Below are 144,179 nucleotides of genomic sequence, written 5' to 3'. Positions count from 1 at the left end.
TTTCTCCCATCTCCCGACTGCATCTCTGGAGCTCAGCCACAGTGATCTTTGGATTCCTCTTTCCCTCTCTCACCAAGGCTCTTCTCCCCCGATTGCTCAGTTTGGCCGGACGGCCAGCTCTAGGAAGGGTTCTGGTCGTCCCAAACGTCTCCATTTAAGGATTATGGAGGCCACTTTGCTCTTAGGAACCTTAAGTGCAGCAGAAATTGTTCTTGTAACCTTGGCCAGATCTGTGCCTTGCCACAATTCTGTCTCAGAGCTCTTCAGGCAGTTCCTTTGACCTCATGATTTTCATTTGCTCTGACATGCACTGTGACCTGTAAGTTCTTATATAGACAGGTGTGTGGCTTTCCTAATCAAGTGCAATCTGTATAATCAAACACAGCTGGACTCCAATGAAGGTGGAGAACCATCTCAAGGATGATCAGAAGAAATGGACAGCACCCGAGTTAAATATATGAGGGTCAAGGGTCACAGCAAAGGGTCTGAATACTTATGGCTGTGTGATATTTCAGTTTTTCTTTTTTTTTAATAAATCTGCAAAAAAATCAAAGATTCTGTTTTTTTTCTGTCAATATGGGGTGCCGTGTGTTCATTAATGAGGAAACAAATGAACTTAAATGATTTTAGCAACTGGCTGCAATAGAACAAAGAGTGAAAAGTTGAAGTGGGTCTGAATACTTTCCGTACCCACTGCAGGTCCATTTATTTTCATCATCATAAGGGATCGTTTGAGCCGTGCTTTGGTGCTCTGGGCCCTCACCTAGGATCTGTTTATTTTCCGTTCCCACTGTACATACATAGTTATTTCAAAAGAAGTGCTTGTCCTACCTCTCGTGCTGGAGGTGATCTGCTGAGATTCGGTAAAGGTCCCAGTCGCTGTCATTCAGGCCGATGGACACTCAGAGTCTCTCCCGAGAAGTCCGCGTTTCCCAGCCACCTGCCGTTTCCTTCTCAGCGCAGAGTCAAGAAAGAACCTGTAGCACAACTTCAAACTTGCCCTCCGTGTTTATGTTCGCTATTGTTTACAAGGCGCTGTCGAGACTGCTGAGCTGTGTGTGTGTGTGGAGTCTGGTTTTGGGTGTGTATAAATAGAGTACAGGGCAGGGACAGAGGCTTGCAGAGCAGCTGACTCAACACATTCTAGTTTGGTTGAGTGCTCATCACACAGCAATGCTGGCGAATATATCGGACATTATCCTCTTCCAAGCAGAACCCTACATCACATCACATCACATCACGCCGTCAGCAGCCAAATTAATCAATGGAAATGAACTTAGTGCAGCTTGATGAACGATCATCTCGACTTGCGTAGCCCATCATCACTGAGGCACTTTTATCGTGCAGAAACCTCTTCAATACATACAACAACTGTGAATAGCTTATGAATTCATGTATTTATTCGTGTTAAGATAGAACTTAATGAATACTCAATCCTACTGCTTTTTGTATATGTATTTATTTTTCTCTTCTTCTGGATGAACAATAAAAAATTGCCACAGGCGCACATGTAGGGAGTTCAGTGGAAGCTGCTACAGACCTGATTTTCATTTTGTGTGGGTGTAACGGCCAGGTACCTTGAGCCAAATATTCGAAGATGTTCTGGTACCAAGTATCTATGATGCTTGAACATGCAGGGTGACCTTTTGAGTGTATTTCATTTCCTAGCATACAAGATGTACTTTGTTGAACTGCCTCAGGAGACGGGCTGGCCGATTGGTTCCTGAGTGCCATTTTGGCGGACTTGTACTGTACCCAGAAAAACACTATATTGCGGGCATCAGCGCGCGCAGCCACCCAAGCCCGCGATTGAGGCGACAGAACCCGTACTTTCAGAAAATATTCAAATGTATTGATTATTATTTAACAAATCATACAGTATGAGCAATCTGAATGTTTTTGGGAGACAAAAACGATTCCAACAGTATTATGAATCCGTGAGGGTGCACGATTCAGTTATGCATCCTTTGTAAATGTATTCATAAAAATACAAGTTGTGGCAGTACATGGGAAAAAAAAAAAAAAAAAAAAAAAAAAGGTTCCACCAAAGTTTGGCCGGACGGCCAGCTCTAGGAAGCTCTTTTGAACTCAAGCGTTTGACTGAAATTTTGTAATATTCAATGTCTCAAAAGATTTCTACAGGAAATCACAGAACTGAAGTATGAAGGTGACACAGCATTAACTTGGCATCGCTTGGCCATTTTCCATACTGCTTCTCCTCACGCGGGTCGCGGGCGTGCCGGAGCCTTTCCCAGCTGTCATCGGGCAGGAGGCGGGGTACACCCCGAACTGGTTGCCAGCCAATCGCAGGGCACATACAAACAAACAACCATTCGCACTCACAGTCACACCTATGGGTAATTTAGAGGCTTCAATTAATCAACCATGCATGTTTTTTGGGGTGGGATGTGGGAGGAAACCGGAGTGCCCGGGGAAACCCCAGACAGGCACGGGGAGAACATGCAAACTCCACACAGGCGGGCAGCCGCGAGAGAATTCAAGATCAACGAATCCGCGGTTCGCAAGTGGAGGAAGCAGGAAAACGAGCTTCGCCAAGTCAAGAAGACAAAGCTGAGTTTCCGCGGAAACAGGGCGAGGTGGCCCGAATTGGAAGATCAACTCGGGCAATGGATTAATGAGCAAAGAACAGCAGGGAAAAGCGTCTCTACTGTCACCATTCCAGTGAGGGCAATAACTCGGAGCTTGGCATCATTCCGGGAGGCTTGACGAAGGAACTCCAACCGCTGGAGATCGTGAAAATGCAAGTACAAATACCGTCATGAAAATACGGTATTTGTATTTATTTATGGATTTTAGTGAATGGCTGAATCAAATAATTGACACACACAGGAATATTGTTGACTTTGGAAAAAGGCCTTTAATTGCATTTCAATACAAAACTGCAAAAAGAATCATAGAAAATATACCTGGCCAAAATGAAGCAGACCTAAAGTTAAAGTGCCATTTTAGGACAGTTTCAAATGGTCTATTTTTATTACTATTATCATTAATATTATTATTGAATGTGAGTATATACACTGTTTAAAAAAAAATAAAAAATAAAAAATAAATAAAAATAAAAATAAAAAGAATAGTATCCAGCAAATGTCAAAATGATGGATGGCCGAAAGTGACGTCACTTGAAGTGACATAATCGATTGTTGACAGAAACCGGAAGTGACGTCATTAGTATTATTCAGCAAAAGACAAAATGATGGCTGGGATGATTTATGACTGGAAGTGACATCACAGGCCCCGGTGTCACCGGACGCCGGAAGTGACCGGAAACCGTAAATCTACCTGGAAACCGGAAATGATGTCATCGACGACGATTTGGGACCGTCGACGTTTGGCCTTGTTTTGACAGGCTTTGACCCTTGACCTTTCCGGGGGTTGTTTTGAATACGTGACATCATTAAGGCCCCCTCTACCAATCACAAAACAATAAAACCAGTACTTCAAACGGTCATGAGCAGCAACCTGGCACTTCAAAGTGTTATTAAACAGTAAAACTGGTACTTTAAAGGGTTAAAAAACAATAAAAGAATCATGAGCTATAAAATTGGTACTTCAAAGGCTTATAAAAAAGTCTGGCACTTGAAAGGATCACGCGAGGTCAGACAGGGTTACGTGTGGTCACGCGGTGTAATTATGGCAAAGGTCATGCAAGGCCGCGCATGTTGTGACGTGTTTGGTCTGGAAACACTGGGGTTGACAAAGGGACAGCGAGAGTCTACCAGCTTTAAGCCAAAAGTATATGTGGTAAAATCTCCTGTGAGGTCTTTGAAATCTACCAAAGAAACATTTTTACATTGCATCTTATCGACATTAAAAGGGTTCAATAGTATTGATGAAGGTAGAAAACAGTTCTTACCATATCAGCACGAGGAAGGATTGGTTAGGAGGGCTAATATTCCGATCTGCATGAAGATTAAGAAGTCAAACAAGTTTGCAATAAGACTAATTTACATAGCGATACAGTTTAAAACACTAAAAATGGCATTTACCAGCAAAAATGCCGATCGGAAACGGAGGTGAGAACGCGAGAGCTTGCGTGATTTCCGAAGACGAAAAACATGGCGGAGCCCCTTGAACAGTCTTGGAAGAAAAAATAAATAAAAATCAGCTACTACAAGATAACATTTCTCTTTTCAACGGCGGCTGGTCGCTTCGTTCGTTTCTCTTTTCCTTCACCAGCTCTGCTAACAGCGGTAACTGGTAGAGAGCCTCTTGCCACCCGCCAGCTACGTCAACGCCGCCATGTCCTGGAGGATCCGAGCCATCGCGTTGAGCTGCCGCTGAAGATGAAAAAAAGCTGATTCGTCCACTTCAACCGAGGATTTACTCGATTCGACAGACATACAGACGAGTGTCCTCCTTTTAATCGACAAGAAATTGCCAATTGCACTTGATTTGCTTTGCCAGGAGATCGGCGAACTCAGAAAGAGCTTGGAATTCACAACAACAACAAGTGAACGAGCGAAGATGAGATAATACTGCGCTTCGTTCAAACATGTCGACATCAGTAGAACTACAAACTCTTACACTGGAATATAAACTCATGAAAGAAACTACACTGGACATTCAATCAAGAAGCATGCGCGACAATCTCATTTTCTCCGGCATTCCAGAAAATACTCCGAAAGACCCAGAGGAGCAGATTAAAACGTTTACAATGTCCGCGCTCAAGATACAGTCGACAATTCTACAATTATTATGGGAGGTGATTTTAACCTTACGCTAAAGTAAGGTTGGAACGGGTGGAGGAAGGTGTCAGGTGTGTTATGTGACAGAAGAGTCTCTGCTCGGATGAAGGGCAAAGTTTATAAAACAGTGGTGAGGCCAGCCATGATGTACGGATTAGAGACAGTGGCACTGAAGAGACAACAGGAAGCAGAGTTGGAGGTGGCGGAAATGAAGACGTTGAGGTTCGCTCTCGGCGTGACCGGGTTGGATACAATTAGAAATGAGCTCATCAGAGGGACAGCCTAGGTTCGATGTTTTGGAGGCAAAGTTAGAGAGAGCAGACTTCAATGGTTTGGACACGTCCAGAGGAGAGAGAGAGTGAGTATATTGGTAGAAGGATGATGAGGATGGAGCTGCCAGGCAAGAGAGCTCGAGGAAGACCAAAGAGAAGGTTGATGGATGTCGTGAGGGAAGACATGACGGCAGTTGGTGTTCGAGAGGAGGATGCAGGAGATAGGCTCTCATGGAAAAGGATGACGCGCTGTGGCGACCCCTAACGGGACAAGCCGAAAGGAAAAGAAGAAGGAGGCCTATCCTAACAAGCTCTGTGAGGTAGGGTGGGGCAAGACCACTTAATGATTTTAAAACAAATAAAAGAATTTGAAAACAAATCCTGAAGTGCACTGGCAGCCAGTGCAACGAGGCCAAGATGGCAGAAATGTCCTCAAATGTATCTGTACCAGTTTAAAAGCGTGCAGCTGCATTCTGCACCATCTCCAGTGAGTAACCCACGTCGAGTCCGTTACAGTCAGACATTACTTACTCAGTGAACGCCATCATGCGTTGTCGCTGCCTATTTGGATGGGGTTACATAATTTTAAATGCAATAGTTAGTGTACTATTAAAGTCACATGGACAACAATTATGTATAAAACAACAGCAAAGAGGCGGCACGGTGGGTGACCGGTGAGAGTGCTGCCTCACAGTTCTGAGGAGCGGGGTTCAATCCCCGGCCCCGCCTGTGTGGAGTTTGCATGTTCTCCCCGTGCCTGCGTGGGTTTTCTCCGGGCGCTCCGGTTTCCTCCCACATCCCAAAAACATGCATGAATTGGAGACTCTAAATTGCCCGTAGGTGTGAATGTGAGTGCAAATGGTTGTTTGTTTGTATGTGCCCTGTGATTGGCTGGCAACTAGTTCAGGGTGTACCCCGCCTCCTGCCCGATGACAGCTGGGATAGGCTCCAGCACGCCCGCGACCCTCGTGAGGAGAAGCGGCTCACAAAATGGATGGATGGACAACAGCAAAGAGAAGTGGTTCTCAAAGTGTGGTGTGGTGCGGGCTCCCTCTAGTGGTACCTGAAAGAATCCAAATTAAAGGTTCAAACTGCATGTTGTTACACCGGTTTCATACTTTTTTTGTATTATTTAGTTTTTTTTAAATACAGTTTAGTACTTTTGTTAAGTACAATTCAGTTGTATTTAACTTTTAAGTATAATAGTTATATATTTTTCAAACATTTAGGTACAATTTGTATTTAACGTTATGTGCAATATGTTTGATTTGAATCAGTAAGTACTGTTTTTTATTTTCTCTATTTAAGCACAGTGTTCCAACTGTGCATAATATTAAATACACTTTTGATGAATAAAACCCGCGCCTCATTTTTGATGAATACTTGGGCCGACGACGCTGCTGTAGTTTAATGTTGGTTGTTATGGTAGTACCAAGAGTCAGAGGCGTATCTCGCAGACGACTTCGCTAGCATTCTGACCAAGGAAGACAAGTCAGCGAATGTGACAATCATCATGTGGGAGGTAGAACAAGGCTTTCTTCAAGCTGAAATGTCAAAATTAAACTCGTTTGCTCCAGAAATCAAAAACAGGTAAATATGACTGAATAACAATTAAGGAGAGTATATCTTTTTACAATCATTTCATTAAATGTTTTAATGGAACAAAAGCAATGTGTGCTGGATAGTAAAACTGCAGGGGACAAAAACAGCCCTCTGAAAACATGGGGGAGGGCATGTCCCCCCTGTCCCTGCTATAAATTACACCTATGGTGACAGTAGCCCAGCTGTGCCAGTGACGAAGGATTGCAGAGATGGTTAGCTTGGTCAGACTGCCAAAGGAGCCAAGATCCACTGTGGCCTTCCTTGCGGTGCCACCAAAAACAATTGCCTCTGTCTGATTGTCATTACAACTTCAAAAATGAAAAGCCAGCCAGGCGTTTATATCATAGAGGCAAGTTAATTGATGTGTTGAGAGAATATCCATGTCTTTTTTAGAGGCACATACACCGGTTGAAATAAGTATTTAACACGTCGCCATTTTTCTCACTAAATATACTTCCAAAGGTTCTATTGACCCGAAGATTTCGCCAGATGTTGGCAACAACCCAAGTAATCCATATCTACAAAGAAAGTGGAACAAAAATGCAAGATACCATTGCTGGAAGGAAAAGCATGTCAAAGCTCGTTTAAAGTTTGCTGAACAACATTTGGACAAGCCAGTTAAATACTGGGAGAATATAGTCTGGTCAGATGAGAGCAAAATTGAACTGTTTGAATGCCATAATGCACACCACGTTTGGAGGAGAAATAGCACTGCACGTCACCCTAAAAACACCATACCAACAGTGAAGTTTGGAGGTGGGAACAAAATGGTGTGGGGCTGCTTTTCAACAAATGGTACTGGTAAACTTCAGATTATTGAAGGACAGATGAATGGCCAAATGTACAGAGACATTCTTGACAAAAATCTGCTGCCATGTATGAAGATGATGAAATTGAACGAAGGTGGACATTCCAGCAGGATAATGATCCAAAATATACTGCCAAGGGAAATCTCATTTGGTTTCAAAGAAATAAAATAAAGCTGCGAGAATAGCCAAGCCAATCACCTGACCGGAATCCAATCGGAAATCTACAGAAAGAACTGAAACTCAAGGTCCAGATAAAGAAGCCCACGGAACCTTCAAGATTTGAAGACTGCTTGTGTGGAGGAATGGGCCAAAATCACACCAGAGCAATGCATGCGACTAGTTTCTCCATAGAGGAGGCGTCTTGAAGCTATCATTGCAAACAAAGGCTTTTGTACAAACTATTTAAAAAATGCCAGTTGGCGCGTTCAATACTTCTTCCATGTGTCATTTCACATTATTACACACGACTTAATTTCTGAGCTTAGTTGTTCTACTTTCTTTGTATGGATGGATTACTTGGGTTGTTCCCAACATCTAGTAGAATTTTCATGTCAGTAGCACCTTTGGAAATATATTGAGTGAGAAAAAGGGTGACGTGTTCAATACTTATTTCAGCCACTGTATATTTGGGTGTCATCTGCATCAAAATGGAATGACATTCCATGTTTCCTGATGAAGTAAATGTTTTTTTTTCCTTCGTGAATAAAATCACCATTTAAAACATGCATTTTATGTTTACTTGAGTCATGTTTGTCTGATATTTACATTTGTTTGATGATCTTAAACATTAAAGTGGGGAAACTATGCAAAAAATAAATACATTTGAGAAGCGGTTAATTACTTTTTCATGGCGCTGTATCATGTAAAAAGCATTAGACGGCGGGGGTGAAGGTGTTAACCCGATTGCACACATTAATGACTGTTGGACCTTTGCCCTGCTAACTGCTCGAGCCTTCCTGGCCTTGAGCGCTCATAACACAACAGTGACTCATTTCCTCTTCTTGTTGAAATCTCTTTCCCGTGCAAGCATGTGATTATAGCAGTGAAGAGTCACTCCACGTACGCTGCATACAGTCCAGTGGCACAGTGCTCCAACTTTGGCATCAGTACAAGTAAAACAGGCTCAACCATCATCAGACTCTCTCAAAAGCTGGCTGCCGGAAAGTTCTACTGTAAATAAATATTCAAGACAACAAGTGTACTTTTTCAGAGCCCAGAGTTGCCATGGGGAGTTTTAGTGGAGCGCACAAGAAGATATTTAAAAAAATCTACACATAATCTAAATACACTAATCTATCCATTTTGTATATAGTACTTGCTATACATTGGCTGACTTGTTTGTGCATATGCACCCAACAGCTGTTCAGAGTACCCATCGTTTTTGGATGGGGTGCTGGAGAGCCCTCCCGCTGGGGGGACTCCATCGTTCTGCTGGGGGACTTCAATGCTCACGTGGGCATTGACAGTGAGACCGGGAAGGGCGGGATTGGGAGGAAGTGGTTGCCACCCTTAGCAGCAACAACTGCAATCAAGCCTTTGCGATAACTTGCAAGGAGTCTCTTACACCGCTGTGGAGGAATTCTGGCGCACTCATCTTCGCAGAATTGCTGTAATTCAGCCGCATTGGAGTGTTTTTGAGCTTGAACCTCCTTTTTAAGGTCATGTCAGAGCATCTCAATAGGATTCAAGTCAGGACTTTGACTATGCCACTTTAAAGTCTTCATTTAGTTTTTCTTCAGCCATTCAGAGGTGGACTTGCTAGTGTGTTTTGGATCATTGTCCTACTGTAGAACTCGAGTTCTTTTCAGCTTGAGGTCATGAACAGATGGCTGGACATTCTCCTTCAGGATTTTTTTAGTTGACAGCAGATTTCACGCTTCCATTTATCACAGCAAGTCTTCCAGGTCCTGAAGCAGAAAAGCATCACACTACCACCACCATATTTTACTGTGGATATGATGTTCTTTTTCTGAAACATGGTGCTATTTCTACACCAGATGTAATGGGACACACACCTTCCAAAAAAGTTCAACTTTTGTTTGAGTATTTTCCTAAAATTCTTGGGGATCATTCATCAAGACGTCTTCTGGCAAAGTTGAGACGAGCCTTAATGATATTTTTGGTCAGCAGTGGTCTTCGTCCTGGAACTCTTCCATGCAGGCCATTTTTGCCCAGTCTCTTTCTTATTGTGGATCCATGAACATTGAGCTTAACTGAGGCAAGTGAGGCCTGCAGTTCTTTGGATGTTGTTGTGGGGTCTTTTGGATGAGTCGTCGTTGTGCTTTTGGCCTTTGGCTTGTTGGCCAGCTACTCCTGGTAAGGTTCACCACTGTTCTGTTTTCACCATTTGTGGATAATGGCTCTCACTGTGGTTCGCTGGAGTCCCAAAGCTTTCGAAACGGGTTTATAACCTTTTCCACACAGACAGATCTCGATTACTTTCTTTCTCATCTGTTCCTGATTTTCTTTCGAACTCAGCATGATGGCTAGCTTTTGAGGATCTTTTGGCCTACTTCACTTTGTCGGGCAGGTCCTATTTAAGTGCTTTCTTGATTTAGAATAGTTGCAGCAGCGGCCTGGGTGTGGCTCAAAGAATTGAACTCAGGTATGATAAACCAGTTATGTTTTAATAGGGGGGAAGTCACTTTTTCACACAGGGCCATGTAGGTTTTTTCCCCTTAATAAAAACCATTTAAAAACAGCATTTTGTGTTTACTTGTGTTGTCTTTAAAATTTTAATGTGTTAGATGGGAAACATTTTAAGTGCGACATTCATTCATTGGACCCTAGTGAGGATTAGCGGTACAGAAAACGGATAGATGGGTGGTTATGTGCATAGCTGCATGCTTCTAATTTGATTGTATTGCATGTTTTTAAATGGGGAACGTACAATGATTCACATACCACTCGTGGTACCAGTGCCACACTTTGAGAATCACTGTTCTATAATATAAAGTCACTCAACAAACCAATTGCAGGGCGCTAAAGCAGTCTTCTCGAACATAGAAGTGGTGCAAATACAGTACTAGGGATTGCAACAATTCTTTCAAAGAATTGTTCAGTACTTGAGCTGTATTTTTTCATTCTGTGAAACAAATATTAAGCCAATATATCGTCAAAAAGCCTTTATTGAAACCAAAACAAACAAAAAACTACCTTAATGGCAGGAGCTTACATTCAGTTGATAACTTTCAATTCAACAATTTATACTGCAAGGAGCTTCAGATGTCTTTTTATTCCCAAAGCTTACAAGTACTTACATGTTGGGTCATGCAACCTTCAGTTGCTGATAACTTATTGCTCAGAACAATCTGACAGCTGCTCTGCACTGATTTGCTTACATTGACACAAAACGAGTGCTCACTTTCCCTTCTTCACACACACAGAACAAATGTGAAAGTGACAAACGGAGAATCTTAAAAGCGTTACTGTGGCTTGTGCATATTTGTAATACAGCAAACTTGCATCAAATGAGACTGGAATCACATTGATCCTTGGGTATTCCAATTACATACTTCCGCAATTCTTGCTTGTTTCACACAGGGTACACAAGGCACTGAAGAGTGCCACACTGTCCCAAAGGTTTTCTTGGAGCTTATAAGCTAAGAGGGTATTGACTTGCTTATACTTTCACATTGAGGAAAAAAAAAAAAAAAAAAATTTCAAGATTGAAGTTTACAGATATTGTATGTACATTACATACCTCATGGGGTTGCGTATAAAGACTTTACACAGGATGGCAGCTAAGCGCAAGAGGTGCTTTGTTTTTATTAGAGGTCATTAATCACTGGTCTCAAAGATTGAAAAAAAAAACAAAAAAAACATGCAGGCTTACTTTTAGCAGAGCGAAGTCAGTCAGTTTGCATGGTGAATGTGCTACACTTGGTTGAGCACATCACAGTTGGGTGAGACTGGCGGTTAGACAAAGGCGGGGGATGAAAAACTGCGTGAAGAAAAAAACAACAACGTAACTGGGGAAAACCACATCTGTTTTGTTGTTTGTAAAGCAGTAGTAGTTCATGACTATAATAATCACAACTGCTGATGTTCTGTTGGACTGAGTGCTATTTAAGACATTAAAGAAAATGGTAAATAGCGGTTCAAAATATTCATGGTGTAAATAGATGAGATATGCTAAGCTCACTGTATGTGCCAACACAACCTCACCCATTTGCAAACAGAAAAGATAAACCATGCATGACGGCAAAGCTCCTTGTACTAAGTGCAATAGCCATTTCAAGTCAGAGGAAAAGATGAGTGTTTAAGGGAGCCTGAGCCAGAAGGAAGAAAAGCTGAATACTTCAAAACTGAGGACTGATGAAGGAGACGAGACAGAAGAAAAAAAGTTGACCTTACAGTCATTGTTGGCCCATTGGCCCCAGCACACAATCATATAATGAGCAATTACAAAAATAAATACATGCAAAATAACATCCTACTCTGTGACAATGTTCTGAGGATCTGAGATGACATTCTAATCCTCAACTTTCACAAATCTTACATGGTCCTCTGAAAATAAATACAGAGAAAATTGGATTATTTGTCAGCCTTCCAGCTTGCTGCACGGGGACCGGCCGAAGCCTGAGGAGAATCAGATGACTTTGTAGGACAGGTAGTCACGGAGCGGCGTGGGAATGGCCAACAACTCCACCTGCTGCGTTGTCATCACCCGCCTGAGAGCCATCCTGCACAAGTGCTGCAGGCTGGCGGTGCTACGAGGACATTCCCAAAAGTGCACACTGCCGTCCCGTGTCCTAGAAACCCCACACGATCATTTGAAAATACTCAACAAACCAAAAAAAAAATATCAACATTACACATGTCAAAGGCAGCCACTACTGCTCTGAAAAAAAATACACGTCAACATCTTACCCAGCAGCAAGGACACTTCCTTCAGGAGAGAAGGCACAGCAAAGGCCATTGGAGAGTGAGGTGATGGCCTGAGGAGCTCTTTCTTCAATACTCCAGAAACGGACCAGTCTAAGTAAAGAGAGTGAGGAAACCACTGTCAGGCGAGCTAGACCATATCTAATATGATTTTACAATGCAAACATAAATATGACATAGTAACCCCGATACGCAAGAATAAACACTAGAAAGAATGCCCAGCCATACTACCGCCGAGGAAGAAAACGGGTTCTGTGTCCAAGAGACGAACGCGCTCTGGTCCGAAGTCTGCATACCAACCCAAGAACAAAAGCAAAAGACCTTGTGACACCCCCCCCCCCCTCCTAATTGGCCGTGTGCATGTCTGTGTGAGTGCTTTTCAAATGCGGGCACTGGCTTACTCAAAGCTAGGTTTTCTGATGGCGAGCCAGTAGCTGCACCATTACAGAAAGTTGAGAGGCACAAATGAAATTAGTTCCGAAGCCTAACACCGCCATGACAATGTGGGACCATTTTGGATTCAAGCCAGATGAACGTGGCCTCTCGCCAACGCCAATGAGCTGGGATGTCGAATTTGCAACAAAGACGACAGCTTAAAACCTCAAAATGACAAGTCTTCAATCAACCTACCATGCATGTTTTTGGCATGTGGGAGGAAACCGGAATGCCCGGAGAAAACCCACGCAGGCACATGGAGAACATGCAAAATCCACACAGGCGAGGCCGGTATTTGAACTCCGGACCTCAGAACTGTAAGGCAGATGCGCTAACCAGTCAACCACCGTGCCGCCTAAACACAACCATCCCACCCAATTTCTTCAGCTGCGAACAAAAAAACACAGTGGGACATTTTCCAACAGCTTGCAATTCCGGAACCCTTTGCCCAAAAATGCAAATACAAATGTGAACATGGTGCACGTATGCTCACATTATACAAAGTATAGCCTGACTCACTATTGTAAGAGTTGTAGCCATTGAACATGTTGACAAAGCAGCATTTAATGAAAGGCTCCACACCTCGTGTCCCCATCCTGCCTCAAAGTCTGCGCGGACCAGCTCGCTCCAGTCTTCACATAGATTTTCAATAGAGCTCTGGAACTGCGTGAAGTACCATTCCGTTTCAAACGCTCCACCATCCTCCCAGTCCCCAAGAAAACTGCAATCCCGGGTCTGAATGACTACAGGGAACAGGCCATCTGTGGTCATGAAGTCCTTTGAAAGTCATTGCGAGACCCCCTGGCAGTTTGCCTCCCGACCAAACAGGTCTCCAGATGACACAGTCAATATGGGACTGCATTTCAATCCTAGAACACCTCAACGGCGTGGGGACCTACGCGAGGATCCTGTTCGTGGACTTCAGCTCTGCGTTCATCACCATCATCCCCGAACTCCTCTCCTCCAAGCTAGTCCACCGCAGCGTCTCGCCTGCCATCTGCCGGTAAATTCACAGCTTCCTGACAGGCAGGACACAGCAGGTGAGGCTGGGGGAGGCCACCTCATCCACACGCAGCATCAGCACTGGGGTGCCCCAAGGTTGTGTCCTCTCTTCGCTGCTCTTCTCTCTCTACACGAATGACTGCACCACAACGCACCCGGCTGTCAAACTCCTGAAGTTTGCAGATGACACCACTGTCATAGGGCTCATCAAGGACGGTGACGAGTCTGCATATCGACAGGAAGCGGAGCGGCTGGAGCTGCGGTGCGGCCGACACAACCTGGAGCTGAACACGCTCAAGACTGTAGAGATGATCGCGGACTTCAGGAGGCATCCTTCGCCACAGCTGCCCCTCACGCTGTCCAGCTGCCTGGTGTCAACCGTCGAGACCTTCAAGTTCCTGGGAATTACATTCTCTCAGGACCTGAAGTGGGAGATCAACATCAACTCCATCCTCAAAAAGACCCAGCAGAGGACGTACTACTTCCTGCGGCATCAGTGGAAGCACGGCCTGCCACGGCAGTCACTGTATAAGTCCTGTGTTCATCAATCACAGTCTGGTTTGGCGCTGCTGCAAAAAAGGACAAACTCCGACTGCAACGGACCATCAAAACTGTTGAAAAGATTGTCGGTACCCCCCTACGCACCCTTGAGGATTTGCACACTGCCAGAAGTCAGACAAGAGCGTGCAAAATCCTCTTGGACCCTCCACATCCTGGTCACCACCTCTTCCAGCTCCTTCCCTCAGGTAGGCGCTATCGAACAATGCAAACTAAAACAAGCAGACATTCCAACAGCTTCGTCCCGCTTGCCATTAACATCTTAAACAGTTCACTTACAATTCCATTGTAACATGCTGCCTATTTTTGTCTTGAGATTGTTGTCACATCTCTGTCAGGCCAATTATACATTATTCGTGCATTCACTGGATTAGTCTTGGCACCCTGCACTATTTGCACATCTGTTGTTGACCAATATTGGCCACTCATGTGCTTGAGAAGTATCTGCACCATTCCACAACGGTCATTGCACCGGACTATTGCAATATTAGTCAATCGAACTGCTCGAAGTGCTCTAAGTGCTAGAGGACTCTGCATATTTTTCCACAATTGTCTGTTCTCTGTCAATTGATGTCTGTTGTCGTACTAGAGCAGCTCCAACTACCGGAGACAAATTCCTTGTGTGTTTTTGACATACTTGGCAGATAAAGATGATTCCGATTTTATCATTTTCATGACAGTTTTTGGGAAAACATATTGCCAAAAAATGTAAATAAAAAAAAAAATAAACATTGACAGAGAGAGAGCAATGGATAAAAATATTGCACAAACAGTATAGGAAAAAAAAACAGTAAAACTAATAAAAATCTGCCATATAGCGGGACAGTGAAGCAAGAACCGTGGTATTGCGGATTGCTGTATCTGCATTCCGTGATGATAAGTTGCAGGGACTCAGTGTTCCAGGGCTGGGAGTCACTGTTTCCAGACAAGTGCATCCTCGGACTCTCATACAGCGCCACCAGAAAGTATTCATAGCTCCAATGTTCCCTTGTGGAGATAGGAGAACCATCCAGAAGGTCAAAAATTGCTAACGCACTGCACCAATCAGGCCTTTATGGTAGAGTGGCCAGACGGAAGCCACTTCTCACTAAAAGGCACATGGTAGCCCGCTTGGAGTTTGCCAAAAGGCACCTTAAGGATTCTCAGACCTGCAGAAACAAAATTCTCTGGTCTGAGGAAACCAAAATGGAATTTTTTGGCCTGAATAGCCAGTGTCATATCTGGAGAAGAACAGGCACTGCTCATCAGCTGGCTAACACTATCCCTACTGTGAAGCGTGGTGGTGGCAGCATCATGCTGTGGGGCTGTTTTTCTGTTGCAGGAACTGGGTGACTAGTCTGTAGAGAGGGTAAGATGACAAGCTGCCAAATATAGAGAAATTCTTCAAGAGAACCTGCTCCTGAGTGCGCTGGAATTCAGACAAGGGCATGGATTCATCTTCCAACACGACAATGACCCAAAGCACAGAGCCAAGAAAACAAAGGAGTGGCTTCAGGAGCAGCCTGTGACTGTCCTTGAGTGGGCCACCCAGGGCCCGGATTTGAATCCGATCGAACATCTCTGGAAAGACCTGAAAATGGCTGTCCACTGACCTTGAGAGGATCTGCACAGAAGTATGGGAGAAAATGCCCCAAAACAGGTGTGACAAGCTCACAGAGACATCCCCAAGAAGACTTGAGGCTGTGATTGCTGCCAAAGGTGCTTCAGCAAAATACTCATGTACCTATTATGTTTAAATGTTTAGATTTTCAATACATTTGCACAACTGTCTGAAAATATGTTTTTACTTTGTCATTATGGGATATTTTACGTAGCTTTTTATTTTTTATTTTTTTTAAACTATACTGAAATCAGCTTTAGAATAAGTCTGTAACAGCAAAATGTGGAAAAAGTGAAGGGGTGTGAATACTTTCTGGTGGGACTGCAGTTTCAAGTGTAAAATACACTACACGACACAGATGTAGTGTATCTGAACATCTGCTTTTAACTGTGAACAAAGACCTCTTTTCTTTCTGATATCACATGATAATATTTGCAAATATGTCAAACTGCCGCAGTGTAGCGCCAACGACTTACTAGATTTTTTTTGCTTTAAGTATTGGTGGCTGGTTTCTGCAGCCTTCACGAGTGCCCGACACCTTAAAATTAGGCCACTAGCAGCACGATACTGAGACCTGGTATCAGTACTTGCCCGTTCCTTGAAATAATTCTGCAATTGTGCACTTGTCTTTAATGGTCTTCCACAATTTGGTGTTTCTGAGCTCACCGGCGCTTTCCCTTCTTAAGAGAACGTCCGGGGTGCAATGAACTCGTTTGCACAGCGGCATAAGAATATGCCGTCATGTGGCACAAGGCATGCTCAGTTACCACTGTAACTATTGTTTTACATTTATTCCCTAGGAGTGTTTTTCAAAACGCATCATTACTGTAAATATGGCTTTCCTACTTCAGTAGTGTGGGTTAATGATGGACTACTGTGAGTTCTGACTTCGGATGTCACACCCAGAGGAACGGAACTTGTCATAAACCGGAGGACCCTCTTAACAATTTTTCAATTGCAAATATTTTATAAAGCGCTCTAACCAAACAGCAGTCAATATCTAATATCAAATGCAGACTTTAAATAGCAAGGGATCCACTGCACCTTGGACCTTGTTAGTCGACTGTCCAGAATTCTGTTCACATATATTTGTGGCTTATTCTACTTTCTAGATCACTTGCCATAATCACGGTGAATTACTCTCATAACCTGAGCCATACCACCCGCAGTGTCCCGGATAGAGGACAAAAAGCACTGCATTTTCCCATGCATCATTTTTCCCTCCACAACAACAGTTCATTGGGTGGTCAGCCAGCAGTAAGCTTGATAAATAGCTACAGTACATGGTGACAGCCATGTGACTCATCTGAACAAAGCCACATACTGTAGCTGCTCTGTGCACTCAAGTCTCTAGATTTTAATAGACAAACGAAAAACAGTGGCGCTTTTCTGCTACGCATTGCTGATGACATGAACACGGGAAGCCCATTAGAACAGGAAAGAGTGCAAACAAAAGATTTGTTGATAAGACGGCCACTCTGAAGCCTGCAAACCTCTGTCCGCTACTCTTGACATGCTGCGCCATACTTAAAACTACAGCATTGTTTTTGTATACAGATGCTGAAAATACTGAATCTGAATATTTCTTCGGAGACGAGCCGAAATCCTTGAACAGACACTAGCCCAAAAAATAATGTCAACATTTTGGGTTCTGAACGACAATATGGGACTCAAAATTGTACCTATAATAATTGTATTAAACCTATGTAGGAAAACAACACTTCGAAAACAGTTGCCAAGAAAGAAAAGCTGCTGATAAAACATTAACAGAGTCATGGAACATTTACGCACCACTAACTGCAGAGGAGACCGAAAGCAGAAATCAGAGACTCCAAAGGTCACTTGTTGTCACCATGGCTGTTTTTGCTTTTGCGAACGGTGACTTAAAGAGACAGTGAGGACAAGGCAAGGAATGTCTTACCTGTCATCAGTAATGCTGGCAATGTGGCGGCCGTCGGGGCAGAAACTCACAGAGCGCACCCAGCGGTCATTTGACCCTCCAGCAAAAATCGGAGATGGAGGAGGAAAGAGATGGCTGCAAAAAGATGAATTTACATTGATTAATAGAATTTAGGATGGAAAGGGAAGGCTCGTGAAAGTTTAAAACCAAATGTGTCAACGTGTAGTGTATTACATGTTTGTTTTGCCAATATTTACATTTTTGGTGGTTTCTAGTTATTTTGAAATATTCATGAATAGATCAAGGTCTGTATCCATAAAGATAATGATCCGAAGCCTTTATGTGTCATAAAAATGGAAAAGGGAAAATACTTTTGTACATTAAAAGTATGCTGTGAGAGCAATTTGTTTGAGATGCACCACATTATCATAAGAAAATTAAAAGCCCACCAATAAAGTATCATGTAGTATCAGTCAGGAAGTAGATGAGCCTCACTCAAACAATTAAGTGCTATTTTTAAATTTGTCAGCACTAAACTTAATCATGCTAAAGATAACTCTTCTATTCTGATTATAAACTGCGAGTATACTAGCCAAATTATTCTGAAAATTGTAAAGAAAGATAAAAGGGTAAACATGAGTCGTACTGGCACAACAAGGCCGATGGACGCGCACCAAAAGCTGTGTGGAAAATGCCCGCTTTGAGTAGCAGGGATTATTTTGTACATAGGATATAAAACGTCCACACACTCATGCTCAAATACTTGTTGTTTTGTCATGTAAAACCTTGCAAAGAGTGGGCAAGTATTGCCCCATCAATATGTGCCACACTGTTCAACCCCAAACCAAAAAGTGAGTGCCATAATCATAGTTTTGATTTTTTTTTTTCTCTCCAAGCCAATACAATAACTTCCTGCTTCTCAAGACTGATGCAATAACCAATAACTTTGTACGTATTTATTTGGATTTAACTGTTGTTTGTGCACACCTGGAGGAAATCAATACTCAAAGATGTGTCCTAACTAAATCACTATTAATTAAAAATATTTTTTTTTTATCTGTTTTTAGAATTGCACGTTTATATTTCTTTTGGAATCTTCTTGAACATCCCTAAATAAAAGCTAAAGGTGCTGCAACAAAGGTAACGGTGTGAATATTTACACAACCAGGTTTTTGTACATTTTTTTTTTTTTGTCCTTCAAAGATTTTTGTGAGTTTTTCACTTGAGTTGTACTGGTCATAGGTCACGTTTTAAAAGGGGTAAAAATGATTTATCTTGGTCTCATCGTTTTACATCCCAAAAACCTGACATTTCATCAGGGGTGCGTAGAATTTTTAGATCCACTACACATTTAGATCACTCAATTATAGCATCGTAACATTTGAGTAATTTGTAGTCCATGCTTCCACACAGTTAATAGTGAAACGTAAATGACTGACCAAGTGGGAATCGTAGGTCTTACCCCAGCTCGAGAAGGATGGTGGCCTTGTGGTGATCCCAGACAATGACCCGCGTGTCATAGGAGGCAGTGGCCAACAGCGCCCCATCTGGTGAAAACTCACAAGACACCACATCATTGTGGTGACCCTCCAACTTGCAGATTAATGTGTATTTATCCATGTTCCATAAGAACACCTGCAAAGTGACGAAAGGTCTGTTAAACATCAAATGGAATGATAAGAATGGTTTAGCTGTACTATCATAGTTCTAGCATTACTGTCTGCACATCGTGTTTAACAATTAAATTAAGAGGAATTAAGTGATGCTCTGTGTCAATAGACAATAACTTAAAACCAAAGCAAACAAAAGTGCACATGCTACACAAAAAGCAAGGCTACATGTCAAAATGCAACAAGCCTATCAAACATTAAAAGTCAGACTTTTGCTGACTACAACATGACTAACATATCAAACTACAAGATCCTTTAACTATATACAATGCTTAAATCATCATATTGAAAAAAACATTTACATTACTACATCATTACTAATATTATTTGAACAAAAAAGAGAAAATAAAACAAGTAGTAACTTAAGGTAACATAATGTTACTCCACTGGTTTCCCCCTTTCAGAGTTTTAGTTCTCTCTGTTTACAATAGGCTCACACCTCCGGCAGAAGCCTACGAAGAGAGACAGATACTGCAAGAGAAAAGAATATTTTATGGCCAAGGGGTTGACACCTCTGGCAAAGTATACATAAGCACCCACACACCCATACACATGTACATACATACACACACACACACACACACACGCACACAAACACAAAATGCTAAATTTGCTGAAAGCTATGACCTGCATTTATCAGTATTAGCGGGCTACAGGGAAATACCAAATAACACAATTTTGACTTTACAACTTCAGCCCTCAGCTTGCTTGAAAGAGTGGCTTGTGAGCTGCTAGAACCTTCAATTCTTGGAACATGCAGTTAGGTTTTTTTTCCCCCCCCAGTAATAATATGGAATTAACTAACTCAATTGAAGTTACACATGAGGATTGCTCCCTTGAACGGATATTTATGAGAGATGAATCTCAGCAGGAGAAAAAAGTGTCAATCACAAAACTACAGATGTCAAAATTGTAAAAAAACAGGGTCTTTTTATGGAGGGAGTAGGATTTGCTTTTCTGATTTTCTAGGCAACAGTTCCCATTTTACAGACTAAGTATGTGTCTCTTTTGAATAATGAGTAACAATTGAATGAGTCTTTTTGTGTTCATCAGTAACAATCTCACAGTCTGCCATGTCCTTGGCAGCAGCTAACAACTACAAAACATCTAACCAAATGACAGAGAATCTTGTATGTGTAGATAGATGGCAAACCTACTATTCTGAGGTAAGGGTGGGGTGTGCAGGTGAATTTGGAAAATAAGGCGGTGGTGTTAAGGAGAGGGTAGGGGAACACAGGGAATCATTAATGACCAGTTCAATTCTAGTTTTTAGATGACATTATTGAAATAAATAGAGGAACTGCAACAGCAGAGGTAGACAGACACGGAGCAGCACCTACGTACAGATTGACCTTGCGGGTCAGGTGCCAAGCTGCCCCTGGCAGGCCTTTGGGCAATGTGCATCCGCGGTTTACACCGGCTGCTCAAAATGTCAGCGCGGCGCTCCCTTCAAAACCAATCACACACTGAGCTCTGCCACCACCTGTGACAGGGAGAGCAAGACACACACACTGTAGGGACACACACAGCCTGTCAAAAGGTACTACCAACTACACGTCTACTACGGTTCGATCAGTTTCATCGAGAATTGAAATGATCCGTTTCTTGTGGCCACTAGCAGTCTGCAAACTCTTTGACATGTTTGAAACATGGAAGGTTATACAATTGCAAAGTGATTTTATCCGTATGGTCCGTCAGTCAGGAATTGCTCCAAAACTGGGTTTTTTTTCTGGTTTTACTTTCAAAATCACATACAACTTTATTAACACTCATGTAAAAAGCTACATAGATGAGTTTTTCTTTGCAGTTTTCTTCACTTTAATTAACACTGAATTAGATGTAGGTAGATGTGTGTTCAAACAGTTAGTTGTGAGTTTTGCAAATTCTGTACACCAAAAGCATTTAACCCCACCCCACCCCCCGTCGACAAAGCCAAACAAGATTTAGATGCAAGTCACTTTTCACTTATGACACAGAGCAAAGTCGCTTTTAGTGTGAATATAGGTGAGCAGTGCTGGGACGGGTGGAATCTCCTAACATTTCTAGGTTCATTGAGCGTGGCTAGTCACAAGCAGTAGCACAACGATAAGCTAGCAAATCAATCCAAAGTGAATAAGGAGGAACATGTTTACGTACTGCTTTGCCTGTGCCGACAGAGCACAGGATGGACGAGTCAGGGGAAAAGGCGCTGCAGTAGACCCAATTCTGGTGACCGCGCAAAACTTTCACCATGTTACCTAAGCAGACAAGTCACATTATCAATAACATCCCATTTACTCCCAAGTTACTCATGCATGCAGTTTTAGTTTTTAATCCATAATCCAGTTGTAGAAAGTGCATATAAAACAGACGGGGGGGGGGGTTGAACCTATCAATGTGATTTTAATTAAAAGTATTAAAACTTAGGCAGTCCCTACAATTGATGTGTCAGGTCACATAGTACTTTAGCCAATCCCCGCTAAAATTGAGGAGTGGCTGGGGGCATAGTCTATCGCAGAACTAACCCAGAAAACAAGTCGGATTTTTAGCCTTTGTAAATAAACTGCAAAGAAAGTAGCGTATCAAAGTATCAGCTATGCACATACCATCATCTTTGAGGTCCCACACACGAAGGGTCTTATCTCTGGATGCAGAGACCAGCATGAGGCTGCCATCAGGAGCAAAGGTCAAATCTCGCACGACATCAGAATGATCCATGAGATTCAACAACAGTTTCCCTGCAAAATGGCATCGAACCAAAGGATTAAGTACAGCCACTCGGAAGATAGATGAGAATGGACAATCACAACCAAGGGAGAAAGACAAACATTAATTTGCCAAGGTTTTCACCATGACAAATTACAGGCAAAGGGGATTTTTGCAGTGCAAAATGTTTACGCTTAAGCATCCTCACCCGTGTAAACATCCCAGATTTTGATGCGACCATTGTTGTGGCCAGTCGCCAGTAGCAACTGGTCCTGGCCGAATTTAAACCGGTGCCATTCGATGTTAACGCAGCGGCTGTGCTTCTCAGGCACAGATGAGCCAAAAGCCAAACCCCAGACGATGTCGCCACAGTCAATGGTGTGCTCTCTGGGATCACCAGCTGTCTGTATGTACTGGCCTCCATCAATGTTCTGACGGGAAAAGCGTCGGGGACTTAAAGCATTAGTGCCCTCTCCATCCTGGCCCACTGAACTGAAAAAAGAAAAAAATATGACATATTCAATGAGACAAAAAGGCATAAACTACAGTTAATGTCTTCATTTGTTATACTTTCTGAAAAAATTCTGTGCTTTCAGCTCTCTCTTCATTTAAATATATATATATATATATATATATATATGTTATCATTTAAACCTTGTTGTGTACAGATCTTGAAGTAGCATTTTGCTTTGTCAGCATTTTCCCAAACATTCAAAATGACAAATGCGTAGAAAGTGCTGATGGCAGCATCATGCTTTGGCTTTGCTCATCTTCAGCAGGAACTGGTCAGAGTGGCTTACTAACAGATCGAAGTCACACAGTCAGTGAAATGAATTGATAAATTCCAGAAACATATTTAGCAGATTTATCACAAATCACTATCATGCGCACTGGATCTGGGAGGGTAAAGCATTGCCATAATCAATCAATCAAAACCTTTATTTCACCCAAAAAAAAAAGAAAAACCCATTGAGACCGAGGTCTCCTTTTCAAGGGTGATTTGGCCAAGAAGGGGGAGCACAATTCCACGTCAGAACAATAAACAATCAAATGAAAACTGTCGATCGACGACCATCCAGCCAGAATGGAGAGCGGGAAACACTGACCAAATGTACATACATAAATTAAAACAATACGATATAAAGTCATGAGATCTTAACATTCTTTCCATTGGGAAAAAAAATGACCAACAAGAATGCAAATGTGTCATCAAACAAGTGAAGATACTTACAAATTCGTCAGACATTTTGTCCAGGGAATAAGCCTGACAATGCGATGCCCCTGAGACCAAGCAAAGTAAGAACCATTGGGCGCAAAGGCTACGGTCCAAGCTTCACGCCCAGACTTCTGGTCAAAGGGAGCAACAGGCACCAGGAGTTCACCAATGAACTTTGCCTTACCTGTATAGATTTATATTAAAAAAAAAAAAAAAGAAAAAAAAAAAGAAAAAGTTTGGATTATTGTACAGTTGCGTTCTCAGCTCAAACCTCAGGACTTCCTACCATCGAGAAGACACCTCCTTCTGTACAGCAAACGCAAACATGACTTGAGCATTCCACATTCCGTGTATTGCATGATAAAAAAAAAGTCAAATGAAAGAGAGAAAAATAAAACCAGAACAAACACGAAACAAGAAGAAAATACTCTGTATAAATGTATGTTGCTGTATAGCCATTAATAAAGGGTAGTGTGGGTCCGTGGGTTACTAGAGTTCACTGAAAAACCTACTGTAACTGGTTCTGCAAAGAAAACGAGATTTATGTTATCTGGAACCATCTGTGACACGCTCTTCCGTGCCCCACCCTTTAGTATTTACAGTGAATTATAGAAGCAGATTCGTACGCTGCTCATCTCTCTAGTAAACATTGAAATGCTTTGTTGAAATCTTGCAAATTGCTACACGGCTTTGGTCTGCTAAGAAAAACAAAAGTTAACGTGTCAATTTGTCCATACTGCACTCGCGCCGGACACATATCCGATTTATATCCACATATGAAAGAGGCCTGGGTCGGATATGAAAGAAAGAAAGAAAAATCTGGATTGTACTGTTCACACTGACATGGAAAAAAAAAAATCGGATACATCATTGACCTGCAGTGTGAACATAGCCTCTGTCTGTGACTTCTCTCTCCAGTATTGCGCCACCTGCAGCACAGCACCACCTGATTAGTGGGAATCAGCCAATCAGCACGCAGTAAAAGCCGTGCAATGCATGGCCAATGCTCTCGGTCTCACGCACACACGGGACAGCGGAGAGAAAGTTTTAGCAAACGGAGACGGTCCGGGGAGCAAATATATGTTTCAAAAGGTACGTTAAGGCAGCAGACGCGACAGAAAATTGGAATAAATCCTCGTCCTCTACAGCGCACATCAACTTGTAACCTTACGATGAGCCCATTAAGGTTATATACAAAAACACACTGGATAGGGAACTAGTCCGTGATAAAAGTAGTAAGTGTTTACATGTGTGTGTGTGAGTGTGTGTGTGTGAGCGAGTGACAGCAAAGCATTCATGTGGAAAATAATGGCCGCTGAACTATTTCCACGGCTACATATGAACACACGACAATGACGGGAACAGCCACAATAGGCAACAGAGAGAACGCGCATCCTTCCGCGACCGTGTTGATGGGATGTTGAGCTCTCTGCTGGCCAGTTAGCGTCGGGAGACAGGTGGAAAGCGCACCCACCGCACTGGTGGACGGGACAACTCCAACTCTTATTTACGTTAGAAAACGTCCGGAACCATTTCTTGAAATTTGCAGATGCTACTGACCCTGGGAACTTTTTGTTTTTGGAATTTTAAACAAAAATCCATCCATCCATTCTCTTCACTAGGGTCGCGGGCGTGCTGGATCCGATCCCAGCTGTCATCGGGCAGGAGGCGAGGATCACCCTGAACTGGTTGCCAGCCAATCGCAGGGCACACATAAACAAACAACCATTCACACCTACGGGCAATTTAGAGTCTTCAATTAACCTACCATGCATGTTTTTTTGGGATGTGTGAGGAAACCGGAGTGCCTGGAGAAAAGCCACACAGGCACGGGGAGAACATGCAAATTCCACACAGGCGCGGCCGGGGATTGAATCCCAGACCTCAGAACTGTGAGGCAGGTGGTCTAACAGATTCCCACCGTGCCGCCTTAAACAAAAATATTATTGTTATTATTAGTATGCAAAACATGATTGAAATTTTGGAAAACCATTGACTATAGAAAACTTTGAGGGGCTATTTAATTGTTAAAGTTTTCATTTAACTTTGGAAGACATGCTGCTCTGCCTGGGAGTGCCCTGCACTTTTTGTTCGAATTTTAAAACAAACGAATTTTCCGATTTTTAAGGTTTGAAAAAAAACAAAACAATTTTTTTTAATTATTTTGCAACTCTGAAAAGCTGTTTAATAAATGCGGTTAAAGGCATTTAAATGAAATGTCGGCTATTTTATTCCTTCACATTTTGACGCCGACAGTTTCCCCGTTTACCTCAAAAACGGATATCGGCTTCAATGATCGGTTCTCGGCCTCCTTGACGACTAATAATCGGTAGCGAACGAGGGCAACTCAAAGAATCCAACGTCAGGACCCGCTCCTGCCACGAACCCGGACGCGACGCGCTCCGCACCGCGAGCTCAAGCGTTCTACAACGGCTTCCAAAAAACCAATTCCACCGCAGCGAGTATGCTACGTTGCGAATGGCTACCATTTTGGACAGCAACAGAGTCGTCGGGAACTAGGGGAGGCCTTCGAGACAACTACCGCAGGCTACAGAGACCATAGTACGAGAAAAAAAGGGGGGGGGGGGGGGACACGTCCCCAGTTGTACTCACCTATATCATTTTCGTTTATAGAGTCTGGGAAGCTTGCCATCTAAATGAGGGCAGAGACCGAGAAGAAAAACCACTGTTTTGCACTGACGCCAAAACACGACGGATGCGGATGGAGATGGCTCTTTGCGCTTCGGCTCGCCAGATAGATCCCTCCGCCTCAAATCCGCATTAGAGGAAACAAAACAAAAAACCGCGGTCGTCGTAAAACCTCTTGATTAATTCCACTGTGTACGTATAAACTTTTCCAATCTGACGCTGCTACACGGCCGCTGTTTCTGTTCAAATCATCTAAAGCGCTGCCGTTCAAATCACAGTGCGAATTTGAATGTCTTCTAAGCGTAGACTGCATTGTATCACGCAATGTTCACGGGAGGGGGCGGGGCGCTTGAAAGTGGGCGGGATTTAACTGACCAGCACAGGTTCCATAGCAATACTATTAACACCCTTCTCTGGTGTTTTTGGACTGTAGAAGCTTAAACATCTTTTGATTGAGAACGCATATCTTTTATGGACAGAATCTCTCGGCGCAGCAGAGGCGTAGAAGGGGTCCGGTTTGGTGGCCTCAGTATTGCATCTCTGCTTTTTGCAGACAATGTGGTTCTGTTGGCTTCATCAAGCCGTGATCTCCAACTCTCACTGGAGCGGTTCGCAGCCAAATGTGAAGCGGTTGGGATGAAAATCAACACCTCTAAATCTGAGACCATGGTCCTCAGTCGGAAAAGGGTGGTGTGCCCTTTCCAGGTCGGGGATGAGATCCTGCCCCAAGAGGAGGAGTTCAAGTATCTTGGGGTGTTGTTCACGAGTGAGGGAAGAATGGAACGGGAGAGCGACAGGCAGATCGGTGCAGCATCTGCAGTGATGCGGACTTCGTATCGGTCCGTTGTGGTGAAGAAGGAGCTAAGCCAAAAGGCGAACCTTTCAATTTACCGGTCCATTTATGTTCCTACCCTCACCTATGGTCACGAGCTGTGGGTCGTGAGCGAAAGAACAAGGTCCCGGATACAAGCAGACGAAATGGGTTTCCTCCGCAGGGTGTCCGGGATCTCCTTCAGAGAGAGGGTGGGAATCTCGGTCATGCAGGAGGGGCTCATAGTTGAGGCGCTACTCCTCTGTATTGAGAGGAGCCAGATGAGGTGGCTCGGGCATCTGATTAGGATGCCTCCTGGACACCTCCCTGGTGAGGTGTTCCAGGCACGTCGCACCAGGAGGAGACCCCGGAGACGACCCAGGACACGCTGGAAAGACTATGTCTCCTCCAACGCCTTGGGATCCCGCCGGAAGAGCTGGTTGAAGTGGCTGGGGAGAGGGCAGTCTGCGGTTCCCTATTAAAATGACTGCTCTTGGGGGCTACCTGGTTGCTGCGGGTACCATGTTGGTGACCCGTGGTATTTATTGTACTGTATTTTATTGTAGTGTTCTGCCCCTTCAAGAGAGTGACACAGTGGCCAGATTTGAGAACTCAGAACTGAGAGGCAGACGTGCTAACCAGTCGGCCGAAGTGCCGCCAATAATAATAATAATAATAATAAATATTGAGTAATAGAAAACACTGTTGGAAATGTAACATATACCCATGATTTTTATTATGGCCACTCCAGGAGTCAGCGACCTTTTGTTACGATGCTTTTGCATGTCTGAGCCAATAGATAGCAGCGTGAACTAAATAATGCAGTTCTGAACCTCTAAAGTGATGAAAGGAAACAAAACTGTTTGGAAGAAGGGATGATGAAAAGGAAGTAACTGTAATGACAGTTGTTTTATGTTGTATTGCTCATGGGTGCAGGGATAGGCATGTCCTGATGCCACCAGTATGGAATGAGATTTGTGCCAAAAAGAATCACACAAAACATTTTAAATCACAAACAAAAAACAAGACAATCAAACAAAACTCCTTGAATTGCAAGCAAAAAAAAAAAAGACTGAGAGATATAATCTAACAAGAAAATATTAAATAAATAGTTATGACTTGCACTGAAAATATTTTTTGCTTGCGATGACGATATTCGCGTGCGCAGCTTGACTTTTTGAGTTTTCTTTTTAGCACAAACCTGTCGGGTGGGCGGGCTTTATGAGGAAGGCGTCCTTGTCCGCTAATTCGTTTTGCGTGACAGCTCATGCCCCCGGATGTGATTTATTTTTTTTGTCCTTTTCAGTCCTTCCTTCTCGGTCTTGACAAAAAGAAAATAACTGCAAATGAAGACAGTTTTCCTTTCTATAATCTTGGGGTTTATTTCAATATTCAATTTGTATTTATCTTTGTCTCTCTAATCCATATATCATGGCTGGCCTTATAAACTTCATCCTAGCAGAGACTCTTCTGTCACAAAACACACCTGACACCTTCCTCCACCCGTTCCAACCGGCTTGGACCCGTTTCTTCACTTCCTGACCACCCTCCCCATTGCTCTGGACTCTTGACCCCAAGTATTTCAAGTCCTCCACCCTTGCTATCTCTTCTCCCTGTAGCCTCACTCTTCCTTCTCCCCCTCTCTCATTCATGCAAATATACAGTATTCTGTTTTACTTCGGCTAATCTTCATTCCTCTCCTTTCCCGTGCATGCCTCCACCTTTCTAACTGTTCCTCCACCTGCTCGCTGCTTTCACTGCAGATCACAATGTCATCTGCCAACATCATAGTTTATGGGGATTCCAGTCTAACTTCATCCAGCACCACTGCAAACAGGAAGGGGCTCAGGGCTGATTCCTGATGCAGTCACGCCTCCACCTTAAACTCCTGTCACACAACAACACAATGACAAAGTGATCCCAACACAATTCTGAAGCAAAATAATGCATGGACCTCCGACATGACAGCCACAGCTGGGTCCAGAGGTGTGCGATGTCACGGGAGAACTGTCCATATAGCCAATTTAAATTTGAGTTTAGGGCCTTGTGAATATTGTGAGCTGAAATCAAGCCAGTTTGAAATCATATTCCTCTTCCACGTTCTTAAAAAATGCACGAATCTGGTAATGTAGTAGCCTGATGTGAAGTAATTGATATATGTGTCACAGCATTATTTTCGAACACATCATATTTGGCCATAAGGAACACTATTTCTAGCGGTGTAGAGAGTATATTAGCCATAGGAATTTCTTACTTTTTGCAAGGCTACTCATTAAAACACTAATAAACTTTAAAAAAAAAAAACATTTAAATACTAAATGTTTAAGTGACATCCCATCCCTAATTCATTGGGTTCAATATGACGTCGGTCCACCCTTTACAGCTATAACAGGTTCAGCTCTTCGGAGAAGGCTGTCCACAAGGTTTAGGAGCGTGTTTAGGGGAATTCTTGACCATTGTTCCAGAAGCGCATTTGTGAGGTCACATAGTGATGTTGGACGAGAAGGCCTGGCTCTCAGTCTGCATTCTAATTCATCCCGAATGTGTTCTATTGAGTTAAGGTCAGAAATCTGTGCAGGCCACTCAAGTTTATCCACACCAAACTCTCTCATCCATGTCTTTATGGACCTTGCTGTGTGCACTGGTGCATAGCCACAATAATAAATGCAAAAACTGTTCTGGCTCCTTAGTTCCAGTGAAAACTGAAGGATTCAGCATACCAAGAGGTTTTGGACAATTCCTTGTTCCCAACTTTGTGGAAATAGTTTGGGGATGACTGTGCACCAATGCACAAAGCAAGGTCCATAAAGAGATGGATGAGAGTTTGGTGTGGATAAACCTAACTGGCTTGCACAGAGTCTTGACCTCAACCTGATAGAACACCTTTGGGATTAATTAAGAGTGCAGACTGAGAGCCTGGCCTTCTCGTCCAACATCACAGTAAGACCTCACAAATGCGCTTCTGGAAGAATGGTCAAAAATTCCCTACACACACTCCTGAACCTTGTGGAAAGTCTTTTCAGAAGAGTTAAAGCTATTATCGCTGTAAAAGGTGGACTGATGTCATTAAGCATCGGACCTTGATTCCCGAATTAAAGGCACACTTTACTTTCACCGGAAAAGAGGACCTTGGGCCACTGGCCAACAGTCCAGTTCTCCTTGGCCCAGTTAAGACGCTTCCTGCGTTGGCTCAGAAGTGGCTTGACCCGAGGAACCCAACAGTTGTAGCCCATCTCCTGGATTCATTGGAATGTGGTGGTTTTTGAAGCTGTGACTCCCGCCTCATACCACTCCTTTCTGGATCTCTGCTAGATTCTTGAATCTTCTCTGTGTGATAATCCACTGAAGCCCACGGTCATCTCGTTTGTTGGTGCATCTTCTCCCGCCACATTTTGTCCTTCCACTTGACTTTCCATTGATATGCTTGGACACAGCACTCTGTGAACAGCCAGCCTCCTTAGCTCTGAACTTTTGTGGCTTACCCATCCTATGGAGGGTATCAATGATGTAAATTATGTAAAAAAAAAAATAAACTAATACATACTTGAAATTGTTTAAATTGTGGGCCCTGAATCTAAAATCTATGAAAGTTAAATTTTTTGAATGGAATTATGGAAAAAAAGAAACTTTTCCATGATATGATTTTTTTTTTGAAAGGGTCTGTCAATGTAAATACTGCGATTGGCTGGCAACCAGTTCAGAGTGTACCCTGCCTCCTGCCCGCAGTTAGCTGGGATAGGCTCCAGGATACCCGTGACCCTAGTGAGGATAAGCGGTGTAGAAAATGGATGGATAGATGTAAATACCATAAAATAAAAGCTGGAATTCTTGTCTCACTCATCTTTTGATCTGAAACCCAAATGTCTTCAGTATAAAACAAAAACAAATTGACCTTGCCGTTCAAATACGTTTGGAGAGGACATCAGGAACAGAAAACGAACAAACAAAATAATGTGATCATAATAAAATGCAATAGAGGTAACAACTACAGCAACTTAAAAGTTGACTGATGAAAAAAAAAAAAAACAATGCTTCTGCTACCAAGTACACACACCTGCTACCAAGTACACACACCTGTTCAAATGCCAGGTTATTTTTTTACATAAAAAAATGAGACCAAGATAAATCATTTATAAACTTTTTCCACCATTAATGTGACATAAACTCTAACATTCCATCCATTCATTCACTATACCGCTTAGCCTGTTCAGGGTTTAAAATCCGCCCCCACCCCAAAAGTTTTGGAAAAGATATATAATCGTCACAAACACCTGGTAGTTGAAAGAGTGTGTCTTGACTTTATATCCACTGTATGTCATGAATTATCTTCAGTTAGATACAAATTTCTCATTTCCACTAACCAATACTTGGTCATTGTCAACATTTTAACTGTACTGCCACCCCCCCCCACAAATCCCATTCAATTTTGTTCATACATCAAACGTCAGTATTTAAACCCTTGTTTGGTTCACATTTACACACAAAAAGGAGCTTACAGGTTTTGTTTTCAAGAAACGTACATTAAAGCAAACAAAAGTTTTGTGTCATAATAATCCTGTCACCGTAAGGCTGCATCAGTGATTATTTTGCAGATGAATTATCCCGAGCTCCATTCAAATCCCTTTCTCAACACGTTTATTCATCATCCTGTCATTTCAATGTCATTTTTATATTTTGTCCTCCCACTTGAGAGGAAGGTAATACGCATTTGTTTGGAGCAATGAACTTAAGATGAATATTTTGGTAAATTCGGTAGGAAAAAAACAACAACAAATGGTCGCTACTTGTTTATTTTTGTTCCTTTGTGCATGTCTCTGTGTTGTGTTCAGTAAACTGACTAAAAAGGGCAACCAGAACACATATGCAGCTCTATATTAACTGAGATCACAATGTCATAGTCAAAACAGACTGTTGTCAGGAGTATGCAGGTGTAACCATGTCACAAGATATACATGTCAATATGGTGCACAGTCTGTCATTTTTGCATTATAAATTCAAATAACAGGGAAATCACAAGCACCATACTTATTCTTGGTCCTCTTGGTATACATGTCTTAAAACACGCAAAAAGTGCTTGTTAAAGATCAACTGATGAATTTGTTGCCATATGACTTTTGGACAGTTTCAGCTTTAATGGACAATATTTGGATGCATGAAAAATATTTTTCAGCAACCCCCAGAGATGCTGAGAAAAAAAAAAATAATAATCTAAATATAGGAAAAGCATATGGTCTCGTGTATACAACGGGCACTTTCCATATTCTGGATTTTAAATGCCCAACCTGAGGATGCTTAATCACAAACATGGAATACTGTATATAAAGTAACAAAGGCAAGAATAGTTAGTGAACCCCAAAGGAGAGGTTTTGAGGATGGGGTTAAAAAATAAGGGCAAAGACCAATAGAATTCCTTATACAATTAAAATGGTATAGCAACAACTATTATAATACAGAAATAATGTATTTATTGACAGTCAGGCCAAATATGTTTAAAGTCCAGGTCTTCCCCTTGGAAAGACAGGGGGGGGGGGGTCCTCAAAAAACTGTTTTGAGTTTTGCATTGGCTGGTATCAGGGTGAGGCTGGGTGGAGTGGGATAGGAAGGGCTTTCAAGGCCACGACCAATGGAGTCATGACATGTCACACTGGTAACGATGATATGGTGGAGCAAGTGGGATCTGAAATACAACATTTCATTCAATCGCTGGATGTCTGCTCCCACACAAATACAAAATCAGAATCATGGAGTGACTTCCAATAGGATAGTAATATTTTCCCAATGATAATATTGTGATTATGCGATAATCAATATACTGGAAGAAAATTAGTGGGGAAGAGCTTACCATGAATCAGGTTCACTGCGTTGCTCATTTTCTTCCTGAGTGACTGCTCTTCTTGATTGACTTACTTCCTCTATGCACAGATAAATACATATCAGAATGTGCACCTCCCATAAATAAAATATCATGAGCACTTAGTACAATAAGACCCACAAATTAACAACTGCTGCTAATCATTTGAAGAAGAGGAGTTCCCTTTGGATTGACCAACTTCCCAACACACATGATGTCCACTGCAACCTTCTAGTACATTTGCGCATTGGTATTTCCATTTTCTGTGCCAGAAGTTACATGGTTTGACCATTATATGCTGCTCTGGGAAATGTTGAACAGTGTCTCAATTGCATAAAACAAGACCGAAGAAGATAAGACATAATGCTCTCCTTTTTCCCCCCTCCCTAAGACACTCAATGATCTAGCCTCTCACAAATAACATGACACAGCCACTTTTGGCCTTCAGGTGCCTCCATGAATATTGTTAGAACTGAATGGAAACGATGTTATACAAACGAGAGTGATTCCACCGATATAACTGTAATTGACTGGCTGAGGCCTCTATCCACTGTTCTAACAACTACCATTTTGCTTTCCAGAAGGGTGAAACCATTCTTAGTTGAGGTGTGGCTCTATGTGCTTGGTGTCCTAGCAAGCCTTTGAGCATGAACAGCAAAAGGTAAAACATCATCTCATACAACCCCAACTGTCCAGTTGCAATCAATTCAATGCCCTGACAATACAATGACCTGGATAAATAAGAAAATCCATAAGCATAACATCCATTTCTTACCACAGGAGTTTCCTTCCACATCATCAAGGAGATTGGCTGTGGAATGAGCAGTACCCAATCTGGTAAGGGCCTTAATTAAGAAAACCATGCAGGATAAAGACTGTTTATACTTAAGCAGTAGTTTCTACAACGTACATGGCAATATGTGACGTACTGACCGACAGTGAATTACCATGCATGTCAAAGTCTAGAGATACCTAAACGCATATATTTCCTTAACCATTCAGTGCTAGCCCTCCACATTAACATGGATATTTGAAGTCAATGGGAGTGAATGAGTGAGAGTGCTACCCACTTCTTTGAACCACATTATTGGTTGGTTCAAAGACATACTCACAATCATCACTGAATCAAACTAAAAATATAGCAATAAAACTAATGAAAATTAACAAATGAAACCAGGCATTGCTTTTTTTTTTTGTAAGGAATTATTTATTTATTTATTTTTTTATCAACACTTCAAATGTATTTATTAAGAAACAAAACATGTAAATGACTTCGGTTCATCTTTAACCTTTTGAGGTAATCACTTTGAGGTCATCCAATGTTATTTTTTCAGGAGGCTTGTGAGCTATTTTTAGCTGGGTGTTTAGGGTATTTATCCTGTTGGAGGCCACATAACCTGCGCTAGTGACAAAGCGTTCTGACACCAGGGAGCACATTTTGCTGCAGAATGTCTTGCTAGTCTTAATATTACACTGTACCCAGCACACATTCAAGACAGCCTGTGCTCGATGATGCAATGCAGCCCCAGTGCGTGAGTGAGTCTCCTCACTGTTTCAAAGTCGTTTCAGCCCGGTATTTACAGTATTAGTCATTTCCTTGTATGCTTAATTTTTGAGCTTTTTAACAAATTCAAGTCTCAGTTTCAAGTTATTTCAGTGAAAATGTTTTTTTTTTCTTTTTTAAAGGGGAGTTAAAACCCAAAATTGCTAACAATACATTCAAAGTGCCAGCACTAGTCTAAACACGGTACTCTTGATTAATACTGCAGTCATGATTAAGAATTAAACAGAATCATTGATCAAGATAAGGGGTGCGTCACATTAGGCAAAATCATTATCAGCTGCAGACTTGAAGTGACGCCGACGCGCCAGTAGACAGTCGCCTGATTCCACAGCGCTCAATTGTGTCGGCTGACAGATTGCAGCGAATAATTGATTTTGCAGGTGCTATACTATTGATCTGACCCCATGTTGGCTGTTATTTTTACGCATTATCATCTCATTTAAAGTGTTGAAAATAGCTTGAGAACAAATCTAATAACGCTCTTGACTGTTCCACTGTCGTAGAAGTGGCGAAAACCCGTCTGAGGCGTGGGAATTACGTCGCCTCACGATTGCGTTCGGGTTATTATCATTTTTATATACACAATAACGAGTTAAAGTAGGCTGATGCATTTGAGTAAGCCTGTTTCGTTAAAAATGGATCGCGGTAATGCTTCGACAGGAACTGGAACTGTGTAGAGACAAAGGTACTGTAAGCGCGCCCAGATTCATTTGCACCTATTAAAGTGTGTTTTACACAGTGGTAAACATGACCCTGTTTTTGGAACGTGTTGCAGCCATAAAATTCCAAGTTAATGATTATTTGCTAAAAACAATAAAGTTTATCAGTTTGAACATTAAATATCTTTGTAGTGTATTCAATTAAATATAGGTGGAACATGATTTGCAAATCATTGTATTCTGTTTTTATTTATGTTTAACACAACGTCCCAACTTCAGTGGAATTGGCGTTGTGCATTTAAAATAAGAAGTTTTGACATCTTGGGTTTAGTTCTTCTTTGATGGAATCACACCAACAATTTTGTCCATGTGTGTATTTAAGCATATTTGCATAAATGATAAAACTCAGGATACAAATGATGGTTTAGAAGTGTTCTCCTTTTTGACTTTCTCCTCTTCGTCTTTTCTGAGAAAGTTTTGGCAATTTCAAACAGCTTCTTTCTTGTGGCTGTGAAGAGATGATAATCACTTGGTCGAAATGTTAAATCAATAAGGAAAATGTATTTCAAGTCGGAGACTTACATTTGCCCATATGTTTGAGTTTGTCTCTGAACAGTGCATCTTCTGACACAGCCTCAGATGAAGGTGCAGAAAATGATTCTAAGACACAATGACAACAGTAATACTGACTTACTGTATTCACACCATATGTACTGAAGATCGATTATAATTATGTGATGGCAATTAACAAAATCAATCAACAAATCACAGTAATGTGTTGACATTACACTAGCATTCTAGTAACTCCACAGTATGATAGCTTGACAATGTCAGCTCCATGAGTGATAGCTACCTGTGCAATTCTCCGAGCTCGATGAATGACTGCACTTTGATTTCTTTGATTCATACTTCAAGCGATCTAAAAACAAGGAGCAGATGTTCGGATCATTGATCTTATTAACTAAACAAGTTTTGGCACAAAAATATCAGATTGGAATATTCTGGGGAGAGCAGGGTTCTATCCTGAGTGACCGTGTCGAAGAGTCCTAGATACAGAACACCCAGTTGCTCCTGATGCTGCGTCATCAGTCGGTGAATGAGGAGACAGTGATAAACCGTTTTGAGTACCCTGAAGGTAGAAAATCCCAATACAACTGAAAACCCTTTTATGACAGTGCATGTACAATTGTCATGTTAATTACACCAGTGTAAACAAAGGAAACACGATGAAGATTTACATGTCTTCGAGGCAGTTAATATTTAGAAAATTCTTCAAAAATAGATACATTTTGTTATAAAAAGACTACCAAATGTTAATATGTTCACAAGTATCATTGGTTATTGACAGTTATGCATCTTCAAGGTGGCATGCAGCTCTGAAAGTCAGACTTCCTTGAAATCCACGTCGTGTGAAGCTGTAGTGTTTTGCTAATACTTTAATAATACTTTTTGTTACCTATACTTACCTTGGAATTTAATGACATTTAAACTCAATGCAAGGTTACATTTTTGCTCATTTATTAATTTAATATACAAGTTCCAGTTACTTATTGAGTTTTTACTATTGCTTTGTGATAAACAAATTCAAGAAAATTAAACACTTTTGCAAACACCATAATGTATGTAAAATACTAAGCAGTATTACAGACAGTTTTCGACAATCATTTTCAGGTTTGGATGAAAGTCAGTTGTGGCACCTTAAAGTAACTCTTTCACATCTTTGACGAAAGAGATACATTTTGATTTGCTTGACTGATTGTTTTTGAACATAAACACATAACAGTCATCCGTAATAAAGTACACTGAAAACAAAGTCAATAGATATCTTTACTCAGCAGTTTATAGGTTCAAAGGGAATAGGAAGAAGTAAAAAATTTATCTGGTCCTACCCCTTGTCTACAACTCTTGACTCCTTATGTTGATACTCAATAGATTATTCATAAACTGATGTACAGACCCTTTCCAAAAAATTCAAATATCATGGAAAGGTTATTTCCATAATTCCATTCAAAAAGTTAAAATTTCATAAATTATAGATTAGGGGCCCACAATTTAAACAATTTCAAATATTTGTTAATTGTTACATAATTTGGGCTTCAATCTCATATAACCCACAAAATCAGGAATAAAAAAAAAAACTAGAATACTGTGAAGAAATCAGCCCAAATTTTGCAGGCCATAAATGTTTTAAACTGAGTGTCACACACTAATCAGCTATTAAACTCAAAGCACCTGCACAGGTTTCCCCAGGTGTTATTAAATTGCTTCAGTTTGGTTCAATTGTCCGAGTTGGGTTCAATATGGGGAAGACTGCAGACTTGACAACTGTCCAGAAGACCATCATTGATACCCTCCATAGGATGGGTAAGCCACACAAGTTCAGAGCTAAGGAGGCTGGCTGCTCAGAGTCCTGTGTCCAAGCATATCAATGGAAAGTACAGTGGAAGGACAAAATGTGGCAGGAGAAGATGCACCAGCAAAAGTGATGACCGTGGGCTTCAGTGGATTATCACACAGAGAAGATTCAAGAATCTAGCAGAGATCCAGAAAGAGTGGTATGAGGCGGGAGTCACAGCTTCAAAAACCACCACATTCAGACGCAGCCGTGAGATGGGCTACAACTGTCGGGTTCCTCAGGTCAAGCCACTTCTGAGCCTGAGCCAACGTAGGAAGCGTCTTAACTGGGCCAAGGAGAACTGGACTGTTGGCCAGTGGCCCAAGGTCCTCTTTTCCAGTGAAAGTAAAGTGTGCCTTTCATTCGGGAATCAGTTTTGGCAGGGCACGTAGGGCGGTGGCACTGGGTCCCTGCGCCGGTTGTCGTGGCAACTCGGTGGGGCCGGCGGACCGCCCCGTGTCCCTTAGTGTGGGATGTGTTCTGTCCGCTGGGCTGCTCTCGGTGGACTCCTGGGCCCGATCCCGCCTCTCGATTGATTGAGTGGGGTTCTCAGCCACCGCGGTGCAGGCACACCAATTACAGGACACAACCCTGGGACTTTTTCGCTGGGTGTCGGACCACTCAATTATTGCGACAAATAACTCATGAATATGCCAATTGCTTGGGTATCCCCTCACTCACACTCTCGTCCGATAGACTTTTATAATTTATCCTTGTCACGACCCTTGTCCTGCATGCTTCTTCTCCTGTCCTATCTTGTCCTGTCCTTCCCTCACAGGGTGTAGCACTACTGCCCCATACAACACTCATATCTAATGTTTAATTGTTCTAGACATAATGATTTACTTTTCTCATCTTGTTTACAATTCGTGCTTTGTCTTTTATCTTTTCTCACTCCCCTCTAAAAACTTTGTTCTGTTCGACTGAATGACTGATTCTCAATAAATAACCATTATAATACTAAGAAACCACAGCGGCAGCTTAAAAACTCAACTGTGACCCAGTAAAACTGTTCCGGCAAAAAAGGGATACAGATCCTCCATTCTGCTTGACCTAACAGCCGAACAGGACAAACAAAAAAAAAGACAAAACCTCCCAATGATAACATTTTCTCTGAAATAAAAGATTGCACTGGTCTACAATATAATGCAAAAAGGGGTTTCAAAACATTTTACAGGTTGTTGTAAAAAACTGAAAATAGTTATTTGTTGACAGCATTATGCGGTCTTGCCAACTGAAGCTATTTCAATCAAACCCATCTAACAGTCAAAGTTACATTATACCCTGACCCCCTTTGATAGCAACTTCACAATTATTGCATCTACTGAACTTGTGAGATTTTGCAAAGTTTCCTCAAATTTCTTAGCAGGATGTCAAGAGGAGCCTGCTTGTCACTTGAGGATGCACCAAAAGTTCTCAATAGGGTTTAGGTCAGGGTAGGATTGTGGCCATACCATGGGGTTCTCTTCTTTAATGCCCATAGTCGCTAAAAATGAAGAGGTATTCCTTGCAGCATGTATTGTCATGCATAAAGATGTTTTTTGTTTTGGAAATCAGTTCTTCTTGTACCATGGAAGAATGTAGTCAGTCAGAAAATCCACATTCAGTATTTTTCAGAGGTCATCTTCACATCCTCAAGGACCCTTGAGAGTAGTGATTCCCAACCGGTATGCCGTTGCACAGTGTGTCGTGAGAGTTTTTCAAGTGTGCCGTGGGAAATTATCAAATTTTACTTATTTGCTCAAAAAAAGGAGTTTGCATTTTCTCCCCGTGCCTGGGTGGGTTTTCTCCGGGCACTCCAGTTTCTTCCCGCATTCCAAAAACATGCGTGGTAGGTTGATTGAAAACTCTAAATTGCCCGTAGGTGTGAATGTGAGTGCAAATGGTTGTTTGTTTATATATGCCCTGTGATTGGCTGGCGACCGGTCCAGGGTGTAGCTTGCCTCCCGCCCGAAGACAGCTGTGATAGTCTCCAGCAACCCGCGACCCTACTGAGGATGTGGCAAAGAAAATGGATGCTCAAAAAAATGTTTTATTTACAATTAATAATGCATCTTTATTCATCTATTTATGCCAGTGAGGCATAGTGACAGACAACAAATCAGTGCTCTTCTTTGAGATGGCAGGAAGTACATACAGTAATTAATGTATGCACTTTTTGTGACAATTTTTTTTTGTTGGAGTGCCGGAAGATTTTTCAATTGTAAAATATGTGCCTTGGCTCCATAAAGGTTGGGAATCACTGCTTTCGAGACTGAACAGCTCTCTCCCAGTGATTCCTGGCCAAAACATGACTCCGCCACTTCCTTACATCACAGCTTTGTTGGGACATGGTTGCCATCCACCAACTATCCAGTACTCCGTTCATCTGGACCATCAAAGGGTTTCACGGCACACATCAGTTGGGCTGCAACTAACCATTTGCTAAAATCATTTAAGTTCATTTTTTCCTCGATGTCCACACAGCACCCCATATTGGCAGAAGAAAAAAAAAAACGGAAGTTGAAATTTCTGCATATTTATTTAAAAAAAAAAATATATATATATCACATAGCCGTAAGTATTCAGACGAATGAATGCGGCCAAGTACAGGGATATCCTGGCAGACTTCGATGGTTTGGACACATCCAGAGGAGAAATAGTGAGTATATTGGTAGAAGGATGATGAGGATGGAGCTGCCAGGCACGAGAGCGAGAGGAAGACCAAAGAGAAGGTTGATGGATGTCGTGAGGGAAGACATGATGGCAGTTGGTGTTCGAGAGGAGGATGCAGGAGATAGGCTTACATGGAAAAGGATGACACGCTGTGGCGATCCCTAAAGGGACAAGCCCAAAGGAAAAGAAGATGATTCCCAAAAAGACTCATGGCTGAATTAGCTCAAAAGGGTGCTTCTACAATCCCAATTCCAATGAAGTTGGGACGTTGTGTTAAACAAATAAAAACAGAATACAATGATTTGCAAATCATGTTCAACCTATAGTTAATTGAACACACTACAAAGACAAGATATTTAATGTTCAAACTGATAAACTTTGTTTTTAGCAAATAATCATCAACTTAGAATTTGATGGCTGCAACATGTTCCAAAAAAGCTGGGACTCGTGGCAAAAAAGACTGCGAAAGTTGAGGAATGCTCATCAAACACCTGTTTGGAACATCCCACAGGTGTACAGACTCATTGGGAACAGGTGGGTGCCATGATTGGGTAGACAAGGAGCTTCCCTGAATTGCTCAGTCTTTCACAAGCAAAGATGGGGCGAGGTTCACCTCTTTGTGAACAAGTGCGTGAGAAAATAGTCGAACAGTTTAAGGACAATGTTCCTCAACGTAGAATTGCAGGAATTTAGGGATTTCATCTTCTACGGTCCATAATATCATCGGAAGGTTCAGTGAATCTGGAGAAATCATTGCATGTAAGCAGCAAGACTGAAAACCAACATTGAATGCCTGTGACCTTCGATCCCTCAGGCGGCACTGCATCAAAAACCGACAATGTGTAAAGGGCTCCGCATGGGCTCAGGAACACTTCAGAAAACCAATGTCAGTAAATACAGTTTGGCGCTACATCTGTGAGTGCAACTTGAAACTCTACTATGCAACGCAAAAGCCATTTATCAGCAATACCCAGAAACACTGCCGGCTTCTCTGGGCCCGAGCTCATCTAAGATGGACTGATGCAAAGTGGAAAAGTGTTCTGTGGTCCGACGAGTCCACATTTTAAATGTTTTTTGGAAATTTTGGACGTCGTGTTCTCCGGGCCAAAGATGAAAAGAACCACCTGGACTTATGGACGCAAAGTTCAAAAGGCAGCATCTGTGATGGTATGGGGCTGTTAGTGCCAATGGCATGGGTAACTTACAAAACTGTGAAGGCACCATTAATGCTGAAAGGGACATACAGGTTTTGGAGAAACATATGCTGCCATCCAAGCTGCCGTCTTTTTCATGGACGGCCCTGCTTATTTCAGCAAGACAATGCCAAACCACATTTTGCACGTTACAACAGCGTGGCTTCGTAGTAAAAGAGTGCAGGCACGAGACTGGCCTGCCTGCAGTCCAGACCTGTCTCCCATTGAAAATGTGTGGCGCATTACGAAGCGTAAAATACGACAACGGAGACCCCGGACTGTTGAACAGCTGAAGTTGTACATCAAGCAAGAATGGAAAAGAATTCCACCTACAAAGCTTCAACGATTAGTGTCCTCAGTTCCCAAACGTTTATTGAATGTTGTTAAAAGAAAAGGTGATGTAACACAGTGATAAACATGACCCTGTCCCAACTTTTTTGGAAAGTGTTGCAGCCGTAAAACTAAGATAATGATTATTTGCTAAAAACAAAGTTTATCAGTTTGAACATGAAATATCTTGTCTTTGTCGTGTATTCAATTAAATATAGGTTGAACATGATTTGCAAATCATTGTATCCTGTTTTTATTCATGTTTAACACAACGTCCCAACTTGGGGAAATTGGGGTTGTACTAAATACTGAGCAAAGGGTTTGAATACTCATGGCTGTGTGACATTTCAGTTTTTTAGTAAATCTGCAAAAAATTCAACAATTATTTTTTTTTTCTGTCAAGATGGGATGCTATGTGTACATTGAGTAAAAAAAATAACTTGAATGATTTTAGCAAATGGCTGCAATATAACAAAGAGTGAAAAATTTAAGGGCGTCTGAATACTTTCCGTACCCACTATAAATAGTGCAGCGTGGTGAGACTACTATAGTGAGTGCACAAATGTACAACTGGCCTGACAGAGATGTGACAGCAATCTCAAGACAAAAGTGGCAGCATGTTTCAAAAGAAGTTTAAATTTACTGTTTAAAAAGTTAATGGCAAGAAGGAAGAAGCTGTTGGAATGTCTGCTAGTTTTAGTTTGCATTGTTTGATAGCACCTACCTGAGGGAATGAGCTGGAAGATGTGGTGAACAGGATGTGGATGGTCCAAGAGAATTTTGCATGCTCGTCTTAGTTCTGGCAACATGCAAATCCTCAAGGGTAGGTAGAGGTGTACCGACAATTTTTTCAGCAGTCCTGATTGTTCGTTGTAGTTTTCCCTTTTTTGTGGCAGCACCAAACCAGACTGTGATGGATGAACACAGGACTGATTTGATGACTGCTGTATAGAACTGCCTCAACAGCTCCTGTGGCAGGCCGTGCTTCCTCAGACGCCGTAGAGAGTACATCCTTTGCTGGGACTTTTTGAGAATGGAGTTGATGTTGGTCTCCCACTCCTGAGAGACTAATTCCCAGGAACTTTTAAGTCTTGACGGTTGCCACAGGGCAGTTGGACAGCATGAGGGGCAGCTGTGGCAAAGGATGCTTCCTTACATCCACGATCATCTCTACAGTCTTTGGTGTGTTCAGCTCCAGGTTGTGTCAGCCGCAGCACAGCTCCAGTCGCTCCACTTCCTGCCGATACGCAGACTCGTCACAGTCTTTGATGAGGCCGATTACTGTGGTGTCGTCTGCATACTTCAGGAGTTTGACAGTTGATGTGTAGTCGTTTGTGTAGAGAGAGAGGAGCAGCGGCGAAAGGACACATCCTTGGGGTGCCCCGATGCTGATGGTGCATATGGATGAGGTGATGTCCCCCAGCCTCACCTGCTATGTCCTGCCTGTCAGTCAGCTATAAATCCACTGGCAGATGGCAGGCGAGACGCTGAGCTCGAGAAGCTTGGAGGAGAGGAGTTCGGGCATGATGGTGTTGAACGCAGAGCTGAAGTCCACAAACAGGATCCTCCCGTTAGGTCCACGCGCCGTTGGTGTTGTAGGATGAAGTGAAGTCCCATGTTGACCGCATCATCCACAGACCTGTTTGCTCAGTAAGCAAACTGCAGGGGGTCCAGCAGGTGTCCTGTGACGTTCTTGAGGTGGTACAGCACGAGGCGTTCAAAGGACTTCAATACCACAGGTGTCAGGGCGACAGTCATTCAGCCCCAAGATTACAGGTTTCTTGGGGACTGGGATGATGGTGGAGTGTTTGAAACAGGATGGTACTTGACACAGTTCCAGAGATCTATTGAAGATCTGTGTGAAGACTGGAGTGAGTTGGTCCGCTCAGACTTTGAGGCAGGATGAGGACACAAGGTCTGGGCCTGCCGCTGTGCTATCTTTTGTTGTTCGAAGATAAGTCTCACATCCTGTTGGTGGAGGATCAACACAGGAGGGGGAGTCATAGGTGTGATGGTGGTCGGTGGTGCGGCTGGGTGGCTCTGGTGTGAAAGTGTTCTTTTAAGTGTTCTGCAGTAGAAGGTGTTGAAGTTGTCAGCTATCCCTTTATTGTTCTCTGCTTTGGGGGGGCGCTTGTAGTAGATTAATGTTAATTAATGTTAACAATGTTAATTCAATGTTAATTTCTTCAGTCAGCTGGTTTCTAGCGCAATTATACAGGGCTCTATCCCCACTTCGATAAGGTGTCCTCTTTAGCCTAGCAAAATTGCTTAAGTTTAGCAGTGAACCACGGCTTGTTATTGAACATGCGAAATGACTTTGTTGGTACACAAACCTCTTCACAGAAACTGATATAGGATGTGACAGTGTCCGTATAGTCATTCAGGCTGCCAGTTGAAGTTTTAAAGACAGTCTGTGCAGTCTAAACAGATTTGAAGTTCCAGCTTTGCTTCATTGGTCCACTTCTTCACTGTTTTCACTAGAGGCTTCGCACATTTAAGTTTTTGCCTGTATGTTGGTATTAAGTGAATTAAGCAGTGGTCAGACGAGCCCAGAGCTGTGCGAGGGATAGGACGGTATGCTTCATTTCGCGTGGTATAGCAGTGGTCTAGAATGTTGTTTTCCCTGGTAGGACAGTCGATGTGCTGCTTGTATTTAGGGAGCTCGTGGTTGAGTTTAGCTTTGTTAAAAGTCCCCAAGAATAATGAGGAGTGAATCTGGGTACTTTTTTTCCAAGTTCCGTTTACTTGTTCAGCAAGCGTTAGCAGTGCGGCAATCCTGTTGCTTGCGGAGGAATGTAGACACCCGCGAGTATGAAAGAGGCGAACTCGTGTGGCGAGTAGAATGACTTGCAGTTCAAAAACAGCGACTCAAAGTCCAGGCTGCAATGTGTGCGGAGCTCTGTGACGTCGGCACACCAGTTTTCGTTGATATAGAAGCATATCCCACCGCCTCGTTTCCCCCGATAACTCAGTGACACAGTCTGCCCAGTATAGTTGGAAGCCCGGAAGCATTACGGCGCCATCGGGGATGCGTTCACAAAACCATGTCTCTGTGAAGCACAGGGCAGCAGAAAGTCCTTAGTGGTCTTTGTGAGAAGATGAAGCTCGTCCATTTTGTTGAGTAGGGAGCGTAGATTTGCGAGGTGAATCGACGGGAGTGGCATTCGGAAAACTCTCTTACGGCGCTTGACCTGGACTCCGGCACGTTTCCCTCTATGGCGTCGCCTTCGCCTTCATGCGCCGTACACTGCGGCCGTCGTTCCGGTAAGTACCTCAGAGGAAAAAACTGAGCGGATTTGTGAAAGTTGGTGAAAAAGTCTGGGATAGAGTGCCTCATGTTTAGAAAATCTTCCATCGTATAGGTGAGTCGTGTATCCAAAGACGAACGAAAAACACAAAAACATTGATAGTACTAGAGAGCACGTAACCGAGGCGACACACAGTTCGGCCCCATCTTCTCTGTCGTCTTTTTTTGATTCAACACGAAGATAATCAGTCTGCCGTCAAGGAGGACTACAAAAGTCTGAGAATATTACTGAAATTCTGAGGATTTGGACAATTTGAATGATCAAAATAGTTGATTATTTTAATACTTGATTAGTTGTCGATTCATTGTTGCACCTCTACTCATCAGTGAATAATCTCATGGTCCAAGGAATACCTTTGCATCATTGGCTGCTAACTGTATGGGCATAAAAAGGAGAGAAACTCATGGTGTGGCCGCCATTCTCATCTGACCACAACCCTATTAAGAACCTTTGGAGCATCCTCAAGCAAAAGATCTACAGTATGATGGTGAAAGACAGTTCAAATCCAAACAGCAGCTCAGGGACAATATTCTGGCATCCTGCAAAAGACATTCAACCACAAACTCTCGATAAGTTCAAGGGATGCAAGAATTGTGAAACTGCAATTAAATAAAGAGTCCAATGTTATAATGTACCTTGATCTGTTAAGATAATTTTGATTGCTTTTTGATATAAAATGTTTTTAAACTGTGCATAACATTTTGGAACAGTACATTGCTTTTTTTATTCTGAAAAAAATACTGAAACCCTCATTGAAAGGTCTGTTCAAAAAAATTAAACTGAAAAGGAAGTTGACTTGAAATTTATGCTGACAGTCATTTGCATCTATTATTTTAGAAACATTTAAAAAAATATAATTTGCATAATCATTTGGAGCACAGTGTATGGATGGCTGTCTCTCAAGTTTTTTTTCAGATAACATTAAATATACTAAATAAAGATACTGCCATACCAACTGTACACACGCCATTGTCCCTGAAGAAGAATACAATAAAATGGTTGCTGAAATTTGAGTGGTGTACTCACTTTTTTGAAATACTCCATCTAAAAAGCCTACCTCTCTCTAAGGCAACAAGAAACTCCCGATTTCGCTGGAGCTCTCTCATGAACTCCTCATTCTGTAGAAAAAGGGCAATGCGCTCATCTTCCAGATACTGCTTCAGTTTCTTGTCTTGCTCTGTAGCTCCTGCCATCAGATCTGGACCACCAGTTGTCCCTACAGCTCCAGACTGAGAACTTGACTGGGCTGTCCAGTGACTCAAGGAGACTGAAGATGAGGATGATGATGATCCAGGCTTGGAGAAATCGACCAGAGTACTCTGCTGTGAAAAAGACAGGACATAGGTTATAAAGAAAGTTCAAATATTTCCATGAGAAATCATCTCATGACTTACTTCCTTCGACTGGTTGGGGATGAAGAGCCATATTTGTTTTTGTTGAGACACACAAAAGCAACACTTACTATTTATAGCACTATTTATTTACTACTGACACACTAACTTTATTCTCAAACGTATGGGCTGAATTACTGTATGTGCCAGCAGGAACCGATTTTGAATCATTATTTGAATTTTAATTTCTACACTTTATAAATGCATTAAAAACTGAATTTGAAAAACAATTTGAATTTGTATTGTTTGATTTGAAACACTGCATTTAAAAACTGAATCTGACTCAGCACATACAAAAAACAGTTAATTCTGAACTACTGCCACACCGAATCAAATGGAACAGGATTACAGAATTACACTGTAATTGAATCATTAAGTACAGTCTTTTTCAATTTCTTGTATTTAAGCAGTGTTAATGTTCAAAATGTGCATTATGTTACAGTGGCTTATATTACTGATGAACACTTAGAGAGGCCTATTATCTTACTATATTTTAATGTTGATCATTATGGTGATACTTTGAGAGCTACTGTAATTTCGTGCATAATGCACACTTCCCTCCCAAAATTATTCAAAAGTCAATAGAGCACATTATATAGAGGTATGAGGGGGGGGGGGGGGAATTCACATTGTATAAATGTATACTGATACCTAGGGGTTGTGAAAAAGGTGTACTTTCATTCCAATATGATACTGACAGTAACTTCATGTGGGTACGGGCCCAAATCTCTGAGGTATACAGTATACATCTTCTATGTAAATCAGAATAATCTTTATTTTCCAAGTATGTCAGAAACACAAAAGGAATTTGTCTCCGGTCTAGTACAACAACAGACAGTCAATTGACAGAATACTTTTCAGACAAAGACATTTAAAAAATAAAACAAAACAAAACAAAAAAAAAAACAGCTACTGAGCAATAAAAGGTTGCCAGCAATGGGGTAATGCCAGTGCAATTTGTATTTTATTTTTTTTGACAATGGTGCAAAAAGATCCAGAGTCCTCTAGCAATGAGAGCAGTTTGAAATGACTAATCCGGTGCAATGACCATTGTGCAAAGGGCGGCGAGACTTCAAGAAATGTATGCAGTTTAAAGTGACTAGTAGTGCGATAATCTGGGACAATGTCGATTGTGCAAATGTTGCAGAGGCTACTCAGGCACGAGTGGCCCGTACTGGTCAACAACAGATATGCAAATACTGCAGCGTGGCGAGACTACTACAGAAAGTGTCCTTTTCAAATCTGCACTAGAAGGTGTTCAAGCCGTCGGCTAGTCTTTTATTGTTCTCAGCTTGGGGGGTTGGACACTTGTAATTGGTTAGAGATTGTAATGCATGCCAGACTGATTTAGAGTCGTTAGCGGTAAACTGTTTTTCTAACTTTACTGCATAGTTTCTCTTTGCGATATTAATTTCTTTAGTCAGCTGGTTTATAGCGCGATTATACAGGGCCCTATACCCACTTTGATATGCATCCTATTTAACCTGGCAAAGTTGCTTAAGTTTGGCAGTGAACCACGGTTTGTTGCTCGTGGTTCCCAAACTTTTATAAAACCAAGTACCATCTAAAAAAAAAAAAAAAAAAAGTACCACCAAGTACCACCATGAAGATCAACATTAAAATATAGTAACATAACAGGCCCAAGTGTTCATCAATATTATTATTATTATAAGCAACTACAACTTTACACAGTTTCAACATTAACGCTGTGCTTAAATACAGGAAATTGAAAAAGACTATTTGAATAATGATTCAATCAAAATAGCACAAATTTAAATAAAATGTCAACTGAAATGTTTAAAAACAATTCACAATATTCAGTGCAAATGTATTCTACTGTACTTGAAAGTTACATATAACTGAACTGTACTTAAAAATGTAATGAACTTGAAAAGTAAAAAAAAAAAAAAAAGTTTAAACAGGCCGTATGAATGGCAACAACCTTGTGTATATGTAAACTTGGATTTAATGTCATTTTTTTGAAAGTTGCATGTTCAATTTGTTTTTAATTCAGTGATTCTTTCGCATACCACTAGAGAAAGCCCGTGTACCGCGTGTGGTACTTTTACCACAGTTCGAGAATCACTGCTCAACATTGATTTACACTCCCTATGTTTACATGCATAATAGAAAAACAAGCGTATTGTATTAAATCAATCAACCAGAGTTTAAAAATGCATGGTAACACCTTAATCCGACCTTTTAAAAGTTGGATTAACACACTTTTCTACTGGACTACACACTATAACAGACTATTCTACTGGAAACAAAATTTCGCTTGTATTTATACACTATGAATTAAACTTTAGAGCCCACTTCAGGGCACAAAGATGGCAAACACTAAGTTTGTAGCAAGCAACAAAAACAGCGGCTTGTTGCTACTTTCCACTCCTCATTTAACCTTTACCTTTAAACCAGCTGAAAAAAAATCACCACCACTTAGTAGCAGAGAGAGACAGTTTGGACAAAGATTTAACAATGCTTGTACACTGGGACTGTAACCAAACTGTCAATAACTCGATTAATTTGTGTGCGTAAACGTAGTCACTGTCAAGAATTATTTTTTAACAATATGTTTGCTACTGTGGGTGTAGTCTGCAAAGAGGGAGAGCCTGTTTTTGTGGTGCAGCGCTTAGTATTGGATCTCAAGAGATAAACTGTGCAAGTGGTCATAATGTCACAGTTAGCTGATAGACTGTACGTGGTCTATAAGGAAATTTCTAGCAAATGTGACAGTATTGCTTTGACTTACCTTTACACTTTCTAATTGCTGAGGCAGGATCCTCAGGAAATCATCTGGGAGATTTCCAAGCAATGGGGGGTTCCAATTCCGGAAGCTTTTGACCTGCTTGTGACCTGAAGGGGGCTGGGTTTCAAATCTATAAAGGGAGATGAAGTAGCAGGAAAAGAGATTCTATTAAGAATATTTGGCATATTGTGATAAAAAGCATGTGGTTTTCTATTATAGGTGATTGAAAAATACTGTGATAATTTGACTTACAAATGTAATGTGCTCCATGACCTCACACCTCAAATGAACTTTCCCAATTGAAATGAATGGAAATACCATTAATCTGTTCCAGTCCCTCCAAATGATTTGCAAAGAAAAATGGCACTGTTTACATACAGTTTGTTGCCACCCATTCAGTCCACACTAGTAGCCACCTGCAGCTTTCACCCTATAATCTAAAAAACATGAGGAAAAACGTGTTTCTTGAATGGTCTTTTTTTTTTTAAATGAGGAATTAAAACAAAAACAGGATTTTTGACCTTAATGTGCAAACAAAAACATGCAACACAATGACAAGAACGATGGTGAAACATTTTGCATATATTGGTTTTGGATAAAATGGGAATACGCCGGAAAGCCAATGCCTGCTTTCATTTCCAGTTTAGCTCGACGTATGTTTAACGTTACAATCAAACTAAATTTGTCTTGTAGAGGGGCACCAAGTCTCTTTTTATGTAAACTTTAGGAAAATCGATGAAAAACCTCTATCAATCTGTTATCTAGAAGGCTGCTACATTTATGAGAGTTCTACTACTTCTACTTACAGCGGTTTTCCGGTTATACGCAAACACACACAAAACACAACAGGAAGCGGAATTTTATACAAAATGTTATTAAATCTAAAACGGAAACTTACAGGACACAATACAGAGGGATTTTACCCCCAAAAAAGAAAATAATAATGCTAATAGAAAGAAAACTAGGCATACGTAGAAGAAAATAGGACATCGTGGGTGGCTGGACTTGAAATGAGCGTGAATAGATGACAGCGTGTTGAGCTAGTACAAAGTTGGAACTTGTGTGAAGCTGGTATTTTACCCCAAAATTATTAGGCATTAATTTTGTACATCTAAGACAATGACTGTCATGCTCTACTCATGACCGTAGATCAGTTGGCCCTGAGGATGGTCTGTCTCCGAGCACCTCAGGAGGGAAAAGACGCAGCTTCAGATGAGGAAAAAGGACGGGACAAAAAAAGAAAACAAAACATGTGGAAAAAGGAAAAAAAGAAGTTGTTCTTCACGCGTTCTGTGGGACAATGCGACCGTTTCCCTTCCTGCCGTTTTCACGGACCCGCTGGTAAATCCGAGAGCTCACGCTTGGCTGGAAGCCTAACTTGTACTTTTATAGCAGCAGCTTCTCTGATTGCCCGGCAGTGAACAAGTAGAGGCCAGGAAGCAGAGTCGAAATCCCAAGTTTTGCATTGGCCCGAACTGCAAGTTTTGCATTGGCCCGAACAAAGGAAGGGGGGGGGGGGGGGGGGGGGGGGGGTGTAGTTGGGTGAAGCTGCCCCGTAGCTGAGGATGTTCGCCAGGAGGAACAGAGAGCCAAGAACGGAGAGAAAAAAGGTGGCGGCCAAGGGCTAAATAACCAGGGGGTGTGTCTAAGGGACAGGGAAAGTGGAGTAGACCACGCCCATCAACTTGAATTTAGTCTAAAATTTGGCCCATAAAAGAAAAAAAAGAAAAAAAAAGGTTTAAAAATCACAATCCAAAATACTCCCAACTTTGTACTTTTAACTCGTAGATCAAGAATATAGAATGATTGTCTAAACTTTAGTCTTGGCAAATCAAGTAATTGTTCAATACAACATCATTTCGTACTGTTTGGCTTCAAATCATGAGGACAGTTCTCAAAGTCTCATATCCGAACCTGTAAACTGACATTAATGACACAGACATTTAATTGAAGAAAATTTTGGCTCATCCAGATATTTTTCTGTTTTAGACCGTGACGCACCACCGTAATTGAACTGTAGTCATCTGGAGACACTACTCGATATAACTGTGTGTCATCTGTCAGCTATGATAGTCAAAATTAAAGTTCTGAAGAATTTGACCCAAGGGTAGCATATGCAGGCTGAACAGGAGGGGTCCAAGAACTGACCCTTGAGGGACCCCATAGGTCAATGCCATTCGATGAGATTGAACACTTCCAATGGTTATAAAATAACTCCTTTCCTCCAGGTAGGACCTGAACCATTTAATGACTGTTCCATTTCATCCTACCCAGCAGTATATTGTGATCTACCGTATCAAAAGCCACACTGAGATCCAACAAGACCAGAATTGACACCTTTCCCAAGTCAGTATTCAACCTTATATCATATACCTTTGATAAGAGCAATTTTTTTTACTGTGATGAGTTCAGAAACCTGATTGAAATTTGTCAAAATGCCCATTTAAGTTCAAGAAATTGCTGACTAACTTTCTCAACAAGTTTATTTTTTATTATTATTATTTAGCGTTGTATTTTTTTAGAAGAGGATAATGGCAGCTACTTTGAAGGTCAGATCACAAAGATGTTATGGGGTCAGTTAAAATTCATATTTGCATTGTTTATATGTTATGTAACAAATGCACGTCACTTCCAGCAAATTGTCAACTATTTCTTGTGGCTGATTAAGCCTTAATTATTTATCCATCCATCCATTTCTCATATTGCCTATCCCAACTGACAAGGGGCAAGAGGCGGGGTACACTCTGAACTGGTCGCCAGCCAATTGCAGGGCACATATAAGCAAACAGTCATTCACACTCAAACCTACGGGCAATTTAGAGTTTTCAATTAATGAATTTTTGGGATGTGGGAGGAAAGCAGAGTACCTGGAGAAAATCAGCGCAGAACATGCAAACTCCACACAGGCGAGGCCAGATTTGAACCTGGGTCCTCAGAACTGTGAGGCAGATGTGGTACCCAGTTGCCCACCTCAACTTTGCACATTCCCATTTTACATTTTTGTTTCTTTGACATTCATGCTCTGACATAAAAAATAAAAATCAGTGTTTGTGCCGTAATCATTGACCTGTGCATGTACAGAAATGCCATGACTGCAGCAGAAGAATGCATAACCACTGAGACCAAGTGGCCAGTCACCAGATGAGGCTGCAAAAGCGTCAATGATGAATATCAACTTTTGAGCACAGAACTCCCGCCCTACCTTGGTGGGGGTGTTGGTGGGGCTTCTGGATATTTTCTGTCAAAGATGTGCATATCATACGTTGGTGGTGAGTAGATTGGTGGTGGTTCCTCATCTGAACTGTCTGGTTCAAGTGTCCTCTCCAGAATCTGTGTGTGTGTGTGGTTGGGGGGAGGGGGGGGGGGGGGGGGGGGGGGGGGTGTAAATACACATGACTATGACTTGAATGGTTTAATTCAAAGTAAAACTTTGCCTATTTTATTTCCATGCAATCTCTTATCTGTTATCATTTTCTACATCCACTCGACAATTTTTTTTTATGTCAATACACCTCACTGGAATGATACAAGATTTGTTATGCATTGATGACCTTGGACAGTTTCCACTCACCTCTGGTGGGATGCTGTCATCAGAGTCTGAGCTTTCTTCTGAAGTCTGTCCATCAATGCTCATCTGTAGAAGCTGGTCGATGGTGGCATCTACAGCTCCGTTATTGGAACGTAGCACACACTCAATTACCTCATAGTCCATTGTGGGGAACATGATCTTGAAGTCTTCCATTGCCTGATTGAACTCCAGGCGGCGGACCTGGCGGTTGGGTCTGCTGTTGTTGAGCTCGCTCTGTCCATCACTCCCACCACTGCTTCTAGATCCTCCATTACTATTGCTTCGCCGGAAAAGGCTGGTCATCCTCAAGTTCTCGCCAACCTACTGCGAGAATGACCCTTGTGTGTGTGATCGTTCAGCTTTCCTCAGGTTCTCTCTTTTTTCATCAGTTTCTCATTCTATGATGAGCAGAGTAATCCGTTCTGGGTCATTAGACATCCTCTAGTGCTTACAGTTGTATTCAGTTGCATTTGGCATGGCACACTGAATTATGGGATTTGAGGAGTACATGCACAGCTTGGTCTAGGTTTTAGGACCTATGATAAAAAAAGGACAGTATGTTAGCAAAAACTGGTGTGAGAAGTTCGAACATACTTTCATACGATCTGATGTTCTACATGGGCGGCAAGGTGAAGTTGTGTTCAACACGACAGTCGAGAGCTCTCGGGTTTGAATCGTAGCTCAGGCCCCCAGCTTCCTGTCCATAGGTGTGAACGGAAGTGTGAATGGTTGTTGATCCGCATCCTGTTATTTCCTGGCAACCAGTCCAGGCTGTACCCCACCTCTTGCCCAACGTTAGCTGGGATAAGCTCCAATTCAACAACAACCGCAATGAGAACAAACTCTGTAGAAAACGGACGGGCAAATATGCTCCGCTCTATTACAGGTAGAGAAGTACACGTGATCAAAGAGTGATCAACCATTTACCCCCAGAACCAGACTATTATGCATTTGGCAATATTAGTGACCTTGTTAGTGTCATGGAGACATCAAGTTCAACAACTCAAGCACATCAAATATGAGTAACTTGCTTTGTTAACAGTATATTTTGAATTAGTGACAACATATTTGCCGTTCTGTGGGCATTATTTGGTGTCGTCTGCTTGTGGTGACCCAACTAAATAATCAGCATCTGGTGTTGAGTTCCCCTATTTATATCCTTGGCGGGTGCGTCTGCTGAGCGAGTGGTGAATGACCGTTTTGCATAACAACCCGTTGTTTACCTGCCTCTTGGCAAAGGGGTCAGAGGCCACTTAAACCTTGGTTGGAAGAAAGTCTTTGGGGGAAAGATGTCATGGTTGTAAATTCACAACAGGTGATGGTGCAAAACTACTATTTAGAGAGGGCCGGTATAATTTGACAATAGATGGCTTTCATGTCCAAAATTTTGACATTATCGTTCTCAAAAGAATGCAACTATTTTTTTGGGGAGATGCAGATAAAGGGCTGCAGTCATGTGTTGTGTAGGGGTTGCTCGGTCTCTCCATTGTAGAGGTCATCACACTCATTATGTTTTATTGGATTAGCTCTGTTGCCATACTAATGTAGCGTCCCAAAAAGTAACACGACGACAGTTGCCTCATGACTAATCGATTAACGCTCAAACCGTGACACGACTTGAGCGCACTGTTTAAGAAGTTAGCAAGGTCGACTAAAGTAACTTCTGAAGACAAGGACGATAAACGCTCATGTACACTGGAGACTGACACGCAAACCCCACAACATAAGTAATATCAGGGCAAAACCGGGACTGTTCAAAAGGTTATTAAGTACTTCGTTAACCAAATCTGAGCTAATATATCATTGTAAACGTCTCAAGCAACACCATAGCTACGCTCTCTCCCGTCATTTTCTCCGAGTAGCAACTCCCTGCTAACTGGCTAACGGTAACGGCTCCGATATTCTCAAAGCTACCCCGCGCATATCGTTATGAATGCCAGTCGTGTTCACGTCGAGGTTTTGGACTTCAAGCTCCAATAACATTATCCGACGTTTCAATGTCAAGCCGAGCTCGCTTACACGTACACCTCCAGACAATTCTCGTCCGCCAGGCCTCGGCCACTCACTCCCCCCATCGCCCAGTTGAAATGTTCAAATACGTCTTCCAGGTTGGACAAGCAGTCAAGACTACTCACAAGTTGCTTGAGTCTCGCGTAGAAAAGAGAGGATCCGGTGTAGGGAAGGCGACGGTGGAGCGGCTCATTGTACTGGAATGGGAAACCGCTTTTCTGCCGTCCGCGCTTAGCATTAAAATGGATTAGCTAGCAACCGGATGGGTCACTTTACTCGGGTGCACATAGCACAACGTGGGTTTTTAGTTTCACCATTCTTATTTGGAGCTACCTATACGTTTGCAAGCCTCATTTGGCGTTTTCCCGTTTTCCCTTGCGTTTTCTCAGCACACAAAATTGACTTTAGACTAAAGCAGTGGTTCTTAAAAAAAAAAAAATGTGGCTCTCTAACGACCACCAAAATGATCGACGTTGAAATAAAGTCCAAAACGAGGCAGTTTTATTGCTAAAAGGTATTTATTGCGAGCCACTGTAACTATATGCAGTTTGAGCAAAACACTGCCCTTAAAAGAAAACTGAATTAAATGCACTGCACACAAATGTAAAAGAAACTTACCCCACACACACACACATTTTTCTTTTTAAAACAGGTCTGAAGGATGAAATGCAACTTAAAAGTTAACTGCAACTCAACTGTATTGCAATGCACTGTACTGTATTTGTACTAATATGTACAGTTGGAACATTTAATTTAATGATTCTTTTGCGTACCACTGGCGGCACTCATACCACAGTTTGAGTACCACTTGACTAAAGAGCACGCTTGAAGAAAAGGATCATGTGACTGATTGCTAGATTAGGAAGACAAATGTTATTAACCAAAACATTTGAAAACTCGAGAGGTTACTTGGAATTAGTAAACAGAAGTAGCAGCATTTTAACTGGAACACATACTTGTGCGTTCTTTTATTCCAAACTAAGACATCCCTGAAGTGCTGCAAAACGTATACGCACGTACAACCCCAATTCCAATGAAATTGGGATGTTGTGTTACACATAAATAAAAACAGAATACGACTTGCAAATCATTTTCAACCTATATTTAATTGAATACACTACAAAGACAAGACATTTAATGTTCAAACTGATCAACTTTATTGTTTTTAAGCAAATAATCATTAACTTAGAATTTGATGGCTGCAACACGTTCCAAAAAGCTGGGACAGGTGGCAAAAAAGACTGAGAAAGTTGAGGAATGCTCATCAAACACCTGTTTGGAACATCCCAGAGGTGAACAGGCTAATTGGGAACAGGTGGGTGCCATGATTGGGTATAAAAGGAGCTTCCCTGAATTGCTCAGTCATTCACAACCAAATAGGGGCGAGGTTCACCTCTTTGTGAACAAGTGGGTGAGAAAATTGTTGAACAGTTTAAGGACAATGTTCCTCAACGTACAATTGCAAGGAGTTTAGGGATTTCATCCTCTACGGTCCATATCATCATCAAAAGGTTCAGAGAATCTGGAGAAATCACTGCATGTAAGCGGCAAGGCCGAAAACCAACATTGAATGCCCGTGACCTTCGAACCCTCAGGCGGCACTGCATCTAAAACCGACATCAATGTGGAAAGGATATTATCACATGGGCTCAGAAACACTTCAGAAAACCAATGTCAGTAAATACAGTTCGGCGCTACATCCATAAGTGCAACTTGAAACTCTACTATGCAAAGCAAAAGCCATTTATCAGCAACACCGAGAAACACCACCGGCTTCTCTGGGCCCGAGCTCATCTAAGATGGACTGACGCAAAGTGGAAAAGTGTTCTGACAAGTCCACATTTCAAATTGTTTTTGGAAATTGTAGACGTCGTGTCCTCCGGGCCAAAGAGGTTGTTATGTTGGAGAAACATATGCTGCCATCCAAGCAATGTCTTTTTCATGGACACCACTTCTTATTTCAGCAAGACAATGCCAAACTACATTCTGCACGTGTTACAACAGTGTGGCTTCGTAGTAAAAGAGTGCGGGTACTAGACTGGCCTGCCTGCAGTCCAGACCTGTCTCCCATTGAAAATGTGTGCCGCATTATGAAGCGTAAAATACGACAACGGAGACCGCGGACTGTTGAACAGCTGAAGCTGTACATCGAGCAAGAATGGGAAAGAATTCCACCTACAAAGCTTCAACAATTAGCATCATCAGTTCCCAAACATTTACTGAATGTTGTTCAAAGAAAAGGTGATGTAACACAGTGGTAAACATGACCCTGTCCCAGCTTTTTTGAAATGTGTTGCAGCCATAAAACCAAGATAATGATTATTTGCTAAAAACAAAGTTTATCAGTTTGAACATGAAATATCTTGTCTTTGTCGTGTATTCAATTAAATATAGGTGAACAAGATTTGCAAATCATTGTACTGTTTTTATTTATGTTTAACACAACGTCCCAACTTTATTGGAATTGGGGTTGTACTTATCTTGCTTTTAGGATTGACAAATAAGACATTTAGAATTCCTCCACAAATAATGAGCACTTTGAAAAGAGGGCATATGAACACTTTAAACAGTCTTTATTATTTTGTTGCCCCACCCACCCCAATAGATCTGTACAATCAAAATAAAGATGAGCCTTGTAAAAATGTTCTTCTGTACATGTTAAATCTTCTAGGCACAGTATTTTCAAATAACCCAATGACGACTTGTCTAGGTATGCAAAATCAAACAAAAACCAGTCCCACAATAAAAAAAAACAACCCAAAAACAATACGGGCGAGTGAAAGGTTGAGGCAAGATGAACTAGAACAGACCAAATAATAGTAATAAATACCCATCATTCCCTTTAAATTCAACTCTTTGTCAGTGTTACAGAAAATACAGTCATATCTTATTTACATAGAACCAAAGTAACTATTTAGGTGTCGTGGAAGTTCATTAATTTTCATTACAGGAGATCTACAGTATTTACTATATAATTGGGGGTACAGCTAGACGACAGGCCCCTGGGAACATTTTTTTTTAAAGCCAATTTACACTCAAAGCCGCCAGAAGCTGCCTTCAGGTACCCAGATTCCAAGCACCCACCTGGGTTTTGCAGATTCATGACAGAGGCATTGTCTCGCTCTCACCTTGATTGTTCCCATGATGTGCCTCAACCAAAAAGGTATTTCTTTTGTATTACAAAAGCTTTAAAAAAAAAAAAAAATCAAATGTCGAAGTCTGTGTTTTAAGTAGCCCACTCATTTATAATGTACACGGAGCCCCCGGTTTAAACATAACAGGTTCTGATCTGAATTTTCAACCCCCCCCCCCCTCCCAAAAAGGACTCTGGACTCGTTTGCTTTTTATTTGTGTCATCTCTTGGTTGCTCTTTCTGATTGAAAAACAAAAGTAATATACATGCAGAAAACCTCATTTGTATCCAATTAACCCTGTCAACCACAGAGGATACTTATGTAAATCCTGCATTCAGTTGATACAGGTCTCAAGACAGTTACGAACTGTAGTGCAGCTGGTATATGATGAGGTCCTGGATTTTAACTAAGCAAGTTTAGTTATTGTCGAGTAAAAAGCCACATAGTACAAGACTCATTTAGTGTTCTCCAATCTCCTATTATACTGAATAATGAACCATACAATGTCAGTATGTAGTGTACGTCTAGGAGCATCTTTTCCCTTAGGGTTTATATATTTGTTTTGTCATCTTGAGGACTTAAATGTCCTTACAATTTTGGAACACTCTGACACCTTAAAAAAAAAAAAAAGCACACACTTCTCAAAAGAACTCAATTTAGAAACATGAACTCATCAACTTTCTATTTTTATGAATAAAATACGCTTTCGTGGTACTGAGAGAAAAGTGGGGAAGCATAATTTGAGTCAAAAAGCATCTTTGATAGTCTGCTGAGAGGCTGGATCTCAAATTCATAGAGAACAGCATTTTGAGAACAGCTATAGCACAGCCAGGTGACCATTCCCATGCTTTGACTGCTTAATATCGACTCAGCCTTGCAGCATTGAAACATTACTATCCCAACAGAGTTTGACCAGAGAAAAAAACATTTATGCAAACAATGGAAATTTACTGATCTATGGTTGTCATTGAATTGGGAATTAACAAGTGCCTACATATTCTAACATTGGTATCATCACACAACATGATGCTTGAAAGATGATGCCCAAAACCCAGCGCAAAAGTAAGGTTGGGGAAGAAAAATATATTGGTTGAACCTTTATTTAAATTACAATATAAACCCTTTTGTTTCATTTACATGTAGCGCTTCCTTTCATTTGGGATCTTTATTTCACAACAAAACCAGGAAAGAGTCTTATTTTGAAGCAGTGCTGTTCTCAAAGACTATGCCTGAAAATAATTTTTAATGTCTTTTTTCAAGGAAAAGAGGAACAAAAGGACAACAACAAAAAAAAAAACATCCAGTGATGTGTCTTTAAACAGTGATCGTTCAAAATCCATCCACCCATACACCCAAGCCCCTCTCAGCCAGCGCGCGGTTTATTGAAATGACCTGAAAGAGGAGACAAAATAATTGGTTAGACTTATTTCTAAAACAATTCTAGACAAGCAAACATATACTATTGTGAATAATAAATCACAAACTTGAATTTAGTCGCACTAGCTGCTCGTTTAAAGGGGAACCAAGCACGTACAAGTATACATTGTACGTGCCAGCACTAGTTAGAACAAGTTACTCAAGTTATTAATATTCCATTTGTGAATTAAGAATTAAACAAAATAATTTGTCAACTGAAAGCCACAGTAAACCCTGGAGGTCAAAACTTCCTGTTATATTGTTAATTTGCATATCTTCTTTACCTGATGCCGTTTACTCAAATTTACAAATGGAGGAAGTGACGTCACAGTTAACGTAGCTACTAGCTCACGCGTTCCCTTACATCTGAGCAAGCCTAGTTTGGTAAAAATGGATAGGTAGGAACTGCAACTGTTGTCAGGCTGTGAGCATCAAAGCTAAGTGTGCAGATTCATTTTCACCTATTATACTGCCTGGGAAAAGTAGTCAGGGCCTACCGGTCATTCAAGCAGCTAGCTGCTAACGCAAGAGAGCTAGCACCATATTCTACCATTTCATCAATGACAGCAAAATAAATTTGGCGTATTAAATTAGCGATCTAACATGATTTCTGGATGGTGTTTTGATGATGTTGGCGGCAACAGTATATGATGGTAATTAGATTTTACACCGATCTGATCGGCTTGATCGGTATTGGCCGATAATTAGCATTTTATGCTGATCGGCTTTCAGGTCATAATTTGCCGATCCGATCGGCGGTCGAGCCCAAAAATCCTGATCGTGTAAAGCCTAATGGTAATATAACCTTGTGGTTAGGACAGCATCCAGTCAAGGAGTTGTGGTGGGCGGCGGTAGTGAATGTTTGTGCCGGAAGCCTCCGAAGAGCAGCAAAAGCCAACTTCAAAATAAAAGCCTAACAGGGCATTGATGTCCAATATATTATTGGTGGGACTTTTATTTTGAAGTTGGCCTTGCGGCGTGTTGGTGACGTCTGGCGTGTTTCCATGGTGCTTAGTGGGCGATACTTCCCAACATGGCTGCTCCCTGGAATCGGTGAAAATTGATGAATTTAATTCTTACTCCACTTTTTATCAGAATACCGTGTTCAGACGAGTGGGTGCACATACAGGGTCCGACGTTAAGCCTTTTTGAGTGGTGGCCCAAAAGTCAAGATGTGGTGGCCTTGTCAGAACTGTCAGAACTTGTACTGGCCCAGTATATTCATGATAATACATTAAGTTTTAGTGATTTCATATTGGCGGCACGGTGACCGACTGGTTAGCACATCTGCCTCACAGTTCTGAGGACCGGGGTTCAAATCCCAGCCCCACCTGTGTGGAGTCTATATGTTCTCCCCGTGCCTGAGTGGGTTTTCTCTGGGCACTCCGGTTTCCTCCCACATCCCAAAAACATGCGTGGTAGGTTGATCGGAGACTCTAAAATTGCCCTTGGGTGTGAATGTGTGCGCGAATGGTTGTTTGTTTATATGTGCCCTGCGATTGGCTGGCGACCGGTTCAGGGTGTACCCCGCCTCCCGCCCGAGGATAGCTGGGATAGGCTTCCAGCACGTCCGCGACCCCTGTGAGGATGAAGCGGTACAGAAAATGGATGGATGGATGATTTCATATTCAGCATTTTTATCCTGTTTTATTTGAGCCAGCATGAACATCAATAAAATAAAATGTCAATGTGCAAATTCTGATATTACTGTGTGTTTGCATGCGTGTGTATGCACAGCCAAAACTAAAAAAAAAACCATCTGCAATTTACCGCAAGGTGTTTTCTATAGTTATAATTGAGCTGAAATAGCCACGTTTGGGCAGACAGTGCCAGACAAATGCTACAAAAAATGAAAGCTGTTGTATTTGTTTGTTTAAATCTAAACACGAGTAGCGTGCCGTTGCCTTCAGCGTCATGACGACCTTTCCAACATGGGCGCCACGTAGGCATGACAGTCAGCCAGGCTGGCTTATCTAGTTTTAAAACCTATGCCCGGGAAGCCCAATAGAAGACGTTGTGTGAGGTCATGTGACTTTTTTTTTTTTTTTTTGTCGATTGATTGGTGAACTAGACCTTAAACGTCACTAGCGCTTAGATTGAGCAAAGAGCGCCCAATGCAGAAGTCATAGTCTGGTGCACGAAATAGTTAATAAATAAGCAATAATTGATAAATAATGATAAATAAAAGTAGAGAGCGATATTTAGATAATAGTAAGGGAGTAAAAGTACCGTTACTTCTTAACAGCAGAAGATGCAGAAGTGTTTTTTTCTGGTCTCGTCAACCTATGACGACAGTGACAGCGATCCCGCCCCCGCCCAGGCCCCCCTCAGGAAAAACTCGACACTGTGGCCCGACACAGCGGCGTAGTGGCCCCGGGCCACAATTAATGCCAGACTCTGACATAAAACCTATTCTTGCACAATTTTTTTTTTTGCCTTTTCTTCCCCTTTAAGGGGGCCCATGATGTCACCCTCTGCCACAGGCCAGAAGTGACAAAACAACCCTCGCACTTTTGCTTGTTAATACATTTGAGTATGCATGGTTTGTTAAAAATGAATCTTTTTTTTTGAAACATTTATTCAGAATAAATACTTCATAGATTTAAGTAAACAGCATCAGATAAGGAAGATATGCATCTTTAAAATATAAAGTTTTGAAATCGTTGGTTTAGTTCCCTTTAGAGTAATGTTATTCCGATGTATAGGTCAACATTATTTATGGGGAGCCTTTTGGTCTAAATGTTGTTCACTGGTGTTTCAGTATTATTGGGAGGTGAAGAAACTTATGCCGCTTTTGTTTCCATGCCATAGCCAAATTTAATATGTAATACACAACGGACGTCAACTTATTTTTAGGTCCCTTTCGTTAACGTCAACCTTTATTCAGATACCCCAGCTTCCAAATTTCAATTCGTATCATGAGAGATCCCTTTAAAGGTAGTTTTGAAATGTCGATAAAGCAAATTTGTCTGGGAATATACAGTTAAATCAAATTAGGAGAGGAGGAGGAGGAGGATTGTGGTGTCTTACCTCTTCTCCCACCATGTTCCAAAGATGAACCAGTGGGAGGCCTGTATTATTATCATAGTTTGAAACCTTTAAAATACAAAGATTTATTGCCAGTTAGTGACAGTCAACTAACAGTCAGGGGGAGTTTACTGAAAATGGCTTACTTGTGTAAGCAATGCAACTCCTCTCGTCATCTCTTCTAATGCTGACGTGGCCTCGGATGAAAAACGATCCTCTCCTGATACATTCATACGGTACATGGACATTAAGAAATCAAACTAGTGCCATCAGTTCTAAATGCAGAATAAAGAATTCAAAGAGAACCATACAAAAGTAACTTCTAATATTCCAAATTAGGTATTAAATGTATGCATAGTTAGGTGTTATGGATTAAGTTCTATGTCAACAGTACCTGGGAGGGGAGCGATGTTGTCAAGTAATACTTCAGCCCCTTGAAACGGTAGTGTTACAAAATCAGACCTAAAGAAAAGGGCAAAGATATTGACCGTTCTAACACACACCGTAATTCTGTATCACCATTATAACAACCAGCAAAGTTCATATTTTACTACAATCCTGCAGCCCCTAGTTTAGACTGCACATTCAAATGGAAAGCGCTTTATTAATCCAACAAATTTTTGTTAGTTATTTTTCTATCAATCTTTAAGAACATATTACAGCAACATTGGCACAGTTATTCTGTAAAGGGGCTCTAAGCAGTTATTCATGTTTTGTTTCTAAATACATTAAATATGTTTTAAGTGCTGAAAACGTGCAAAGACAATATAGTGCTGAATTGTTGAGCTACAGTTTAGGCATCTTTTTCACCATTTGAATTTTTGTGATTTTGATGGCGGGGCTAAAACAGACCCATGACATCACGAGGCTGGGGCGTATACTTTGTAGCGCGAGTTCCCTCCCCCACTGTATAAGTACAAAAAGACGTCATTTCGTTTGGCTGCTCAGTTGTGAGTTAGCCGTGTTTAGCATCCATAAGGCCCATTTACCACTCCAGCTCGCAGTTAGCAAATTAACAATGGCTACACCCCGAAAATGCATCTGCGCTGGATGCCCCAATTTACAGAACAGCTCGGCGATGCTTTTTTTAAGGTCCCAAAAAAACGAGGAAATAAAAATACAAAAAGCAATGGATTGACTTTTTGAAGACACGCAAATGGCGAGCTGAACATCAACACAACCAACTGACTCTGCGGTGCGCATTTTACAACGGATAGATTTGTAAACTTTCAGAGACAACATGGCTTCGTGGGTAACGTGATACCAGTGAATGGGACAGTGCCGACTGTCGACCTACCCGGGCTTCCTCCTACTGTCCCACTATCGTCAGATGCCGTGTTCGGCTGTGACGTGTCACCAAGAACGAGGGTAAGTTGACTTGTGTGCTTGTGAGCCTCCTATCGTGATTTTCCATTGTATAAGCTATCACTCCTTCTGTATGTTTGATTCCTTTTGGCGCATCCATTCGAAAAGCCCACAGCGTCTGAGAGCTGAGAGGTGGCCCTTATTATTCAAGTTTTGAAACCTGATTTTATATACTGAGACATTTTATTATTCATTCAAATTTGGCAGGCTTGTTAAGACCATTTTTTTGGACCTGCTTAGTGCCTTAAAGTTTCACTTCAAGGCCAGAAGCACTTTGAGCAGCTGCAAAAATGACAGATGTTCTTGCGACAGTTGCATGCTGGTGCTGAATTTATCGAAGAAGCTGCACCTAAATAAAATTCTCTATAGACACAGGCCCTTATGCAGAACTTCCATATAGCAATACCTTATTTTCCGCAGTGAGTCGATCTTGACTCTGTCATAGCCGCCATAATCAACATATCTTACTGCCACTTCATTCGATTCTTTGTAGAAGGTGATGACCTGAGCTCTCCACCAGGCTCCTTCCAATGCTGGAGCAGCACATATCACACCAACTAGATGATGAAGACAGAGAGACCATGTGTTAATTTGTCCAAAAGCGCAGTGAGGGAGAAGTGCAACAGCTTGCAAGATAATGCAACAACCTGCAAGACAATGGTATGTTTTTGAAGTTTTGGAACCACCACAACACAAACAGAGGAAAGTGTCTATTTATATCATGATATCAGTCTTGATCAGTGGGGGACAATTCATATTCCAAAGGGGCCATGCAAGAAACTGGAACAGCTGTCAAAGCCCATGCCAAGATGCTAACGTCAACTGTTATTAATTTTATGTATTTACTTAAAGCATTAAACTGTATTGTTTCAATAAGGTGCTCCTTGGTATGTTAGAATAATGAAATGTTAGCCAAAATTACATTAACATTACTATTTAATCAAAATTCACGCACACAGACAAAAAAAGTCAACATTGTGAGTCGTTTCTATATTTCTAAGTGTGCTGACATTATGAGCATCAACAGCTAAATCATATTAGCCATTCCTAGTTGGGACTACCAAATAATTATCAGCCCAAATCAAACTCGTCCCTCCACCGTGCAAGAAATAAGAATGGTCCTAACATGGGGACCACTGCTCACAATGTTGCTAGTAAAAAAATGAAAATAAAAAATAAAAATCACAAGAGGGGTTGAAAAAGTTGCCAACACTGAAGACATGTCGTTGCTGTTGCTTTTTTGGACCGCTCTCAAATGTGCACATAAATATACAAGCACTGTTTTCAAAACAAAAGGACCACATATTTTATGTTTTATTCTGACTTTATGAAGAATTTGAGGACCGGTCAGCGACTGTAGATGGGCTGACCGAGACTCCATTTTTATTTACAAGGATAGTTACCTTCAGCTGGGGAAGGAAGGGCGGGGGTGCCTGGCTGGGAGTAGCACAAGAACATCTGCTGGTCAAGGCTTCTTAGGGCATGGTAAGTAGGATGGGTGTGCTGCTGCACAAAAACGTGCCCGGCTGATACAATATTGACCACAATCACTTCAACCGTCACACCGCTGGGCAGAAGAAGCTAGGCGACAAATGACAACAAAGTGTTAAAAGCAAAATAATAAATGAGCACTCAGACAGGAGCAGATCTCCGACAAGGAAAAAAGACCTTGGTGGCTGTAATGTTTGTAGTCGTTCATGGATGTAACTTTGCATAATGTTTATAAAAAAAAAAAAAAAAAAAAAAAAAAAAGGATAGTCATCTGGATCTGCGAAACAGTACATTAATGACGACATTAAATGTCTCTTCCAAGCATGAAGTGTCTGGATCAATTCTAATTAATTTAAACAACACCAAAGAGCCAAATTGAAGAAAGTTCAAAACTACATGATATAAACAGGGGTGCACATACCAATTTTGGTGTGGCTCTCAAAGGAGCACCATAGGTTGTTGCTTGGTGCTCATTTTGATCCACGACATCACTAGATGAACTTACAGCAGCTGAAATAAGTATTTAACACGTCACCATTTTTCTCACGAAATATACTTCCAAAGGTGCTATTAACCTGAAACATTTCACCAGATGTTGGGAACAACCTAAGTAATCCATACATAAAGAAAATAGAACAAATGAGCTCAGAAATTAAGTTCTTTGTAAATAATGTGAAATGACACAGGGAAAAAGTATTGAACACATGAAGGGAGGTGCAAAAAGGCATGGAAAGCCAAGACGCCTAAAATCTATCAATCAAACAACAATCCAGCCCCTTGTCAGTGCAAATGAATATCAGCTGGTTCAGTCCTACAACCCCAATTCCAATGAAGTTGGGACATTGTGTTAAACAAATAAAAACAGGATACAATGATTTGCAAATCATGTTCAACCTATATTTAATTGAATACACTACAAAGACAAGATATTTCATGTTCAAACCGATAAACTTGATTGATTTTAGCAAGTAATCATTAACTTAGAATTTTATGGCTGCAACACGTTTCGGAAAAGCTGGGAGAGGTGGCAAAATAGACTGAGAAAGTTGAGGAATGCTCCTCAAACACCTGTTTGGAACATCCCACAGTTGAACAGGCTCATTGGGAACAGGTGGGTGCCATGATTGGGTAGAAAAGGAGCTTCCCTGGATTGCTCAGTCATTCACAAGCAAAGAGGGGCAAGGTTCAGAAAATAGTCGAACAGTCTAAGGACAATGTTCCTCTATGTACAATTGCAAGGAATTTAGGGATTTCATCATCTACGGTCCATATTATCAAAAGGTTCAGAAAATCTGGAAAAATCACTGCATGTAAGCGGCAAGGCCGAACACCAACATTGAATGCCCGTGACCTTCGAACCCTCAGGCGGCACTGCATCAAAAACCGACATCAATGTGTAAAGGATATCACCACATGGGCTCAGGAACACTTCAGAAAACCAATGTCAGTAAATACACTTCGGCGCTACATCCGTGAGTGCAACTTGAAACTCTACTATGCAAAGCAAAAGCCATTTATCAGCAACACCCAGAAACGCCGCCGGCTCCTCTGGGCCCGAGCTCATCTAAGATGGACTGATGCAAAGCGGAAAAGTGTTCTGTGGTCCGACGAGTCCACATTTCAAATTGTTTTTGGAAATTGTGGACGTCGTGTCCTCCGGGCCAAAGAGGAAACGCACCATCCGGACTGAATTCCACCTACAAAGCTTCAACAATGAGTGTCCTCAGTTCCCAAACGTTTATTGAATGTTGTTAAAAGAAAAGGTGATGTAACACAGTGGTAAACATGACCTTGTCTCACCTTTTTTGGAACGTGTTGCAGGCATAAAATTCTAAGTTAATGATTTGCTAAGAACAATAAAGTTTATCAGTTTGAACATGAAATGTCTTTGTAGTGTATTCAATTAAATATAGGTGATTTGCAAATCATTATATCCTGTTTATTTTTCTTTAACACAACGTCCCAACTTTATTGGAATTGGGGTTGTAATTGATGGCCTACAAAAAGGTCTTATTACCAAGGTGTGAGTCATGAGACATCTCATGATGGGCAAGAGCAAAGAGCTGTCTCAAGACCATCACAAAGTAATTGTTGCAAAACATAACGATGGCATTGGTTACACGAGCATATCTAACCTTCTGAATGTTCCACTGACCACGGTTGGGGCCATAATAAATAAGTGGAAAGCCAATCATACCACCATAAGTTTGCCTCAATCAGGTGCGCCTAGCAAAATTTGTGACAGAGAAGTGCAAAGAATAATCAGAAGAGTTGTCCAAGAGCAAAGGACTACCTGGGGTGAGCTTAAAAAAGACCTGGAATTAGCACGTACTGTTGTCACAAGGAAAACACTGAGTAATCTACTCCGCCGCCATGGCCTGTATGTACACTCACCACGCCAGACCCCATTGCTGGGGAAAAAAAGCATGTCAAAGCTTGTTCAAAGTTTGCTGAACAACATTTGGACAAGCCAGTTAAATACTGGGAGAATATAGTCTGGTCGGATGAGAGCAAAATTGAACTGTTTGGATGCCTGTATGCACACCATGTTTGGAGGAGAAACGGCACTGCACATCACCCTAAAAACACCATACCAACAGTGAAACAGTGAAGTTCGGAGGTGGGAACATGATGGTGTGGGGCTGCTTTTCTAGCAAATGGTACTGGTAAACTTCACATTATTGAAGGGAGGATGGATGGGAAAATGTACAGAGACATTCTTGACAAAAATCTGCTGCCATGAACGAGGATGATGAAAATGAAATGAGGGTGTACATTTCAGCAGGATAATGATCCAAAACATACTGCCAAGGGAAATCTCATTTGGTTTCAAAGAAAAAAAATAAAGCCGCTAGAACGGCCCAGCCAATCACCTGACTTGAATCCAATCGAAAAGCTACAGAAAGAACTGAAACTCAAGGTCCACATAAAGAAGCCCACGGAACCTTCAAGATTTGAAGACTGCTTGTGTGGAGGAATGGGCCAAAATCACACCAGAGCAATGCATGTGACTAGTTTCTCCATATAGGAGGAGTCTTGAAGCTGTCATTGCAAACAAAGGCTTTTGCACAAATTATTAAATAACTACCAGTTGGCGTGTTCAATACTTTTTCCCTGTGTCATTTAACATTATTACACAACTTAATTTCTGAGCTTATTTGTTCTAGTTTCTTTGTATTTATCATCAATAGCACCTTTGTAAATATATTTATGAGAAAAATCGTGACGTATGAAATACTCATTTTAGCCGCTGTATGTCCGTTTGTAGACATATGTTTGTTACTTAATTTCTGTACAAATAAAGCACTAAAACGCGTTTTTTTTTTTTTTTTTTTTTTTAATGACGTGACAACTGTTTTTTTTTCACTTTTAGGTCTTATTTTATGTGGTTACATTTTATTAGGCTATGTTCACACTGCAGGTCAATTCAGATGTACAGTCCCCTGAAAAAGTATTGCCGCCCTTTCTAAAATTTTCTTTTTGTATAGTTTCCCCACTTTAATGTTTAAGATCACACAAGTTTAATTAGACAAATATCACCCAAGTGAACTTAAAAAAAAATTTAAATGTTGATTTCATTTATTTAGGGAAAAAATAAAATCCCTTTACCTGGCCCTCTGTGAGAAAGTAAATGCCCCCCTTGTTAAATCATGAAATCATTTTGGCTAATCAATATTTTTGGTTAATTTACACTGACCTGTTCAATCAAGCAATCCCCTAAACAGAATCTGTCCCCACAAAATCAAGTTGTACAAATGATCTAAAAAAGCTGCAACAAAATGACGACCCAAGAAATTCCAGAACAGTTGAGAAATAAAGGAATTATCACTCTGGAAAGGGTTACAAAATCCAGTTCTAAAGCTTTAGGATTGCACCAAACCATTGGGAGAGCCATTAATCCTCACATGGAGAAAACATGGAACAGTGGTGAACCTTCCCAGGAGTGGCCGGCCAACAAAGATTACAGCAATGACTCATCCAGGAAGCCACAAAGGAACTCAGGACAACTTCTAAAGTACTGCAGGCCGACACCACCTCAGGTCTCCGCCAAAAAAGGTCCCATCCAAATCTGATGTTGAATTTCAAATAATACGTGGATATCAATGCATTCTGATTTTAAAAAAAAATGTTAAAAATAAACCTTTTGGTATCGCAACACCAGCCCAGTTCTGGGCGACACTACACCACCCCAAGTATTCACCAAAAGAGGTCCCATTAAATCTGATGTGGCATTTCAAAATCAAAATCTTCTCAACTCTGCATATTTCACTGTCACTACCACTGAGTTCAAAAATTCATTAAAAAAAAATCTATTTGGTATCGCAACACCAGTCCAGTTCTGGGGGACACTAGACCAACCCAGGTCTCCAACAAAAGAGGTCCCATCCAAATCTGATGTGGCATTTCAAAATAAAAGTTGCCTGAAATATGCATATTTCATATATATATATATATATATATATATATACATGTGAGTGTGTGTGTGTGTGTGTGTAGTGACGCTGACCCAGTTGCCAGAACCTCCCCCCACGTGATGGGCTGCATTTTTCGAGGTCGCCCTGCTGTGAGACTACCACTAGAAGACGCCTACTGGACCCTAAAGTAATTAGCAGGTCTCCTCGAAATCTTGGTTTACAGTCTCTGGAAGGACTCTGATTCCTTTTCTTCGTTTGAATTCACAACAGCCAAAAGGTGGGATTCTCTCTCCGGGAGAACAAGTTGAGACAGATCAACAGATCGAGCAGCAATGAACTATTTGCTTAATATTCAAACGTGCATGCAAGGCGCCACCCACTGGCGTTTGAGAGTACTCAACATATAAACTTCCATTCAGTTGTTTTTAACTAAAGATAAAATGTCCGTTTTGATATTTCACGAACTGCAGAAATATGAAGGTATGCCTTGATGTCTGTCAGTGTGTCAACTTTACCGGTGCAGCTGTAAGACTGAGAACTGTTTGTCCTGATTTGAAACCCAAAGCAGCATGAAATGTGATTGAACCATAAGCAGTTGCTTTGCCAAGAATAAAGTTTAAACAGTCATTCTATATGGTTGATCTCTGAGTAAAGAGTACAAAGTTTGGAGTATTTTACCTTAATGTATGATTTTAAACCCATTTTATGAGTCAAAATTGTAGACTAGATTCAAGCTGATGGGTGTGGTCTTGTCTGGTCCTCGGTCCTCTTTGACACGCCCCATGGGTATTTAACCCCTGACTCCCACCGTCTAACGCTCTTTGGTGTCTTGCCCTCTGTCGTGTCTGGCTCTCGTTTTTCCTCGGCACAGCTCGGCCGTGCCGCTGCCCCCACCCCCCTTTTCTTTGGTTCGGGCACGTAGCTCTGTAAACGCGGGCCTTGGGGATGGAGACTCTGCTTCCCAGCCTCTACGTGGGCCACCGCTAGGCGATCAGAGCAGCTGCTACTAAAAGTACCAGATACGCTTCCAGCCAAGCATGATCACTCTGAAAATGCTTGGCATGCGTGAAGAACAACTTATTTCCCTTTTTCCGCCTCTTTTTGTTTTATTTTTGTGCATCATCTTCTTGAACCCAACCTACCTCTTCGCCTCCTGAGACGGGCTCAAAAAGACCGCTCCCAGACACCAGCTGATCTACGTTCGTGAGTACACACTGCAATTGTCGGCAGGATGTACAAGATTAGTACCTAATAATTTTGGGCATATTACTAGCGTCACACAAAATCCCAATTTTGCTCTCTCTCTCGCTCTGACCCAACGCATTAAACGCTCACATTCACATTTTTAGCCGAGCAGCAAACAATGTCCTATTTCCTTTTTTACACGCCTATTTTTTTCTTCTTTCACCAGTATTAGTGTTACTTTCTTCCTGTAGTTAGCCTCTTTGTTTCCCCTATAGATCCCTCGTAGATTTAATTAAATAGTCTTTAAAATTCCACTCTTGGTTGTGTTTTGTGTGTGTTTTGCGTTTAAGTAACCCTCTGTCATGTAGAACTCTTATTCCATAAAATGTAGCAACCGTTAAATTATGAGACTGATAATAGATTTGTCATCGCTTTCTCCTAAATTTTATACTTATAAAAAGTGACGTGGTGCCCTTTACGAGACAAATTTGTTTGATTTTAACATGAAAGCGTAAATCTGACTAACCCGGAAGTGAACAGAAGCGTTTACCTTCCTTTGTATCTTTTTCCAAATTACATTATTTCCACCAATGTACACTACAATATAATGAACTTTCAACCGATCATTTTTGAAAAACAATCTACATTTTAAAGAGCATGCTTACAAGACAGATGTTTGAACAAAAAGTAGTTGTACAGTAAGTTATATTCCTTTATTTTGTAGTATTTGATTTCTCCATGCACTGCAGCATGTGCTCAACGGGGAAGCCACCAGGAATAGGGCCTCCCATGACAAACTGGGTGAATTTTACTTTGCAAGACTACCTGATGTGTTTTTTGTTTATTGGCATATCAATATTATGGTTTGTTAACTCAAAATAAATGAGATTTGGTTAGCTTTTGAAGAAAAAAATAGCATTTTAATAATAATCAAGCAAGTTATTGTTCAAAGGTCCCACATGCAAAATATTGCTTTACATTGTTTTGTGTTTGAATGTTAACTTTGAATAGATCCAGTGTGACGACTACAAAAGGTGGCACCATGAGCAGTGCCTTGGGATGGACTTGGAGCAAATGACAAAGGCCCGAAAAGAGAAATGGTGTTGCATGATATGTGAATAATGTAACAATGAATAATGTAAATCTAAAAAAATTTTTTAAAGTGTATCTTTTCACCCGCAACCCTAAACAGGATTAGCGTCACTGAAACTGGATGGATGGATGTACAGTATTTTTTGCATTTATAAATGTATTTACTTCAGTTAAGAAACTAATCGTCTTACAAATGTCTAAATGCTATTTAGATTAGGAACAGCATGAAAACTAGAAAAACCAAAATAAAGCAATTACATGAATCAATTTGTAACTTGTTTGTTTTACAGAAAGCTCAATAAAATAAGGAAATGATTCATCTAACGTGAGCTTTAAAAAGCGGCAGTAGATAAATGATTGATAAATTACAGATTTAACAGACAAATGTGACCACAAAGGTAAATATGTATATAAATACATAAACAGTCAAATCATACAGAGAATAGTCTTCTGTTGTCATGGAAACCCACAGACTGTCAGCTGCAATACATGTTGAGACCAATCTTGTGTTGTGTTGTGTTATAATTGACTTTTTGAACAGTGTAGTATGTATGAGTGGTTAAAGTGTTAATTTTGAAAGAAAAAAATGATAAAACAATCTGGGGTTTTTAAAGACTAGATATACACCATCAAATGGTGATGGCAGTATGTAGTAGCTAGCGTCCTGGGATTGTCTCCTACGTGTATGAAGGGGAAAGGTTTTGCAATACGACCGGGATTATTTCTAATCATTTCTTAAAAGTAGAAGTATTGACTTGAAATATGCTGAGTTCAGGAAAGGTTTATTTTTAAATGCAACATCAGATTTGTAGGAGACCTGGGGTGCTGTCGTGTCCCCCAGAACTGGACTGGTGTTGCGATATGCAATAGATTATTATTATTTTTTTAATAAATGGATTTTTAAAATCAGTGGTAATGACAGTGAAATATGCATTTTTCAGGACTTTTATAAGATTTGGATGGGACCTCGTGTGTTGGAGACCTGGGGTGGTCTCGTTTAAGTGGTTTAAGTGGCTGGGGAGAAGGAAGTCTGGGCTTGCCTGCTAAAGCTACTGCCCCTGCGACCAGACCTCGGATAAGCGGAAGAAAATGGATGGATGATTTGAAATCAGTGGTAGTGAAAGTGAAATATGCATATTTCAGGGGACTTTTGTTGCAGCCTGTATATGCTACCCTTGGGTCAAATTCTTCAGAACTTTAATCTTGACTATCATAGCTATGCAGATGACACAGTTATATCTAGCAGTGTCTCCAGATGACTACAGTTCAATTGAGGTGTTGTGTCACTGTCTAAAACAGATAACTATCGGGATGAGCCAAACTTTTCTTCAATTAAACCAAAACAAAACAATTGTTTTTGGCAATAAAGAAAATAGTAATACCTGTTAGTAAATACCTGGAGTCACTCTCTTTAAAAACACAAGACCAAGTCCGAAACCTTGGTGCTCTAATAGATTCCGACCTGACTTTCAACAGTCATATCAAATCAATTACTAAAACTGCCTTCTACAATCTGAAGAACATAAGAGTGAAGGCTTGCATGTGTCCAAGCAGAGCAGGAGAAGCTCATGCATGCTTTTATCTCAAGTAGACTTGACTGGCTTCCAGTAAGCTTTAGAATAGATTTTAAAGTTCTGATACTGGTCTATAAATCACAAAATGATTTAAGTCCTGAATACATTAATGCAATGCTAATGGGATATAAACCCAGTAGGGCTCTGAGATCGACAGACTTAGGTCAAACTGTGGAGCAGAGAGTCCAAAGCAAACATGGTGAAGCAGCATTTAGCTGCACACAAATGGAAAAAGTTGCCAACAGAAGTGACGTCAGCCCCAAGTCTGCATGTTTTTAAGTCCAGGTTAATAACTTATTTTTTCCCATGCTTTTTAGAGCATTTCCACTTTTGAATGATATTTCTTGCTGTTATAATTGTATTTTAATTGTATTTTATTCTCGCTTTGTTTTAAATGTTTATAAGCAGTTTTTTTTCTTTGTTTTTAAATTATTTTAATTATGTAAAGCACACGGAGTTACCTTGTGTATGAAACGTGCTACATAAATAAATTTGCTTTGCTTTGTAATGTCACATCAGATTTGGGTGGGACCTCTTTACGTGAAGACCTGCGCTGGTGTCGTGTCCCCCAGAACTGGACTGGTGTTGCGATACCCAATAGATTTCTTTAATGATTTTTTTTTTCTTTTGAATCTGGTAGTGACAGTGAAATGCATAATTCAGGTGACTTTTATTTTGAAATGCCACATAAGATTTGGATGGGACCTCTTTTGTTGGAGATCTATGGTGGTGTAGTGTCCCCTAGAACTGGACTGGTGTTGCGATACCCAATAGATTTTTAAAATACATTTTTGAAATCAGTGGTAGTGACAGTGAAATATGCATATTTCAGGGGACTTTAATTTTGAAATGCCAAATTAGATTTGGATGTGACCTCTTTTGTTGGAGATCTGGGCTGGTGTAGTGTCCCCCAGAATTCGACTGGTTTGCGATACCTAATAGAGTTTTAATGATTTTTCTAAATCAGTTCTAATGACATTTAAATATGCAGATTTCAGGGGATTTATTTTGAAATGCAACATCAGATTTGGATGGGACCACTTTTGGTAGAGGCCTGGGGTGGTGCAGTGTCACCCAGAACTGGACTGGTGTTACGATATCGAATAGATTTATTTTTTTCTTTTACAGATTTATTTTATTTATTTATTTTTTTTTTTTAAATCAGGGGTAATGAAAGCAAAATATGCAGATTTCAGCGACTTATTTTCAAATACAATATCAGATCTTTATCAAACCTCTTTACGTGGAGTCCTTGGTGGTTATGTCCCAGATCTGGACTGGTTTTACGATACCAATGGGATTATTTTCTATAATTTTTTGAAAATAGATATACTTGCAGTCATGTATGCAGATATCAAATAAATAAATTTTTTATGCATCTCAAGATTCTAATTAATCTTGCTGGTCGCATTCCTGGTTGTTATAACAGAGAGCTTATTTAATATAATTATTTTAAATCCGAAGCATTGACGTCTCTGTAGGTCTATTATTGGTTGGCTTTTATTTTGAAGGTGCCTTTCGTCGCTCGTTAGCGACTTATTACCGTAATGCCTAGTATGAACAAAATTAGCTGTCTGATCTAACTGTTTCGGACAGTTGGCTTTCCACTGTGTGGCATTCTCAAGAATCACTCTTGTATTTTGTTTTTCTTTTTTGTCGCTTTATATACAGATCGCCGCATTGTATTTGTTCCACATTATGTCACATTTCTCCTTCTGGTGGTGTTTCGTACGCGAACGTTTTGTTCAGAAGAACAAATCTTTTTAGTGAACGAACTGAACTGAATCAGTTTATGAAATGATTCGTTCTTTGAGCTTGGCCGCCGCCGGCCGTTATGAGGCGAGCGAGTCGGCTGGGAGTGGAAAGGGAACTGCTGAAGCGTTGTCCCACACGAATGACCAATGAGCAGCCAGCATGCAGGCGGGACTTCATTAAACATACTGCCCTTTGATTTGCGATTCGCCGGAGTTACTCACTCACTTCGGGGAATGGCCAGCAGCCAGTGTCAGGCAGTGCCATGCAGGCGGGGGAGGGACTTAATTGAAATGAATGTACTGAAGAACTGAAGAGTGATTCGTTTGGGGGAGGGACTTGAGTGAATTTAATGTACTGGTGTACTGAAGAACTGAAGAGTGATTCGTTCGGGGGAGGGACGGAATTGAACTCAATGTACTGGTGCACTAAATAACTGAAGGGTGATTCGTTCGTTGATCTTCGCTCGCGATCCGTTATTAGACACGAGCGATTCGTTCGTTGAACTTTGTGATCTGCTCAGGAGCGATGTACTAGTACGATGAGTGAGTCGTTTGCGCAAGGAACGACGCAGATGAGTGATTTTAACCGCAAGTCCTGACGTCCTCCCAGGGATAGCTTTCACTAGCAACCGTTTCTACAAGCCAACGGCTAATGTTGAGTCAGTCAAGCACATGAAAACAAGCGCACATATTTAAAATAAATGTAAATTAATAATAAAATGCATATACATTCACATACATATTCCCTCTGTGTGTCTGATGCAATCACTTTTCATTTCCTAATATTACAATAAACTTATAAAGCACTTCTCAAGACACTCAACGACAGTTTCCAATAATCAGATGACAATAACAGTAAGGTGAGTGACCAGGAAGCCCGGGTGGCGGGTGCTGGTGGTGTCAGAGAGACTGTCAACCGCGGTGGAATGCAGAAATGTCTCCCCGCCTTTCCTAGTTTACAATATGTGACAACAACAACAACGCATAGTCCTTTGGTGAACATGTTGCGTGAATGTGAACCTCAAGGATGGATCATTAACTGAATGAGGAAGCACTTCAATGATTTTGTGAAAAAGAACTGAACGATTCGGTGAACAAATCTTTTTAAAGAACTGATTCTAATGATTCAGTACACTCGAAAGAAATGCCGTGCCCATCAGTACCTCCATGTCTTGTTGATTTCTTGTAGACTGGGCATGTTTAAGTGTCATTTTGTCATTTTTAATGGTGAGGGTAATTGACATTTTTAAAAAACTGCGGTACACCTTCAAAACAGTAATCGTCCCATGCCTGAACACAAGTACACAGACAATATAAAATCATTCAGTCGTATATTCTTTATCCTCTGCGAAGAACGACTATTACTACTGCTGAGGAGTTGTGCCGTCTCCTCTGTCTCCATGTATATCCATATGTCAGCCTTATGCCCCATGTAGCCATGGCACACACACCAAAATGAGCAGCACAATGTGCATTGAATTGAAAGAGAAAGTGTGACTGTTAATTGTTGATTCTATTGTTGACATTACAGTGTGTGTTTTTGTATATTATGGAGTGCATTTTTGGGGGGAGGGAAGCTTGAATGGATTCATGGCATTTCCATTCATTTAAATGGGGAAAGATGATTTGAGAGTGTTTTGAGTTACGAGCGTGGTCTAGAAACAAATTAAACACGTATAAAGGCACCACGGTATTTCAATTTATTTTATCCTTTTAAACAATTTATTTTACAGAATCGTCTCACCAAGACGGTCATGTCCACAGAGACTATGCAATGTAGGAACCCAAAGATTCTCCCTTACCCATGACGTCATGGGGAGTGATGGCAATGTGAGGGGGGGTGGCGGAGGTGCATAAAGGTTGGTCAAATCCATATCTTTAAACTTCTTTCCAATCAGAGACAGGGCTTTGTCAACTTGTTGTTGCATACCTGTGCAGATATCAAACGTGGTTAAACTTTCAACAGTCGACACCTACAGTAATAAAACGATAAAAAGCAAGTGCTTTTTATTGTTAGCCAGATTCCTCTGGCTAGTCAATTCCATTGTCAAAACAAGATTCTATGGAAAAGGAGGAAACTGTCCGACAACTCACCTTCTATGTGACAAATTTGGAACTCCTGTGTGTAGGGCAGGGTTGAGATATATATCTTTGCACCAGAGGTCTGCTTCAGAAAACTCACGTATCTTCCTTGCTTTCCAATTAATCGCCCAACAAGAAGCTGAAACCGAAAGACAACCAAAGAATGCACATCATCCACATTTTGTATGAACTTTGTAATCTGACAAGTGCTTTATCAAGAGAAAGTCCTTTCAGAAGTGTGCATCAATGGTCAGAAGGAAATTATCACATGCACGGGTGAAATGAAAATTTGCAAAACAGAAATATCCCTCATATAAACACTACCAGTGACTGTTTTTTGTCAATGTCTTTATGTCTCAAAAGTGTTCTCTGTCAATTGACTGTCTGTTGTTGTACTAGAGCGGCTCCAACTACCGGAGACAAATTCCTTGTTTTTTTTTAATTGTTTATTTTTTTGGACATACTTGGCAAATAAAGATGATTCTGATTCAATTATCGCAAGTGACAACATTAGAAAACTGCATTTATGTTAAGTTGTCTGCCAACTGCCAGTAAATAAAAACAACATGAAGGAGTACATACACAATAGAATGGTTAAAAGATTGAGTTTTAATTTGGGATTTATCGCAATGTGGAACAGAGCCCTTTAGTTAACTCGAAAGTGAGAGTCTGAGAGCTGCTAAACTGCATTTTACTGATGAATGTTGTTTGACAATGTTTACACGGGTGAAATGAACATTTGCAAAACAGAAATATCCCTCTTATAAACACTACCAGTTCAATTGTTATCGCAAGTGACAACATTAGAAAACTGCATGTATGTTAGCGGGTGCATTAGTTTATGAAAAAAAATTCCGGATTGTTTGCCCAATGACCGTAAAAAAAAATTATAGATTAAAGGGAACCCTGATTGTAACAACAAATAGAGTGGAACCTCGAGAGAACGGACTAATAGGGCTGTCCGATATAGCAGATTACGTTACATTGAAGCACTTTTTTTGGTCGCTGGAGTCTGGAACACGCTATTTTTATGTCAAGCCGTTCGCCTTTGGCAACAGATTTGGAACGAGGAAGCACACAAATTCCTCGCAGCTCATGAAAGCGACTTGCCTACGATGAGTACTGTACCTCAACAATGTATCCATGACAAAGCACACTGGCATGGTAAGTTTTGATAAAATGTGAAACTTTAAAACATTTAAGCTTTTTTCAAATACTTATTTACAATAACTTTGTAATCTACTGGGTGTTTTAGGGCATGAAAAAAAATATCTACAAAACAATTTCGTACTGTACAGTAATATGGGTGCATTTGGCCACAAAAAAAAAGTGTTTCAATGTAACGGACAATCGGCTATATCGGATGACCCGCCTAACCCCATGGTGTCAGCGAGACTCTTTTATCAGAATCATCTTTATTTTCAAAGTATGTCCAAAAAACACACAAGGAATTTGTCTCCGGTAATTGGAGCCGCTCTAGTACGACAACAGACAGTCAATTGACAGAGAACACTTTGGAGACATAAAGACATTGACAAAAAACAGTCACTGAGCAATAAAGGGTTGCTAGTTATCTGGTAATGCCGGTACATTTTTTTTTTTTTTACAATTGTGCAAAAGATGCAGTTATCCTTGCCCAAGTCCTGTCTTTAGAACCCCACTTCTTCCTTAACTATTAAACTATCTTTTTATGGTTTACTAAATATGATAAAGTACTAAGTGTACAGTGTTCCATTGCATCCACCCAGAGCTGTGCATGTCCGATTTGCGATGTACAGCAGCTGTACAATGAATGAATGGCAAGCTGATTGATGTACTCACCATGGACCTCCTACTTGGTTAAAAGTGACTTTGGAATAGGAGGAGGACTAATTTCACTCAGGCAATCTCAGCCTTTTTCTTTATAACAGACAAAAAAGGAGTCTCAATACTAGTTCATAAAAGACTACTTTTTATAATAAATAGTACAGTAGCGGATCCAGAAGGCCGATACATAATTATAAAGGTTACAATATTTAACATCTAGACACAATTGTCAATGTATACGTTCCTAATAAAGATGTGGCAGCCTTTTTTCACACGCTCTTTTCACACTTGCTTGTCAGCCAATTATCATGGGAGGCGACTTTAACCTTACGCTAAATCCCCCTATGGATCGCTCAAAATCTAAAAAATAACAATCAGCCGCAATGCTACAATATATTACAACAGTGTAGGGACGACTTTGGACTTGTTGACATAGGGAGGCTAAAAAAAAACAAACAAAAGCGAATACACATTTTTCTTGTCGGTTCACCGCTCTTTCTCAAGAGTAGATTTGTTTTTTTCTCTCAAACAATTTGGCAGCTCAAAAGAATTACCTCTAAAATACATGCAATCATCATCAGTGACCATGCACTAATTTCTTTCAACTTAAAAATTTAGTCAAATCTGGGACCCCCACCAACATGGCGCTTTAACACGTCCCTATTGAAGAACCCGGACTTTGATTCTTTTGTCAGGAAAGAATGGAACGATTCTTTTCTCCCCAATCCCCATCTCTGCTGCGGGAAACTGTCTGTAATGAGAGGTCAAATCATATCATACTCTTCGTACAAAAAAAAAAACGAACTAAAATTAGAAAATGAAATTGAGGAAAAAATTAAACATCACTTTGAAGAAATCCGCCCAAATTTTACAGGCCATAAATGTTTTAAACTGAGTGCTACAGACTAATCATCTACTAAAATCAAAGCACCTGCACAAGTTTCCCCAGGTGTCAGCAAATTGCTTCAGTTTGGTTCAATTGTCTCAGTTGGTTTCAATATGGGGAAGACTGCAGACTTGACAATTGGCCAGAAGACCATCATTGATACCCTTCATAGGATGGGTAAGCCACAAATGTTCATACCCAAGTAGGCTGGCTGTTCACAGAGTCCTGTGTCCAAGCATATCAATGGAATAAGATTCTCTTGTCTGATGAGACCAAGATAGAACTTTTTGGCCTTAATTCTAAGCGGTATGTGTGGAGAAAACCAGGCACTGCTCATCACCTGGCCAATACAGTCCCAACAGTGAAGCATGGTCGTGGCAGCATCATGCTGTGGGGGTGTTTTTCAGCTGCAGGGACAAGACAACTGGTTGCAATCGAAGCAAAGATGAATGCGGCCAAGTACAGGGATATCCTGGACGAAAACCTTGTCCAGAGTGCTCAGGATTTCAGACTGGGCCGAAGGCTCACCTTCCAACAACACAATGACCCTAAGTTTTCAGCTAAAATAATGGCTTCAGAACAACTCTGTGACTGTTCTTGAATGACCCAGCTAGAGCCCTGACTTAAACCCAGTTGAGCATCTCTGGAGAGACCTGAACATGCCTGTCCACCAACGTTCACCATTCAACTTGACAGAACTGGATTGGCTCTGCAAGGAGGAATGGCAGAGGATCCCCAAATGCAGGTGTGAAAAACATCATCATGCATCATTCCCAAAAAGACTCATGGCTGTATTAGCTCAATAGGCTGCTTCTACTAAATACCAAGCAAAGGGTCTGAATACTTATGGCTGTGTCATCAGTTTTTCTTTTTGAAGAAATCTGCAAAAATTTCAACAATTCCGTCAACAAGTCAATACGGGGTGCTGTATGTAAATTAATGAGGGGAAAAAATGAACAAATGATTTTAGCAAATGGCTGCAATATAACAAACATTTAAGGGGTTCTGAATACTTTCCATACCCACTGTATTTCTATTGGGCCTGGAGGTGTTTATCATTAATAATTGCTGGGAAGAATAATTACATTAATTTTATGATGCCTGGGCGAGACTTGGACTTTCTGCGTTAGTTCAACTCTTTCCATTTCTATTATCTAAAGGGGCAGTCATCATGAATAATTAGCGGGAGAGGCGATCACGTTGATTACATAACGGGCGGCCGTGTATAATCAATTATGCACGGGTGTGTATCGAGTCCGAATTTGACTACACATACTTGAACTTGAGGTGTCAGTGGTCCGAAGCGCAGCACAGAATGCCTGCTCTGAGTGTGCCCTCATTTTTAAAGCAATATTTGTGACTAGTTGGCAAGCTCTTGAACTGAATTTGCACACAAAAAAATTGTTAAATGTGCCTTAAGTAATGTACATGGGGACTTGTAATGCCTCACCTTTGGCACTTCAATCTCCCAGATGACAAGCTCCGAGCTTGAGGAAGACGCATGGTTGCTATGACTTTCTCTAGTGCCCATAGTGCAGCCACTGTCCACTGAGTCCATACTGTTCACATCAGAGCCTAGACACAGACAGGTACAGTCATCACTGTTTTCAGCAGCATACACTTACCTTAAACCAGTTAACAAGATCATAAAATTCCAAGAACATAATCTGATTATAATAATCAGCTCTGTGTTCACATGCACTTCACACTTGAAATAATAAAAAAGAAAACATGGATTTACAGTTTCTTCCGTAGTATGAACATTTGTAGTGACATAGAACTAACTACAGTTATTTTCAAAACAATTTTTTTTTTACTTTTATCCTTAAAGAACGTTAAAAAAAACTCAACATGCCGATAAGGGTGATGGTGTTGCTACAAACCAATATGAGCATGATTAATAATTTTCATTTGGCAAGGTGAATTTGAAACGCTGACTGCAGGTAAAAACATTTCCTGTTGCGCACCAAGGTCACTACACTAGTCCTACCGTGTTACATTTTGACTTTCGCGTGAGCTACCCTCGCTTTCTGCATTTACATCGTCATTTAGATGGAAAAAAAATAATTCATTTTCATGCATATACTTTGTTAGTCATGATTTTTTTTTAAAATCCTCAAAATAGCAGGTTGGTCAAGACCTGAGTGGAAAAGGTACCACAAATTGGGGCAGATCAGTACTGTACTTATGCCCAATTTCCACTCCCTAACCTTTTCCCCGTAGATTGTCTATCCTGGCTCAAACCTTTGTTGTACTAGTAAAAACTTAGTAAGTAGCTTGTTAACCTTCCTAAAGTGGAAGCCAATAGAGATAGTGGTGCTCAAAGTAGATATGGCAGTGGCCCTAAATCGGAAGCCCTTAAACTATGTTAGTGCATCATTGACTATATCATTTTGTATGTGCTGATGAGGCATGTCGTCATGAAAACCACGTGTTGTATGAGCTTTGGTTGGGTCAGCACACGTATTACCATCTCCATGGCAATGACACACAGACAGCCTGTTAGTCCACTGTTGTGTGTGGAGGTCTTAACTTCTTCCCGAGTCTATATTAAGGATGTCCCGATGACATTTTTTTTTGCATCCGAGTTTAAGTATCTTCCGATACAGAGTCCCGATCTGATACATAATCCATGCATTCATTTTATGCATACACATATAAACATCCAGTGCCACCAGAAAGTATTCACACCCTTTCACACTTTACACTTTTTGCTAAGACATTCCAATTCTGATTTCGGTATAGTTTAAAAAAAAATCTACATAAACAGAAAACAAGCAATGAAGTCTAAGGAATTGTCTGTAGACCGGGGAAGAATGGCCTTGGTCAGAGAGGTGAACAAGAACCCTATGGTCACTAAGGCGGAGCTCCACTGTTCCCTTGCGGAGATAGGAGAATCATCCAGAAGGTCCACCATTGCTAAGACCCCACCAATCAGGCCTTTATGGTAGAGTGGCCAGACAGAATCCACTTCTCAGTAAAAGGCACATGGCAGACCGCTTGGAGTTTGCCAAAAGGCACCCTAAGGATTTTCAGACATGCAGAAAAAAAATTAATGTACTGAAATCATATCAGGCTGCAAGCAGGATTCTAGTCACAATGACACGAGGCAGAGCCGTTACCAGTTTGATTAGCTTTTTTTTTTTTTGTAAAGTCATCCAAATCGAGCACAGGCAGTGTGCAGAGACGTGTTTTTAATCAATTCCATTGTTCTAAGCAGTACACGCCCCGCTGCAATATGATTGGCTGCTGCAGCCAAGATGGCTGGATTGAGCACTATGACCACCGCTAATGCCAATTCCATTCAACTACATGAGGAGAGAGGAAGAAACATGGCTCGTATGACTAATCTGAAATTGCGGACAAATTAGGATACGGTAGAAAAGTCACTATTTCAGTACTCATTGATTATATAGATTCATTAAATGTCCCCTTCCATCACTTTTTTTACATTTAATGTTGATAATCCTTGATGTCTTTTTATCTGGTTTGCATGATCATTTTGGTTGGAAATGTCAAAAATTTATTTTTTCAAACTATACTAGTTGGTCTTTTCCACCTGACGTTTGGGACATGTAAATGAGATTTGCACTGATTGGCTCACTCGTCTTCGCTAATGTAAATATGGAAACAGCTTAGGTCTGACTGGTCCATACCACAGCATTAATAAAATAATAATAATTGAACATCATGGAAAGGTTTATTTCCATAATTCCATTCAAAAAGTTCAACTTTCATAGATTATAGATTCAGGGCCCACAATTTAAACAATTTCAAGTATTTGTTTCTTTTTACATAATTCCAGCTCATAAAAACCCACAAAATCAGGAATTCAAAAAAATTAGACTACTGTGAAGAAATAATTTATTTCTCCATTTTTGTAGGGGGAAAAAAAAAAAAAAAAAAAGAAATTAGGGTCACATTAAAATCAATCAAAATATGGTACTTTCAAAACGATATGTTAATCTTCAATACTTGGTTGGGAATCCCTTTGCTTTAATCACTGCCTCGATGCACTGTGGCATTGAGGCAATCAGCCTGTGGCATTTCCTGGGAGTTATGGAAGCCAGGATTTCCTTGGTGCTTTCTGTCAGTTCTTCTTTGTTTTTGGGTCTGGTACCTCTCATTTTCCTCTTGATAATACCCCATAGATTCTAAATGGGGTTTAGATCCGGCGTGTTGGCTGGCCTGTCAAGCACTGTACTGGTATGGGCGTCAAAGCAGGTTTTGGTGCTTCTGGCAATATGAGCAGGGGCCAGGTCCTGCTGGAAGATTAAATCTGCATCTCATTACAGATCCTCAGCAGAAGGAATCATGAAGTCCTCTAAAACATTCTGGTAGAGTGGTGCGGTGACCTTGGATTTAAGAAAGCAGAGTTTACCAACACCTGCACTGGACATTGCACCCCAAATCATGACTGACTGTGGATATTTCACACTGGACCTCAAGCAGCTTGGATTCTGTTCTTTGATTCAAATGAAAAGGCACGCTTTAATTTCATCGGAAAAGAGGACCTCGAACCACTGCGCAACAGTCCAGTCCTTCTCCTTGGCCTAGTTGAGACACTTCCTACCTTGGCTCAGGCTCAGAAGCAGCGTGATTTGAGGAACCAGACAGTTGAAGCCCATCTCCCAGGTGAGTCTGAATTTGGTGGTTTTTGAAGCTGTGACTCCCGCCTCCTTCCACTCTTTCTGGATCTCTGCTAGATTCTTGGATCTTCTCTGTTTGATAATCTGCTGAAGCCCACGATCTTTTCCTGGTACATTTTCTCCTGCCACATTTTGGCCTTCCACTGGACTTTCCATTGATATGCTTGGACACACCACTGTGAACAGCCAGCCTCCTTAGCTACGAACCTTTGTGGCTTACCCATCCAATGGAGGGTATCAATGATGGTCTTCTGGCCAGTTGTCAAGTCTGCATTCTTCCCCATATTGAACCCAACTCGGACAATTGAACCAACCTGAAGCAATTTGCTGACACCTGGGGAAACCTGTGCAGGTGCTTTGAGTTTAGTAGATGATTAGTGTGTGACATTCCATTTAAAACATTTATGGCCTGCGTAATTTGGGCCGATTTCTTCACAGTATTAAAATTTTTTGAATTCCTGATTTCATGCGTTTTATGAGCTAGAAGCCCAAATTATGTAAAAATAAACAAATTAAATTGTTTAAATTGTTGACCCTGAATCAATCTATGAAAGTCTAACTTTTTGAATGGAATTACGTAAAACCTTTCCATGATATTCAAACTTTTTGGAAAGGGTCTATATATAGTACCAATTGTCTTTAAAATTGTTACAAGTACACCTTTGCATAACACTGCACCCTTATTAACAAAGAAAACAAAAAAAGAAATACAAATTTTCAAAGCATAGCTATTAACATTTCTTTTTAGTCTGTAACAGAAAAGATTTAAAGTGCAAACATTTGCAATTAAAAAAAGAAATCCTTATTTAGAATACAGCATAAAAACAATTTGGACCGAGTAATTGAGTAATTGAATTTCATTCTGAAAAATAAAATGAGTTAATCCATATAATACATAAATTGATCAGCAACATTAACTCGGGAGCACAATACATAACACTTTAACCTACAAAACAAAAGAATAAAACTGTCGATTTTTTTATTTTTAATCAAAATAAGGAAGTTAGGATTAATGGCTACAATGAGCACGTTTTGCAATGCACAGCTTTTCGTAGCGGGGTTTGAAGCATGATACTGCAACTGTCAACTCCTGTTCAATGTTTAGCTAGGACCTGTACTTGCTCTTTAGTGCAGCAATAGCAGAGAAGCCAGTCTCACGAAGATACGATTTTACAAAAAGAAGAAGAATACCCATATGCCACCACCAGTTGGAGTTTACTTGAAAACTAAACTATAAGACAAAGAGAATAACACGTGTATTTGAAACAACCACAGCCTCCTTCAAGCATATGAATGAAAACACTACAGGCACACGGGCCAACAATTAACATCACACAAAAATAAAATGCAACACCACCAGTTTAAAACAATTTAAAGCTGTAAATAAGAGCTCGCCGGAGCTCTTATGTTCACAATAGACCCGAGCATTTGATATTGAGGAATCACTCAGAGCAGATCGATCGGCAGGCAAAAACATTACTAAATAAGAACTGAATGCTGCGATTGGCTGACGACCAGTTCAGGGTGTACCCTGCTTCTCGCCCAGAGTCAGTTGAGATAGACGCCAGCACGCCCATGACCCTAGTGAGGATAAGTGGCACGGAAAACGGATGGATGGATAAAGAACTGAATGGTATGTGGGGGGCACATGTTGTTACTGTGTGTTTGTACACAATGCCGTACTGTTGAGTGCATTTTTTTTGTTTGTTTTTCAATAAAGGGTGTAAAACAAACGTTTTTCAATCGCCGAGATACAGACACTTCCTGCTAGAGGAGTAGGAGAGGGTAGGGGTCAAGCGAGAGTAGGGAGGGAGGGAGAGCAAATGAAACTTCAGTTTGTGTTTGCATGCGTGAGACGTTTGGCTTGATTACACTTCATAAAATCAGCTTTCATCTTTACATTCTCTTCGGTTATGTCTTTATGGCCATATTTTAAAATATACTTCCACTTGTCTTTTTTAAAAATCTTTTAAAAAATGGTGGTGTCCTTTGGGGCACTGGAACAGATTCATTGTATTTCCAATCCTTTTAATGGAGAAATATGTTTTGAGATCAGAGCACGGTCACAGAATAAATGAAATGTGCAGCTGTCAATGCTGTGGGGGTCGGAACAGCGCCCACACGCTGAACTAATAAAGAAAAAAAATCAAAATGTCATTTGGTCTTCATGAAATTGACGACACCTGCACCATCAGTCATAACCCCGCTCAATTCAGAGGAAAGCTGCCTTGATGCCAGTGCTTCTCTGTGTATAACAGTGTGTCCAGTCAGTATTAGGCCAGGCCTTCTTGATGAGAGCCCAAAAGTCCTTTTCTCATCCCCACCATGGTCTGTGCACCATCACTGCAAGTTCTCCCACGTTAGCCCATTCTCAATTGCTGTCAGTTGCTTCATCAAATTATAAGGCAAAACGTTTGTTTTTTAGTTTGTCTACCAGCTGTTCTTTAAGATCGTGGGCAAATTGCAATGTCATTTATATGTCTAGCGACAGTATCGTTGGACAGAGGGATAGTTTTGATTTTTGCAGCACTTGTGTCATCCAGCATGACAGACACCATCAGGTCCTCTGCTATGGTGTGTTTTTTTTTTTTTGCCATTTGACACACCACCTTACATGATACTAATTGTGCTTGCTGCCTGCATTAGACGTGGTGCTGCATTGCTTTCGCTTGGCTGTGGGTCCTGGCCTTGGGCTGGTCCTCCTCATGGCGGGGTTGCTGGACCATACAGTAGGCAGAAGGTCCTCTGGAGCGATGGCTTCTTTTAGCTATTGCAGGCGAAATCAGAGACCTTGCCTACATCTCCGAGGAATAGTCGTCGCTTGTACAGCTTTTGCTGGTTCCAAGCAGGGTCCACGACAGTGAACAACACAAACGCGTTGTAGCATGAAATGTCAATCGTGGAAGAAAAGGCACATCCGGTTTCCTTCCCCCTTACGGTAGCCTCATGCTTTGATTTATACATACCCGCCAGGATCAGCAGCCACAGGTAGGCCCGCAGCTCTTCCTCATCCAGACTGACCCAGGTTGGTCATTTCCTCGATGTGCTTCAAACTTTCCTTGTTGAAGAAAGGGTTCAATGCAGTCTCAGGGCTGCTGATCCTGGCGATTGCATACTGCGTTGGGCCGGGGGTCGGAATGGGAGGGGGCCAAAAGCTTGACCAACTCATTTGAGGGAGACCACAGGATTTGCCCATTCTTCGAGCGCCATGTGGTGACCCTCCTGCTCCTCTCCGTCGTCCTCTTCTGAGCTGCAATGCTGCAAGGTAAAGTCCTCATCGGAGGTGTCCTCTGAGGTTTCTGAAGAGTATTCAAGGGGAAACGTTTCCTCTTCTTGCAGTAGAGCTTGACGTGCATCTTCTACTGAGAATGTTCGCTCCATGGCTGCTGGTGTGAAAGTGAGCTCACCAAATTGACCTTTTGTTGGCTCTGAAGGCCCCAACAAATATGAGTGGAGAAATTCAAAACAGACCAATGGAAGCAGAAATTAAAACATTTTTGAATGTGGGGCAAAGCCTCCTTTGATCTACGCGTGCGCACACACGTACGAATACACACTGCATAACGTGAGTTCATGAAAGCTCATCGCTCGACCAGTGGAAGTCCAGGAATTTGAATAATAACAGTTGAATTTGCAGAAGAGCTTAGACCAGCAATGTTGAATTTCGCAGGAACACAGACACAGAATATATTCATATCTGCGCGTGAAGATTTTGTAAGCAAGCATTTTGGGGAAATAAAACTTGCTACATAAAAACCCCACGTTTTGTCAGCATGGTCCCGTTGAACGCGCACACACAAACATACACAAACGCACGCACGCAGACACCCGCAACCACAAACAAACGCACACAGACATGTAAAACGCACGCACACACACACAAATGCACCTCGTATAACAATCCCAACTCTCAAACATATTTTTGTGGCATAAAATGTGTGAAATCATAGCCGTGTGAAGTAATCTGCTGAAAGCCTGTGCAAGAAAAATAATGACCTGGTCTTTGGCGCCATCTTGTGGTTTAGGAGTGTAAATTCCACAAGTTTGATCTTGAGAGTGAGATAGATGCACACGGAACACACATTCAACAACATATGTAGGCCTATACTTTAAAGAGTGTATTTTTATGGCTCTGGAGCAGCTGAGGCTTAAAACCCGGGAAATGCCGCATTGCCATTCAACAGAGTTGATATGGCGGGTCACGGCCGCAAAGTGGTCAGGTATAATTCATAAGTGTAATTGCCTAACCTACGTCAGACTGTTAGCGATTTCAAATCCTGTTGTTTACAATAGGTCTTGGTGTTCAAAGGCCTTTGCATTCAAAAGGTCAACGTGCATAGATGTCAACCTTAAACCATGTCACAGACTCATTTTGGCCAACAATATGCATAAAACAGCGTGGGAAATTTTTTTATTCTGGTGGGACGGGACCTTTCAAAACCTGAGAAAATTCCTACCTAATTTCTACATTAAAAATAATTTTCATTGTTTCTTGATTCTGTAATATTCTAGTTTCTAGAGAGAGTGAATTGGGAGTTTTTGTTTACTCTAAAATATAATCAAAATTATACATCCATAAAAGAAATCATGAAATATTTTACTGAGTCTGCTGTCCGTCTCGGAGTTTCACTTTTTGAACTGAACTATTTTAATTCATTGAGATGAACCTGTATTATTAATAAATCATTCTAAATATATTGTTATAAATACATAATATAATACAACAGCACAATATAAATGTACACAATACATTCATAAAAATAATAAACCTATTAGAAATGTATGAGTATTATATTAATCTCTTTATAAATAGTTATTGACTTTATATTATTTAATAAAATCGAATTGTGCTTCTAACCGTGGGTCAGAAATTGAGATACGAATCGAATATTAACTTTGGTGAATAGTTACCAGTTGTGCTAGGTGCATGGTTACTCTGAATCGAGCGTACTCTGCCCGATTCCTAGGGGGGCCGGAGGGTGTGTTCCAACTACAGGGGGATCACACTCCTCAGCCTCCCTAGTAAGGTCTATTCAAGGGTGCGGGAGAGGAGGGTCCGTCGGGAAGTCAAATCTCAGATTCAGGAGGAGCAGTGTGGTTTTCGTCCTGGCCGTGGAACAGTGGACCAGCTCTACACCCTCGGCAGGGTCCTCAAGGGTGCATGGGACTTCGCCCAACCAGTCTACATGTGTTTTGTGGACTTGGAGAAGGCGTACGACCGTGTCCCTCGGGGACCGTGTCCCTGTGGAGGGTGCTTCGGGAGTATGGGGTACCGAACCACCTGATACGGGCTGTTCGGTCCCTGTACGACCGGAGTCAGAGTTTGGTCCGCATATCCGGCAGTAAGTTAGACTCGTTCCCGGTGAGGGTTGGGCTCCACCAAGGCTGCCCTTTGTCACAGATTTTGAATTACAGAATTTCAAGGCGGAGCCGAGGCGTAGAGGGGGTCCGGTTTGGTGGCTTCAGTATTGCATCTCTGCTTTTTGCAGATGATGTGGTTCTGTTGGCTTCATTAAGCCGTGATCTTGAACTCTCACTGGAGCAGTTCGCAGCAGAGTGTGAAGCGGCTGGGATGAGAATCAGCACCTCCAAATCTGAGACCATGGTCCTCAGTCGGAAAAGGGTGGCGTGCCCTCTCCAGGTCGGGGATGCGATCCTGGCCCAAGTGGAGGAGTTCAAGTATCTCGGGGTCTTGTTCACGAGTGAGGGAAGAATGGAACGGGAGATCGACAGGCGGATCGGTGCAGCGTCTGCAGTGATGCGGACTTTGTATCGGTCCGTTGTGGTAAAGAAGGAGAAAGGCGAAGCTCTCGATTTACCAGTCGATCTATGGTCCTACCCTCACCTATGGTCACGAGCTGTGGGTCGTGACCGAAAGAACAAGATCCCGGATACAAGCGGCCGAAATTAGTTTCCTCCGCAGGGTGTCCGGGCTCTCCCTTAGAGATAGGGTGAGAAGCTCGGCCATCCGGGAGGATCTCAGAGTAGAGTCGCTGCTCCTCCACATCGAGGAGCCATTTGAGGTGGCTGGGGATTCTGATTAGGACGCCTCCCTGGTGAGGTGTTCCAGGCACGTCCCACCGGGAGGAGACTCCGGGGACGACCCAGGACACGCTGGACAGACTACGTCCTTCGGCTGACCTGGCAACGCCTCAGGATCCCCCCGGAAGAGCTGGATGAAGCGGCTGGGGAGAGGGAAGTCTGGGCGTCCCTGCTAAAGCTACTGCCCCCCGCGACCCGACCTCGGATAAGCGGTAGAAAATGGATGGATGGGTGCATGTAATGCCCCACTTTTGGATCTTTTTCTATTCAGAAAAAGACAAGTTTCTCTGGATCGGTTTATTGTGCCCAAATCAACCAATGAATTACAAAAACCGCCACAAGAAAAAACACCTTAATCAGAATTTCCCTGTTATAGAAGAAGACTACTTCTTTGAACTGTAGTCCTCCTCCCCTTTCCCTTCCTTTAGCGAAAGATGTATCTTTATATCAATATACAGTACATGTATGTATGCCATATAGTGTTATAAAAAGTTTACACAGCCTTGTTCAAATGCCAGGTTCTTGTATATATATATATTAAAAAAACATAGATTGTCATTTCAGAACATTTTTTCACTATTAAATATGACCTATAACCTGTAAAAAACCTGTAAAAAAAAAAGAAAAATCTTTAAGACGGGAAGTAAAAATAAACTATAGAGAATGTGGTTGCACATGTGCACACATTCTCTTAAAACGGGGGATGTGGCTGTGTTTAAAATGAACTAATCATATTCAAACTTAAGTTAAATGGGACTCAGTCCACACCTGCCAAAATCTAAAGTGCCTCTGGTTAACCCCAAATAAATCTCAGATGTTCTAGAAGGCTTTCCGTAGCACTTTACTTGCTTACATAAAGACGCCTCAAGGTTTTGTGCCAACACTGACCGAACGTTAAAGAAAACAGTCACCATGAAGGTATGGTGTTCCTTTGGTAACGGAGCATAGCTCAGACATATGAAGACGACATATGAAACCGACACGCGCTTGCTGTCACATATACTAAAACAGCCTGTGTGCGCGCGTGTGTCTGTGGCTCCGTATGCAATGAACAACAGTAACAGCAGCAACTGAGCGGGTACAAATGTTTACAATGGAGGAAATCAAATGCAGTCAAATGCAATAATACTGTGTCCTAAAAGCTTCACACGTGCAAGTATCTAGAAATAGATTAATATAGTTATGGTGGGGAATAGATCACCCTCGTTTCTTTTGTTTCTTGTTCGTTTTTAATGCCTGGTACAACTAAAGGTACATTTGTTTGGATAAATTTAATGACAAGGAAAATAGCTCATGAGAGTTTAAAAGCTGATATAGAGCCATTTTTAATAGTTTTCTTTATCATACACAAAATCATTTCATCATACAATTAAGCGTAAGTATTCTTCAGGTAATATACCTTCAGCGGTACAAGGCATTAAAATAAGAAATTGAAGAAACAAGGGTAGGCTAATAATTTTCTGACTGTATATCATATACTGTATATAGATATACAATTCTATACACGCAGATATGTTATGTAACATGATAATGCAGGCATCGATCTAATAGTTTTTTAGCAAATTTGTTAAAAATGGGCTAATTTCTTTATTACATTTCTCAAGATTATTCTATTTTGAATATATATAAGTAATTGAAATTGTTTTGTCAGTTTTCATTCCACTGCTTTTACTGATGTTTTAGTATTGTTACAGTACCGGGATCAAGGTATTTTATGCAGCTATCGAAGTCAGTACAGGTTATAAACCAATTTAAAATGGTGGGAAAAGCTTTGAAATGATTTATCCTGGTCTCCTTTTTTTGTATCACAAAAAACAGGTATTTGAACACGGGTGTTCACGTTATCTTACATGGACATAAAACACTGCATCCAGAAGCTTCACGGAATAGATGGTGTTTGACTTCAAAGGTTCCACCAATTGCATTTTCATCAAGAGTCACAAAACTCACCTCCAGACTGGTCTGTTTCCACTTCACATCCCTGAGGTCCATTCCTTAGGTCCATTCCATCAAGCATCTTTACACCACACACAGCATCCACTGAGTTTTCTTCCGCCAAAGAAAAAATAATTTCGTCTGTGGGTGTCTCAATCAGCGATTGGGGTTGTGTTGCTTCTTTTTCTGACAAGTCTGTTATCTGGAAGACATCCATTTTGCTGTCTAACAGACTATTTTGATGTTTCTCATTGCTAATGCCATCCTCAGAGTGGCAGGTGCTGCAAGCAGAGTCCTCAGCCTGCGTTGCTGGTTCATCACCTTTCAGTTTGTTTAGTAGAGGCGCACTGTCTGCTACTTGCTGAGACAGTTTTGGCATTGGCTCTTTTTGTGTGTTGTTTATCTGATGTACTAATTCATTCACCTCTGGAGACTTCCATACCGATGCGGTAAAAGACCTATTGGGCATCACTTGCTCTTTGTTCTGGGTTACATCACAGCCTGTTTGATAGTGGTTTGACAATCGAGGGTTGTGACACTGCTGCCTTCTGTCAGAAACCGGGCAGCTGGTGCCACCAAGGACCCGCTGGGTGGCTGACGAGATGACCTCAGTTATGAGTCCAGCTGCCAGAACTTCCAGATCTTGCTCTTCTCCATAATTGCTGTGAACCTGGATTTCCTGTGGCATCAATGATGTAATCTGGTCTTTGGAAGTGAGGACCAGAGTGTTAGGTGTACTGGTTAGAATGTGTTGATTAAAATCCTGCAGTGAAGCTACATCTCGAGACTCAAACTGTGATGAGACCACTCTCTGCAATTTCCCGGGGATGACTGTACAACTATCATCCTGTATCATTGTAGTGCTGTGGTTCTTTGCAACTTCCCCCTCTGGCTCAGGGCGCTCTGCATCAGAAAGGCACACTGATGTGGGGGATGAGTGGGTAACTTTGGTGGATTGGCAGGGCAAGACAATCTCTTTGACAGTGACTTCCAAGGCAGACATTGGTTCTGCCTTTAGATCGATGTCTGCTGGGCTTTTTTTCAGATCCCTACGTTCTTTTAGTGACGCATTAAGACTCTCATCCTGCTTTAATGATGGCAAAGTTGAGACTGTGGGTTTATCTACTTCCACTTTTATTCCACATGTCTCAACGGCTGCCCTTTTAAGAGTCTGTCCCATTAAGGATGCTGTCTCTGTATCATCATGATTTTTGGAGATATTTTCCTGCTCCTCATCTTTTCTAGTGGCCTTTGGATGTCTGCAGATGAGGTGGTGTTCTGTGTTATTTGTAGTGGATACAGCATCTTTCTCAACCACACCATTGCTACCCACTGAAGACGATCTCAGGGTTGCATTATTTGGACCTCCATCTGGGTCGCCATAGCTGATGAGACGCTCTTTCTTACGGGAGGTGTACCACCACCAACCGATCAGTGCAAGAACTCCAGGCAGTGTGTAGGGCACAATCGAGCGAAACAGCGGCATCTCCTCAGGACACTAGCAGCTACACCTGAGGCAAAAAAAACAAACAAAAAAAAACAGACATTCAGCTCATTTGTAATGAGAGATATAATTTACAACTAGAACAAATGTTAGATGAAAGCCTCACCTAAACAACATTTATAATCTATATCCCTGTTTGGTTAACAAGACAAAATAATATAATGGATTGGGAGTATGAAAGAGCAACGTCCATCAAGATAATAGAAGTAGTAATGTATACAATGCTGATGTGCAAAAGCAATGAGACTACTATCCACGAGACTATTGCTGATATTACTCCCATTACAACAAAGTGACAAATGCCTTTGTGTTTGCTGTAGCTCAGGAAAGAAGAGTTGCACGACAGGGAAGGGAGGAGAAAACGTAACGTGAACAAATGTCCTATGAAAGTCAACAGGAGAGCAAATCTTGGCATATGAAGAGAAATCTCCAGTAGCCCCTTGGTTTAGGAAAGTACCGCTATACTTTGCTGCCAAAAATTAAGCAACACCACTTGTAGAACCAATACACTGCCGTTGTAGGCACCAGCTACAGCGCTCGCCAATGTCTCCCTCTAGCAGACGGCGCATTTCTCACGACAGTATTCGCCCACTATTTCGGGGGGGGGGGGGGGGGGGCGTCAAAATCATCTATTTTGCAAAGTATGTCCAAAAAAAACAAAAAAGGAAATTGTTGGAGCTGCTCTAGTACGACAGTCAATTGACAGAGAATACTTTTGAGACAAAGACATTGAGAAAAACAGTCGCTGAGCAATAAAAGGTTGCTCGTAATCTGGGAATGGCGGCACAATTATTATTATTTTTATTTTTTTACACTTGTGCAGTCCTCTAGCAATTAGAGCAGTTTGAATGACTAATATAGCAATAGTCCGGTGCAATGACCATTGTGCGAAGGGCGCCGAGACTTCAAGGAATGTACGCAGTTTAAAGTGACGAGTAGTGCAATAATCTGGGAAAATGTCAATTGTGCAAATGTTGCAGATACTCCTCAGTCAGTGTGCAAGTGGTGCAGATGCTACTCTGGCATGAGTAGCATCTGTTGGTATACAACAGATATGCAAATAGTGCAGCGTGGAGAGACTACTACAGTAAGTGCACGAGTAATGTATAATTGGCCTGACAGAAATGTGACAACAAACTCAAGACATAAAATTGGCAGCATGTTGCAATGTTAGCTGTTTAAGAAGTTGATGGCAAGAGGGAAGAAGCTGTTGGAATGTCTGCAGTTTTTAGTTTGCATGGACCAAACCCTGCCGCAAATAGCAAAAATTCACACGTAATTGACATCCAGTGGCTTGGTTTAACTGACAGGTGTCTTAGTCCGAACACTGGGGGCACCATGTAAATAAAATGAGTACGTAGATAATAGACAGATAAAGAAAATAGACTTGTGTTGATACACAAGTACAAGGCTCGAATTAAGCAGGCTCGCGTTGCAGTTTGCGGGTTAATATTCGCATTTTGGACCTAAAAAAACTATTGAAAAGCAGAACTGCGAATCACAGTTATACCACGCAGACTGTTATGGTGAGCCGGAGAGTGGGACAGCTGTGCCATTAGCCACGAGTGGGCTCGTCGAACGTCGCCGCAACGGCGTTGTCTCTTTGCAATACCCCACATCACTGCCCCATGTGCAGCGCAAATGACACACTCAAGGGAAACATAATTGTTTATTATGTTTGCTAGCCCACACGGTAACAAGTTCGGCCACGGGCTAACGTGCTAGCACCTAAATAGCTCGCTCCACCGCGGCGATGTTTGAAACGTCAACACCTTGCTGCGAGTGGTCTTTGTGTGTAGTCCCCAATTAACACACTCCACAGCCCTGCCCCATGTGCCGCACGCATAGCACACAACAGACACACTTAACTCATTTAATGCCACAGACGTATTAATACGTTTGCATGAACCCATCAGTTTAGTGCCACGGATGTATTAATACATTTTCAGTGTTTTTTTAATATTGTAATCGAGGGTTTGGCAAAGCTCCACAACCAGTATCTAAGGGTTGGGAAGGATTTTAGTATGTTAAATCAATACCAGAGGGCAGCAGTAGCTTTGATCAGAATTTTGTCAGCACGTCAGAGGAAGACTATATCCCTCTGACTATATTACTATGACTACATCTGACGGTGGAGCGTTGCAGGGTCGTGGTTGAGAGAGAGTGAGACATGGTGAGCCAGTTAGAGCGAAAACCAATGAATACATACAGACGGTTTACTCTAAAACAGAGTTTTGCCAACGTCAAAAAGGATTATGTACTATCATCATTCCTTTCCCCAAAAAGAAAGATGACGCTTTGACAATGAACCCCGTGTAACGCTGTACGCGTCGAGCATTCGAAGGCCCGCGGTGAGATCGCGACCATATCCCGATCCAATTCCCGAAACGTGGACTGCCATTGGACGTCCGGACTCAGACTACAATGAGCCCGATCCGGGCTATCATCTGAGAGTAGCAGGGCTCCCTCCATAACCCACAGAAAGTCACAGATGAGATAAGAACCTGCAAACTTCAAAGCTAACGTCGATAAACAGAGCAATTACTCCGTTTTACCATTTTTATCATGCAACGTGCACTAAAAAGCACGATAGTTTGTCCTACAATACTACACGTTTACTAGTCATACATCCTGTAGACAAAACCGTGGAGCATCGACAGCTAGATGAACTTGATATGTATTTTTTTTAACGTCGTTATTTTATTTATAGACAGTAGTGCACCAAATTATAATTTTCTGACAATGTGCCGTGTAATGTAGAAATTATTTTACGTTTCCTCATCGTACTGTAGCAACAAAATAAATATTTTGTGGTAAATGTACATATTTCTATTAATTGCAGTTGGTGCAACCAGCAGCAGATGCACTCCCACACCTGTTGGCAAGAAAGGTGAAAAAAGTCTTTGTCCACTTCACATAGCAGCAATGTTTCATTTTTATACTAATTGTTTATTTTTTATCATTTACAGGAGGTGCACCAAGCAGCGGTGAGGCTGTTCATGGCTGGTCATCTGCTGACTAGGAACCCCCAAAAGTCCCACATGCACGCACCCAAACATGCACAGACGCATGCTTACACACATACGCACGGACACACACACACACACACAGCTGTACGTACTTGAAAGTGCATGCATCATCAATTTGAAAATGCATGTGTTAGACTTGTAAATAAACTTACTTTGCAATTAAAAAAAAAACTTTGTGTTTTGTAATGTTATATAGTAGGAAAACATTCTTTAGATATTTGATTATTATATTATTATTATGTGCTATCATAAAAGTAAAAAAATTAGCATCAAAGTGAAAGTTCTGCTTGAAATGCATCATATCACAAAAAGCTCTTTTTCTCAGTTCTTTTTCTTGGAAACAGGTATTTTCAAGAAACTTACCTATGTTCAACTGCTGCTTACAAAGGAACGGTAGAAGGTAGAAATTTACTTTTTTCTGATGACAGAAGAGGGTTAAATCTTTGTTTTGGTGGGTTCCATGTTTGTATAGCTATAGAACACAATTTTCTGTAAGCCTTCAAAATCAGTCAAAATTGTCAAAATTGGTTGGCACCCAGCTCTCACAATTTCTGAAAAAATGGCTGGCATTAAATGAGTTAAAGGAAAGTTAACTGTTTATTATATTCGCTAGCCCACGAGCTAACGGGCTAGTGAGCTTAGAAGCTAAATAGCTTGCTCCATCACAGCGACGCTGTTTAAAACATCAGATGTGGCAGAGTAGTTTTAATTAGGCATATTCTTTACTTTTACTCAAGTATTTATGTTCAGAAAAATCGGTACTTTTATTCTGTAACAATCTACATGCTGCGCGATACTTTCATTTATCAACAATTGCGTGCGCAATCTATTTTTAGACTTTCGTTTTCAACTTCAGCATCAGTCGCCATTGCTCCAATCCACCGTGTTTACGAAAGTGATGTTTGACTCAAGTTCACCAATCAAACGGCACAAGAAAGTCACATGTCCGCACAGTCTTATATCGGGTTTCGCGGGCCAATCAAAGTGAGTCGTGACAGCTCCGTGCGACTCGTGTTTACATTACAGACTACAAAAAACAGCTTTAAATGCAGCGTAGTTTCGACACTGCCCAAACATGGATATTTCAGCCCACCTCTAACTTGAGAAAAAAAAACTAGCAGTAAGTTACAAATGTTTTTTTCTGTTGTTTTGGCTGTGCATATGGCAACATTTTATGGTCACAAGTAAATGTAAAAAATGCATCTTCTGGGGTGCCTTCTGTTCTCTCGTGAACATGCATCTTCTCGGGAAGGTTCTGCTCTCGCACGCTCTCTCGCACACACACACACACACCTGTTTTGAACACAGCCACATGCCAGTTATAAGAGTGCATCCTTGTGCAGCCAGATTTTTTTTAAATTTTATTTACACTTTATTTAACCAGGTAAAAGACCAGTTAAAACAGAACATCTCTTTTGAAATGGCGACTTGGCCAAGAAGGCAGCAAGTAAAACGTCTGGTCCAAGTCAATCACATTCAAGTTTATTTCAGTTGTTTATTTTCACCTCCCCTTTCAAAAAGATGCAAACATTAGTTGAGTTGTACAAATTCTACACGACAATGGTGGAAAAAGTTTTCAAATTATTTATCTTGGTCAAAATTCTTTTACAACACAAAAACCGGGCAGAAATTAACAAGCAGAAGAAATATAGTACAAGACAATTTCTTGGACCTGAATTTGCCCAATTTTACTAAGATTTTATATCATAAAGATTTTATTATGTTTCAGATAGCGCCGGTATGTGTATTGTGCAAAACAACATCGGTTTGGCTAAGGACCCCCGAAAATGGCACCTACGAAGAGACACTCTTACGAAGCGCAGTTTAAACTGTAACCTATCAGTTACGCGGAGGAACATGGGAATCGAGCAGTCGCGAGAGAATTCAAGATCAACGAATCCGTGGTTCGCAAGTAGAGGAAGCAGGAAAACGAGCTTCGCCAAGTCAAGAAGACGAAGCTGAGTTTCCGCGGAAACAGGGCGAAGTAGCCCGAGTTGGTCGCAATGAATTAATGAGCAAAGAACAGCCGGGAGAAGCGTCTCTACAGTCACCATTCCAGTGAGGGCAATAACTTGGAGCTTGCCATCATTCCGGGAGGCTTGACGAAGGAACTCCAACCGCTGGAGATCGGTGTAAACAGGGCGTTCAAAGTGAGCGACGTAGGAACGATGGATGACAGATGGTGAACACAGCTTTACTAAGACTAGGAGGCAGCGCCGGGCGAGTTACGCCACAATTTGTGAATGCATTGTGGATGCTTGGGCTAACGTGTCCGCTTGCACTGTTGTTCGAGGTTTCGTAAAAGGCGGAATCATTTCTGAGGAACCGCGCGGCAACGAGACCGACTCAGACAATGACGAGAGGGAACCTGCCGTGTTTGATGGAGATCTTGCCCAGCTGTTCATTTCGGATGCAGAACATGAGGACTTTGATGGATTTGTGGATGAGGATTGATCAAAAAAAAAAAGAGTACATTGTTAAATAGTTCAATAAAGTACAACCGTTTACAAAGTACAAAGTTTAGCTCCCGCTGCCTTTTTAAAAACATTGTTTTAGCGTGCATGGATGCTACCATATGTTTTAAGATAGCATATGTTTTACCATGCCTGCGCCCAATAATACGGTGCGCCTTATGTATGTGTTAACTGCAGAAATAGACCCTGTAACTGCGACTGCGCCTTTTAACGCGGTGCGCATTATGGTCGTGAAAATACGGTAAGCTGATCTCCTGCACCCTTCTCTCTAACACCAACTGCCCTCATGTCTTCCCTTACGACATCCATCAACCTTCTCTTTGGTCTTCCTCTACCTCTCTTGCCTGGCAGCTCCATCCTCATCATCCTTCAACCAATATATTCACTCTCTCCCTCGGGACGTGTCCAAACCATCGAAGTCTGCTCTCTCTAACTTTGTCTCCAAAACATCGAACCTTGACTGTCCCTCTGAGCTCATTTCTAATTTTATCCAACCTGGTCACTCCGAGAGCGAACCTCAACATCTTCATTTCCACCACCTCCAGCTCTGCTTCCTGCATGTATACTTTTAATTCCGTGATATCGTGAATATTGTGACATCCCTCCATACGACAATTTATTTCATACGCTTGGTCGATTGGGAATTTATGTTATGCTAGCTTGCCCGTGAGATGCCGTTTTTGAGATGCCACAGGCAATCTGTAAACTTCAATCCCTGTATAATATTTTTCTCTTTGTTCCCAACATTTTTTCATCGAAAACATTAAGGCCCTACATACCGAGCAAAACGGCTGAAACCAACTGATCTTCCGCACAATGTGTGAGGGGTTAGGCAACTAGCTTTCATGAGTGGCTAACTATCGGCCACTGGCTTTGCTGTGATTCAAAATTTTAAATCGATGGGGAACGGTGTCACAGTAATTCCTTGGCCGGAGCAGAGGAGACGACCACCGTGAGGCTGGCCGGCGCGGACGCTCTGATGGTCCAATTCAGTCATTCGCAGAAGAAAAAAAAAAGAAAAAAAAAAAAAAGAATTTTTTTTTTTGCAATCTACAGTCTTATTTTTTTTCTTTATGCAAACACATTTACATTTACCAAATACGTTACACACTGCTCTATTTAAAAACTAAGAGCTGTCCATTTAGTCATTTATTTATTGATCCTTATACAGGTAAGGTATTTGCAATGCCAACCTGGCTGCAGACAGCAGAGTAAAACAAAGCAAAATAGAACCAAATACAAACTGTACAATGTGATGTCGTGACAAGTTAAATATTACATTACACCATAGCACATGGTGAATAAAAGGTCCATAAAAGGCATCCGAGCGGGTGTTCTCTAAAGCTGGAGAGGTTGCATGAACATGAAGAAAAATGTAATTGCCTGATTGCCAAGACATTTGAAAAACATGTCTTTTTGAACAAAAAATAAATAAATAAATAAATGTAGAAGCCTGCACATGACTATAGATGTGATATATCATTCGCAAATTTCTAGTGGAACTGTGTAAGGCTTCCGGCTCATGTCCCTATTGCATTTTCCAGCTGATAAATCACATCTATAGTCATCTGCAACGTTGTGTTGCAAAATCTATTTAGGTATGTCATCTCAATAAAATTGAATAAATATATTCTAATTTATTGAAATGTATATAATAAAACTCTCTACATCAAAGACTGTCTGCACCGAGTTTGGCATTGCAAATGAGAATCAGTTCCAATTGCCTCACCTGGATAAAGGGTTAGGGTTTAAAGGTATCGAAAAGATTTGAAATTTAGATAAGACATTGAAAGCTTGAAATACCAGCATTTTTTAGATCCAGTAGGTGTGAGTAATGAGCAACATCAGCCTCATTTGCTTAAATTACCCTGTACTAGTGATGTTACGGTTTGTGCCGTGTCTTCGAGGCGTGTGTCGAGTAATGAAGGGGGCGTGTCCGCAAAGCGCGTATCGAGGCTTGCTTGAGCCAGCTGCCTGGCTCCACCACGTGACCGATTCGGGAAGCGCTTCAGAGTTTGCCACGAGATTTGACAGCAACATTAACCCCTTATGCTGGCTCCATTTAAAATGTGTTGTTTTTTTTATAGAGTTCCAGTCAACTCGGAGTTTGGATAAAGATTGTGTAGTTTGTATAGGCTACTAGAGTTTAGAGAGTGTTTACAGCATAGAGTTTGGACATCGCTTGGGCAGTAAAGATAGCGAGCGATTACAGCTTACGTCACTCCTCGGAATCCTTGGAAAGGGGCTGCTGCCCGATAACCCGGCACCCTGGTCTAATAGCACAGCCGTTGGTGCACTCGACTCTCAACCTGGGGTATGGTGGTCGCCTGAGTTCAAACCACAAGCAGCACCACGCCGCATTAGTAACCGTTATTGAGGCTTATCAATTACATTTGTTTATTAAAACCTGCATTCGCCACCATTTCTTTTTTTATTTATTCAAAGGGAAGGTATTTTTGTCTTCCAAGAATGTAAGGTACAATAAAACCTCACAGAGAGGAAAAATTCCTATACCCCAGTTTCCATAATTTTGCTCTTGAAAGAATCACTAAAAACAAAAATGATAAAACTGTTATTTCTAGATAAGCACTTTCAAAATCCTCTGCCCTCTTAAGCCCATGCCATTTTCCCAAAGTGACAGAAAAACATTATACAACCTGCCATACCAGTGATGAACATTTTAAGCACAGAATATGTTCAAAAATATTTTGCACTTTATGTTGGAAAATTACTTGGTCAAACATTGTTTTGTAATACATAGTCATTCATTAGACCAAAAAAGACACAAAAATCCAACGCAGCACATACTGTAAGTGGTAAAGACACAGCTGCCTGTGATTATACACCTGGCCAGCAGGTGGTTTCGTGTGCAATGAAGCATCAAGAAATGAACCATTACTCGAACCAATGGCTGAAGTGTTACGATGCTTCATGAAGCTTCATCTCGCCATCACTACCCTGAACTAATAAGTGCGATGGAAACGCAAACCACATGGGCCACAGGAATCATTTTCTACCAGGAACTCAAAGTGGGCTGGTTGCTGGAAAAGACACTTATGAAAATGAATACAGGTAGTCTGTAAACAATGTTGAGATGTCCATTTGAAATGTGGATCAAATGTTAATCTCAAGTGTTTGTGATTTTTAGATCTATTTTTAAGTCGCCTACAGATGAAACTATGAAATCAATTATACATTCTTTGTACAAACATATTTTAGGTGAATAAAAAAAAAAAGAAAAGGTCCACTTCTTCAAACATTTATATTCAACAGAGAAGTCCATCCACAATGTTAGTCAGTCCTGTAATTAGGCCTCACTGTCAGGTGTCGTCATATGCATAACTCGTCAACATATTCAAAAATAAAATCAGGCACCAGCAGCGGGATACATGGAAAACTTATGACATGGAAGTATATAGTCTATGTGCTTTGGAAATGGTGGCCCACACTACATTAACCTTGGACAAGGTTATAGGCAAAGTTGGCTGGCTGTTGTACAAGCTCCAAGCGATTCCCCTTTACATGTCAAATCGCTGTCAAGCTTCTTGATTAAGTCTTGTGCTGACCTATTGCCACTTAGGACTTAACCTGACAATCCAACAAGTACCACCACAGGTATATTAAAAAAAAAAAAAAATTAATTAAAAAAAAAAACTTAACTGTTGCTTCAGACTAGTCCAGAGGCATTATTGTCAAATGTGTTATAGTATTTAAGTTCTGCCAATTATAGCCAAATGCCAACCAGTGCGAATCCCGTATGATACTAGAACAACACCGTTTGTGCTTAATACACAAAAGAAAGTTTCACCATCCTCTAACGTCACTGTAGCTACTGCCATAGCGTTCAACTCTATGCAAAACCAATGAGACGTTTTATTTGACAAATAGTCTAGTTCTGGTTGCTCAATGTTGTGTTGCTTGAACGAATGACCCGTTTTAACTGCATTTAATACGTCTTTTAAAAAAGGGAGTTAGCTATCGGACGCGTTAGCATCGACGACCACAGCGTGAAACGGAAGCAACAACTCGGACGCCTTTCCCCTTGAAAGGATTCAGGAAAGGGCATGCATGAATTAAACCCCCGACAATTTCTACTCCTGATATGTCAATATATGCTCCGACAAAGCTAACTTGTAAAACAACCGATTTAAAAAAAAAATATTATTATTATTTTAACGAAGCCGTACGGCGACTCCACAGATTACGAAGTAAAAACCCGACATCAAAATATTGGGCGCACGCGTAATGTCCACAACTTTATATTAACATTTTTTGTTGGCGCTGTAGTGGATTAAGTTACGTGGAATTGAGTCAATTACGTTACAGAGTGTTGACCGAATGCTAACCGACACCGCTGGTGTGCAGCTCGTTGCGAGGCCGCCGTACTTGACACACATGACGTTCACAAGCAATCGCTTGAATTTAGGAAAGAGAACAAACAACCGAAGAAGTCGAATTCACGCTAACGTAGCCTCAATGTCAGTGCGCCGAGTACATAGATTTAAAAAAAAAAAAAAAAAAAAAAAAAAAAAGTGCTTTATTTTTGAGAGAGTTTGTCTTCCTCGCCCGTTAAAAGGACATTATTCACGAAACACTAGAAAATGCTGACCTATGTAAATGTAAGGACATTGAATCAGAGCGCGTCTATACCGAATGGGCCTCAGACCTTGACGTTAGCTTGCTAACTGGCCTGCCGAAAATGAAAGCGCTTTGTATTGATCCTTGCTACTACTTATATTATTATATAAACGCCTGTTATTGTTGTGCGAATTGAACAGACAGAGGGTGAATTTGGCCAAGTTATGTTTCGCACAAGCGGGACAGTGGCTAACTTGACTACGCGAGTTGTGAAATGGGTTGGAGGATGGAGCTAGTCGCTCAATGACACGGACTAACTAGAGTCAGCGGCTTCGAAGGAAATGTCGGAATGCATAACGGCAACACGAAGTTTATAATTACATAAAGGGGGAAAACTCGTGGGTTCCGTAGCAGTTAGGAGATGTGACCCAGCCGTGCGGAGTGAGCATGCAGTTTAACTACAAGCTAACCTGCTTAGTGGCACAAATGTCCAAATGCGAGTTATCGAGTTGACTTACAGAATTTTAAGGTCCTTGAATTGTCGCCACGATGATGACAAGACGGCAGTAAAGGTCGTTTTTGAAAAAGGGTCCAAGTACAAAGTCAATCTCAGCCCCCACGTGTTGTCCAAGCAGTACCAATCGAAAAAAAAAAAACACACACAAACTGAACAGCTGCCCAAATCTCGCGATGCGCACGTCTGACGAGTCACTTGTGGTGCGTTGTAGTCTCGCGGTAGCTGAGGTTGCGGCAATGGAAACATTGTTAACAGCCGTACAGCGGACTCGAACTTGCACTTTTACAAAGCGGGACACCGGACATTTCCAAGATATTGATTGATTAGCTTGTATCAGCTTCAGACTTTTAAGTCGTTCTTTTCTTATCGATAGTAATCCAATCTAGATTGTGCATAATCATTTTTATTATTATTATTATTATTATTTTTGTATTATTAAAAGTTCATGTTTTGGTAGTTGGACGACTGGTTAGTACATCTGCCTCACAGTTCTGAGGACCCAGGTTCAAATCTGGCCTGGTTTGTGTGGCGTTTGCATGTCCTCCCCGTTGCCTGCGTGGGTGTACTCCGGTTAATCCGGTTTCCTCCCACATCCCCAAAACATGCAAACTTCAACTTTGTGCTGCATTTGGTGTTTAGGCCACGAAAAAAAACCTTAAAAAAAACACTAATTTTGTACTGTACTAAAAAAAAACAAGTGCTTCAATGTAACGGACAATCGGCTTTATCGGCCGACCCCCGTACCTATTAGTCCGTTCAATCATGGTTCCACTGTATAAATATTCCTACGATCCAATTGGATTGATTTAAATCGTCTTGAAAGGTAATGAATCAATTGTATCGATACTAGGAAATAACACGTTGGATTTACAAACGGCAGACTTTATAAGGATGAGCATGTGGGTGTACGTCAAAAACAAGAGAGGCTTGATTGCTCAAAAGTATTTAATATCTACAGTATATATTATTCTAAACCACTGTAAAATTATGCACAGTTTGGATATTAACTCCACTTAAGTATAGGAAAGGTTTTAAATAATGGTTCAATTAAAATGTATTGCACAAAAGTTAAATAAACATTGTACCGAAAGAAGTTATAAAAAAATAAATGCAAGTGTATCGTGCTTAAAAGTTAAATACTGCTGTAACATGATGCACAGTTTTAACGTTTAATTCAGTGATTCTGACATGCCACGAGAGTGAGCCCGCATACGACTGGTGGAACACTTTTAGCGCCACTGCTTGAGAGTGTTTCACTCATGACAGATGGTAACTTGGACATCACGAGCTTCTCAGAGCTACGTGACCGCTACGTCACACATTGTGACTAGTGAGCAGGTCGTAATAAATATAATGAGAACATTTGAGCATTCTGTGTGTTGTGTTCAATTACAATACGATTTTTTGTGTGTTTGTGTGTTGAAAACATCAAAAGTAGCAGGTAAACCTACTGTTAATCCAACCTGAAGAGATGTTAGCTGCACTTTATTCAAATAATGTGTGAATGCATTTGCCATTATTATTATTCGTCATAATGGTTGGTTATTTTTTGTTTGCTCTTTGCAAAATACATTTTACCTGATACCTTTACAGGAAGCGGCACAGTGACCGACTGGTTAGCACATCTGCCTCACAGTTCTGAGAACCCGGGTTAAAATAATGGCCCCGCCTGTGTGGAGTTTGCATGTTTTCCCTGTGCATGCGTGGGTTTTCTCCAGCTTCTCCGGTTTCCTCACACATCCCCCCAAAAACATGCATGGTAGGTTATTTGAAGACTTTAAATTGCCCGTAGCTGTGAATGTGTTTTTTTTTTGTTTATATGTGCCCTGCGATTGGCTGGCAACCAGTTCAGGGTGTACCCCGCCTCCTGCCCGATGATAGCTGGGATAGGCTCCAGCGCTCCCGCGACCCAGCAAATCCAGAAATATATACCAAGGCATTTTCAACAAGCCCACAAAAACAGTTGGGCAGGTAACATTGGCTGCTCACGATCACAGGTATGACAGCAAACGGGGATGGAAGGTCGTCAGGTTCTTTAGCTGCTGCAGGGGACGTCTCAAGTGCAGACAGGAACGCAGTCTTGCCCTGCGCAAATACATTGCCTGACTCGCTTGGTTGAACACCATATCGAACCATTGTGTGGCAGAAAATGGCCTGAAATTGTCCTGCTGTGGGTTTGTTGTTCCATCCACCTTTGAGATAAAAAACAAAACAAAAACAACACCCCAAAAAGGAAAAAATCACAAATGAAATTAATATATATATATTTCATACCAGATGACCTGATTGAGTTAAAGAGCAGCTTAATCAATCCATATTTGCAGATATAATGCTGCACTTGGAGCAGGTCAGGAATTATCTTTAAAAAGATGTCAATATTAATCACAAAGCCCATGATTGACAGGGCCCAAAAAATATATTCTATTTTACTAATATGATAATGGGAATACGTAACAGCTCAATACACGGCCAAGTAATTTGTGTTAGTTAGTTTACTCAAAACTGTTAACTGACATCCCTCCATCCATTGTCTTCCGCTTATCTGAGGTCGGGTCACAAGGGCACTAGCTTTAGCAGGAAAGCCCAGACTTCCCTCTCCCCAGCCACTTCCTCCAGCTCTTCCGAGGGGATCCCGAGGCGTTCCCAGGCAAGCCGAGAGACTTAGTCACTCCAGCGTATCCTGAGTCATCCCTGGGGTCTCCTCCCGGTGGCATGTGCCCGGAACACCTCACTAGGGAGGCGTCCAGGAGGCATCCTAAACAGATGCCCGAGCCGCCTCATCTGGCTCCTCTCAATACGGAGGAGCAGCGGCTCTACTATGAGATCCTCCCGGATGACCGAGCTTCTCACCCTATCTCTAAGGGAGAGCCCAGACACCCTGCGGAGGAAACTTATTTCGGCCGCTTGTATCCGGGATCTTGTTCTTTCGGTCACGACCCACAACTCGTGACCATAGGGGAGGGTAGCAACGTAGATCGACCGGTAAATCGAGAGCTTCGGCTTTCAGCTTAGCTCCTTCTTTACCCCAACGGATCGATACAAAGTCCGCATCACTGCAGACGCTGCACCGATCTGCCTGTCTATCTCGCGTTCCATTCTTCCCTCACTCGTGAACAACACCCCAAGATATCTCACCCCCAACCTGGAGAGGGCACTCCACCATGGTCTCAGATTTCGAGGTGCCGATTCTCATCCCAGGCACTTCACACTCGGCTGCGAACCGCTCCAGTGAGAGTTGGAGATCACGGCCTGATGAAGCCAACAGAACCACATCTTCTGCAAAAAGCAAAGATGCAATACTGAGGCCACCAAACCGGACCCCCTCAACGACTCGGCTGCGCCTAGAAATTCTGTCCATAAAAGTTATGAACAGAATCGATGACAAAGGGCAGCCTAGGCGGAGTCCAACCCTCACTGGTAACAAGTCCGACTTACTGCCGGCAATGCGTACCAAACTCTGACACCGGTCGTACAGGGACCGAACAGCCCATATCAGTACCCCATACTCCCGAAGCACCCCCCACAGGACTCCATGAGGGACACGGTCGAACGTCCACAAAACACATGTAGAATGGTTGGGCGAACTCCCATGCACCCTTGAGGACCCTGCCAAGAGTGTAGAGCTGGTCCACTCTCCCACGGCCAGGACGAAAACCACACTGCTCCTCCTGAATCTGAGATTCGACTTCCCGACGGACCCTTCTCTTCAGCACCCCTGAATAGACCTTACCAGGGAGGCTTAGGAGTTCCCCCTGTAGTTGGAACACACACTCCGGTGCCCCTTTCTTAAAAAGGGGGACCACCACCCCAGTCTGCTAATCCAGAGGCACTGTCCCCGATGTCCACGCGATGTTGCAGAGGCGTGTCAACCAGGACAGCCCCACAACATCCAGAGCCTTTATGAACTCCGGGTGAATCTCATCCACCCCCAGGGGTCTTGCCACCGAGTCGAGGTTAGCAGCGCCCCATCCCCACTATATACAGTGTTGATGGTGCACTGTTTCCCCCTCCTGAGACGCCGGATGTTGGACCAGAATTTCCTCGAATCTGTCCGGAAGTCGTTCTCCATGGCCTCACCAAACTCCAGAGTGGAAGAGAGTCCAACCCCTCTCAAGAGGACTGGTACCAGAGCCCAAGCCGTGCATGGAGGCAAGCCCACCTATCTAGCTCCATGGGTGCAGGCCCGTCCACCAGGCGCTCGCCTTCGAGCCCCACCTCCAGGCCTGGCTGCAGAGGGGGGCCCCGGTGATCCGCGTCTGGGCAAGGGAAACTTAGATCCATTTAATGTATTCTTCATAGGGGTTTTGGGAGCCGTGCTTTGTCTGGTCCCTCACCTAGGACCTGTTTGCCATGGGTGACCCTACCAGGGGCGTGAAGTCGCAGACAGTTTTAACTCCTCGGATCATTGGGACACACAAACTCCTCCACCACGGAGGTATGGTGACGGCTCAAGGAGAGGGTTAACTGACATTTCAACAAATATTCATGAGATGTAACAACACAGGGGCAAAGGAATGGTGGTCGTAACTAATAGATCCTCTTCTGCAATAACATCCCTTGTTAGTAAATTTTCATGCAAATATACATGGTGCTGCTTGCAGAATACAAGTAAATCAAAATCAGGTTTAAGCTCCTTGAACAAAAAAGACTTACTTGTAGGACGCAAAAGTGAATAGGAACAAAAATAGAACATTACTACGGAAGCTTGAAAAAAAACATGCCTTACATACCTTTTGATACCTCCATCCATCCATCCATCCATCCATCCATTTGCAATACCGCTTATCCCGTTCACGGAGCGGTGAAGCCTATCCCAGCCGACTTCGGGCGAAAGGCGGACTACACCCTGTACTGGTTGCCAGTCAGTCGCAGGGCAAATATAGACAATACAAATTTTAAAATTACTCACGTTGTACCATAACTTGCATGTCTGATGTTTGTAACAAACCGATCCATGTCAAAATCAGTAGAGCATTCAATGAGTTAGAATTCATTTATTGGAGCCCAAAAATGTGCATTTCTATACAAGTGCATGGAAGAAATGACGAGATGTCCTGGAGTTCAAGTTTAAAATGGTGGCTCGGTCTACATGTGGCTCATTCAGACAGGCTCCCTCTAGTGGTTATATACAGTATATGATATGGTTATACCTCTGTGGTCGAAACTGTCGCCCCCTTGTCCCTTCTTGGGTTAGGGTTAGGGTTAGTGCTAACCCTGCCTAACCCTAACCAGGCAGTGCTGTAGGCCCTGGTTGACGCCCCAAGCCCCCTCCTCATCGACAGGTGGCAGGAGGCAGTGGAACCAAGGGCCAGCACCATGCCCATTGCGCTGCCAAAAAATTGCCTTTCTAAATATAGAAATATAAATACAGTGTTGCCTCGCCACTTCGCGCATCACGTTTTGCTGCTTTTTCCAAAATATTCATAAAAAAATTAATTTAAAAAAGTACAGCCATATCGGCAGCCATATTGTGGAAAGACGCGTCGTTTCATGTTGATGCGCGCGAGAGAAGCTTTCCCTTCATGCCAAACAAAGAGATGAGTTGACTCAGAGGCTTTGCGGATTGCTGATTGCAGGGAAAAGACAGTGAGTTTGGACACTAATATTATCAGGACAAAGTCAATGTTAATTACTGTATAAGGTTTTATAATTATAGATTGAAGTAAATACGTGTACTGTTGTAATCTTTGTCTCAAATATGTATATACACATCCACGAAAATTCTTGGGAGGGGTCAAATCCTACTTCGCGGTTTTTCACCTTTCGCAGGGGGTTCAGGTCCCCATTAACCGCGAAAAACGAGATAACACAGGACTTGTTTTAACTGGATTCAGACTAGAAACAAGTGAAATTATCTGCCAGTTCAGTAAGAGAATTACACTTTGTAAGGTTTCTTGAAATAAGAAAAATATGCTGGCTCTCGAGAGGAGAACATTTTTCTAAAATGGGTGGTGAAATCCTCATTCCAAACTCTACCCTACACAATTTCAGTGTAACATACAGTTAAAATATAATCAACAAGTGAAACACCAACCCCTGGTGGACAAAACTATATGTTTTACACTTCAATTCACATGCCTACTTTACCTTCCTTCTTACCCGCACATTAGCTCCAAATGTACAGGAATGGAATCACAATATGTGACTGAAATATGGACAGTCACTCGGTGCAAATTACAATAGAAGTAAACTCTTTCTGTGGTACCTGAAAAGTGTTTACGGCCTATAACATTAGAAATAGGGTTTGGGTCTGTCAGAACTGCATCCTTCTCAGTCGTTGAGACATTTGACCCATACTGTATATGTCATACTGTATATACAGTGGGTACGGAAAGTATTCAGAGTCCCTTAAATGTTTCACTCGTTGCTATATTGCACCCATTTGCTAAAATAATTTAAGTCATTTTTTTCCTCATTCATGTACACACAGCACCCCATATTGACAGAGATTTTTGCAGATTTATTCAAAAAGAAAAACTGAAATATCACACAGCCATAAGTATTCAGACCCTTTGCTCAGTATTTAGCAGAATTTTTGGGAATGATACAACAGGTTTTTCACACCTGGATTTGGGGAGCCTCTGTCATTCCACCTTGCAGATCCTCTCCAGTTCTGTCAGGTTGGATGGTGAACGTTGGTGGACAGCCATTTTCAGGTCTCTCCAGAGATGCTCAATTGGTTTTAAGTCAGGGCTCTGGCTGGGCCATTCAACAACAGTCACAGAGTTATTCTGAAGCCACTTCTTCGTTATTTTAGCTCTGTGCTTAGGGTCATTGTCTTGTTGGAAGGTGAACTTTCGGCCCAGTGTGAGGTCCTGAGCACTCTGGAGAAGGTTTTCGTCCAGGATATACCTGGACTTGGCCACATTCATCTTTCCTTCGATTGCAAACAGTCGTCCTGTCCCTGCAGCTGAAAAACACCCTCACAGCATGATGCTGCCACCACCATGCTTCACTTTTGGGACTGTATTGGACCGGTGGTTAGCAGTGCCTGGTTTTCTCCACACATACCGCTTAGAATTAAGGCCAAAAACTTCTATCTTGGTCTCACCATCTTGGAGTCCTTTAGCAAACTCCATGTGGGCTTTCATGTGCATTCAGGAGAGGCTTCTGTCGGGCCACTGTGCCATAAAGGCCTGACTGGTGGAGGGCTGCAGTGATGGTTGACTTTCTAGAACTTTTCCCCATCTCCCGACTGCATCTCTGGAGCTCAGCCACAGTGATCTTTGGGTTCTTCTTTACCACTCTCACCAAGGCTCTTCTCCCCCGGTTGCTCAGTTTGCCCGGACGGCCACCTCTAGGAAGGGTTCTGGTCGTCCCAAACGTCTTCCATTTAAGGATTACGGGGGCCACTGTGCTCTTACGAACCTTAAGTGGAGCAGAATTGTTTTTGTAACCTTGGCCCGATCTGGAGCAGTTCGCAGCCGAGTGTTAAAAGGCTGGGATGAGAATCAGCACCTCCAAATCTGAGACCATGGTCCTCAGTCGGAAAAGGGTGGCGTGCCCTCTCCAGGTCGGGGATGAGATCTTCCCCCAAGTGGAGGAGTTCAAGTATCTTGGGGTCTTGTTCACGAGTGAGGGAAAAAAGGAAAGGGAGCTCGACAGGCGGATCGGTGTAGCGTCTGCAGTGATGCGGCTTTTGTATCGATGCGTTGTGGTAAAGAAGGAGCTAAGCCGAAAGGTGAAGCTCTCGATTTACCTGTCGATCTACATTCCTACCCTCACCTATGGTCACGAGCTGTTGGTCGTGACCGAAAGAACAAGATCCAGGATACAAGCGGCCGAAATGAGTTTCCTCCGCAGGTTGTCCGGGCTCTCCCTTAGAGATAGGGTGAGAAGCTCGGTCATCTGGGAGGATCTCAGAGTAGAGCCGCTGCTCCTTCACATCAAGAGGAGCCAGGTGAGGTGGCTGGGGCATCTGATTCGGATGCCTCCCGGACGCCTCCCCGGTGAGGTGTTCCGGGAACGTCCCACCGGGAGGAGACCCCGGGGACGACCCAGGACACGCTGGAGAGCCTACGTCCTTCGGCTGGCCTGGGAACGCCTCGGGATCCCCCCGGAAGAGCTGGATGAAGTGGCTGGGGAGAGGGAAGTCTGGGCGTCCCTGCTAAAGCTACTGCCCCCGCGACCCAACCTCGGATAAGCGGTAGAAAATGGATGGATGGATGGGCCCGATCTGTGCCTTGCCACAATTCTGTCTCTGAGCTCTTCAGGCAGTTCCTTTGACCTCATGATTCTCATTTGCTCTGTGAGCTGTAAGGTCTTCTATAGACAGGTGTGTGGCTTTCCTAATCAAGTCCAATCAGTATAATCAAACACAGCTAGACTCCAATGAAGGTGAAGAACCATCTCAAGGATGATCAGAAGAAATGGACAGTTAAATATATGAGTGTCACAACAAAGGGTGTGAATACTTATGGCTGTGTGATATTTCAGTTTTTCTTTTTTAATAAATCTGCAAAAATTCCAACAATTCCGTTTTTTTCTGTCAATATGGGGTGCTGTGTGTACATTAATGAGGAAAAAAATGAACTTAAAATTTTTTATCAAATGGCTGCAATATAACAAAGAGGGTTTGAATACTTTCCGTACCCAGTGTAAGCAAAGCAAATTTATTTATATAGCGCATTTCATACACATACACAATGTGCTTTCCACGATTAAAATCATTTAAAAACAAAGAAAAAAACAGCTTATAAACATTTAAAACAAAGAGAAAAAATATAAAAGAAAATAAAAATACAATTAAAACAGCATACAGTGCAAGAAATATAATTTAAAAGTGGAAATGCTCTAAAAAGCATGGGAAAAAAGAAGAGGTATTAATCTGGATTTAAAAACATGCAGACTTGGGGCTGATGTCACTTCTGTTGGCGTCATTATTTGACCTGAGTCTGTCGAACTCAGAGCCCTACTGGGTTTATATTCCATTAGCATTTCATTCATGTATTCAGGACTTAAACCGTCTTGTGATTTATAGACCAGAAGCAAATCTAAAATCTATTCTAAAGCTGACTGGAAGCCAGTGTAAAGAATTGGAGTAATATGCTCTGACCTCTTTGTTCTGGTCAGAACCCAAGCTGCAGCATTCTGCATGAGCTGCAGCTTTTTAATGCTCTTTTTAGGGAGTCCAGTCAGAAGACCATTACAATAGTCAAGTCTACTTGAGATAAAAGCATGCATGAGCTTCTCCTGGTCTGCTTGACACATGCAAGCCTTCACTCTGGATATGTTCGTCAGATGGTAGAAGGCAATTTTAGTAATTCATTTGATATGAACGTTGAAAGTCAGGTCGGATCTATCAGAACACAAATGTTTCGGACTTGGTCTTTGATTTTTAAAGTGAGTGACTCCAGGTATTTACTACCAGCAATTCTCTTTTCTTTATTGCGAAAAACAATTATCTCAGTTTTCCATCCATCCATTTTCTGAGCCGTTTATCTTCACAAGGCTCGCGGGAGTGCTGCGAGCCTATCCCATCTATCATCGGGCAGGAGGCGGGGTACACCCTGAACTGGTGACGAGCCAATCGCAGGGCACACATAAACAAACAACCAAACACACTCACATTCACACCTACGGGCAATTTAGAGTCTTCAATTAACCTACCATGCATGTTTTTGGGATGTGGGAAGAAACCAGAGTGCCCGGAGAAAACCCATGCAGGCACAGGGAGAACATGCAAACTCCACACAGGTGGGGCCGGGGATTGAACCCCAGTCCTCAGAACTGTGAGGTAGACCATCTAACCAGCCGGCCACCGTGCCTGTCTCAGTTTTGTTGTGGTTTAATTGAAGAACATTTTGGCTCATCCAGGTATTTATCTGTTTTAGACAGTGACACAACACCATAACTGAACTGTAGTCATCTGGAGACACTGCTAGATATAACTGTGTGTCATCTGCATAGCTATGATAGTCAAAATTAAAGTTCTGAAGAATTTGACCCAAGGGTATCATATCCAGGCTGAACACGAGGGGCCCAAGAACTGACCCTTGAGGGACCCCATAGGTCAATGCCATTCGATGAGATTGAACACTTCCAATGGTTATAAAATAACTCCTTTCCTCCAGGTAGGACCTGGACCATTTAAGGACTGTTCCATTTAGTCCTACCCAGGTTTCCAACATGTTCAGCAGTATATTATGAGCTACCATATTAAAAGTCGCACTGAGGTCGAACAAAACCAGAACTGACACCTTTCCCGAGTCAGTATTCAACCTTATATCATTTAGCACTTTGATAAGAGCAGATTCTGTACTGTGATAAGTTCAGAACCCTGATTGAAATTTGTCAAAAAGTCAATTTAAGTTCAAGAAATTGCTGAGTTGATTAAAAATAACTTTCTCAACAATCTTGGTTATGGAAGGGAGATTTGAGATGGGTCTATACATTCTTAACATGGAAGTGTCTAGCATTAAATTTTTTAGAAGAGGCTTAACGGCAGCTACTTTAAGAGCTTTAGGAAACTCGCCTGACTGAAGTGAGCAATTAATTATTTGCTGCAAATCAGCGAGCACAGACTTCGTAATAGCTTTGAAAAAGTGAGATGGTCAAAACAGCTCGTTTATGATTTCAGCTGCTGAACCGTTTTCTCTACAGTTTTTTTTTGTTAACTTCTGACATGGTAATAGAGTTTTTCCTGGGTGGCTTCAGATGTGGTATCATTTTATCATTTTGCTGATTTGTGCTAATATTTAACCTGATGGATTATAATTTTTCACTAAAATAACCAGCAAATTCATTGCATTCATCTGCTGTTCGGAGTTCTGGAGCTATTTGATTCGGGGGGAGGGGTGGTGGGGGGGGGGGGGGGGGGGGGGGGGTTGTGAGCTTGTCAACCACAGCAGAGTGCGAGTATTGTTGAAGTTCTTACTGATGATTTCAGAAAAGTGTTGCTGTCTAGCCCTGACTAATTCTTGGTTAAAATTACAAAGACTTTGTCTGTAGAGGTCATAGTCCATTTGGAGTTTCTTTTTTCTCCACTTACCTTCTGTTTTCCTACACTTTGATTTAGAGGTTTTTACCATCATTGTGCTCCTTCACGGTGTTCGAGGTCGCCTCTAGATTGTAGATTAACAGGAGCGACAGCATTCATGACATTTGAGATTTTACAGATGTAATTATCCAAAAGTTCATCATCAGCATTCACAGTTTGTGGCACAGCAATGGTCTCCATAAACTTAGTGGCGGTGCTCTCATTTATTTACCGGTTTTTAATAGACATTGAACTTTTGGAAGAATCTGTAATTCAAAGAGTCACTGATGGTGTCGTGGTACACTCGCCTCACTTTGGTGCGGGCAGCGTGGGTTCAGTTCCCACTCAGTGACTGTGTGAATGTGACTGTGAATGGTTGTCTGTGTCTATGAGTGCCCTGCGAAGTCAGCTGTGATAGGTGCCCTGCGATCATAACCAGGATAAGTGGTGTTGAATCAGAATCCTCTTTATTTGCCAAGTATGTCCAAAAAACATTTAAAAAAAAAATTGTCTCCGGTAGTTGGAGCCGCTCTCGTACGACAACAGACATCAATTGACAGAGAACACTTTGGAAACATAAAGACATTGACAAAAAACAGTCACTGAGCAATAAAGGGTTGCTAGTTATCTGGTAATGCCGGTACATTTATTTATTTATTTTTTTGACAATTGTGCAAAATAAGTCCTCTAGCACTTAGAGCAGATCGAAAAACTAATATTGTAATAGTCCGGTGCAATGACCATTGTGCAAAGGGTGTCGAGACTTCAAGGAGTGTATGCAGTTTAAAGTGACAAGTAGCGCGATAATCTGGGACAATGTTGATTGTGCAAATGTTGCAGATACTCCTCAGTCAGTGTGCAAATGGAGCAGATGCTACTCTGGCATGAGTGGCCAGTATTGGTCAACAACAGATATGCAAATAGTGCAGCATGGCGAGACTACTACAGTGAGTGCACGAGTAATATATAATTGGCCCCACAGAAATGTGACAACAAACTCAAGACAAAAAATTGCCAGCATGTTGTAATGGAATTGTAGGTTAGGTGTTTAAGAAGTTGATTGCAAGAAGGAAGAAGCTGTTGGAATGTCTGCTAGTTCTAGTTTGCATTGATCGGTAGCGCCTACCTGAGGGAAGGAGCTGGAAGAGCTGGTGAGCGGGATGCGGAGGGTCCGAGAGGATTTTGCATGCTCTTGTCTTAGTTCTGGCAGCGTGGAAGTCCTCAAGGGTTGGGTAGAGGGGTCCCGACAATCCTTTCAGCAGTTTTGATTGTCCGTTGCAGTCAGAGTTTGTCCTTTTTTGTAGCAGCACCAAACCAGACTGTGATGGAAGAACACAGGACTGATTCGATGACCGCTGTGTAGAACTGCCTCAGCAGCTCCTGTGGCAGGCCGTGCTTTCTCAGAAGCCACAGGAAGTACATCCTCTGCTGGGCCTTTTTCAGAATCAGAATTAGAATCAGAAGGACAGAGTCCTGGACAGAGTTGATGTTGTTTGAGGACAGAGTTGATGTTGGTCGCCCACTTCTGGTCCTGAGAGACTGTAATTCCCAGGAACTTGAAGGTCTCGACGGTTGACACCAGGCAGCTGGACAACTGCCTTTTAAAAATAACCCCGACTCAATTTCTCTTCCCATCTACACCATGGTAAAATAATTTAAACCCTGCCCCTAAACTTCTAACCTTAATGCCTTTCCACCTGGTCTCCTGGACACACAATATATCAACCTTTCTCCTAATCATCATGTCAACCAACTCCCGAGATTTTCCTGTCATAGTCCCAACAGTCAAAGTCACCAAGCCAATTGCAGGAGTACAATTTAAAATGACAAACAATTAAAAATCTTCTTTGACTTCGACCCACAGTAGCTGAATTTCCAACGGCGCCCTGCAGGTTGACAGCGCTGGTGGTGGGCGTTGTTAACCCGGGCCACGACCGATCCGGTATGGAATTCTTTGGATGAACGTTCATATTTGTTTGGGGATATAGGGATGTATAGGGATGTGCTCAAAGCGTTTTGTAGGGGGCATCCCTACAAAACGTCTGGGGATTCCGGACTGGGCTTCCCAAGGTTGTGTCTTGACGGTACTAAGGCTACACGCATCACCGGTCGGGGCGCTGCAGATACCTGTTATTACGGTCGTTATGTTTTTGGTTTGCAGTGGATGAGCGCGTTCGGTTTCACCAGTGTCTTGGTCGGGCATCTGATATGCTGGACATGTTGCAGCCCTTGGCATGGCAAGGATGCTTTCACGGAGGTTGGACCTGCTTGACCGGTCCGGTCTCAGTGTGTGGACCATCCTCCGTTTTGTGCATGGTGCATCGTGGGCGGAGCCTTGTGTGACCCCCCCCTTTCGCATCATGAGGCCACGAATGGCGGTGAAGTGCGCATCATGGAGGCGCAATAACTTAAGTCCACGATAATGAGAATGCGCAGGTGCAAAGTTAAGGAGAAACCGAAGTCAAGCTTGCGCAGAGGGCAGGAAGGAAGAAGAGAAGGATTGCCGCTCACGCCGAGCCACAGAAAGATCAAAAGAACAGAAGAGGAAGGTTGGGAACCAGCACAGAAGGAGGCTCACATCACCAGTGGATGCTGCAGGTGAACCAGAAGAGCCGGGGCCCAGGCAAGGCCTGAGGGAGAAGTGGGTGGGTAAAGTGGGAAAAACGGCATGGAGGTGCACTTTGCAAGTTCCAGAGAAGAAGTGCACGTGGAGTCTGAGGTCTCTAAGGAGAGACAAAACCCACATGTCCTGTGCTGTCGAAGCCATGCATGTGTGAAAGTCACAGAAGAAGCAAGATGACTTAGCGGCCATCGACGGAGCAGGCCAGCTCTGTAGAGAAGTCACTATGAAGCTCACCGTGATGGATGAAAATGCAGTGCATTGTTTAGGGACAGAGTCCACAAATTGCTTTTCTAAGGGCGCAATTTTTGTATTTATTAGGGGGTCGAGTGGGCTCACAAGGTCGAGAGCAAGTCCGGTGTCACAGGAGCGACCTCTGGCGGGCCTGCTTGGTATCGCAGGTGCTTTTGTAAGGTCGTCAACCGGTTGCGGTTGTATTCGATGGGTCGGAGTGCGGCCCAGGTGCAAGTCCGTTAGGCTGCAGTCTCGTGAATCTTTATCGAATGACACGGCGTGTTTGGTTAGCACTTCCCGCAAACACTGTCGTTTGTCATCGAAACTTAGGGCATCAGCATCCACGAGGATCTGCTGCACGTGAGTTTCGAAGTTGGGATAAGGGAGTAGGCGACTATCACATGGTGTTTCCGGTGCAGGCGAGTTAGTTCGCGATGGGTTTGAGGGAGTGGGTGAAGTCGCAGGAGACGCACTTTCGGGTGCCACTGGGATTGTACTGAGCGCATGGATCACCAGGTGTTGGTCTTTAGCCAGGTCCACTGTGATGATCTCAACCTCCTCAATAGGTCCCACTGGAACGAGAGCAATGGGTCGCGAAGGAACAGTGATTTGTTTTCCACCAGAGCTAGGCAATGGGAAGAGGTTTAGTGGAAGGTGACCAATCACGAGGACCGTGAGATTGAAGTCGTGGAAGTCGGAGCAGATCAAGAGGCCAAGCCTAGTGGATCTGGGGATGTGAATGTCGTTCCATGTGTGGTTGTGAATCAGGAGCACGGTTGTTTGGGAAGCGACTCGGCGGTGTCGTCAATGGGGGTGTCGTTACTTGAAGGAGTGCTGCCTGACAGGTCGCCGTCCTCAGAGTGGTCCCACCCGAGTTGGTGGTGGTATTGGCGTTGTTGGTGGAATTGCCGTTGTTGGTTTACGAGGACCATTGTTGTACGCGGGCCGAGATTGGTTAAGAGACTTCTTTTGATTGTCGGGTTTAACATCGCCAGAACGTGGTGTGTCAGTCTCACGCGTGTTGTACGTAACTCCCTCTAATTCCATCTGTGGTGGTGCGTTTGTAAAGACAACGCCTGATTCTTGTACTTTAGAGGGAGGGTGTTTTTGTCTTTTTTAGTTTGGAATAGAGGCACAATATAGGCGATGTACTTATGTGTCAAACCCTTAAATTGCGTTCGCAAATTACGGTGTGAGGGTTGATCACGTACTTTCAAGGTGTTTGAGAATGAGCATAGAAGCAGTGATCGCGTAGCACAAAAGTGTTGACGGCGTCCAGCGATGCGCACGAAATTTATTTGATTGAATTAAATTGCTACGTGAGAGTTGGCAATTCAATTGGTGATTTAAAATAGTTGCGAAGGGCACTTGGTGGAGTGGACGAAACACTCAATTTGAAACAAATTTAACCAATTAATTTATTTAGTTTGGGTCAATAAATTGTAGTTAGTTATAATTTAGTTAAGCAACTTGATTTGACGGTGTGTGATGGCTATCACTGCAAGTCAATTCAATTGGTGAAGCGATTTAGGCGCTCAGCTGATTCACAAGTTTTATTTAACTTTGGGTAAATCTCAAATGTACTTATGATTAGACTTGTGAATTAATTGATTGCTTGTATGGCTGGTACTGGTGTGGCTTTTAGGCCAAGTGAAGGGGCATCAAAAACAAGAAGCGATTTAAAGAAATAAAAATTAAAAGAAAAAAATATTTTTGTCCCCAAAAAATTTCCTCCCCAAAATTAAAAAACAAATCCAAGAAAATAAAATAAAAAGAAAAATCCCAAAAGAAATGTTTTAAAAAAAAAAAATCAAAAAATCAAATGAAGTTTTCCTTCAATCAAAAATCAAAACCCAGAGTGATTAAAACAGACAAGCGATTAATTAATAAACTCCACTTTGTAAAAGAAATCCGTTAATTAACTGTGGTTCCTGTAAACGGTTGTCAGTTTAATTCGTCAGAAGGTGTTGTGCACGTTTACTGGCGGAAGGTGGCGGTGTTGCTCTATAGCAGTGCCGCCGCTTTCCGGTCAGTCTCACATTGGAAATCCCAAAACTGGTTAAAAATACCAGGCATAAAGTTTTAAAGAACGATCGCGGCGTCGGCGTTTCGAAAACGAGGGAAAATGGAGGCTTTTAATTTAAAAACTCCTCTTACTTAGTACAACCCCAATTCCAATGAAGTTGGGATGTTGTGTTGGACATCAATAAAAAGAGAATACAATGATTTGCAAATCATGTTCAAGCTATATTTAATTGAATACACTACAAAGACAAAATAGTTAATGTTCAAACTGATAAACTTGATTGTTTTTAGCAAATGATCATTAACTTGGAATTTTATGGCTGCAACACGTTCAAGAAAAGCTGGGACAGGTGGCAAAAAAGACTTAGAAAGTTGAGGAATGCTCATCAAACACCTGTTTGGAACATCACACAGGTGAACAGGCTCATTGGGAACAGGTGGGTGCCATGATTGGGTAAAGGAGCTTCCCTGAATTGCTCAGTCATTCACAAGCAAAGATGAGGTGAGGGCCAGAGGGAAAGAACCATCCGGACTGTTATGGACGCAAAGTTAAAAGCCAGCATCTGTGATGGTATGGGACTGTGTTAGTGCCAATGGCATGGGTACCTTACACATCTGTGAAGACACCATTAATGCTGAAAGGTACATACAGGTTTTGGAGAAACATATGCTGCCATCCAAGCAATGTCTTTTTCATGGACGTCCCTGCTTATTTCAGCAAGACAATGCCAAAGCACATTCTGCACGTGTTACAACAGCGTGGCTTCGTAGTAAAAGAGTATGGGTACTAGACTGGCCTGCCTGCAGTCCAGACCTGTCTCCCATTGAAAATGTGTGGCGCATTATGAAGCGTAAAATATGACAACGGAGACCCAAGACTGTTGAACAGCTGAAGCTGTACATCGAGCAAGAATGGGAAAGAATTCCACCTACAAAGCTTCAACAATTAGTGTCCTCAGTTCCCAAACGTTTATTGAATGTTGTTGAAAGAAAAGGTGATGTAACACAGTGGTAAACATGACCCTGTCCCAGCATTTTTGGAATGTGTTGCAGCCATAAAATTCTAAGTTAATGATTATTTGCTAAAAACAATAAAGTTTATCAGTCTGAACATTAAATATCTTGTCGTTGTGGTGTATTCAATTAAATATAGGTCGAACATGATTTGCAAATCATTGTATTCTCTTTTTATTTGTTTAAGACACCGTCCCAACTTCATTGGAATTGGGGTGGTACACAGCTAATCAAGCCTATCCTGTTGAGGAATGTTGTATCACTTATGATGTCCTTATCATCGTTCAAGAAATGTTCCTCCACATTCCTCCTGTCGAGCTCACACTTCAGGGCTTGGTCCGCTTCCAGCACGTGGCTTTCAAGCAGAAGTTAATGATCAATTATTCAAATAAAGAGGGTTCAAGCTGTTTATAGCCACTCCCAGTTGAAGTTCACTGTCATGTTAAGTTTGTTTTTTATAGCTCTTAATGACAAAAGAGTCTCAAATGGCTTTACAGGCCCACAGTTGGCAATGATTGACGACATCCCCTAATCTAAACCACCCAATCGGGCAAGGAAAAACTCACGGGGGGTGAAGGGTGATCCCCTTCTGGAGTCCACCAGGCTGCACTGGATGTTGAGTGGGCAAAATTTATCACATAGTATGGTGCTATACAATGTTAATGAAGATAGCATAAAAGTCCATTGAAAGAGATGAGGTGCCTTCAGGAAAGTGGTTCTTCCTCTGGACCTGGCCCGGTCGGTGGGAGCAGGATCCTCCATCCATAGCAACGACTCCAGGGAAGTGGTCTACCTCAGATCTTATCCCAGTGTTCGGTGCTTATCAAAGGTGTATAACTAATTACATTTGATGAGATTTTGATGACCTTTTCTTAATTTTGAAAAAAAAACCCACTCTATCTCAACTGTTAACCATTTTCATGTTTTATCACCTGATAGAGTTAAAATCTTTGAGCAATATTTTACACTACACAAAGACAATATAACACAAGACTACGCAAGATTGAACTTCAGTGACGTTTTTGCTCTTACAACAGCTGCACAGTGCACTTACTGTAACGTTTTTCATTGCGTCAAACAATGTCAAGACATTTTCTCACTCAAGACTTTCAACACTCAATGCAAAATAAATTAAAGTATTTTCTCTGTAAAATCAAACTGACCAAGAGAACAACACAAAGCAAATACACTATGCTGATGGTTGATAATAATAATAATTCGAAAATTCCAAAAGCAACTGTAATTTAATTACATACTTTCTTCCAGTAATATAACGGATTTCAATTGCTTAAATTTTGTAATTAAAATGTAATTTGTTACTCGCCAACACGGCCTGTACTTTAACTAAATGCTAACGTCTCAAAATAAGTCTTAAGTCAGGATTTCAACATTTCAACTGAGGTGGCAGCTCTAATATCCGCGGGTAGGGCAGTCCAGAGGACTGGAGCCCGATTAGAAAATCTCTCACATGAAATGAGTAGTGGATTTAATAAATCCAAAATAGCAGGCGTGTCAAACTTGCAGCCCGGGGTCTACATCTGGCTCCCCTCACTTCATTTTATGTACCCGGCAAAGGCAAATCATTTGCGTCAACTTCCATGATTCTTGTTCAAATGTGTCCTAAAATTTCACATCGTAATATAAAATAAATATTGAGATATTGCAAGCACTTTTTTTTTTTTGTTACCAAACCCCTTTTTACACCACCTTGAACAATTGTTGAACAAACTATTATCCTTGACTTCTGATTTGAAAACTAGTTATCCATTATTTTGTTATATATATCTTTAAAGTATGATCAGGCGATGAAACATTTATATGGTTTCATGGTCATAACGACTCTCTGAAGGGAAACCGTACCAACAATGTGGCCCACGACAAAAATGAGTTTTAGAGACCGCAGACTTCTTTCCGATTCTTGGACTCACCATAAGGCCAGTGTGTTGCGAGCGCAGGTTTCGGGACGGAACATGCCACTAATTCAATGAAATAGGAGGGTGCCAAGCCATGTAATATTTTAATTTTAAAGTAGCAAAACTTTAAAATTGCATCTCTAGTGGACCGGGAGACAATCCAAGATGGCCAGTATCGGAGTATTATAATCGAACTTTCTCGTTCTTCTCAAAAGTCTTGCTGGAGCATTTTGTACTAATTGCAGGCTTTTAATACTCAGACATGGGAAGACCAGAAAGCAACATGTTACACTAGTCAAGGTGAGACGTGACAAATGCATGGATTTTGATCCCCGCATCACTAGCGGATTAGATGGTCCGATGAGCTTAGCGATATTGCGAAGATGAAAAAACGGCAGTTTTGGTAATATTATTAATGTGCATTTGAAAGGAGCGAGTTGGGTTAAATAGAACGCCAAGATTTTTTGCTGAGTCACTTTGGGTAATGGTACTTTTGTCAAAACTCAGAGTGGTGTCCTTAAACAGAGTGGTGCCAATAATCAACAGCTCAGTTTTCTCAGTGTTAAGAAGCAAACGGTTACATGACATCCATTATTTAATCGAAATGAGACATGCCTTAAGATAATAGCAATCACGTGGGTTAGTTAGTTTTAATGCCACGTATAGTTGGGTATTGTCGGCATAACAGTGAAAGCTAATCTTATATTTGTGAATGATATCGCCAAGCGGCAGCATATAAATACTGAACAAAAGAGGGTCAAGCACCGATCCCCGTGGGACTCCGGAAGTAACATAATACTCAGAGGTCACATTACCATGGATTACACATCCATACATTGTCTGTACCGCTTATCCTCACAAGGGTCATTGGTGTGCTGGAGCCTATCCCAGTTGACTCTGGGCGAGAGGCGGGGTACATCCCGAACTGGTCGCCAGGGCACATATAAACAGACAACCATATTGATGTGTTGTCGCTTGTCGCCTTGCATAGCTAGTAAAAGATAATTTGTCACTTTTGCAAGGGTCGTTTCAGTAGAGTGGTGTTCCCTGAATCCTGAAAAAAGTTCAAACAGATTGCGAGAGGCCACATGATCATTAACCTGTTCTGCTACAACCTTTTCAAGAATTTTACCCCAAAAATGGGAGATTTGACACTGGCCTAAATGTAACATTAACAAAGGCACATTCATCTTTTCAACTTTTTTTTTAAATGGAGTAGTCACCTACCGTTTTCTCTGAATTAATGTTACGATATTGGATCCAAGCCTGCAGCCATTTCCCTCTCAAGGCAGTGAATACTTTTGTAATCAGTGTTGCCACAGTTACCTGAGTAACTTAGTTAGTTTACTGATTACTTGATGTCAAAAGTAACTAAGTTTAAAGGGGGGGGGGGGGGGGGGGGGGGGCGAAGCACTTACTATGTGACGTTCCTGATTGAGATTGCGACCCACGTGTACCCGAATATTTTAAATGGAAGTATGGCTGGATGGTCGTCAACCCTGTGATTTTGCCAAAAATCTGAGAAAGGGAGGCTCCTACCTGGAACATTGTGATCAAAGTTCAAAGGAGTGATTTGAATCCTTAAACACATGGGAGGGACCAAAAAGAGAATTTGGGTGGAACCATTATTTGGTCAAGGGCGGCTCTGTTTTGACAATTAAACTAATTACAAAATAACAAGAGCCGAGCACAGTTAAACACCTGTAACCGCAGGTGGGTATTAACGCGCTACATTTACTCAAGTAACATTTTGAATAAATCGTAACTTGTCAGAGTACTTTAAATGCACCGTACTTTTTACTTTTACTTGAGTATTTATGTGAAGAAGAATTGATACGTTGACTCTGTTACAATAATCGATTATGTATTACTATCTATTATTATTATTATTATTTTCTATATACCCTCTTTTCATTCATTCATTCATTTTCCGTATCTCTTATTCTCACTCGGGTCGCAGGCGTACTGGAGCCTATCCCAGCTATCTTTGGGTGAGAGGCGGGGCACGCCCTGAACTGGTTGCCAGCCAATCGCAGGGAGCTTGAACGCCTCATATATTTTCCGTCCTTTTCTGCATTTAAAAGTCAATGCCAGAATAATTTATGATAAATTCCAATCTTGTGGAGTAATGCTAAAACTTCAAGGACAATGATTGCAATTAATTACTAAATAGCTTCTGATTATCTCTAATTGCATGTGCGCTCAATGAATTCCAAGGAGTCGTTTTCTTTTTGGAGAAAATGGATCCACCCAAACGAGTATTTAAGGCAGCAAAATTTTCCAATTTCGACACAGGACATCTACAGCAACATCCTGTACTGTAAGCAATACAAAATGTTTTCTTTACATGTATTATAATTTGTACAATTAACCCTTTCTTGAAAATTAATTGTATGCTCGCAGTTGTGAATTCGTGAATGCTAAAAATGTTTTTTTTTTTTTTTCCAAGGAAAATCCCTCCCCTTGCTGTGAAAAATGACATCGCCAATGATGATCAAATGGGTATGCGTAAACCTTTTCCCAATGTAAACATGGAGTGTGACATTACATATAACATAATACTACATGCTCCCCCTACAGTTGGGTATCGTACTTGCGCTCCTGCATGCTGGTAAGATCTTTTTTAAGAACTCTAACCTTCACCTGCACATTTATCTGTCACACACATTATTTACACACGCACAAGTGGGTATCCACAGACACACACGCACGCACACACACTCGCCAGAGCTTCAAAAAAAAAATAAAAAATTAACACATTGACAAAAAAACTAAAAGATATTTTTTGCATTTATTTTTTTCTAGGAAATCACGTGCAAGCCAGCGGCAATCGTAAGCAGGCTACTCATTTTGTTTATTTTGCATTTCAGGTACGAGGCCAAACTTAAAAGGCATGGTTGGGCTCACATAAGAGTATACAGTATATCAATATATAAATATCTAATTGAGATATCTCATCAGACATGTATTGGAATATGCTAAACCTTTCCCCATTGGTCAAATGAGCTTCACATTTTCAGACCTCTAATCTACTACTGAATATAAATGTTTTTTAATCACAAATTGCTTTTTTTTTTGTATCCATGTGTTGTCTCAAACCAATTGTGTCAATCTTGTCCCATTACATCCAAACCAACTCCACCTTCTGCCTCCTGGATAACAGAACCAGAATGCTGGACTCCGTGGTTTGATCGAGACAACCCCGGTGGGAGAGGCGACTTTGAGACTCTAAATAAACTGCGCCTTGAAAACCCGATGCAAATCTGCCAGGTGCCGATTCAAATTGAGGTTCAGACTGTATCTGGAGCAAGTGTGTCTTCAACAAACGATGCGATCCATATGTAAGTACTTGATGGAGCACAAATATAGGCACCTCTGACATTTTGGGCAAAAGTGTACATTCAATATATTAGTTTGAGGAAAAGAGGTTTCAACAAAGTACCAACCTTTGTCAACATTGAGGCAATATTTAAAATGCTTCTTCAATACTGGAACATGAAACATGAATAGTTTTAAGGCATGGTCACAATTGAAAAAAAAAAGGTTATAAGTAGGGGTGTAATGATTCATTCATTATATCAATGTATCGATTTATATTGGATCAATCTGTCAGTATCAGAATCATCAGAATCATCTTTATTTCCCAAGTATGTCAATAACACACAAGGAATTTGTCTCCGGTAGTTGGAGCCGCTCTAGTATGACAACAGACAGCCATTGGACAAAAAATACTTTTGAGATATAAAAACATAAAACACAGTACAGGGTTGAGCAATGAAAAGTTGTTCGGTAATGTGGTAATGCTGATACAATTGTTTTTTTTTATTTTTTTAAGTAATTGACAATTGTGCAAATGATGCAGACCCCTCTAGCAATTTAGAGGAGTTTGAAATGACTAATAAAGCGATAATCTGGAACAGTGACAATTGTGCAAACGGTGCAGTGACTTCAAGAAATGCCAGCAGTTTAAAGTGACTAGCAACAAGCTCTGGAACAGTGACAATTGTGCAGATACTTCTCAAGCACATGAGATACAGATATGCAAATAGTGCAACGTGGCGAGACTACTACATTGAGTGCACTAATGGTGTATAATTGGCCCAACAGAGATGTGACAACAACCTCAAGACAAAATTGGCTGCATGTCACAATGGAATTCTCTGTTAACTCTTTAAGAAGTTAACGGCGAGCGAGGCAAACTTGTTGGAATGTCTGCTAGTTTTAGTTTGCATTGTTCGATAGTGCCTACCTGAGGGAAGGAGCTGGAAGAGGTGGTGACCAGGATGTGGATGGTCCAAGAGGATTTTGGAAGTCCTCAAGGGTGGGTAGGGGGGTTCCGACGATTTCTTTCAGCAATCGTGATTGTCCGTTGCAGTCGGAGTTTGTCCTTTTTTGTAGCAGCACCAAACCAGACTGTGATGGAAGAAGACAGGACTAATTCGATGACTGCTGTGTAGAACTGCCTCAACAGCTCCGGTGGCAGGCCATGCTTTCTCAAAAGCCGCAGGAAGTACATCCTCTGCTGGGCGTTTTTGAGGATGGAGTTGATGTTGGTCTCCCACTTCGGGTCCTGAGGGACTGTAATTCCCAGGAACTTGAAGGTTTCGATTGTTGACACAGGTCACTTGGACAGCGTGAGGGGCAACTGTGGCGAAGGATACTTCTTGAAGTCCACGATCATCTCTACAGTCATGAGCGTGTTCAGCTCCAGGTTGCGTCGGCCGCACCACAGCTCCAGCTGCTCCACTTCCTGTCGATACGCAGACTCGTCACAGTCTTTGATGAGGCTGATGACTGTGGTGTCGTCTGCAAACTTCAAGAGTTTGACAGCTGAGTTCGTTGATGTGCAGTTAGCCTTCGGGATGAAAATATATCAGTTTACATCGTTTTAGAAGGTAATCAATCGATTGTATCAATACTAGGAAATAATGCATTGGATTTATGCATGACAGACATGGTATGGATGTGTGTGTGTTTTTTTAGCACTTTTAATGATAAAGACATTAAGCGTTACTCGATTAAGATTTCCTGTCTGTGATGGTGATGTTGCAGGGGATCATGAGAGTATGAAACAGTGTATTTGTTTTTCTGGCCTTATTGAGTGGGCCGGTCTGAGAAGCACCACTGAAAGAACTGCACAGGGGATCATGGGCAATGTCCTGCAAAGCTTAAATCAGAAGTATGGACGCATTTTGGTTTTGTAGTTATAAAAAGATCGAAGAGAAAACATGACGGACATGCAATAAACTCTTTGCTGACCGCAGTCGTCAACAAGTCGTGGAATCTACTGTAAGTACCGTATTTTCACGACCATAATGCGCACAGTATTAAAAGGCGCAGTCTCAGTTACGGGGTCTATTTCTGTATTTAACACATACATAAGGCAGACCCTATTATTGGGCGCAGGCATGGTAAAACATATGCTAGCTTAAAACATACGGTAGCCTGCATGCACGCTATTTTACAGGGATTGAAGTTTACCGATTGCCTATGGCATCTCAAAAACGGCATCTCACGGGCAAGCTAGCATAACATAAATTCCTGATCGACCAAGCGTATGAAATAAATTGTCGTATGGAGGGATGTCACAATATTCACGATATCACGGAATTAAAAGTATACATGCAGGAAGCAGAGATGAAGGTGGTGGAAATGAAGATGTTGAGGTTCGCTCTCGGAGTGACCAGGTTGGATAAAATTAGAAATGAGCTCAGAGGGACAGTCAAGGTTCGATGTTTTGGAGACAAAGTTAGAGAGAGCAGACTTCGATGGTTTGGACACGTCCCGAGGGAGAGAGTCAATATATTGGTTGAAGGATGATGAGGATGGAGCTGCCAGGCAAGAGAGGTAGAGGAAGACCAAAGAGAAGGTTGATGGATGTCGTGAGGGAAGACATGAGGGCAGTTGGTGTTAGAGAGAAGGATGCAGGAGATCGGCTTACTGTATTTTCACGACCATAATGCGCACCGCGTTAGAAGGCGCAGTCTCAGTTACATTTCTGCATTTAACACACACATAAGGCACACCGTATTATTGGGCGCAGGCATGGTAAAACATATGCTATCTTAAAACATATGGTAGCATCCATGCACGCTAAAACAATGTTTTTAAAAAGGCAGCGGGAGCTAAACTGAGTTCGGTTATACTTTATTGAAGTATTTAACAATGTACTCACGTTATTTTTTGATCAATCCTCATCCACAAATCCATCAAAGTCCTCATCTTCTGTATCCGAAATGAACAGTTGGGCAAGATCTCCATCAAACACGGCAGGTTCCCTCCGTGCGGCTCCTCAAAAATGATACCGGCTTTTACGAAAGCTCGAACAACAGTGCAAGCAGGCACGTTAGCCCAAGCATCCACAATCCATTCACAAATTGTGGCGTAACTTGCCTGGCGCTGCCTCCTAGTCTTAGTAAAGCTGTGTTCGCCATCTGTCATCCATCGCTCCTACGTCGCTTGCAACTTCACTTTGAACGCCTGTTTACACCGATGTCCAGCGGTTGGAGTTCCTTCGTCAAGCCTCCTCGAATGATGGCAAGCTCCGAGTACAGTCGAATGGTGACTGTAGTGACGCTTCTCCCGGCTGTTCTTTGCTCATTAATCCATTGCTCGAGTTGGTCTTCCAACTCGGGCCACCTCGCCTTGTTTCCGCGGAAACTCGGCTTCGTCTTCTTGACTTGGCAAAGCTCGTTTTTCCTGCTTCCTCCACTTGCGAACCATGGATTCGTTGATCTTGAATTCTCTCGCGGCTGCTCGATTCCCATGTTCCTCCGCGTAACTGATAGCTTACAGTTTAAACTGCGCTTCGTAAGCGTGTCTCTTCGTAGGGGCCATTTTCGGGGGTCCTTAGCCAAACCGATGTTGTTTTGCACAATGCACATACTGGCGCTATATTCCTACTGGGGGCGTGCCTTTAGCATTCTCCTTCATGCGGACCCTTCCCCCTTTATGTCCGCATGCTGTCCTCAGCCACGTCCGCCTTTCCTCTGTATAAGCAGTGTGTCGGCAGGAAATGCTCCCAGTCAGTCAAGTAGAGCGCTCATCACACAACAACACTTATAGATTTGGGAACTCAGTGCACACATAAGGCGTGCCGCATTATAAGGGGCCCCATCCATTTTGGAGAAAATTTAAGACTTTTAAGTGCGCCTTATGGTCGTGAAAATACAGTAATGTGAAAAGCCACAATCACCCAGAACCAAAAAGCAAGCGAAGCTAAACATCAATTTCTGAGACTTCAACTAGGTTTTCTTCATCATGATGATAGCATGATCGAGCGCTTGAAGGTTGATGAACAAGCTTAATGAGCCACGGTAAAAAATTCCATCACGGACATACTGTACTTCAGCAAAATGCTAACACCAACACTTCGCCGTTGAAAAACAACATCAGAAGTAGCAGGTAAACCTTCTGTTAATCCAACCTGTAGAGGTGTGAGTTACACTGTATTCAAATAAAGTGTGAAGGTATTATTATTATTTATTATTTTATTTTATTAGCCTGAGCTCACCTGCGACCCTTGTGAAGATAAGCAGTATAGAAAAGGAATGAAAACATTTTTGTGGGGATCAGTGACAGGAATGGGAAGAGACATATCAAGCCCAATGTTGAATAAATGAATGTGTCTAAATCTACTGTTTGTGGCCATCTCTGCAGATCTGACACAACCACAGGATTCATCTGTAGAAATGAAGACCAATCAAGCGGAGGTTGCTCAGATTATCAAGTTCGTTTTCAGTGCCCCCTTAATTTCTGCCCTCATGAAGGTAATCATTTGCCCATATACAATTTTGTAAGAATAATTCATTTAGGTCTGCATCTTTCTAGAAAGGGGAACCAAATCCTATTTTTTGTTTTTGCAAAAATAGGTTCTATGTGGGCGGCACGGTGGGCGACTGGTTAGAGCGTCTGCTTCACAGTTCTGAGGACTAGGGTTCAATCCCCGGCCCCGCGTGTGTGGAGTTTGCATGTTCTCCCCGCGCTTGCGTGGGTTTTCTCCAGGCACTCCGGTTTCCTCCCACATCCACATCCCACATCAGGGTAGGTTAATTGAAGACTCTAATTGCCCGTAGGTGTGCATGTGAGTGTGAATGGTTGTTTGTTTGTATGTGCCCTGCGATTGGCTGGCAACCAGTTCAGGGTGTACCCCACGTCCTGCCCGATGATAGCTGGGATAGGCTCCAGCACGCCCGCGACCCTAGTGAGGAGAAGCGGCTCAGAAAATGGATGGATGGATGGAGGTTGTATGTGCTAGCTCTTCTCAAAACCTAGTCACCCATGGCAAACAGGTCCTAGGTGAGGGACCAGACAAAACATGGCTCCAAAAACCTCTATGATGAATAAGACAAATGGGTATCAGTTTCCGTTGCCCAGACGCGGGTCACCGGGGCCCCGCTCTGGAGCCAGGCCTGGAGGTGGGGCTCGAAGGCGAGCGCCTGGTGGCCAGGCCTGCACCCATGGAGCTAGATAGGTGGGCTTGCCTCCATGCACGGCTTGGGCTCTGGTACCAGTCCTCTTGAGAGGGGTTGGACTCTCTTCCACTCTGGAGTTGCCCACGCTGAGAGGCGCCGAGCAGGTGTGGGTATACTTATTGCCCCCCCCCGGCTCGGCGCCTGTACATTGGGGTTCACCCCAGTGGACGAGAGGGTAGACTCCCTCCGCCTTAAGGTGGGGGGACGGGTCCTGACTGTTGTTAGTGCCTATGCACCAAACAGCAGTACAGAGTACCCACCCATTTTTGGAGTCCTTGGAGGGTGTGCTGGAGAGCGCTCCCGCTGGGGACTCCATCGTTCTGCTGTGGGACTTCAATGTTCACGTGGGTAATGACAGTGAGACCTTAAAAAGTTCCTCTGTGGCAGGGCCCCATGGGTAGATGAGATTCGCCCGGAGTTCCTAAAGGCTCTGGATGTTGTGGGGCTGTCCTGGTTGACACACCTCTGCAACATTGCATGGACATTGGGGACAATGCCTCTGGATTGGTAGACTGGGGTGGTGGTCCTCCTTTTTAAAAAAGGGGACCGGAGGGTGTGTTCCAACTACAGGGGAATCACACTCCTCAGCCTCCCTGGTAAGGTCTATTCAGGGGTGCTGGAGAGGAGGGTCCGTCGGGAAGTCGAATCTCAGATTCAGGAGGAGCAGTGTCCTGCCCGTAGAACAGTGGACCAGATCTAAACCCTCGGCAGGGTTCTCGAAGGTGCATGGGAGTTTGCCCAACCAGTCTACATGTGTTTTGTGGACTTGGAGAAGGCTTTCAACCGTGTCCCTTGGGGTGTGCTGTGGGGAGTGTTTTGGGAGTATGCGGTGCCGAACCCCTTGATATGGGCTGTTTGCTCCCTCTGGAGCCACGCCTGGGGGTGGGGCTCGATGGCGAGCGCCAAGTGGCCAGGCCTGCACCCATGGAGCCCAGCCGGGCACAGCCCAAAGAGGCAACGTAGGTCCCCTTTGCCATGGGCTCACCACCTGTGGGAGGGGCCAAGGGAGTCAGGTGTGTTGAGAGCTTGGCAGCAGCCGAAGGTGGAGACCTTGGCGAGCCGATCCCTGGCTACAGAAACTGGCTCTAGGGACGTATAATGTTACCTCTCTGGCAGGGAAAGAGCCTGAGCTGGTATGCGAGGTTGAGAAATTCTGGCTAGAAATGGTCGGGCTCACCTCGACACACAGCTTGGGCTCCGGTACAAGTCCTCTTGAGGGGGGTTGGACTCTCATCCAGTCTAGATTTGCCCATGGTAAGAGCTGCCAAGCAGGTGTGGTCATACCGATTGCCCCCCAGTTCGGTGCCTGTACGTTGGGGTTTACCCCGGTGGAAGAGAGGGTGGCCACCCTCGTTCTTCTGGGGAACTTCAACGCTCACGTATTTCAAACTCCCCTGTTGCACAGCAAAACTGCTTCAGCACAAAAGGCATACAGAGCCACCATTCTGCGTGGCCATGCAGCTGAACAGGACAGGTAAAAAAAAAACACCCAAAAAAAGCCAACAAAAAAAAACAAAAAGGGAGTTTCAACTCTCACCTTCGACAGACACGTCAAACACGTCCCGAGGGAGGCATTAAATCTGAGTGCACTATGTTCCGCGACTCCATTGTTGAGGCGGTTGCCCGGACTTTTGGCCGTAAGGTGGTCGGTGTCTGTCGTGTGTGCAATCACCGAACCGGTTGGTGGACACCAGCAGTAAGGGATGCAATCAAGGTGAAGGAGTCCTATCGAGCCTTTTTGGCCAGTGGGACTACGGAGGCAGGTAGTGGGTACCGGCTGGCCAAACAGCATGCAGCTTTGGTGGCCGCAGAGGCAAAAATTTGGACGTGGGAGAACGACTTCTAGACGGCTTTGAGGAAATTCTGGTCCACCAACTGGCGTCTCAGGAGGGGCGAAGCAGTACACCGTCAAAACTGGGTAAAGTGGGGACAGGGTGCTACTGACCTCAACTCGGGACATTGTAAATCGGTGGGCCGAATACTTCGAAGACCTCCTCAATTCCACCAACACGCCTTCCTATGAGGAAGCAGAGTCTGGGGACTCTGAGGCGGGCTCTCCCATTGTGGAGTTGAAGCGACCGAGGTAGTTAAAAAGCTCCTTGCTGGCAGGGCCCCAGGGGAGGATGAGATTCACCCGGAGTTACGAAAGGCTCTGGATGTTGTGGGGCAGACCGGGGTGGTGATCTCCCTTTTTAAGAAGGGGACTGGTGGGTGTGTTCCAAATATAGGGGGATCAAACGCCTACCTGGTAAGGTTTATTCAGGGGTTCTGGAGAGGAGGGTCTGTCTGGAAGTCGAACCACAGATACACGAGGAGCAGTGTGGTTTTCGTCCTGGCCGGGTACCAGTGGACCAGCTCTACACACTCAACGGGATCGTCGAGGGTGCATGGGAGTTGGCCCAACCAGTCTTCATGTGCTTTGTGGACATGGAGAAGGCGTTTGACTGTGTCCCTCGAGGGGTCCTGTGGTAGGTGCTCTGGGAGTATGGAGTACAAGAACCCTTAATAAGGGCTGTTCAGTCCCTGTACAACTGGTGTCAGAGTCTGGTTTGCATTCCCGGCAGCAAGTCAGATTCATTTCCAGTGAGGGTTGTACTGCGCCAAGGCTGCCCTTTGTCACCAATTCTGTTCATTACCTTCATGGACAGAAGTTCTTGGGTGCAGCTGAGGTGCTGAAGGGTCCGGTTTGGTGGCATCAGCATTGCATCTCTGCTTTTTGCAGATGATGTGGCACTGATGGCTTCATCAAACTGTGATCTTCGACTCTCGCTGGAGCGGGTTGCATCAGAGTGCAAAACGGCTGGGATGAAAATCAGCACCTCCGAATCTGAGGCCATGGTCCTCAGTCGGAAACAGGTGGAGTGCCCTCTCCAGATCGAGGAAGAGATCCTCCTCCAAGTGGGGGAGTTCAAGTATCTCAGGGTCTTGTTCACGAGTGAGGGAAGAATGGAATGGTAGATCGACAGGCGGATCAGTGCAGCGTCTGCAGTGATGCCAACTCTGTATCGGTGTGTCGTGGTGAAGAAGGAGCTGAGCCGAAAGGCAAAGCTCTCAATTTACTGGTTGATCTACGTTCCTACCCTCACCTATGGTCACAAGCTTTGGGTCATGACTGAAAGAACAAGATCGAGGATACAAGCGGCTGAAATTAGCTTTCTCTGCAGGGTGTCCGGGCCCTCCCTAGCAGATGGGGTGAGAAGCTTGGTCATCCGGGAGGGGCTCAGGCTGGAGCCGCTGTTCCTCCACCTTGAGAGGAGCCAGATGAGGCATCTGATTAGGATGCTCTCTGCATGCCTCCCTGGTGAGGTGTTCCGGGCACATCCCACCGGCAGGAGACCCTGGGGACAACCTAGGACACACTGGAGAGACTATGTCTCCTGGCTGGCCTGTGAGTGCCTCAGGATCCCCCAGGAAGAGATGGACAAAGTGGTTGGGGAGAGGTAGGTTTGGGCTTCCCTGCTTAAACTGCTGCCCCCGCGACCCGACTCCGGATAAGCAGAAGAAAATGTACTATAAATTTGCAACAAGCAGCTACAATGTCACAACGTGAGCTATTTCTATTGCCATTACACTATAAACCAACAGCTGGGTGTTTAACAGAAATAAGCAACAACTTAAATGTATGACAAATTAGATACATCTGCTCACTGTTACCTAAACCCATGTTCCACCCTCTATGATTGCTCCAGAATGCTGGACTCCATGGTTTGATCGAGACAACCCCTCCGGTGATGGAGATTTTGAAACTCTTCCCAACCTGCACAAAGAAAACCCATGGAAGATCTGCGAACATCCAGTTAAAATTGAGGTCAAAACTGCATCTGGATACAGTGTTAGCTCAACAGGCGATGTGATTTTTGCGTAAGTTTAAGATGAAATACAAATATTTGTTGATTAACTGCTTACATCTTTTTTAAATAGCTATTGACTGATGACCGCTGTTTTTCTCTACAGAGCTGACACACAAGCAGGATTTGTTTGTAGAAATTGTGACCAGCCAGAAAATTATATATGTGCAGATTATCAAGTTCGTTTCTTGTGCCCCCTTGAATTCTGCGAACCGAAAGGTAATTTTGCGCATAATACACTCGAGTAAATTTCAGCCTATCATGCATTTTTACGTCATTGATAGAACATTTCAAAGTGAGAAAACGTAAAAATAGTATTCCATCTTTTTAATTGTAATTTCCATCATATTTCCTCCATGTTATGTTTTCTGTACCTTTTCCTTGACATGTATCAGTTACCTATTTTTGTTGTTTGTTTTCTTAACTATTTCGTCTTCCTGTTCGTCTCAGTCTTCTACACACTACAATTTAGACTGTTTTTCTAGTTCCTTCATTTAGTTTTGATTTTGAGTCCAAAAAAAGGACATTTTACACATACTCATTACTACTTGTGAACACCCCGAGAGCTATGACTCTTTGGTAGTAAGGTTTGAAAACTAAAATGCTATGATTTTTCAACTGAATCCAAGAAAAAAAAAATTACCGCAATGTTTTATTTAACTTCCTCCCTGGATGCATTGCTTTAGTTTGCAGGACTCAATGGTACAATCGAGACAACCCTAGTGTGACTGGAGACTTCGAGGTACTAGAGAAAATCCATCTTGAAAACCCAAATGAAATATGCCAATATCCACTCAACATTGAGGTGAAAACTGTTGCTGGAAATAGTCTGGCTTCAACAAGGGATGTCATTGCAGTGTAAGTACTTAAATCCGCAGCAAAATTATGATTAATTTATGGGATTCTAGCTAACATAAAGCTAAATTGTATCTGCCTGCCGCGGTACATGCACTAACTACTATTCAGTCCAATCGGATCTGCTCGGTTTACACACAATTATGCCCCGCTCGTCCTTTACCTGTCACTCAAATGTTTGCTCATACGATATATGCTCAAAATATCTGTTGTGTGAGCCACAGGCTAAATAAAGTGTGCCGCTGTGTTTAACAAACAGTAAACTTTCCCTACTAATACTTCACATTCCAAACATAACTTTTTCAATCTTGCATTTTTTAATAGTCTTTGTGAGAACATCTGCAACCATGTCTGTTGTTGAACAATACTCAATAACAACCTTCTTATCAATGAGTGCAGATCGAATGAAATTATATTTGACAATGCACTGGGTTCTTTGAAAGAGCAATTGCACCTTGATTGTCTTCAAATATTGTCACTGGTGCATCTTCACCTCCCATTTCCATCCCTTTTAGAAGTTGTACAAGATCCATGCTTTCTTGTGCAGTAGCAGCCAATGCGATGTATTCTGCTTCACAGGTGGACAAAGCAACTGTTGACTGCTTTTTAGACTTCCACGAAATAACAGGCCCATCTTTAGTTAAACTAAAACAGTACGCTGTCGTACTTCGTCTGTCGTCTTGATCTGCTGCCCAGTCAGCATCACAATATGCTACAAACTCAAGATTATTCTCTCTTTTCTTGTAACACAATATTTGATTCATTCTTCCCTTCAAGTATCTTAGAACATGTTTAGTCATTATCCATTGTTGTTGTGTTGGTTCCTTAAGGTATTGTGACAGTTTACTGACAATCCAACTTAGGTCAGGTCTTGTACATGTCATCACATATATCAAACTGCCTACGACTTGACGATATTTTCTCGGATTAATAGGTACACTGTCATTGTCAATGTTTTGTTTTTGCTCAGTTGGTGTCACCCTTGCTTTGCAATCAGACATACCAAATCTTTCCAGTATTTTTGTGATATACCTTGTTTGGTTCATTGTGATCCCATTGTTCTGTGAAAAGTCCATACCAAGAAAATGTTTGAGTTTCCCAAGGTCCTTCATCTTACATTTTGCTTTCAGCATTGCCTTTACCTTGTTAAGAGCGTCCTCATCAGTTGCAGCAATAATTAGATCAATGACCCAAATTATTAGAACTATCCATTCATTGCTTGTTTGTTTGTTGTAGACGCAGTGATCTGCTGAATTCTGCACAAAGTCATTTTCAGTGAGGTAGTCGTGTAACATCCTGTTCCAATTTCTTCGGATTGTTTCAATCCATATAATGACTTGTTCAGTATTCTCCCACCTTTGTCGCAATTGGTTTCAAATCCTTCGGGTTGCTCTGTATACATCGCACAATCGATAGGCGCATGCAAATAGGCTGTTTTAACATCCATCTGATGTAATTTCATGTCATATTGCGCTGCCAGTTGCATCAAAGTACATACAGATGTCATGCTTACAGTTGGAGAAAATGTCTCCTTGTAATCTATTCCTTCCACCTGATTGTAGCCTTTTGTTGTATGATTGGAACCTTCAGTCTCATCTGGTTTTTCTTTGATTGTGTAAACCCACCTGCCCCCCACTGCATGTTTACCCTCTGGCAGTGTGGTCAATGTGAATGTGTTATTTTCCTGAAGGGAATCCATTTCCTCCATCATAGCCTGAGCCCAAATGTTTGACTTTGGCGACTGCATGGCTGCACCTTTCTCTCTCTAGTAGGATAATGTGAGGTAATTTCTTCCTGTCCTGTTCGGGATTCTTTATCGCTTTATGAAGGTTCAATGTGGGGGTTCCCGTGTCTGTTCTAGACTTTGATCAACCACTTTGGCTTTAGCCATAGAGGTTCTAAATCTTCCCTCACATGGATCACTTATTTGGGGATCTGTTTGCTGCGTTTGCTGTGCAATCGCACCTTTAGCAGCAAATTTCACCAGTCTGTGTTTAAGGACTTTTCCTCTGTCTGGATAGTAGACCAAATATGATGGACTATTTTTGTCATATCCTACAAAAATCCCTTCTTCACACCTCTGGTCTAACTTTTTCTTGTCCTGCTTGTAGGAGTAGCAAGTTGACCCAAAGATTTTTATTTTTGAAAGATCATGTGTCTTTCCTATCAATAAGTAGTAAGGAGTCTGTCCTAGACGCCTGTTGTAAAATCGATTGTGAATTGTTGCAGCGGCCATAACTGCATATGTCCACAATCTTTTCGGTAAGTTACTCTCAATCAGCATGCATCTGGCCATCTCAAATAGTGTTCGCTAATTCCTCTCCACAGTTCCATTCTGATGGGGTGAGTATGGCGCGGATGTCTCATGTCTTATGGCATTTTTCCTGAGTAGAGATTGGAACTCTTTTGCCATGAACTCAGTGCCATTATCAGATCGAACACACTTTATTTTCCCATAGGGGGCCACGTCATTTTTCAATACATTTTTCAATAGCTCTGACTGTATCACTCTTGGCTTTCAAGAAATACACAAAAGTTACTCGTGAATGATCATCGGTGAATGGTAGCGTGTACCTGAATCCATCTTTTGCTTCTGGTTCTATAGGGCCAGCCAAATCTGTGTGTACGAGTTCTAATGTAGCCTTAGCCCTCTCATCAGGCTCCCTGTTTCGGTTCTGCGTAAACTTCACAATGTAGATTAGATTTATCAATCTTACCCTTAATTTTCATTCCCTCTGTCACACGCTCAAGCTTTGACACATCCTCGTAATTTCGTGCCATGTTTGAATATTGTAGCACCCGTGACACTCATCATCATCATCAACATTACTCACGATGTTGAGATAGCACAGTCTATTTAATTCTTCTATGTCAAACTTGGTACCGTCTTTGTGGATGAGCTGGTCATGGGTCTTTCGAAAAATCACTGAGGCTTCATTGGATGTTGCTGATCTCACAGAAAAGATGTCCTGCGGATATGATGGTACTTACAGCGCTCTCGTCAGTGTTATCTTCACTTTGCGACCATTGACGTCCCTGAGGTAGACCGCCGCAGCTCTTCTCTTGTGTGCAACACCGCTTGTCCTCGTTCCATCAGCCAGCTCCAGGCAGTGATTTCTCGGCGTGAACGTCTCATCAAACTTCGTAAACTTGCCAATGTCTATTATTATGTGTGTTGTTCAGAATCAGAATCAGAATCATCTTTATTTAACAAGTATGTCCAAAAAACACACAAGGAATTTGTTGCGCCCGTATCAACCATCAATCGCTTGGGTGTCGTATCACAACTTTGACAATCATTTATCTTGAATGCAAACATGTGGTCATCAGCATCGCTTGCTTGTTTCATATTGTCTCTCTTAATTCGTCTGCAATTTGCATTTTTATGAGTCGAGCTCTTGCAAAAACTGCACCATTGTTTATAGGTATTTTCTTGTGTTTCACTAGTGCCACTTGAATTAGTTTGGCGTATGCTTCTTCATTTTTCTCAGCATCGGTGTCACCATCACCTTGTGCTGCTCTGAGTATGGTTGCAAGCGCAGGTTTCCCAGAAACTTTGTCTCCCATAACTCGTAGTTCTTTTCATCTCCATCGAAGCATAAGCGGTTCCAGCGGCCTCCGGCTTCCCTTCTGGGCCCATAACCTGTTAGACTTGACATCTTGAGGGCACGAAAGACCGTGTTTATATGTTATACTTTTTGGAGGAATAATTCACACACACAAGCCATCGGTAGTGCAAAACCGGAACTAGTTTTATTTGTACACATGTGCACTTTTACACCTCAGAGCCTTTCAGTGTAAGAGCATACACAAATCCTAACATTACTGTACCTTTGAAATTAAAGAAGTTTGATGACAAGTAAAACTTTAAAAGAATAAATAGCAATTCCATGAGACATCAAGTGAATTTTCCACCAGGAACGTCAACACAGAGCCACGTACATAGAGCATACACACGTTCCACTCGACTATCGACAAATGCCAGACTGGACGTGGCGTCAGCTCACTGGGCTCCATATATGGAGGGTGGGAGGGCTAACGGGCAGTGGAATTCAATGCTCTACCTCATCGATAGATTTTGCATTGCAGAGGAGCCTACTGCGCATGTCAGACTTTGAGCGAGAGTCACTAGTAATGACTCCCATTAACATTGGTCCCTTTAAAGGTGACTCAGCAGTGCTGGGGAGGCGCCTTTGCGCCCTCTATTGACCAACCGGCACTGCTAAAAAACGAGCAATTGCGCCAAATAGCCACTGATGAATTGATGGCGCTCGGTACTTTTATAGTGGGGGACAGCCAAAACACTGCGGTCAAGCCAGCCTCCACTCGTAAAGTAGCAGTCAAGCCAGCCGCCCCTAATTTTGTTCATACTAGGCATTACGGTAATAAGTTACCAACTCGCGGCGAAAGCCACCTTCAAAATAAAAGCGCTTTACAAAGCCTCACATTCACACACACATTCATAAACCAATGGGCGACTGCTGCCATGCAAGGCGCTGCCAGGCCCACTGGGAGCAAATTGGGGTTCAGTGTCTTGCCTAAGGACACTTTGACATGCGGACAGTCGTAGCAGGGATTCAAACCTGTTCTACCAACTGAGTCAAAGCCACCCTCAAATAATCCCATTATTAGAACCTGAGCGGTGTTCATTTATTGGTGCTCATCACGGATTGTCCATCACGAACACCATGTTCAAGCATAAGGGTGTCCACACGTGCACTTGGAACCAGGACACCCTAGGTCGCAGTTCGATGATCAACTTTGTGGTCATGTCATCGGACTTGCGGCCGCATGTCTTGGACATTCGGGTGAAGAGAGGGGCGGAGCTGTCAACTGATCACCACCTGTTGTTGCGTTGGCTCCGATGGTGGGGGAAGATGCCGGTCCGACGTGGCAGGCCCAAACGTATTGTGAGGGTCTGCTGGGAATGTCTGGCAGAATCCTCTGTCAGAAGGAGTTTCAACTCCCACCTCTGACAGAACTTTGCTCATGTTCCACGGGAGGCGGGGGACATCGAGTCCGAGTGGACCATGTTCCGCGCCTCAATTGCTGAGGCAGCCGATTGGAGCTGTGGCCGTAAGGTGGTCAGTGCCTGTCGTGACGGCAATCCCCGAACATGTTGGTGGATCCCAACGGTGAGGGGTGCAGTCAAGCTGAAGGAGGCCTATTGGGCCTTTTTGGCCTGTGGGACTCCTGAGGCAGCTGATGAGTACCGGCTGGCCAAGCAGAATGCAGCTTTGGTGGTCGCTGAAGGAAAAACTCGGGCATGGGAGGAGTTCGGTGAGGCCAGGTAGAAAGACTTCCAGACGGCTTCGAGGAAATTCTGGTCCACCATCCGGCGTCCCAGGAGGGGGAAGCAGTACACCATCAACACTGTGTATAGTGGGGATGGGGCGCTGCTGACCTCGACTCGAGACGTTGTGAGTCGGTGGGGAGAATACGTCGAAGACATCCTCAATTCCACCGACACGTCTTCCCATGAGGAAGCAGAGTCTGGGTTCTCTGAGGCGGGCTCTCCTATCTCTGGGGTTGAGGTTCGCACCAGAGTGTGAAGCTGCTGGGATGAGAATCAGCACCTCCAAATCTGAGACCATGGTCCTCAGTCGGAAAAGGGTGGGGTGGCCTCTCCAGGTCGGTGATGAGATCCTGCCCCATGTGGAGGAGTTCAAGAATCTCTGGGTCTTGTTCACGAGTGAGGGAAGAATGGAACGGTAGATTGACAGGCAGATCGGTGCAGCATCTGCAGTGATGCGGACTTTGTATCGGTCTGTTGTGGTAAAGAAGGAGCTAAGCTGAAAAGCGAAGCTCTCAATTTACCGGTCGATTTACGTTCCTACCCTCACCTATGGTCACGAACTATGGGTCGTGACCGAAAGAACGAGATCCTGGATGCAAGCGGCCGAAATTAGTTTCCTCCACAGGGTATCCGGGCTCTCCCTTAGAGATAGGGTGAGAAGCTCGGTCATCTGAGAGGAGCTCAAAGTAGAGCCGATACTCCTCCGCATTGAGAGGAACCAGATGAGGTGGCTGGGGCATCTGATTCGGAAGCCTCCCGGACGCCTCCCTGGTGAGGGGTTCCGGGCACATCCCACCGGAGGGAGACCCCGGGGACGACCCAGGACACGGTGGAGAATGGATGAAGTGGCTGGGGAGAGGGAAGTCTGGGCGTCCCTCCTAAAGCTACTGCTGCCGCGACCCGACCTCGGATAAGCGGTAGAAAATGGATGAATGGATGGACATCTGATTTGGGTGGTACCACTTTTGTTGGATACCTGGGGTGGTGTAGTGTCCCCCAGAACTAGACTGGTCTTGCGATATCTCATATATTTTTTTTTTAATGAATTTTTTAAATCCATGGTAATGACAGTGAAATATACCATTTATGGGACTTTTATTTTGAAATGCCACATCAGATTTTGATGGGACCTCTTTTGTTGGGGGTGTAGTGTCCCCCAGAACTGGACCGGTGCTGCGAGAGCTCATAGATTTTTTTTAACAGATTTTTTCAGTTAGGGGTAATGACAGCAAAATATGCAGTTTTCAGAGACTTTTATTTTGAAATACAATATCAGATCTTCATCAAACCTCTTTTAATGGAGTCCTTGGTGGTCTGTCACACAGATCTGGGCTTGTCTTGCGATACCAATGGGATTATGTTGGGGTGGCTTTGGCTCAGTAGGTCGAGCAGGTTCGAATCCTTGCTACGACTGTCCGCAATTTGCCCCCAGTGGGCCTCGCATGGCAGCAGTCGCCCATTGGTTTATGAATGTGTGTGTGAACGTGAGGCTTCGTAAAGCACTTTGGGTACTGTGATGGTGTAGATAAAGCGCTATATAAGTGCAGTCCATTTACCATTTATTTTTCACAAGATATCAAATAAACTAAATGTTTTAATGCAGGTTGCATTCCTTAACCGAAGAGCACTGATGTCCGTATTATTGGGAAGGTTTTATTTTGAAGGTGGCTTTCGCCGCGAGTTGGCGACCTATTACCGTAATGCCTTGTCTGAACAAAATTAGGAGCGGGTGGCTTGACTGCTACTTTACGAGTGGAGGCTGGCTTGACCGCAGTCTGGAAAACTGAAATGGTGGAGCCTTTCCCAGCTATCTTTGGGCGAGAGGCGGAGTACACCCTGAACGAGTCGCCAGCAAATCCCAGATCTTCAAACATATTTAATGTATTTCGAAACAAATCACAAAAATCACTTTGCAGGGTCATGAAGGATATCCCACAATGCATGTACACTGAACTGATTTAAAATCAAATTAAAAAGCGATTATTGCCCTCGTTGTTTTGATTGAAGTGACTCATTTCACCTCTGCAGAGTGGATGCAACTACTGGGTTCATCTGTAAAAATGCTGACCAGAAGAGTGGACAATGTTCTGATTATCAAGTTCGTTTCATATGCCCCATTGATTTCTGCAAAGAACACGGTAAGAATTTGTATTCAGCTATGTATCTTAAGTAATCAGAAGTTGTGATAAGCTAATGACAAAACAAGTCAAGTAATCCACGTGAAAATGTTCTTCAAATGTAATTAGTAAAAAGCTTTTATCAATTATTTCACAAATATATTGGTGTTGAAAGCTAGAAATCAGTATTACTGCTCTCCAAAGTGACTTTCATGTTTTTTAATTCATCAACTCTTGCAATTGACTTTCTCTTGTGATCGATGTAGAATGCTGGACTCCATGGTTGGATCGAGACGACCCCTCCGGTGCTGGAGACTTTGAGACTATTAGTGAGCTCCGCAACGATTGTCCATATCACATCTGCCCTACACCACT

At 42.2% G+C, this 144,179-nt stretch overlaps 3 protein-coding genes across 5 annotated transcripts; all 3 read right to left on the bottom strand.

Annotated features, from left to right (window-relative positions):
• Positions 1-10,499: 10,499 nt before the first annotated feature.
• wsb1 (WD repeat and SOCS box containing 1) lies at positions 10,500-26,319 on the bottom strand. The gene is made up of 9 exons (XM_061782656.1): positions 25,956-26,319; positions 23,358-23,526; positions 22,335-22,618; positions 22,027-22,158; positions 21,578-21,678; positions 19,234-19,406; positions 17,793-17,906; positions 12,262-12,369; positions 10,500-12,143 (listed from the first exon to the last, which is right to left on the bottom strand). Exons 1-9 carry the CDS (start codon positions 25,993-25,995, stop codon positions 11,981-11,983), a joined length of 1,284 nt encoding a protein of 427 aa, XP_061638640.1. The 5' UTR covers positions 25,996-26,319; the 3' UTR covers positions 10,500-11,980.
• Positions 26,320-31,576: 5,257 nt separating this feature from the next.
• Positions 31,577-54,778, bottom strand: cuedc1b (CUE domain containing 1b). 3 transcript variants are annotated; one of them, XM_061782958.1, is made up of 11 exons: positions 54,601-54,778; positions 52,469-53,001; positions 52,100-52,227; positions 48,901-49,027; positions 45,815-46,076; positions 35,730-35,795; positions 35,459-35,536; positions 35,291-35,384; positions 33,429-33,487; positions 32,645-32,714; positions 31,577-32,479 (listed from the first exon to the last, which is right to left on the bottom strand). In XM_061782958.1, coding segments are annotated over exons 2-11 (1,185 nt in total). In that variant the 5' UTR covers positions 52,769-53,001; positions 54,601-54,778; the 3' UTR covers positions 31,577-32,478. The 3 variants fall into 3 exon arrangements, with proteins under 3 accessions (XP_061638942.1, XP_061638940.1, XP_061638941.1); XM_061782956.1 differs by having other exon boundaries at positions 45,815-46,079; positions 54,601-54,776; XM_061782957.1 differs by having other exon boundaries at positions 45,815-46,079; positions 54,485-54,607.
• Positions 54,779-57,031: 2,253 nt separating this feature from the next.
• akap1b (A kinase (PRKA) anchor protein 1b) lies at positions 57,032-104,598 on the bottom strand. Its single transcript, XM_061782955.1, has 11 exons — positions 104,432-104,598; positions 92,344-93,839; positions 81,153-81,277; positions 77,023-77,149; positions 76,731-76,858; positions 64,821-64,998; positions 63,824-63,974; positions 62,447-62,514; positions 62,199-62,272; positions 62,056-62,121; positions 57,032-59,001 (listed from the first exon to the last, which is right to left on the bottom strand). Exons 2-11 carry the CDS (start codon positions 93,812-93,814, stop codon positions 58,939-58,941), a joined length of 2,451 nt encoding a protein of 816 aa, XP_061638939.1. The 5' UTR covers positions 93,815-93,839; positions 104,432-104,598; the 3' UTR covers positions 57,032-58,938.
• Positions 104,599-144,179: the final 39,581 nt, after the last annotated feature.

Source organism: Phyllopteryx taeniolatus, chromosome 8, assembly GCF_024500385.1.
Source record: "Phyllopteryx taeniolatus isolate TA_2022b chromosome 8, UOR_Ptae_1.2, whole genome shotgun sequence".
NCBI classification, from domain to species: domain Eukaryota; kingdom Metazoa; phylum Chordata; class Actinopteri; order Syngnathiformes; family Syngnathidae; genus Phyllopteryx; species Phyllopteryx taeniolatus.
Note: the sequence above shows the minus strand (reverse complement) of the source record. Positions and strands in the feature narration are given on the sequence as shown.

What these genes read in the sequence shown, in the direction of transcription:
- wsb1 (XM_061782656.1), bottom strand. Translation starts at nt 25,995, where the DNA reads ATGGCAAGCTTCCCAGACTCTATAAACGAAAATGATATAG. An exon ending in ACAAAATGTCTGACGAATTT is followed by an intron (nt 22,619 to 23,357) that starts GTAAGTATCTTC and finishes TTCTTTTTTCAG; the next exon opens with TTCAGTGGGCCAGGATGGAG. An exon ending in GTGGGACCTCAAAGATGATG is followed by an intron (nt 21,679 to 22,026) that starts GTATGTGCATAG and finishes TTGTCTGCTTAG; the next exon opens with GTAACATGGTGAAAGTTTTG.
- cuedc1b (XM_061782956.1), bottom strand. Translation starts at nt 52,768, where the DNA reads ATGACCAGCCTTTTCCGGCGAAGCAATAGTAATGGAGGATCTAGAAGC. An exon ending in ATGACAGCATCCCACCAGAG is followed by an intron (nt 52,228 to 52,468) that starts GTGAGTGGAAAC and finishes ACACACACACAG; the next exon opens with ATTCTGGAGAGGACACTTGA. An exon ending in GAGCTCGGAGAATTGCACAG is followed by an intron (nt 35,537 to 35,729) that starts GTAGCTATCACT and finishes ATTGTGTCTTAG; the next exon opens with AATCATTTTCTGCACCTTCA.
- akap1b (XM_061782955.1), bottom strand. Translation starts at nt 93,814, where the DNA reads ATGCCGCTGTTTCGCTCGATTGTGCCCTACACACTGCCTGGAGTTCTT. An exon ending in GGAAACAGACCAGTCTGGAG is followed by an intron (nt 81,278 to 92,343) that starts GTGAGTTTTGTG and finishes GTCTGTGTCTAG; the next exon opens with GCTCTGATGTGAACAGTATG. An exon ending in GACTCACTGCGGAAAATAAG is followed by an intron (nt 62,515 to 63,823) that starts GTATTGCTATAT and finishes CCTTTTCTTTAG; the next exon opens with GTCTGATTTTGTAACACTAC.